The sequence below is a fragment of the Coregonus lavaretus genome, assembly GCF_964263955.1.
Source record: "Coregonus lavaretus genome assembly, contig: HAP1_SCAFFOLD_54, whole genome shotgun sequence".
NCBI lineage: Eukaryota > Metazoa > Chordata > Actinopteri > Salmoniformes > Salmonidae > Coregonus > Coregonus lavaretus.
Window position 1 is genome coordinate 986,495 of NW_028158385.1, and position 144,179 is coordinate 1,130,673.

A 144,179-nucleotide genomic window follows, 5' to 3' on the forward strand; every position below is an offset into this window, starting at 1 on the left:
GTCTCCTCTGAACAGTTGATGTTGAGATGTCTGTTACTTGAAGTCTGTGAAGCATTTATTTGGGCTGCAATTTCTGAGGCTGGTAACTCTAATGAACTTATCCCCTGCAGCAGAGGTAACTCTGGGTCTTCCTTTCCTGTGGCGGTCCTCATGAGAGCCAGTTTCATCATAGCGCTTGATGGTTTTTGCGAATGCACTTGAAGAAACATTCAAAGTTCTTCATATTTTCAGGATTGACTGACCTTCATGTCTTAAAGTAATGATGGACTGTTGTTTCTCTTTGCTTATTTGAGCTGTTCTTGCAATAATATAGACTTGGTCTTTTACCAAATAGGCCTATCTTCTGGATACCACCCCTACCTTGTCACAACACAACTGATTGGCCCAAGCGCATTAAGACATTCCACGAATTAACTTTTAACAAGGCACACCTGTTAATTGAAATGCATTCCAGGTGACTACCTCGAAGCTGGTTAAGAAAATGCCAAGAGTGTGCAAAGCTGTCATCAAGGCAAAGGTTGCCTACTTTGAAGAATCTCAAATATAAAATATATATTTTGATTTGTTTAACACTTTTTTGGCTACTACATTATTCCATATGTGTTATTTCATAGTTGTGATGTCTTCACTATTATTATACAATGTAGAAAATAGTAACAATAAAGAAAACCCCTGGAATGAGTTTGAATTTGGGAAAATCTACCATAGGTTAAGTACCGGCACCTCAAATATCTAGTGCTTGAGCTCATGTTCCTCTTATAGAATGTTAGCTCAACAGTATTGTGGAGCTCCTGCACCTAAATATAAACAGTACCGGCACCCAAAATGAGTACCAGCACCTATTTCAGTCAAAGTCAAGCACTGAATTAGATAATTTAACAAGAAGAAACGTAATATATTTTTAGAGAATAAAGAAAGTGCCAGAACTGTCAAGACAATAACTTTTTGTGTCTGTTTCTCATTGTTACTACAGGACGACTAGAATTAAATCTGAGGCCGGTAACATCAATAGTGAGGGCAAACCCAGCGAGCCTCTCTCCTTCCACATTGAGTCCAAACCTACAGTCAGTGGGTCCTGATTGTGACAGTGGAGCCCAGTTTGCTAAGCAGGATCCAGAGATGGCATCAGTAAAGCTGGAAGACTGCAGTCAAACACTGGAGCTGAATGTCAACATTAAAGATGAAGAAGAGGAGGAGACGATTGGGAAATCTGTTTCTCATGGTAAGAGCAGGTTCTATCTAACTAAGTTTGTTGTTCGTTCCAACTTCCCACTGTGCATGAAAAGTTGCAGTAGAACTGTTTCATGATGAACTGTTTCAATAAGATGGTATGTTATTCCATGCTACTCAGACTTGCATGGTTTGATACCAATTTTGTCAGCATTTGTTTTATTTACTGGGCTATCTGGAGTGATCAGAGAGTAGACTAAAGAAGTGAAGTAGACAAACTGCCAGTGTTTTTAAAGTTCTAGGAAATGAGTCTGTGTAGTGTCTAACCCCTGTTATAGTGAGTGGAGGATGTAGCTCAGTTGGGAGAGCATGGCGCTTGCAACGCCAGGGTTGTGGGTTCGTTTCCCACGGGGGGCCAGTATGAAAATGTATGCACTCACTAACTGTAAGTCGCTCTAGATAAGAGCGTCTGCTAAATGACTAAAATGTAAATGTAAATATATAATTATCATGACTGATGAGCATACACTCAATTAGTATTTGGTAGCATTGCCTTTAAATTGTTTAACTTGGATCAAACATTTCGGGTAGCCTTCCACAAGCTTCCCACAATAAATTGGGTGAATTTTGGCCCATTCCTCCTGACAGACCTGGTGTAACTGAGTCAGGTTTGTAGGCCTCCTTGCTCGCACACACTTTTTCAGTTCTGCCCACACATTTTCTACAGGATTGAGGTCAGGGCTTTGTGATGGCCACTCCAATATCTTGACTTTGTTGTCCTTAAGCCATTTTGCCACAACTTTGGAAGTATGCTTGGGGTCATTGTCCATTTGGAAGACCCATTTGCGACCAAGCTTTAACTTCCTGACTGATGTCTTGAGATGTCGCTTCAATATATCCACATAATCTTCCTTACTCATGATGCCATCAAATATGTGAAGTGCACCAGTCCCTTCTGCTGCAAAGACCCCCCTTTTTCCTCCAAACATAACGATGGTCATTATGGCCAAACAGTTCTATTTTAGTTTCATCAGACCAAGGACATTTCTCTAAAAAGTACGATCTTTGTCCCCATGAGCAGTTGCAATCTGTAGTCTGGCTTTTTTATGGCGGTTTTGGAGCAGTGGCTTCTTCCTTGCTGAGCAGCCTTTCAGGTTATGTCGATATAGGACTTGTTTTACTGTGGATATAGATACTTTTTTACCTGTTTCCTCCAGCATCTTCACAAGGTCCCTTGCTGTTTTTCTGGGATTGACTTGCACTTTACACACCAAAGTACGTTCATCTCTAGGAGACAGAACGCCTCTCCTTCCTGAGCGATATGACGGCTGCATAGTCCCATGGTGTACTTGCGTACTATTGTTTGTACAGATGAACGTGGTACCTTCAGGCATTTGGAAATTGCTCCCAAGGATGAACCAGACTTGTGGAGGTGCGATTTTTTCTGAGGTCTTGGCTGATTTCTTTTGACTTTCCCATGATGTCAAGCAAAGAGGCACTGAGTTTGAAGGTAGGCCTTGAAATACATCCACAGGTACATCTCCAATTGACTCAAATGATGTCAATTAGCCTATCAGAAGCTTCTACATTTACATTTACATTTTAGTCATTTAGCAGACGCTCTTATCCAGAGCGACTTACAGGAGCAATTAGGGTTAAGTGCCTTGCTTAAGGGCACATCGACAGATTTTTCACCTAGTCGGCTCGGGGATTAGAACCAGCGACCTTTCAGTTACTGGCACAACGCTCTTACCCACTAAGCTACCTGCCGCCCCTTCTAAAGCCATGACATGATTTTTTGAATTTTCCGTGCTGTTTAAAAGGCACAGTCAACTTAGTGTATGTAAACTTCTGACCCACTGAAATTGTGATACAGTGAATTATGTGAAATAATCTGTCTTTTGTCGAGGCACAGGATTTTGTCGAGGCACAGAACTGCGGGAGGGTACCAAAACATTTCTGCAGCATTGCAAGTCCCCAAGAACACAGTGGCCTCCAGCGTTTTTTTTTTACACATATATTTATTAGTTCCAAGTAGGACAATCAACAATTACAGAAATACAATTGTTCTCATTATCCAATTGTATTGCAACAATCTCAGGCGGGTTTTTATGGTCTGTATCTGAGCTCTCGAGCATATCATACCCCAGTCCTCTGCTGAAATATTTATTGTATCCACTGAAGTCTCTTACTATCAGAGTTGTCTTCATGAGTAGCTACCATTTTCCAATATAATGATGTAATTTGACCTCTCCCATAACACATATTAACAGAGAGCGTTTCTAAAGTGGTCAAAGTAGGTTTTAGGGCAGATTGTTTTAGACTGGAAAAAATAAAGCTTCTCAATTGTAAGTATTTGAAAAAATAATTTTGTGGTAAGTTAAATCTTCTCTTTAGTTCTACAAATGACATTAGCCCTTTTTTTAAATGTTTAAGTCCATTACTTTAACAATACCTTTTCTTCGAAGTTCTTTAAACCCCAAGTCATTTTTACCAGGTATGAAATTGTCATTTCCCCAAATTGGTGTAAAACTGGATAATACAGGGGATTCACCCAGATATTGCTGTACTTCCTGCCATATAGTTGGTGTTTTTAACAAAGGGATTAGTAGTCTTCTTCTTTAGTTTCTTAAAGGGAGCAGAGTACAAATATCCATCCAAAGTGAAGCCTTTTGTGGTTTCTTGGAGAACAAAAACATTGCAGCCCAGTAATACCACTGTAGGTTTGGAAGTTGCATCCCCCCTCTGTCATAGGGCAAATAAAGAAGAGAAAGTCTAAGCCTTGGTTTTCTGTTGCTCCAGATAACATTTGAGAGTATCTTTCAGATATTTGGGGAAAATAAAGGTGGTGGAGCCAGAGGAATTGATTGAAATGGATAAAGAAATTTGGGCAGAATATTCATCTTAATGATATTTATTCTACCAGTAATAGATATAGACAATGATGTCCATCTGTTGATGGATTCTGTTACACTCGTCACCATGGGGACATCATTTGTTGAGCTCAAGGAGCTCATTTCTGGTGTGATTTTAATACCAAGATATGTGAAACCTTGTTCTGTATTCACAAATGGATGCTGTACAATTGGATTCAGTCTCTCTTGCTTGTTTAGGAAAAGGTATTCAACTTTAATCCCAAAAAACCGACAAGTTATTAGTTAAATTGGAGAGGGAAGAAAATTATTTAGATCTGTTAGGAATAAGAGGGTATCATCTGCATACAGGGCCACTCAATGTGCAAAATCTATTTTTATTCCTCTAATTGACGGGTGGGCCCTTACTGCAATGGCAAAGGGATCTATAGCTAAAAGAAGGATGTCCGGCCAGTCCAGGACTCTTTCTCGTGCCCCGGAAAAGCTTAAAAGGTTGTGAAATCAAGTTGTTAGTGGCAACTTATGCAGTGGGGTTGGTATATCATATCTTAATCCATTTACAGAAGTAGTTCCCAAACCCAAATTTCACATTTTGTTGGGTATTTATCAGGCTTCAGAATAAGATGAAAGCCTCCTTAGAGAGGAGGAGAAGCAACCTTGCTAAAATGATTCTGCATACAGCTACAGTGGGGAGAAAAAGTATTTGATACACTGCCGATTTTGCAGGTTTTCCTACTTACAAAGCATGTAGAGGTCTGTAATTTTTATCATAGGTACACTTCAACTGTGAGAGACGGAATTTAAAACAAAAATCCAGAAAATCACATTGTATGATTTTTAAGTAATTAATTTGCATTTTATTGCATGACATAAGTATTTGATCACCTACCAACCAGTAAGAATTCCGGCTCTCACAGACCTGTTAGTTTTTCTTTAAGAAGCCCTCCTGTTCTCCACTCATTACCTGTATTAACTGCACCTGTTTGAACTCGTTACCTGTATAAAAGACACCTGTCCACACACTCAATCAAACAGACTCCAACTTCTCCACAATGGCCAAGACCAGAGAGCTGTGTAAGGACATCAGGGATAAAATTGTAGACCTGCACAAGGCTGGGATGGGCTACAGGACAATAGGCAAGCAGCTTGGTGAGAAGGCAACAACTGTTGGCGCAATTATTAGAAAATGGAAGAAGTTCAAGATGATGGTCAATCACCCTCGGTCTGGGGCTCCATGCAAGATCTCACCTCGTGGGGCATCAATGATCATGAGGAAGGTGAGGGATCAGCCCAGAACTACACGGCAGGACCTGGTCAATGACCTGAAGAGAGCTGGGACCACAGTCTCAAAGAAAACCATTAGTAACACACTACGCCGTCATGGATTAAAATCCTGCAGCGCACGCAAGGTCCCCCTGCTCAAGCCAGCGCATGTCCAGACCCGTCTGAAGTTTGCCAATGACCATCTGTATGATCCAGAGGAGGAATGGGAGAAGGTCATGTGGTCTGATGAGACAAAAATAGAGCTTTTTGGTCTAAACTCCACTCGCCGTGTTTGGAGGAAGAAGAAGGATGAGTACAACCCCAAGAACACCATCCCAACCGTGAAGCATGGAGATGGAAACATCATACTTTGGGGATGCTTTTCTGCAAAGGGGACAGGACGACTGCACCGTATTGAGGGGAGGATGGATGGGGCCATGTATCGCGAGATCTTGGCCAACAACCTCCTTCCCTCAGTAAGAGCATTGAAGATGGGTCGTGGCTGGGTCTTCCAGCATGACAACGACCCAAAACACACAGCCAGGGCAACTAAGGAGTTGCTCCGTAAGAAGCATCTCAAGATCCTGGAGTGGCCTAGTCAGTCTCCAGACCTGAACCCAATAGAAAATCTTTGGAGGGAGCTGAAAGTCCGTATTGCCCAGCGACAGCCCCGAAACCTGAAGGATCTGGAGAAGGTCTGTATGGAGGAGTGGGCCAAAATCCCTGCTGCAGTCAAGACCTACAGGAAACGTATGATCTCTGTAATTGCAAACAAAGGTTTCTGTACCAAATATTAAGTTCTGCTTTTCTGATGTATAAAATACTTATGTCATGCAATAAAATGCAAATTAATTACTTAAAAATCATACAATGTGATTTTCTGGATTTTTGTTTTAGATTCCGTCTCTCACAGTTGAAGTGTACCTATAAAAAAAATTACAGACCTCTGAATGCTTTGTAAGTAGGAAACACTGCCGATTTTGCAGGTTATCAAGTACTTGTTCTCCCCACTGTATATACAGTGCATTGGGAAATTATTCAGACCCCTTGACTTTTTCCACATTTAGGTATGTTACAGCCTTATTCTAAAATAGATTAAGTTGTTTGTTTCCCTCATTAATCTACACACAATACCCCATAATGACAAAGCAAAAACTAGTTTTTATCAATTGTTGCTAACATTTTTTAACCAAATATAATAAAAAATACGAAAATATCACATTTACATAAGTATTCAGACCCTTTATTCAGTACTTTGTTTAAGCACCTTTGGCAGCGATTACAGCCTTGAGTCTTCTTTGGTATGACGCTACAAGCTTGGCACACCTGTATATTGTACTCCTGAGTGGCGCAGTGGTCTAAGGCACTGCATCGCAGTGCTAACTGTGCCACTAGAGATCCTGGTTCGAATCCAGGCTCTGTCGCAGCCGGCCGCGACCGGGAGACTCATGGGCGGCGCACAATTGGCCCAGTGTCGTCCAGGGTAGGGGAGGGAATGGCCGGCAGGGATGTAGCTCAGTTGATAGAGCATGGCGTTTGCAACGCCAGGGTTGTGGGTTCGTCTCCCACGGGGGGCCAGTATAAAAAAAATATGTATTCACTAACTGTAAGTCGCTCTGGATAAGAGCGTCTGCTAAATGACTAAAATGTAAAATGTAAAATATTTGGAGAGTTTCTCCCATTTTTCTCTGCAGATCCTCTCAAGCTCTGTCAGATTGGATGGAGAGCGTCGCTGCACAGCTATTTTCTGGTCTCTCCGGAGATGTTAGATCGGGTTGAAGTCCGGGCTCTGGCTGGGTCACTCAAGGACGTTCAGAGACTTGTCCCAAAGCCACTCCTGCGTTGTCTTGGCTGTGTGCTTAGGGTAGTTGTCCTGTTGAAAGGTGAACCTTCGCCCCAGTCTGAGGTCCTGAGTATTCTGGAGCAGGTTTCATCAAGGATCTCTCTGTACTTTGCTCCGTTCATCTTTCCCTCGATCTTGACTAGTGTCCTAGTCCCTGCCGCTGAAAAACATCCCCACAGCATGATGCTGACACCACCACGCTTCACCGTAGGGATGGTGCCAGGTTTCCTCCAGATGTGATGCTTGGGATTCAGGCCAAATAGTTCAATATTGGTTTCATCAGACCAGAGAATCTTCCTTCTCATGGTCTGAGAGTCTTGAGGTGCCTTTTGGCAAACTCCAAGTGGGCTGTCATGTGCCCTTTACTATTCCAAGATGGCGTAGCAGTGCGGTCGCGTTCTCTTCGCATACATATTTTCCTATCATACTTTTCATCCTTCTACAACATATACTTTCCTGCAAGCCGCCTCACTCAATGTGGAACGGATTCTATTATTGACTTACCTTTATCTGGAATCTCCAGTTGAAACTAGCTAGCCAGCTAACTAGCTACTGGCTATTAGCCATCGTTAGCGGTTTTCACCCAGAACATCGGATTCTACTTCCGGAATAACTGATTCACTGGACATTAACACCGGATCGCAACTAGCTAGCCGCAACCGATTGGATGTTGCTGTTTGGCTGTTCACCACTGCCCCAGAAGCAAGCACCAGTTAGCCGTGAGCTAGACTCGAGCCAGGCCCATTTCCCGGCTATCTACCTCTATCCGCCAACATCAAGGCGGTGACCCGATCCTGCAGGTTCATGCTCTACAACATTCGGAGAGTACGACCCTGCCTTACACAGGAAGCGGCACAGGTCCTAATCCAGGCACTTGTCATCTCCCGTCTGGATTACTGCAACTCGCTGTTGGCTGGGCTCCCTGCCTGTGCCATTAAACCCCTACAACTCATCCAGAATGCCGCAGCCCGTCTGGTGTTCAACCTTCCCAAGTTCTCTCACGTCACCCCCCTCCTCCGCACACTCCACTGGCTTCCAGTTGAAGCTCGCATCCGTTACAAGACCATGGTGCTTGCCTATGGAGCAGTGAGGGGAACGGCACCTCCGTACCTTCAGGCTCTGATCAGTCACCCAGGCGAGGGCATTGCGTTCATCCACCTCTGGCCTGCTGGCTCCCCTTCCTCTGCGGAAGCATAGTTCCCGCTCAGCCCAGTCAAAACTGTTCGCTGCTCTGGCACCCCAATGGTGGAACAAGCTCCCTCACGACGCCAGGACAGCGGAGTCACTCACCACCTTTCGGAGACATTTGAAACCCCACCTCTTTAAGGAACACCTGGGATAGGATAGAGTAATCCTTCTACCCCCCCCCCCCCCCCCCCCCCGAAAAAAAAAAAGAAAAAAAAAGAAAGTATAATTGTAAAGTGGTTATCCCACTGGCTATAGGGTGAATGCACCAATTTGTAGTCGCTCTGGATAAGAGCGTCTGCTAAATGACGTAAATGTGCCCTTGAGCAAGGCACTTAACCCTAATTGCTCCTGTGAGTCGCTCTGGATAAGAGCGTCTGCTAAATGACTAAAATGTAAAATGTAAATGTAAAATCTACCGGACGGGAGTAGCCAGCTAACTAGCTACTTGCTATTAGCCACCATCAGCGGTTTTTCACCATTGTATGTGGCCTGCACTACCAGCCAGCTCTAGCCTGGACTATTATCGGCCAGTCTGCACTGTCTGCACAGCGTGTTATCGACCCAGAACATCGGTTTTTCTGCCGGAATCACTGAATCACTGGACTTTTAACAACAGATCATCACAGCTAGCTGCAACCAAATGGACGTTGTTGTGGGTAATCAGCCTTGAGCTATCCTAAAGCCAGGCCCATCGCCCGGCTATCTACCTCTCTGTCAACCGGACGGGACCTCCTAGTGTTGACACGGAGCCCCGCCGATCCAACACGACTGGTCTGCCGACGAAATCATCTGATGTGGTTACAGCAGGCTTCCCGTTACGACGTCGACCACGAAGACCCATCTGCTAGCCCTGGCCCGCTAGCACACGCTAGCCATGGCCTCTTGCTCGCCAGTGCTATAGCAGCCTCCGAACTACCTCCGAACTCTCCTATTGCTGTTCACCGGACCTTATGATAACTCAGCTATACAGCTGATGCCTGCTGGACTGTTCCTTTATACGGTACCGCATCCTGTTTATGTTTAGCCTCAGCCCAAACTTTGTCGCCATTACCAGCTGTTGCCTTAGCTCTCTCGAATAACACCTGTGATTGCTTTATGCCTCTCTCCCATGTCAATATGCTTTGCTTATTGCTGTTTCGGTTATTTCTTATTGTACTATTTCACTGTAGATCCCCCAGCCCAGCTCAACCTACCTTTTTAGATAGCTCCTTTGTCCCACCCCCATACACGCGGAGACCGACTCAATCGGTGCCTCCAGTGATGCTATCTCTTTCATCGTTACCCAACGTTTAGATTTACCTCCACTGTACTCATATCCTTCCATATCCTTGTCTGTACATAATGCCCTGAATCTATTCTACAACGCACGGAAATCTGCCCCTTTTTTTCCTCTGTACTCAACGCACTAGAAGACCAGTACTTAAAGCCTTTAGCCGTATTCTTATTCTACTCCTCCTCTGTTCCTCTGGTGATGTAGAGGTTAACCCAGACCCTGTAGCCCCCAGTATCACTCCTACTCCCCAGGCGTTATCATTTGTTGACTTCTGTAACCGTAAAAGCCTTGGCTTCTTGCACGTTAACATCCAAAGCCTCATCCCTAAGTTTGAGTTATTCACTGCGTTAGCACACTCCGCCAACCCTGATGTTCTAGCAGTGTCTGAATCCTGGCTTAGGAAGGCCACCAGAAATGTCCATCTCCAACTACAACATTTTCCGTCTCGATAGAACTGCCAAAGGGGGTGGGGTTGCAATCTACTGTAGAGAGAGCCTGCAGAGCTCTATTGTACTATCCAGGTCTGTGCCCAAACAGTTTGAGCTTCTACTTCTAAAAATCAACCTTTACAGAAATAAGTCTCCCACTGTTGCCGCTTGCTACAGACCCCCCTCAGCCCAGAGCTGTGCCCTGGACACCATATGTGAACTGATCGCCCCCCATCTATCCTCAGAGTTCGTACTGCTTGGTGACCTAACTGGGATATGCTTAACACCCCGGCCAACCTACAATCTAAACTAGATGCCCTTAATCTCACACAAATTATCAACGAACCTACCAGGTACAGCCCCAAATCTGTAAACATGGGCACCCTCATAGATATCATCCTGACAAATATACCCTCTAAATAGACCTCCGCTGTCTTCAACCAGAATCTCAGCGATTATTGCCTGCGTCCGTAATGGGTCCGCTGTCAAACGACCACTCCTCATCACTGTCAAACGCTCCCTAAAACACTTCAGCGAGCAGGCCTTTCTAATTGACCTGGCCCGGGTATCCTGGATGGATATTGACCTCATTCCGTCAGTAGAGGATGCCTGGTTGTTCTTTAAAAGCACTTTCCTCTCAATCATAATTTTTTGAATGGGGCATGCTTATTTATCCTCAGACTTGACTGCCCTTGACTAGCACAAAAACATCCTGTGGCGTACTGCATTAGCATCGAACAGCCCCCGCGATATGCAACTTTTTAGGGAAGTCAGGAACCAATATACACAATCAGTTAGGAAAGCAAAGGCAAGCTTTTTCAAACAGAAATGTGCATCCTGTAGCACTAACTCCAAAAAGTTTTGGGACACTGTAAAGTCCATGGAAAATAAGAGCATCTCCTCCCAACTGCCCACTGCACTGAGACTAGGAAACACTGTCACCACAGATAAATCTACAATAATCGAGAATTTCAACAAGCATTTTGCTACGGCTGGCCATGCTTTCCACCTGGCTACCACTACCCCGGACACCAGCTCTGCACCCTCCGCTGCAACGTGCCCATCCCCCCCCCCCACCCCCCCCCCCCCCCCCGCTTCTCCTTCACACAAATTCAGACAGCTGATGTTCTGAAAGAGCTGAAAAATCTGGACCCCTACAAATCAGCTGGGCTAGACAATCTGGACCCTTTCTTTCTAAAACTAGCCGCCAAAATTGTCACAACCCCTATTACTAGCCTGTTCAACCTCTCTTTCGTAACGTCTGAGATCCCCAGAGATTGGACAGCTGCCGCGGTCATCCCCCTCTTCAAAGGGGGTGACACTCTAGATCCAGACTGTTAGACCTATATTCATCCTGCCCTGCCTTTCAAAAGTATTTCAAAGCCAAGTTAACAAACAGATCACCGTCCATTTCGAATCCCACCGTACCTTCTCCGCTATGCAATCCGGTTTCCGAGCTGGTCATGGGTGCACATCAGCCACGCTCAAGATCCTAAACGATATTATAACCGCGATCGATAAAAGACAGTACTGCGCAGCCATCTTCATCAACCTGGCCAAGGCTTTCGACTCTGTCAACCACCGCATTCTTATTGGCAGACTAAATAGCCTTGGTTTCTCTAATGACTGCTTCGCCTGCTTCACCAACTACTTCTCAGATAGAGTTCAATGTGTCAAATCGGAGGGCCTGTTGTCTGGACCTCTGACCGTCTCTATGGGGGTGTCACAGGGTTCAATTCTCGGGCCGACTCTATTCTCTGTGTATATCAATGATGTCGCTCTTGCTGCTGGTGACGCTCGGATCCACCTCTATGCGGACGACACCATTTTGTATACATCTGGCCCTTCATTGGACACTGTGTTAACAAACCTCCAAACGAGCTTCAACGCCATACAACACTCCTTCCGTAGCCTCCAACTGCTCTTAAACACTAGTAATACTAAATGCATGCTCTTCAACCGAACGCTGCTTGCACCCGCCCACCCGACTAGAATCACTACTCTCAGCGGGTCTGACCTAGAGTATGTGGACTACTACAAATACCTAGGTGTCTGGTTAGACTGTAAACTATCCTTCCAGACTCACATTAAGCATCTCCAATCAAAAGTTAGATCTAGAATCAGCTTCCTATTTCGCAACAAAGCCTCCTTCACTCATGCTGCCAAACATGCCCTCGTAAAACTGACTATCCTACCGATCCTTGACTTCGGCGATGTCATTTACAAAATAGCCTCCAACACTCTACTCAGCAAATTGGATGTAGTCTATCACAGTGTCATCCGTTTTGTCACCAAAGCCCCATATACTACCCAACATTGTGACCTGTACGCTCTTGTTGGCTTGCCCTCACTACATATTAGTCGCCAAACCCACTGGCTCCAGGTCATCTATAAATCACTGCTAGGCAAATCCCCATCTTATCTTAGCTCACTGGTCACAATAGCAACACCCACCCGTAGTCTGCGCTCCAGCAGGTATATCTCACTGGTCATCCCCAAAGCCAACACCTCCTTTGGCCGCCATTCCTTCCAGTTCTCTGCAGCCAATGACTGGAACGACCTGCAAAAATCTCTGAAGCTGGAGACTTATCTCCCTCACTAACTTTAAGCGTCAGTTGTCAGAACAGCTTACCGATCACTGCACCTGTACACAGCCATTCTGAAATTAGCCCATCCAACTACCTCATCCCCATATTGTTATTTATTTTGCTCATTTGCACCCCAGTATCTCTAATTGCACATCATCTTTTGCACATCTATCATTCCAGTGTTAATACGAAATTGTAACTATTTTGCACTATGGCCTATTTATTGCCTTATCTCCATAACTTACTACATTTGCACACACTGTATATATATATTTTCTGTTGTATTTTTGACTATGTTTTGTTTACCCCGAATGTAACTCTGTGTTGTTGTTTTTATCGCACTGCTTTGCTTTATCTTGGCCAGGTCGCAGTTGTAAATGAGAACTTGTTCTCAACTGGCTTACCAGGTTAAATAAAATTACTGAGGAGTGGCTTCCGTCTGGCCACTCTACCATAATGGCCTGATTGGTGGAGTGCTGCAGAGATGGTTGTCCTTTTGGAAGTTTCTCCTATCTCTACCGAGGAACTCTGGAGCTCTGTCAGAGTGACCATCGGCTTCTTGGTCACCTTCTTGACTAACGTCCTTCACCCCCGATTGCTCACTTTGGCCAGGCGGCCAGCTCTAGGAAGAGTCTTGGTGGTGTGTGTGTGTGTGTGTGTGTGTGTGTGTGTGTGTGTGTGTATATATATATATATATATATATCTATATATCTATATATCTATATATCTATATATCTATATATCTATATATATATATACATATATCTCTCAGTTGAAGTCGGAAGTTTAGTCATTAAAACTCGTTTTTCAACCACTCCACAAAGTTCTTGTTAACAAACTATAGTTTTGGCAAGTAATGACAAGTAATTTTTCCAACAATTGTTTACAGACAGATTATTTCACTTATAATTCACTGTATCACAATTCCAGTGGGTCAGAAGTTTACATTCACTAAGTTGACTGTGCCTTTAAACAGCTTGGAAAATTCCAGAAAATGATGTCATGGCTTTAGAAGCTTCTGATATTCTAATTGACATCATTTGAGTCAATTGGAGGTGTGGTTGAGTCAATTGGAGGGCGGCAGGTAGCTTAGTGGTTAAGAGCGTTGTGCCAGTAACCGAAAGGTTGCTGGTTCTAATCCCCGAGCCGACTAGGTGAAAAATCTGCCGATGTGCCCTTGAGCAAGGCACTTAACCCTAATTGCTCCTGTAAGTCGCTCTGGATAAGAGCGTCTGCTAAATGACTAAAATGTAAAATGTACATTTGGATGAATTTCAAGGCCTACCTTCAAACTCAGTGCCTCTTTGCTTGACATCATGGGAAAATCAAAATAAATCAGCCAAGACCTCAGGAAAAAAATGGTAGACCTCCAAGTCTGGTTCATCCTTGGGAGCAATTTTCAAATGCCTGAAGGTACCACGTTCATCTGTACAAACAGTAGTATGCAAGTATAAACACCATGGGATCACACAGCCGTCATACCGCTCAGGAAGGAGACGCGTTCTGTCTCCTAGAGATGAACGTACTTTGGTGCGAAAAGTGCAAATCAATCCCAGAACAACAGCAAAGAACCTTGTGAAGATGCTGGAGGAAACAGGTACAAAAGTATTTATATCCACAGTAAACCGTGTCCTATATCGACATAACCTGAAAGGCCACTCAGCAAGGAAGAAGCAACTGCTCCAAAACCGCCATAAAAAAGCCAGACTATGGTTTGCAACTGCACATGGGGACAAATATCGTACTTTTTGGAGAAATGTCCTCTGGTCTGATGAAACAAAAATATAACTGTTTGGCCGTAATGACCATCGTTATGTTTGGAGGAAAAAGGGGGATGCTTGCAAGCCGAAGAACTCCATGCCAACCGCGAAGCACAGGGGTGGCAGCATCATGCTGTGGGGGTGCCTTGCTGCAGGAGAGACTGGTGCACTTCACAAAATAGATGGCATCATGAGGAAGGAAAATGATGTGGATATATTGAAGCAACATCTCAAGATATCAGTCAGGAAGATAAAGCTTGGTCGCAAATAGGTCTTCCAAATGGACAATGATCCCAAGCATACATCCAAAGTTGTGGCAAAATGGCTTAAGGACAACAAGTCAAGGTATTGGAGTGGCCATCACAAAGCCCTGACCTCAATCCTATAGAAAATGTGTGGGCAGAACTGAAAAAGCGTGTGCGAGCAAGGAGGCCTACAAACCTGACTCAGTTACACCAGCTCTGTCAGGAGGAATGGGCCAAAATTCACCCAACTTATTGTGGGAAGCTTGTGGAAGGCTATCCGACACGTTTGACCCAAGTTAAACAATTTAAAGGCAATGCTACCAAATACTAATTGAGTGTATGTAAACATCTGACCCACTGGGAATCTGATGAAGGACATAAAAGCTGAAATAAATCATTATCTCTACTATTATTCTGACATTTTCACTTAAAATAAAGTTGTGATCCTAACTGACGCAAGACTGGGAATTTTTACTAAGAATAAATATCAGGAATTGTGAAATACTGAGTTTAAATGTATTTGGCTAAGGTGTATGTACACTTCCGACTTCAACTGTACATTGTGTAGTGTGTACTTTGTAATTTTAATTATTTGTTGTCAATTCTTAGCTACCTGATCTATTGAAATGAGATCAGTGTTTTGACTTGGACAGAAGCTCAACAGAGCTGAATATCAGCACCTGAAATGTCTACTGCTTGAGCTCATGTTCCTCTTATGGAATATTAGCTCAAAGGTATTGTGGGGCTCCTGCACCGAAATATATACCTTACCGGCACCCAAAATTAGTACTTTTTCAGTCAAACACTGAATTAGATGATTGAAAAATACAAAATATTTTTAGAGAATAAAGAATGTGCCTGAATTGTCAAGACAATAACTTTTGTTTCCGTTTCTCTTTATTACTACTTGCCAACTCAGGTATAAGTCCGGTAACATCAACAGTGAGGACAAACCCAGCCTGCCCCTCTCCTTCCACACTAAGTCCAAACCTACAGTCAGTGGGTCCTGATTGTGACAGTGGAGCCCAGTTTGCACTGCAGGATCCAGAGATGGCATCAGTGAAGCTGGAAGACTGCAGTCAAACACTGGAGCTGAATGTCAACATTAAAGATGAAGAAGAGGAGGAGAATATTGGGAAATCTGTTTCTCATGGTAAGAGCAGGTTCTATCTAACTAAGTTTGTTTGTTCAAACTTCTCACTGTGCATGAAAAGTTGCAGTTGAACTGTTTCATGATGGCATTGAGATGCTGCGCCACCCGGTACAGCCAGAAGAGGACTGGTTCCTCTCCATGTTTCTCCCTGGGTTCCTGCTTTATACTGAGTTTTTAGTAGCCACTGTGCTTCTACATCTGCATTGCTTGATCTTTCGTGATTTTAGGAAGTGTTTCTGTAAAGCACTTTGTGACTTTGCGGATGTAAAAAGGGCTTCAAAAAATAAATGTGATTGACATGTACATTACCAGTCAAAGGTTTGGACACACCTACTCATTCAAGTGTTTATCTTTATTTTGACTATTTCCTACATCCTACATTGTGTAATAGTAGTGAAGACATCAAAGCTATTCAACAACACATATGGAATCGTTTAGTAACCAAAAAAGTGTTAAACATATCAAAATATATTTTATACTTTAAGTTCTAAGTAGCCACACTTTGCCTTGATTACAGCTTTGCACACTCTTGGTATTCTCTCAACCATCTTCATGAGGTAGTCACCTGGAATGCCTTATCAAAAGTTCATTTGTGCAATTTCTTTCATTATTAATGCATTTGAGCCAATTAGGTGTGTTGTGACAAGGTAGGGGTGGTATACAGAAGATAGCCCTATTTGGTAAAAGACCAAGTCCATATTATGGCAAGAACAGCTCAAATAATCAAAGAGAAACGACAGTCCATTATTACTTTAAGACATGAAGGTCAGTCAATCCGTAAAATTTCAAGAACTTTTCAAGTTTATTCAAGGGCTGTCGCAAAAACCATCAAGCGCTATAATGAAACAGCCTCTCACGAGGACCGCCACAGGAAAGGAAGACCAAGTTACCTCTGCTGCAGGGGAAAAGTTCATTAGAGTTACCAGCCTCAGAAATTGCAGCCCAAATAAATTATTCAGAGTTCGAGTAACAGACACATCTCAACATCAACTTTTCAGAGGAGACCGTGTGAATCAGGCCTTCAAGGTCGAATTGCTGAAATGAAACCTCTACTGAAGGACACCAATAATAAGAAGATACTTACTTGGGCAAAGAAACACGAGCAATGGACATTAGACTGGTGGAAATCTGTCCATTGGTCTGATGAGTCCAAATGTCCGATTTTTGGTTCCAACAGCCGTGTCTTTGTGAGAGACAGAGTAGGTGAACGGATGATCTCTGCATGTGTAGTTCCCACAGTGAAGCATGGAGAAGGATGTGTGATGGTGTGGGGGTGCTTTGCTGGTGACACTGTCTGGGATATTTTTAGAATTCAAGGCACACTTAACCAGCATGGCTACCACATCATTATGCAGTGATACGCCATCCCATCTGGTTTGCGCTTAGTGGGACAATGACCCAACACACCTACAGGCTATGTAATGGCTATTTGACCAAGAAGGAGAGTGATGGAGTGCTGCATCAGATGACCTGGCCTCCACAATCATCTGACCTCAACCCAATTCAGATGATTTGGGATGAGTTGGACCACAGAGTGAAGGAAAAGCAGCCAACAAGTGCTCAGCATATGTGGGAACTCCTTCAAGACTGTAGGAAAAGCATTCCAGGTGAAGTTGATTGAGAGAATGCCAAGAGTGTGGAAAGCTGTCGAGGCAAAGGGTGGCTACTTTGAATAATCTAAAATATAACATTTTGATTTGGTTAACACTTTTTTTGGTTACTACATGATTCAATATGTGTTATTTTATAGTTTAGATGTCTTCACTATTATTCTACAAGGTAGAAAATAGCAAAAAATAAAGAAAAACCCTTGAATTAGGTGTGTCAACTTATGACTGGTACTGTATATTACACCAACTGACTGGTTCTTCTGATGTTGTTCACACAGGAGACCATGTTGAGACATTCTCTACATCCAGAGAGCAACAGCAGGAATATCACAGAGCTAAGAGGTCTCACCACTGCCCACATTGTGAGGAGATTTTCCCAATTCTATCAAAGTTAAAAATACACCTACAAATACACACAGGAGAGAATCTGTATTTCTGCACTGACTGTGGGAAGAATTTCACAACATCAACTAAGCTAAAACGTCATCAGAGAACACACACAGGAGAGAAGCCTTACTTCTGCTCTGACTGTGGGGTGAGTTTCTCTCGACTGGGCCACTTAAAACAACATGAACTTATACACACAGGAGAGAAGCCTTACTCCTGCTCTGACTGTGGAAAATGTTTCTCTCGACTGGGGGTCTTAAAAATACATGAACTTATGCATACAGGAGAGAAGCCTTATTTCTGCTCTGACTGTGGAAAATGTTTTAAATCATCAGCTGAACTAAAAGTTCATCAGAGAACACACACAGGAGAGAAGCCTTACTCCTGCTCTTACTGTGGAAAGAGTTTCTCTCGACTGGGCCACTTAAAACAACATGAACGTATACATACAGGAGAGAAGCCTTATTTCTGCTCTGACTGTGGAAAAGGTTTTATATCATCAGCTGAACTAAAAGTTCATCAGAGAACACACACAGGAGAGAAGCCTTACTTCTGCTCTGACTGTGGGGTGAGTTTCTTTCGACGGGGCCACTTAAAACAACATGAACGTATACACACAGGAGAGAAGCCTTACTCCTGCTCTGACTGTGGAAAATGTTTTATATCATCAGCTGAACTAAAAGTTCATCAGAGAACACACACAGGAGAGAAGCCTTACTCCTGCTCTTACTGTGGAAAGAGTTTCTCTCGACTGGGTGACTTAAAACAACATGAACGTATACACACAGGAGAAAAGCCCTACTCGTGCTCTGACTGTGTAAAATGCTTTACAACATCAACTAAGCTAAAATGTCATCAGAGAACACACACAGGAGAGAAGCCTTACTTCTGCTCTGACTGTGGGGTGAGTTTCTCTCAACTGGGCCACTTAAAACGACATGAACGTATACACACAGGAGAGAAGCCTTACGCCTGCTCTGACTGTGGAAATAGTTTCTCTCAACTGGCGGATTTAAAAATACATGAACTTATACACACAGGAGAGAAGCCTTACGCCTGCTCTGACTGTGGAAAGAGTTTCTCTCGACTGGCGGATTTTAAAATACATGAACGTATACACACAGGAGAGAAGCCTTACGCCTGCTCTGACTGTGGAAAGTGTTTCTCTCGACTGGGGGATTTAAAAAGACATGAACTTATACATACAGGAAAGAAGCCTTATTTCTGCTCTGACTGTGGATGTTTTTTTAAAACAAAATATGAGCTAATACGTCATCAGAGAACACACACAGGAGAGAAGCCTTACTTCTGCTCTGACTGTGGGGTGAGTTTCTCTCTACTGGGCAACTTAAAACGACATGAACGTATACACACAGGAGAGAAGCCTTACTCCTGCTCTGACTGTGTCAAATGCTTTACTACATCAACTGAGCTAAAAGTTCATCAGAAAACACACACAGGAGAGAAGCCTTATTTATGCTCTGACTGTGGAAAATGTTTTAAATCATCAGCTGAGCTAAAAGTTCATCAGAGAACACACACAGGAGAGAAGCCTTACTTCTGCTCTGACTGTGGGGTGAGTTTCTTTCGACTGGGCAACTTAAAACAACATGAACGTATACACACAGGAGAGAAGCCTTACTCCTGCTCTGACTGTGGGGCGAGTTTCTCTCGACTGGGCCACATAAAACAACACAAACATATACACACAGGAGAGAAGCCTTAATACTGCTCTGACTGTGGAAAATGTTATCAAACATCAGTTGAGCTAAAAGGTCATCAGAGAACACACACAAGAAAAGCCTCATCAGTTGTCTCAGACCAGTTAAGATTAAAGTCACTTCATTCTCACCTCAGAAAGGAAGTGGTAACAGTGAATTTGATAACATTAAGAAAGAGTAACACTCTATTGTAATCCTATTGTTTCTCTCTGTGAGAGAACTGTGCAGAGGAAAGGGAGCGTTATAGAATGTTAGCCTGTCTTGACTTTACTGATCAGTGTTCACCTGGTCAGTTTTGGTGTGTTTTGTTATCTTCTACTGTAAAGATATTGAGATGACCTTGGATTTGCCCTTAGGGTTGAATACACTCAGTGAGGTCTGATAGATGACTGGGTGGTACTGCTTTCCTCTGCAGTTTTCTGTGGGAATGAGCTAGTTCGGACACTCATCGGTACAACACAAGACATGCAGCAAGAGGTTTCTTCACAGTCCCCAGGTCCAGAACAGACGCTGGGAAACACACAGTATTAAATAGAGCCATGACTACATGGAACTCTCTGCCAGGTAACTCAAACTAGCAATAAAACCAGATTCAAAAATCATAAAATCAATAAAATAAAATAAACCTTATGACACATTTTAAAAATAACAACAGGAACTTTTAGCTCAGCTGATGTTGTGAAGCATTTTACACATCTCATATGTGTATACTGTATTCTATAATATTCTACTGTATCTTAGTCCATGTCGCTCTGTCATTGGTTGTCCATATATGTATATACTGTATTCTATAATATTCTACTGTATCTTAGTCCATGCCGCTCTGTCATTGGTTGTCCATATATGTATATATTCTTAAATTCCATTCCTTACTTAGACTTGTGTGTATTGGGTATATGTTGTGAAATTGTTAGATATTACTTGTTAGATATTACTGCACTGTCGGAGCTAGAAGCACAAGCATTTCGCTACACCCGCTATAACATCTGCTAAACACGTGTATGTGACAAATAACATTTTATTTTATTTGAAGAGACAGATTTTTTTCAAATGTATTTTATATTGTATTTTGCATTGTATTATGCTTGTGATACGTGGTTGGAATACCACTGTGATGTGTGGTTCTCTCCTGGCTATCATAAGATGAATGCACTAGCTCTCTGGACGGGAGCATCTGCAATGTTACTAAATTGTAAATGTAGTGCTTGATGATGTATTTGATGTATTTTTTGTGTTTCCTGTTTGTACCCCAGGAAGAGTAGCCGCTGGGGATCCTAATAAAATACTACATTGTACTGAATGTATCAGATAGAGATGATGTGATGATCAGTTTTCACCATTAGTCTTTTTTTTGCCCATTTATGAATGTGTTATTCAATGTGTTTCTATTGGATATAGTAGTAAAGGCCAAATTCATTTTTAAATATATATTTTTATAACTAAAGGGGTCCTAAAATTCAAAATCAAAGGGAACGTTATAGAATGTTAGCCTCTCTTTACTTTACTGATCAGTGTTCACCTTGTCAGTTTTGGTGTGTTTTGTTAGCTTCTACTGTAATGATATTGAGATGACCTTGGATTTGCCTTTAAGGTTGAATATCCTATTTGAGGCGTCTCACAATGGAGTTTGATGGTTGACAGGGATGTACTGCTTCCCTCTGCAGTTTTCTGTGGGAGTGAACTAGTAGACACAACATACACTGAGTGTACAAACATTAAGGACACCTGCTCTTTCCATGACATAGACTGACCAGGTGAACCCAGGTGAAAGCTATGATCCTTAATGATGTAGCTGTGGTGTATTTATTATGGATCCCCATTAGCTTTCAGCAGAAAACAAGAAACTGCAGTTGCAGTGGGCTAAGGAATGAAAACACTGGACACTGGAGAATTTGAAAAACATTGCCTGGTCTGATGAATCCCCGTTCCTGCTGTTTCATGCTGATGGGAGGACTAGGGTATGGAGAAAACCATGAGTACATGCATCCATGCTGTGTGTCAGCATTGCAGGCTGGTGGTGGTGGTGTGGGGTGTGTTTTCATGGCACACATTGGGCCCTTGATAAAAGTAGAGCAACATTTGAATGCCACAGGATATCTAAACATCATTGCCAATCAGGTGCATCCCTTCATGGCAGCAGTGTATCCATCTGCAAAATAGATTTTTTCAGCAGGATTATGCCCCATGCAACAATCCTTGTCCAGGAATGGTTCCAAGAACATGACAGTGAATTCCGCTAACTGCAGTGGCCTGCCGAGTCACCAGATCTCAATCCAATTGTGCATCTGTGGGAGGAGATGGAATGAGCTATTTGGGGTAGAGATCCACTCCCAGCCAACCTGACAGAACTGTGGGAAGCATTGCAGTCAACATGGACCAGCATCCCTGTGGAACGCTCTCAACGCCTTGGACAGTCCATGCCCCGACGAATTGAGACTGTTCTGAGGACAATGGGGTGTGCAACTCAAAATTAGGCAGGTGTTCCTGATGTTTTGCACACTCAGTGTACATCAGATAAAGATGGTGTGATGATCAGTTTGGGTGGATTATTTTATATTACTAAACAACTTTTGTTTAATGATAAACAGGCTATGAATTGACTACTTGTGTTTTATAAATTGTCTTTTAAAACTAGATTCATTATTTTATTAATTGATTATGAATGTATTTGAATAACTGTATTGAAGTTAATTGATCTGGCGTGTTGGGCCAGTAACTGAAAGGTCGCTGGTTTGAATCCCGAGCCAACTAGGTGAAAAATCTGTTGTTGTGCCCTTGATTAAGGCAATTAACCTCTATTGGTCCTATAAGTCGCTCTGGATAAGAGCATCTGCTAAATGACGAAAAATAATGTTTGTACATTAATTTATGCTGGGCAACCTCTTCTTCTCTTGTGTATAATTAAATGAAACAAACAATTTTAAGTGAAATAGTTAGTGTCTATTTCAATCTTATACCAACCATCCCTATGCCTGGTGTAGGTCTAGAAACATAGAGAGAAGATACTGCCAGATCTGTCATAACAGCCTGGAAGTAAAGCTGCACTGGGAGACACATTTGAAATGGAATACATTGAAAACATGCAGCAGGGTGGGAAAAATCACAGGAAAACACGATTTAAATGTATTGTCGGAAGGGCTGTGGTCACCATTCATGTAATACATTAAATATATACATCAGACGGTATTGGGGAGCTATTTCATAGGGTTTTCACAGGTACATTATTTTCCCATTTCAATCTTATACCAACCAGATTGAATTTACAATATAGGGGGGTTTGTAACTAGGTTTACTTTTGAAACTTAAGTATATTTAAAACCAAATACTTTTAGACTTTTACTCAAGTACTATTTTACTGAGTGACTTTCACTTTTAATTGAGTCATTTTCTATTAAGGGATCTTTACTTTTACTCAAGTATGACTATTGGGTACTTTTTCCACCCCTGCCTACCTGTTCTATTAAAATATATTCATCCTATTTCTCCAATGCCAAACCAGTGTGTCTTGTTTGCATCGAAACTGTGGCTGTGTATGAATCTAAGCATGGTACTTTCAGAAGTAGATTTTCCACCCCAGACATGAGGCCGAAGTCCGACGCAGAAAGGAAGGTAGGCCTAAGGAGTGAACACCCTGTGTGTTCTACAGTGGAGATTTTAGCATGTACATATTTTATTATTATTATTTAACCTTTATTTAACTAGGCAGACTAGCTAAAATTCTGTTACAAATGGTTTTAGTAGTCCGACAATGTCACTAATCTGGATTTAGACTGTCTGCTACTTCAGGTCTAAATAGGGGTATAATCTATACCTTGTGACAATGTAGGACTACTGAAACCATTGTAAGACATACTTTTTGTTAGCCTTTAAGGCGTCAGCATGCTTCCCAGCCGAAACAGTTCGGAAGAGTTTGTGCATATATTATGACTTTTTGTTTTCGTTTTGGACTTACGGTAAGGGTTTTTTCAGCTGTTCTGGCACACAAATTTTTTTCCTCGAGTCAAGCCGAAGTCTGTAGCCGAAGGGGAAGGGGGTTATTGGTCAACAGTAGGTATTCTTCAATAAAGTATTTGTCCTTAAATGAGAGACGAGTCGTTTTCATGCAGATTTTTTCATTGAGCAACAAACATCTTAGTTAAATGTAAAATTGCACCACTAAGATCTCCTCGGCAAAAACATCAACATTAATGACAGATTTCTTGAGTTTTCTGACTATTTTGAGGAAGTGGTTATAGACCCTTTTCCAGTACATGACACACTGACATCACAAACAGACCGTGACTATAGGACCTAGGCCTTCAGAGGGACCAAAAATCTAACAATAAGTTGAATAATATAATATGCCATTTAGCAGACGCTTTTATCCAAAGCGACTTACAGTCATGCGTGCATACATTTTTTTTGTGTATGGGTGGTCCCGGGGATCGAACCCACTACCTTGGCGTTACAAGCGCCGTGCTCTACCAGCTGAGCTACAGAGGACCACATAAAAAGATCAGAAAACATAGCATCACTTAATACGTCAGACATTATATATTCTGTAGTCGGAACGTTCTAGTGAAGGAGGAGCAATGCTTTTTGATGACATTATGAATGAATCAAACAGGTCGCGTTTCGGGCTGCCGCGCACACAGACAGAACCCGCATGGGACACAACATGACACATAGAATTTTGAAGATGGCGCCGACAGATATGGCAGCTCTGCTTCTAGCTCCTAAGCAACTTTGCAGTATTTTGTGTTTTTTGTGTGTTATTTCTTACATTATTTGTCCAGAATTTTTTTTGTGTTATGACATACAGCCGGAAATAACTTTTGGATATGAGAGCGGCAGTAACTCACCTGCCATCACTGGCCGGCTTCCACCCGGTTACGCAACCCTGCAGCTTAGCGGCTACTGCCCTACATATATAGACTTGGAATCAATGGCCACTTTAATAATGAAACACACGTCACTTTAATAATGTTTACATATTTTTGCTTTACTCATCTCATATGTATATACTGTATTCTATTCTACTGTATTTTAGTTTATGCCACTCCGACGTTGCTCATCCTAATATTTATATATTTCTTCAATCCATTCTTTTAGTTTTAGATTTGAGTGTATTGTGTGTATTGTTGTGAACTGTTAGATACTACTGCATTGTTGGAGCTAGAAACACAAGCATTTCGCTACAACCGCAATAGCATCTGCTAAATATGTATATGTGACCAATACAATTTGATTTGTTTTGAACATAATGCACTGTTTACACAGCTTACGGTAGCCAGCACCACTAGCACCACTGTGGTCCTCTGTAGCTCAATTGGTAGAGCATGGCGCTTGTAACGCCAGGGTAGTGGGTTCGATCCCCGGGACCACCCATACATAAAAATGTATGCGCACATGACTGTAAGTCGCTTTGGATAAAAGCGTCTGCTAAATGGCATATTATTATCACACTATCACCAATAGAGACAACAACAGTGTCACATCAAAGGTGAAAGGATCGTGGTGCTGAAAGGACAGCAACCGTAATACCTGTGCACTCCATGGCGCTGAAGGAGAGCCAGTTTTGGTCAAACACAGAGACAGGACTGATAGCCAGGAGACAGCAGTCTCACACAGCATCAAATAATGTTAGAGAATAAGCAGCCCATTCACTCCAGTAGGCCCCATGAAGTCAGAACAATACAATAGCACAACCATTTCATTTCCAAAATGAAATTAACAAACCAGCTATTACTTCCCATTGCAAATTTATTTTATCACGTTCATCACACTAACTGGGGATACAAAGTTTAAATGCAACAATGTTTTACAGTGATTGTAAGTGAGGACCTGGTGGACCTATTGGGAAACCACACAATCATTTGGCCTTTTCTGGGGCTTGGGCTCATTAAATGTTGTTAATGTAGGGCTCATAAAATGCATTTAATATATGTCTGATCAGGCTCAGGTAGCATCAGGTTTGTATTTTCATGCTGATCAAAGCTCTAATCAAATCCAGACATTTATAAGCGTTATAATGCTTTTGAATGACACTTCTGGTTTTGGTGGAAAATACCGGGTTACCCGGGAGAAGAGTGATTTATTCTCGGGATGGAACATTTGTAAAACACCGGGGAAATATTAAACCCTGATGCGCATACCAGTTGATTCACAAGACACCAACTAAGTAACTTACATATACGGTATTATTAATAAAGGCAGGCTATTTTTATTGTTCATATTATTTGCGTTGATGATGTATTGAAGTCAAGTGGTTCAACATTCAAATGTAGTTGGATGGACCACACAGGACTGCTTGGAAAACGCGACGGTCGGTGGAGCACTTGCGCCACCAAGTGGACAATTGCTTCAGTTCCCTTGTGGCATCAACGCTACCAGAGATATGTGATATAAGATCAAATGTTATGTCAATATTATTATCTCTAAATTGATTCCCCCACCCGTATTTCATATATTATTATTCCGATTTAGCTGTTAATCTGGATTTAATTTATAAACAATTTCTGTCATTTCCGATTGGAGGTCAGATGACCACGTGACTTCCGATCCTACCAATTTGTTATAATAATAATAATAATATGCCATTTAGCAGACGCTTTTAACCAAAGCGACTTACAGTCATGTGTGCATACATTTTTACATATGGGCGGTCCCGGGGATCGAACCCACTACCCTGGTGTTAGAAGCGCCGTGCTCTACCAATTGAGCTATAGAGGACAGTTTGTAACAGTCAAAAGTGGTTATTCGCAACGTTGATCAACTCCCAATCTATGACACGATTTTCTTTAAATCATTATCTTTGATATTTGGCGAACAGTTTACAGAGCTACGTTTTGTGTAAACGTCATCGAATATGACGTGCCCGAGAACGGCACCTTCCTCCCGAAAGCATTGCGGTATCGCTTCTCGGCCTTTTGGCTAAGATCAAGATCAAGTTGCAGTACCAAGGAGATCCTGAAGGTGGAGCGATGTCGTCATCGTCCACGTCACAGTCGGCAGCCGCCGGACTGAAGAACACGCTGCGTTTTCAATGGACTGGAAAAGAAAAGTTGATGGAAAGAGTTAATTTTGGAAAGGACGTTCTTTTTGGACCTCTACGCCTGACAGCAGACGATGTGCACTGTCTGCAACAAAACACACCGGAGAAGTTTTATGATGTGTCGTTCTACACCATCACCAGGCTGGAGGAGGTGAGAGGGCTCTTCCGAGCGAACTCGACAGCACCCGCCCTCAGTAGCTTTCAAGTTGAGTCCCTGTGCAGGCACAATCTGAGGGTGCTAACGGTGCACATGTTCAACCCCTGGGTCACTGAAGAAACGTTAGTGTGCTACCTCAGCCGGTATGTGACCATCTTGCCAGGAGTGAGAGACATTAAGGACGCCCTAGGCATCTGGACAGGGAAGAGGCAGTTTCGCGTGCTGCTAAAGGAAGACGAGAGCGGCCATGATGGCTACCTCCATCCTCCCGCGTCTTTTTCTATCGGTGCAGACAGGGGTTACCTCATGTATGCTGGGCAGCCTCGTTTTTGCAGGAAGTGCAGCACGTACGGGCACCTCGCTGATGCCTGCACCCAGACAAGGTGCAGAAACTGTGGGACCCTCGGCCATGTAATGAGGGATTAAGCGCTTTTACTTTTTTTAAATGTGTGGATGTGCAGATACCTTTAGATATTAGAGACCAATTAGAAGGGGAATTGAATTTAGATGAAATATATATGGCACTGAAGAGCATGAAAGATAAAAGTACCAGGAGTGGGTGGGCTCTCTAAAGAGTTTTACATAGTTTTTTGGGATTTAATTGGATGTCATCTTTTGGAAGTATTTAGAGTTATTTTTGGTTTGGAGCATATGGGAGGTTCAATGTGCCAGGGGGTAATCTCGCTACTTTACAAAAAGGGAGACCCCAAGACACTAGCAAATTGGAGACCTTTAACAATGTTGTGTGTAGACTATAAATTATTAAGTAAAGCTATAACTAATCGTCTGTCTTCTGCCATGGCATATGTTGTTGGTTTAGACCAAACATGTGGTGTGGTAGGGAGAAAGTTAACCTGGAACTTGCAATTGCACAGAAACGTTTAAGCATATTTAGAGGAAAGGCACCTGCCAGCTATTACTGTAAATATGGACCAGGAAAAAGCCTTTGACATGGTAAACCATGAGTTTTTGTTTAGAGTTCTGAAAAAAATGTGGTTTTGAAAATAATTTTATGAAATGGGTAAAAATTCTTTATAGTAATGTGGGAAGCAGAGTAAATATTAATGGGAATATTGGAAATGTAATCAAGCAATTACGAGGTGTCAGACAGGGGGACCCTCTCTCTGCGCTATTGTATGTTTTATATATTGAACCTTTCGCATGTGCAATTAGGACAAATTACAACATCAAAGGCATTATATTACCTGGAGGGGATATTCTAAAAATTTCACAATACGCGGACGACACCATTTTATATTTACAAGACGACCTGAGCTTGAAAGAGGTTATCAAAGTCATTGATGAGTTCTCTGTTGCCTCCGGGTCTAAGATTAACAAGAATAAAACAGAAATAAAATATATGGGACAGTGGAAATGGAGATCTGATCAGTTATGTGGTTTGAGTGTGTGCACAGGACCAATGGTAGTGCTCGGGATATCTTTCGGAAATGAAATTAAAGATGACATGGTTAATTGGAAAGAAAAACTACTTTCGCTTAATAAAAGATTGGGACTGTGGAAAGTGAGGCGACTATCTTTTAGTGGCAAGGTGTTAGTGCTGAAGGCGGACATTCTGCCTTCATTACTCCACCTTGCATATGTGTTTCCCATGCCGGTGTCTCTAAGGAAAATGTTCATACGTGTACTGTTTAATTTCTTTTGGGGGGGATATGAGTACATCCGGAGAGATCGGATGTACCAGCCTATAGAGGCTGGTGGAAGGGATTTCCCTCATATTCCTCTCAAACTAGATGCGTTGTTCTACTCAAACGTTTGTTGTCTTTTGTCGTCCTCTGTACACAAATGTCATATATTAATCAAATTCTGGTTGTCCATACCGTTAAGGTTTATGGTGGAGTGGGATAATAGTAAGCCAAAAGCTGAAATGATCCCATTACATTTTAAGAAAATAGTTGAATGGGCAAGGAAAAACCCTGTCTGCAAAGTAAAAGAAAATGTAATCAACCACAGACTGCTATATGTGAAATTGATAGACAATTGTTGTCCTAGAGACCGATTACCTATATCACCTTCCACCTGGCTACGGGCACAATTAAAAGGTTTAGACAACAGACTGAAAGATTTTAATTGGCTTGTTTTACACAGACGTCTTCCGGTCCGTTCAACATTATATGATCATAATTTGACCCTGAATAAATTTTGTCCCAGGGACAACTGTTTCGCAATTGAAACAATATATATGAAATATGGGAATGCTCTTTTGCCCAAATAGTTTGGAAGAAAATTAAAATGGATTTTAATATTTTAAAAAACATAGATTATGAAGGGGTAGCCAAATTTGAACTAAAAAATGTGGAAAAGGTGCAATTATTAGAATTAGTGACTCTGGTGTCCCTTATCAAGACCAAACTTTGGGAGGCCAGATGTGGTGCGGTCAATGACACCCTCAAGTGGTCACCGACGGGATTGGTTAAATTTATAAAACAAGAAATTTGGAAAAAAATACAATTCGAAATAGATAAGTGGGGCATCGCATCTGTTAAACATAGATGGAAAGTGATATACCCTTCTTTGTAAACGTCTTTTATAGCCTATATATAGGCCTATGTATAACTGTATTGTTGTTTAAATTGAAATGTAGGCTAAGCCTTTGTAAATATTCGATATACACTGAGGTTTATTCAGAGTTCCCTTTGATATATGTTTTTATTTCTATAATAGTTTTTATTCCTTTGAAAGATCAGCTTTGGGAGATTGTTAGAGGCAATTGTTTACATGCTTCTCTTGAATGTAGGCCTTTTAGCTGGTCAGGTTCCTCAGAACAGCATTTTTTTTTTAGGAGTTTTGCTATTTTGATATGGTTAAGGTACTGTTTTTGTAAATCCATGTTATGTACAACGTTATGCACTGAATTTGTACTTGTATTTGAATGTGAAATGAAAATAAACACTATAAAAAAAAAAAAAAAAAAAAAAAAAAAATGTAGGTTCTTATCAGTTTAATATCTGGGGACCATATATTAAATTGATTTTTGGAACAGGGAGATGGAATAGGGGCTTGCTCCGTCCACTCCACGCATCGACCTGGTATTGCAGTACCTCCAGGAACGGTGCACCCCCTGTCATTGTAAAGATAAAGCAGGCAAAGACAACAGAATTGCTTTGTTATATTCCATTAGGATCACGATGTATTTAATATTTTCACGTTTGACCATCTTCATCTCAATGTCAATGATGGCTTGAAAGTGATGGTGAAGTCAGTCACTCACTGTAAACCCTAATAAGTTCACATAACTCAAAAATTATTTTGTAACAGATTACACAAAAATATTTTAGTGATGTTTTTAAATGTTTTAAGTTTACATAAAATAAAAATTACATTTACAGTTGCTTTAAATTATCTCAATGTTATCTTATAAATATTGATATTCCTCAACTTATAATTAGGGAGTAATTCACTCAAAATTTTCAATATTTTTCAACTCATATAATGTGGGAAATACACTCAAAATTTTCAATATTTTTCAACTCATAATGTGGGAAATACACTCAAAACTTTCAATATTCTTCAACTCATAAATGTGGGAAATACACTCAAAATATTAAATATTCTTCAACTCATATAATGTGTGAAATACACTCAAAATGTTCAATATTCTTCAACTCATAATGTGGGACATGCAATCAAAATTAATTCTAAACTGAAATACTGATGTCGGTCCATTACACAATTATAATCAGCGAATAATGTTAGAAAACATGAAAGTGACACCACAGTGACAATTTAACTTTTTTTTTATTCAACACAATGTGCTTTTAAAAAGGCACGAATCAAAAGGAGCTCATTTTTTTCACACCTACCTGCAAGCATACTTTTTGTTTAGTGGAATTCTTTATACTTACCTTTTCATTTATGTAATTTCTACATGTCAGTTTGCAGAATAACAACTCAAGGAAACTTCATAAACAGGTTCTGGGGGCTATTCCCGAAAGGAGGTTCAACAAACTGAGCCTAACCCTGAACTCAGAGTTGACTTACCCTGTGAAGTGAAACTGAGTTTTCAGTTACAGAACAGCTGATCTGAGTTAGGTAAGTTGACTCAGAGTACGTTAACTCGGAGTTGAGCTTGTGCCTGACGACTAGTAAAAAGCCATCATCAATGGAGCTCCGATACGGTTATTCACCATGGCAACGGGAGAAAACAGGAAGCAGACATTTTCTGGCTGCGGCTGTTATATAAATCACTGACAGAGTTTCAGATGCAGTCGTCTTTTCATTTTGAATTTAACATCACTTTATTTTATATTAGCCTTTAAGGAAGTGGTTGAATGTTGTTCAATGTTTTATTTTAGGCTATTTTGTTTTATTTAAAATCGGCTGAAAATGAAATATAAAAACATTTTATCTCATACTCAATGCGGCGACAAACTAGAAACACGGACTTTGAAATTACGTTGTTGGAAAAAATACAATTGGCTATACTGATGGTTTTCACATAACCTGCTTTCTGGAATGCCCCTATGGTTCTCCAAGAGTTCTTTGAGTGATGTCATGTTTAAGCTGACTGAATAGCTAAGCAAAGGGATTGATAGTGAGGCCAGTACACTTACATTACAGGTCCTGAAAAACTTGGAGGCATCTTCACGCAGGTACACAGGAAGTGCACGAAGGACGAGGGCCCGTCTCATATTTACATCACGTTGTTCCTACATGGACAAAAAATATCCATTACAATAATAATTACACAAATATCAAAAACATTCATTGTACACTAATTATAGTAAAAATGAAAATGTTAAAAGATAAGCAAGTTAGTTATTAACAAGCAAAGCATCAAAGTTGTGTGCTTATAGATCTGCTATTTCTGTTGTTGTTCTTTGTATTTAACAAAGTATTAATAAAGGGTTCAAGTGATAAACTGTTGACCCCACAGTTGAGATAAAAACATTTAGAGAAATAGCAAAAGAATGACTGTGGAAACACATAAAATAAAACCAATTATTAGTGTAACCCTCTCACCAGGCTCGAATTTGACTCTCACGATATTACCTTATTTAGAATATCTGAACAGCATGGGATATTAGGTGAGAAGGACATCTCCAATAAGAATCCCTATTGTAAACTTGCTAGGGTGAATGACAAATAGGGTATTAACTTCAGATAGAATGATTATAGACTTGGTTATTGTTATAAGGATATGCTTTCCCATGCATTAAATGAAACTGAAACAGTAAATGACTCCACCAATACAACAGACATAAGGTTCAAGATCTATATTAATCAAATGTTCAATGTATCACATCAAAAGAAATAAAAATTATAAACCCCAATGATTTTTCCACAACCCCCATGTCCAAATTATTTGCAAGCTTGCTTAAACCCTGGGCGCGCGTTGGAGCTCATAAAAAAAAAGACGACATACATAAAGTCCCGAAGTCCACCCCACATTTGTAGTTACTCACTACTTGTAGATAATGCCTCAGCAAAATATAGTAGTTCCGTGCAGGTGTCCTCACAAGATCCACCGCGAACACAGCTATCAATGCAGCCAGTACTCGGTAGCAGCAACAGACATCCGTTGGAAACCCGAACTGATCGTCACAAGCAATTCTCTCCAAGTCTTGCACGATGCTAGGCTAACCTCTAGGATGTCGAATGTCTCCACAATGCGACGGCAGCTTCAGTCTCCACTTGGTCTTTCTTAATTAAATAATAAACACTCTCTTATAGAAATAAAATCAGGATTTCCCTTAAAAAAACTCTGTAGGTATGGTTTTGTTCTCTCTTTTTCGTTTTCTTTGGTTGTTTTTCCTTCACCAACCCCACTAACGTCTCTCCTCTCCCTTCTTTCAACTTTTCCCTCTCTTTTCTTTCCCGGCAACCAGTCCACTCTCCCATTGGCCACAACTTAACAAGTTAGCTCATTGGTCAAAACTTTAACGAGATACGTGGGAAATTTAAACTTAAAAGTAAACCAACCTATTCACTTGTACATTTTTTTTAAACATTGCTTCAAAAGAAATGCATTAATGACATTACAAATCAGGAGCTATTCGATCACCTTTTAAATCTAATACCAATGAATTATAACAAATAAACTCTATACTTGGTTTTAGCAATGTATTACATTAGTAACACTATTTCATAATACATCCTACCTGAACTGTTAAAAGGATTTCGAGATGATTTCACAACCACACACTTGAGCCTAGGAAGAAATACAAACACAGGCCTGGTTAGCATCATGATAACACACTCACATTATGTTGTTTAGCATTGTTCGTTTCACGCTAGCACACACGTACACACAGCTCGATAACGTAAAATATTTACTGTGTAAGGCAGACACTTATTGAAATAAGTATACTCACAGTACGCACTTGCATTACCGGCGAACAGCGAAAACTCATGAACCTTCCTCCACCGTCAATGTCCCGGGCAAACATGCATTATGGGAAATGTAGTTCATCCAGGAAACCCGCTGATAACGTTACACCGTTGTAAGATGAAGTAACGTAACGTATTTGTCACATATTTAACAACTTCTAAAGTTACAATTACTTAGATTTTTAAACTATTTACAACAAATATTCACTGTGCACATTGTACAAATGTATTCCCAGTTCCACATTTAAGACTATCGAAATTCAATTTGTAAAAAAACAACAAAAACAACATTAGAGTTACTTACCAAATCAGAGGTGATGATAAGATGGCGCTTAAGAAAACGAAGGCAATAAGACTAATGATAAAAACGGAGGTGGTGGTGGTTTCAAGCGAGCAGCATAAAACTGCGCATTGCAAACAAATTAAAACAAATTAAACTGTGTTCCACATCCACACGGTCGGCCCAAACAGCCCCGCATCAAAGCAAATTCAAGATGGCTGACTCAGCTTTCCTGAGGGAGAGATGACCCACCCACCAGAACGTCATGTCGTCGATAACGTCATGACACTACCTAAACTTTTTTGAGCGTTCCACACAAATTACCTATAAAATATTGAGCCCTCTTCAATTAAAGTGGCATAAATCTCAACAGAGCTCAACACTTTATAGTTTGGTCAACTGCATAACGACATTTGACTGTTATGACCTTATTACTTATGAGCTAGTACAACTGTTTGGGATTACAGTGCAATATTCCCATTAATATTTACTCTGCTTCCCACATTACTATAAAGAATTTTTACCCATTTCATAAAATTATTTCCAAAACCACATTTTTTCAGAACTCTAAACAAAAACTCATGGTTTACCATGTCAAAGGCTTTTTCCTGGTCCAAATTTACAGTAATAGCTGGCAGGTGCCTTTCCTCTAAATATGCTTGAACGTCTCTGTGCAATTGCAAGTTCCAGGTTAACTTTCTCCCTACCACACCACATGTTTGGTCTAAACCAACAACATATGCCATGGCAGAAGACAGACGATTAGTTATGGCTTTACTTAATAATTTATAGTCTACACACAACATTGTTAAAGGTCTCCAATTTGCTAGTGTCTTGGGGTCTCCCTTTTTGTAAAGTAGCGAGATTACCCCCTCGCACATTGAACCTCCCATATGCTCCAAACCAATAATAATAATAATAATAATAATAAGCCATTTAGCAGACGCTTTTATCCAAAGCGACTTACAGTCATGCGTGCATACACTACATTTCTTTCCTTATATTAATGACAGTCATTTGTCATTATTAACCATTTAGCAATTTAATTAGAACATTGAACTTAAACCCTGTACGAATCAGAGATCTTGGAGATCTCGGAAAACGCACTGTAAGTGTAACTATACCTACGTAACAATACATTATGTTTCACGTAAAAACAGTTCTCATGGGCACACAAATCCAAAATAATGTATGCCATTGTAAAATGGAATGCTTCTAACTGAAAGAGTCAACTATTGGCCTACTGTCATTAACGTATACTTGTTGGATGGATTGGATGCGCATTGGTGTCTAGCTGTAGGCTAGTTGTCTAGTAATATTGTCAATACTTATCAGGTGATCCAGTAAAACATTTTTTTTTACCCGCGCGCACCTGAAAAACAAAGCAATGAGCGCTATAAACAGCTGACTTAAAAAAGCAAACAATGATAAATCAACAGATGCATCTAATACATTGGAATGAAGGCCATTTTTTATCAAGGATGCATAGCAAATGAGGAAAATCTATGCGAAGGAGCTCAGCTGAGGCAAGATATTCAGCACTACTGAATGGACAGTGCCACCACATACATAAATGGTTTAAACCATGACAGAGGTGGGGGTGTTCATTTCATTTTCATATTTACCACTGCATTTTAAACAAATAGGATAAATGGTTAAATTGGCATTATTTAGAGACCCCCCAAAGTTTGACTTTTGTTGCATTTAGGGGAGCCAACGTCTCATTCAGAGGAGCTGAGCCCCCCTGGCTCATCCGTAATTCGCACCATGCCAGCACTAACAAAACCATTTCAAGGAATCAACTTATGATTGTCTTCGTTCTGAACCGCGATCATCAGCCTGTGGTATTTTTATGGTTTGTGGTTCTGCTTTGCTAAAATGAAACCCTGCCCTGCACATCCTGTAGTACCTCTCTAGGACTGGAGTAAGAGTCCCCTATCATAAACCTTCTGATCATGCCCAAGCCTCTTGTGAATAGTGAGGAGTGCTTTTGCGATTTAATGCCTATCGCCCAAAATCCAAAGCGGCCTTAAAAAAAAAATAACTCTAAATAACTCTAAATACTTCCAAAAGATGACATCCAATTAAATCCCAAAAAACTATGTAAAACTCTTTAGAGAGCCCATCCACTCCTGGTACTTTGTTATCTTTCATGCTCTTTAGTGCCATATATATTTAATCTAAATTCAATTCCCCTTCTAATTGGTCTCTAATATCTAAAGGTATCTGCACATCCACACATTTTAAAAAAGTAGTCCCCTTCTCATAATTCATTGTTTGCTTTTGGAATAGCTGAGAAAAGTGCTGGGTAGCGACACCAAGCATGCCATCTCCATCCTCAACCGTCTCCCCGTCTTGATTCAATAAAGCCGAAATGGTCCTCCTCTTTCCCCGTGACTTAATTTGTTTGAAAAAATATGCAGAGCACTTCTCATCATTATCCCATTTATCTTGTGGACTTTTAAACATGAAATCTCGAGCTTTCTTTTCAAAAAAGGCCTGCTGCTTTTTCTGCATGTTACACAATGTGTCTTTATCTAAACCACCACCATTCAAATTACCTTGGATGTGCAGATCTTCTAGTTCGTTCTGCAACTTATAAAAATCTTTGTATTTATTACGTGCTTTATCTTTGCAATAATTCTGAATAAAAATCTTGATTCGTAATTTTGTGCTCTCCCACCAGTCTATGACAGTAGAATAAAATGATTTCATGGTTACACAGCCCTGGAAAAAATACCTAAATCTAGTCTCAAATGTTTTGTCATGTAAAATACCATTATTAATTTTCCAATATCCTTTTCCAAATTCAATTGTTTTTAATTATACTGTCACAGACAGGCAACTGTGGTCAGAATAAAAAACCGGAGTGACGCGTGCAGAGGACACACCGAGTCCACGCGGAACAAACACATAATCTATGCGGCTCCTCGCGCCCCTGCTGTTTCCCCAGCTGAAACCGGGATCATTTGCATGCGCCACTCTATAAGTATCCACCAAATTATATTTCTCTATTAGATTTTTTACAAGATGCCCTCCCAGATTACCTCGGTCATATGATACAGTAAAATCTCCCCCCATAATAACATGTCTGTTTGTCATAAAAATAGCGTCTAGGTTGTTCAGCATTTCCCTCCTTTCCTTGGGTGTCGATGGTGCATATACATTAATTAACCGAAGACATTTACCCCTCCAATCAATATCTACTATTAAAACCCTTCCGTGTACTACCGAAAAACGTCCCACTATTTTTAAATCCCTATTTCCACATAGAACACCAACCCCTGTAGAATGCACCCCGCCGACACTCCACCTTGACTCTCCCTGAACCCATTCCCTCGTAAATCTCTCCACATCATTTTGATCTTTTAAATGTACTTCTTGTAAAAAACAAACAGAGAAGCAAATAGAGGACAAATGGGAAAAAACAGTCGCCCTTTTAACGGGGTTCCTAAGCCCTCTAGCGTTTATGCTAGCTATGTTAAAAAGGGACGACATGGGGAAAGGAGGGAAGCAGACAACTATCTAAATATGACATGAATTTCCAGACTCACTTTAAGTACAGTTCCTCGTTAGGAGGCCTGTCTGGGAAACGGTGGTCCCCATGGGGAGGACTGTCCACAAAGATAGGGGTCGGGAAAACCCTTTCCTCCTCAGTCAGTGTGGGTGCTGGAACACCGCTGGGTGCCAGACCGCTGCTGTCGGTAGAGCTCGCTCCTGACAGGGAAAGCAGAGTCTCCTCTGCGCTGCCCGGGTTTCCCGCGCTTTTCTCCTCAGACTCCCCGCTTGCAAAACAACTGAAACGATTCCCCCCCAGGGCGGACTCCTCCGTCGCCTCCATGCGGATGAGTGGGGAAACAGGGCTCATCTGCTTCCTCTTGATAGAGCACTTCCTACTCTCTCCCACCGTGGTCCAGCTCTCCGGAGCAGAGGGCGCGGTGGGCTCTCCCGTAGCCTCCTCCTATATGGTCCCCAGATAGGGGACGTATCAGATATTTAACTGATAAGAACAGATTATTATTATTATTTTTAGATACTGAAATGTATTAGGAAAACATTTATCCCTATTGCATACACTTTGCATTTTAAACAGCGGTTCCACACAAACACATATATAGTGTACAGCCTGGCTCAGTACATGCCCCTCCTTGAACAAACATCTGTTGTACTCAGTATATCAACTTCACACACACTATAATGTCACTGGGCGTGCCAGGTTAGATCTCACACATTTACATTTACATTTTAGTCATTTAGCAGACGCTCTTATCCAGAGCGACTTACAGTCAGTGAATACATATGTTTTTATACTGGCCCCCCGTGGGAATCGAACCCACAACCCTGGCATTGCAAATGCCATGCTCTATCAACTGAGCTACATCCCTGCCGGCCATTCCCTCCCCTACCCTGGACGACGCTGGGCCAATTGTGCGCCGCCCATGAGTCTCCCGGTCGCGGCCGGCTGCGACCGGCTGCCTGCTAGACACCATGGCTGCCTGCTAAACCAAATACACTGGCACCAGAGATCAGCTGCATCTGGAATTCTCCTTTGATTGAATTCTCAATTTCAAGTCTGTACTGTAGCATCTTCTAGGCTGCTGAGACATAGACCTGGCTAGCCAGGATGCTAGCTAGTCTCCTCCAGCTTTGGGCAAGCTGATCTTGTTCCTCAGTGGCTGGACCCAAACCCCTGTGTGTCGGCCAGGCTGTCTGACTCCACCTCGATAGAGACCACGTGGTGACCGGGAATCATGGCTAACCCCAGCACTCTGGGCTCACCCTGGGAGAAGGAGTCTGAGGATTTGAGGAACTCCTGAGCGGACCCCAGGATGACGTTGCAGTCTCTGTCTGTGCACAGGAACAGTCCCACCAGTGTCCGTCCATCAGTCATTCTGATTCTCATGTTTTTGTTCAGCAGGCTCAAGTGTAGTATCTGTTCTTATGGGTTTCTACCAACTGCTGGAACCCAAAGTGAAAATTCGCTGCCGGCAGCAGGACATTGCCATGGTGCAGGCTGCTGTACATAAAAACATCCCCATCTATAAAGATGCTGTGAAGAGCAACATTGAGGTCGGCATTGACAAAGACCGGCACCTTTCACCAGACATCTCTGGAGGTATTGAGATGTACAACGCTAATGGGAAGATCAAGGTAGCCAACACCCTGGAGAGCAGGCTAGACCTCATGGCCCAGCAGATGATGCCTGAGGTCAGAACGGCTCTGTTCGGTGCCAACCCGAACCGTACGTTTTTGGACTAAAAGATGATGCTGATGGAGACAAAGGTTAAGGGATCATTGGATGTGTTACTGCAAACAAGCCTCTTATTTGGATTGGATATGTGGAAAGTTGAGCAGAGCCTAAGAACACCCTGTCTCTGTGCTGGTTAAAAATGCCTCTCTATGATCTTCCCAACTTTAAGCACTTATCTCTATGATCTTCCAAAGTAAGAAACAGTTTGAGACACGATGTGAGGGAGAATGTGTGTTGACTGGTGTTAAGGGTAGGTGGCTTTCCCAAGTGTTTTATACTACTGCCTCAGTTTACCACTGCTCCCCTCCCATCACTAAGGGTTGTCTGATTGTCCCTTTACTTTCCCTTGAGGAATAATTAAGGTATTGCTTGTTTACTGTAAGGTATCCAAACACCTGACAGGGTGGCTACCGCTGTATTCCTTTTGATGTTTATGTTTGTATTTTGTGTTGAATGGGAATATATTGGATTGGCGAATGGATGTCTTTTATTGTTACTTACCCATGTGATTAACAATACATATGCAACACAGAAACATGAATATTCACACTCTTTATTCAGTTTGTAAACAGATTGATCATTTAATTCAGATTATGTTCTCTAATGAAGAATAAAATGGTTATTCCAACCTCAAAATGTAAAAATTAAAAATTAAATAATTAAAATCTGTTCTTATGGGTGCCGGTGGAGGAGCTGCACCTGCTGCAGAAGCACCAGCCAAGGAGGAGGAGAAGAAGAAGGAGGAGAAGGAGGAGGGTTCCGATGACGACATGGGCTTCGGTCTTTTCGACTAAACCGGTTTTTGTAACAAATAAAATCAAAGAAACTGAACTGGCAAAAAAATAAATAATAATAATAATAATAATAATAATCTGTTCTTATCAGTTTAATATCTGATACGTCCCCTATCTGGGGACCATATATTAAAATTGATTTTTGGAACAGGGAGATGGAATAGGGGCTTGCTCCGTCCACTCCACGCATCGACCTAGTATTGCAGTACCTCCAGGAACGGTGCACCCCCTGTCATTGTAAAAATAAAGCAGGCAAAGACAACAGAATTGCTTTGTTGTATTCCATTAGGATCACGATGTATTTTATATTTTCACGTTTGACCATCTTCATCTCAATGTCAATGATGGCTAGAAAGTGATGGTGAAGTCAGTCACTGTTATATTGACTATGATAGCTGATGTGAATGGTGCGTTAATCATCTAATCAAATCAATGTTTATTCATCACATGCACAGGATACAGGGTGTAAATGGTACAGTGATAATGCTTTAAAGATAATGCTTTAAAAAAATCTTGGCATAGATTGGGAGTTGATCAACGTTGGGAATAACCACTTTTGACTGTTACAAAGTAACAAATTTGTAGGTTCGTAAGTCACGTGGTCATCTGCCCTCCAATCGGAAATGACAGAAAGCGTTTATAAATGAAATCCAGATTAACAGTTAAATCGGAATAATAATATATGAAATACGGGTGGGGGAATCAATTTGGAGATAATAATATTGACATAACATTTGATCTTATATCAAATATCTCTGGTAGCGTTGATGCCACAAGGGAACTGAGCAATTGTCCACTTGGTGGCGCAAGTGTTCCACTGACCGTCGCATTTGAATGTTGAACCACTTGACTTCAATACATCATCAACGCAAATAATATGAACAATAAAAATAGCCTGTCTTTATTTTACATGTCTGTAGAGCCTTGTACGATAAGACCACGGTGAAGAGGCCTTCATAAAGTTGCTGTCCTAAATTACTAGAGGCCAAACTTCAAAGATGTCCATGGCACTGGACTGCAGTAAGAGCTAGGCCTACAGTGCGGCCTACGGAGCGGTCCTGGCTTATGCTCCTGACTGCCTAAATGTTTCCTCCACATAATAAACTGTACAAAAATGGCACTTTAGAGGGTTACTTTTACAATTAGCCTTACTGAGTCACTACAACAAACGTCCTATCATGGACATGAAATGCCATTAGACCTAATGAAGATACCGTATATGTAACTTACTTAGTTGGTGTCTTGTGAATCAACTGGTATGCGCATCAGGGTTTAATATTTCCTCGATATTATACAAATGTTCCATCCCGAGAATAAATCACTCTTCTCCCTGGTAACCCGGTATTTTCCGCCAAAACCGGAAGTGTCATTCAAAAGCATTATAACGCTTATAAATGTCTGGATTTGATTAGAGCTTTGATCAGCATGAAAATACAAACCTGATGCTACCTGAGCCTGATCAGACATATATTAAATACATTTTATAATACATTTTACAAATCCAAATCCCAGATGAAGAATAAGACACTATTTCAAAGCATAGTACATGTAATGTTAGCCAAGTACAATGTAATTACTAGTTGTTACACAGGATTTAGCTAGTTAAAATGAAGTGTATCTTTAGGAGTACTTGTAATTAATGTGTACAGTACATTACCCATCCTGACAACCTGGCCCTCAATTTAACGCTTGTGGAAGTGACATCCAAGTGGGATAATAAATACACTAGTACACCACAGAGTATATGTATAAGAAAATCATTCAGAGCACACTGTGCTGCCAATCACAGTGTAAGGTGCGACATTTTGCGGGTGTGGACAGCTCGTTAGAGGATAGAGAAAGCTTGCATTGAAGAGCTGGGCATCGTGTTATGACCTGCATTATCTGAATTAGGCCCACAGAATTATACCTACGGAGGAGCGGCTTCTATGGAGGAACTTTGAATGTCTGAACTTCAGAGTTGGTTTAACGTTGGACCAGAGCAGATGTTAGCTAGCTAGCTAACAACCTTGTTTGTGCAGTGCAGCACTAGAATTAAAAACAGGTCCTACGTTTATGTCGTTAATAAATCCAATGTGAAACGTGGTGACTATAGTATCCTGAACTAGCATTGAAAAAGTTCATCCATTCTTCTCAAATTAAACATATATCCCTAATTTCTGAATCATGCTTGTAACGTTGTCAGTAGGATACAGTAACCTATGCTTCAGAGGGGAGGAGCAGGTAGTTTCCACACGCACACCCACTGGCAAAGATTTCCATTCCAGCTGGCAGGCAGAAACTGGAATACGTTTCTAGAGTGAGCTTTGTTGCGATTTTGTGGGACTGGAGAAAAATACCCGGAAAGTAAAATAAGGTTATTACCTGGATGACATGCTTTTAAAATAACTGCTGTTCCTGAAAAGTATAGAACACTTTAGTTTCCGGTTCTTTTTAACGTTATTTTTCAGTTCTGTTCCCTGAACCGGTTCCAACCCTAGAGACATTATTTGGATGAAGGTCATGCTTAGCCTAATAAACTATAAAGGGAAATAAATTGCTACAGTTTACACTTTTTTAGTAATTTAATGAAATGTTGTAATCTGATCTCGGAATGCACGGACCGTTAGTAGTGGGGGAACAGGAAGTTCCGGGCAGGCGGGCACCATTCTTCACAATAAAGAAAGCGCCAGAACTGTGCAGTCAAGAAGATAACCTTTGTGTCCGTTTCTATTTATTACTAGAGGTATGTAATAGCACGTTTAAACTTTCTAATGTCGAAAGAACATGTCATACCATGCTAGGTAACACATCCGTTAAGGTATTATCACGTTTGGTAAAGGTTTGATGTGTTATTTTTGTGTCAAACCGAGTGAGTGAAAGAACGTGATAAAAACTATTTTACAAGTCACATAGCTAGAGACTTTGGGTTTGTCTGAGTGGATGTACATAATTTTCTCAAGGTAATTTCATAAATAATCAATTTATTTGAGATTTCTGTGTTCGTTTAGCATATTATTGGTTTTGTGTGTAATATTCCCAAGCTGGTAAAATGGCGGCTACTCTCGGTCAGCGTCAACGGACTTCAGTGAGGACAGTGCGGGTGCATCAGATAGAGACAATTTCACGGTCGCACTACTGTTTTGAAGCAGAATGTAATGATTATCAGTTTTCTGCATGTGTACTAATATTCAGACACATTCTATTGTTTCTGTCTTTATCAATAAATGTTGCTATGGTGTGAACAGGAAATACAATTGGTTTTTGATTGAAGTAATACAGTGAAGACAAGGTTTAAGGAAATTAGCACACAGTGCTGTCTAAAACAAACTGTAACCTTGTACTAAATGGATTTTGATTCATCTATGCATTTATCTACTATAGGTTAGGTATTAGCTCAAAAGTATTGTGGCACTCCTGCACCTTAATATGAACAGTACCGGCACCCAAAATGAGTATTAGCACCTATTTCAGTCCAAGTCAAGCACTGAATTACATAATTGAACAAGAAAAAAGTGAAAATATTTTTAGAGAATAAAGAAAATGCCAGAACTGTGAAGACAATAACGTTTGTGTCCGTTTCTCTTTATTACTACTGGCCGATTCAGGTAAGTCTGAGGCCGGTAACATCAACAGTGAGGACAACACCCAGCCTGCCTCTCTCCTTCCACGCTGAGTCCAAACCTACAGTTACTGGGTCCTGATTGTGACAGTGGAGCCCAATTTACTGCAGGATCCAGAGATGGCATCAGTGAAGCTGGAAGACTGCAGTCAAACACTGGAGCTGAATGTCAACATTAAAGATGAAGAAGAGGAGGAGAAGATTGGGGAATCTGTTTCTCATGGTAAGAGCAGGTTCTATCTAATTAAGTTTGTTGGACATGATTTGGAAAGGCACACACCTGTCTATATACAGTGCATTCGGAAAGTCTTCAGACCCTTTGACTTTTTCAACATTTTGTTACGTTACAGCCTTATTGTAGAATTGATTAAATTGTTTTTTTCCCTCATCAATCTACACACAATACCCCATAATGACAAAGCAAAAACAGGTTTTTATCAGTTGTTACTAAAACAACAACTGAACAATCACATTTACATAAGTATTCAGACCCTTTACTCAGTACTTTGTTTAAGCACCTTCGGCAGTGATTACAGCCAAAGTCTTAATGTGTATGATGCTACAAGCTTGGCACACCTGTATTTGGGGAGTTTCTCCCATTCCTCTCTGCAGATCCTCTCAAGCTCTGTCAGGTTGGATGGGGCGCGTCACTGCACAGCTATTTTCAGGTCTCCAGAGATGTTTCGATTGGGTTTAAGTCCCGGCTCTGGCTGGGCCACTCAAGGACATTCAGAGACTTGTCCCGAAGCCACTCCTGCGTTGTCTTGGCTGTGTGCTTAGGGTCGTTGTCTTGTTGGAAGGTGAACCTTCGCCCCGGTCTTGAGGTCCTGAGCGCACTGGAGCAGGTTTTCATCAAGGATCTCTCAGTACTTTGCTCCAATCATCTTTCCCTCTATCCTGACTAGGCTCCCAGTCCCTGCCGCTGAACAACATCCCCGCAGCATGATGCTTCCACCACCATGCTTCACCATAAGGATGGTGCCAGGTTTCCTCCAGACGTGATGCTTGGCATTCAAGCCAAGAAGTTCAATCTTGGTTTCATCAGACCAGAGAATCTTGTTTCTCATGGTCCGAGTCCTTTAGGTGCCTTTTGGCAAACTCCAAGCGGGCTGTCATGTGCCTTTTGCTGAGGAGTGGCTTCCGCCTGGCCACTCTACCATAAAGGCCTGATTGGTGGAGTGCTGAAGAGATGGTTGTCCTTCTGGAAGGTTCTCCCATATCCATAGAGGAACTCTGGAGCTCTGTCAGTGACCATCATGTTCTTGGTCAACTATATAGACAGCTGTGTGACTTTCCAAATCATCTCCAATCAATTGAATTTACCACAGTTGGACTCCAATTAAGTTTTAGAAACATCTCAAGGATGATCAATGGAAACAGGATCCACCTGAGCTCAATTTCTAGTCTCATAGCAAAGGGTGTGAATACTTATTTTTTTTTTTACATTTTTAGTCATTTAGCAGACGCTCTTATCCAGAGCGACTTACAGTTAGTGAATACATATATATATATATATTTTTTTTTTATACTGGCCCCCCGTGGGAATCAAACCCACAACCCTGGCGTTGCAAACGCCATGCTCTATCAACTGAGCTACATCCCTGCCGGCCATTCCCTCCCCTACCCTGGACGACGCTGGGCCAATTGTGCGCCGCCCATGAGTCTCCCGGTCGCGGCCGGCTGCGACAGAGCCTGGATTCGAACCAGGATCTCTAGTGACACAGTTAGCACTGCGATGCAGTGCCTTAGACCACTGCGCCACTCAGGAGACAATTGTGCGCCGCCCATGACTTATGTAAACAAGGTATTTCTGCTGTTTTTATTTTTAATACATTTTCAAAAATGTCTAAGAACCTCTTCACTTTGTCATTATGAGGTATTGTGTGTAGATTGATGATAATTTTTTTAATTAATCAATTTCAGAATAAGGCTGTAACGTAACAAATTGTGGAAAATGTCAAGGGGTCTGAATACTTTCCTAATGCACTGTACATATCCAAAAGTGGACCTAGAAGTTTGTCCTTAAATATCTATTCGGAGCCCATCTGGACCTTCTGCTTTACCTCCCTTCAGATTGAAAATAGCATCAGATATTTCAACACCATTCAATTCCTTTTCCAGATCCAATTTAGTGTCTTCTGAAGTAGAGGGAAAATCAAGACCTGACTAGTTCAGTTCTCAGGAGATTCAGAGTTGTAAAGTGTGTTGTAGTAGGAAGCAAATGTTTGGTTTATTTCTACAGGATCCATTGATAATTGTCCTTGTAAATTATGAATTGCATTAAAGGCTGAATTTTACTTCTTAATGTGCCAGGCCAGCAATTTACCAGGTTTTTCACCTTGATCATAGAAGGACTGTTTCAGCCTAGTTAAGCTGTTTGCAGCCTTTGAGGTGGGAAGTTCTTCATACTGAGCTTTAAGACCAAATCATTCCTTGTTTACTTCTACTGAGTTATCCAAAAAAGCTTCCCTCTCCAATTCTCTCATTTTGCTGTCCATCTCTCATTTTCTGATTTTATTTTATTTTAAACTGGTAAAACGTATAATTGCTCCCAAATATGTGCTTTGAAAGCCTCCCATCTGGTACTCGCTGACGTTTGGTCAGTGTTCAATGTCAAATAAACATCTATATGCACTCCAACGTAATGTAAGAAGTCTGGGTCCTGTAACCATCTGGGATGCAAACGCCATCAAGAGGATCCTTTTACTAGTTTTGTATACCTATAGAATAATGACACATGGGAATGGTCATTCAAAACAATAGTATCATATCCATTTCCTGCTACATTGGGAAGCAATGAGCAAGAAACTAAAAAGTAGTCTACATGAGAATATGATTTAAATGTTGACGAGTAACATGAATACTCCCTTTTACTCGGGTTCTGAGTCCTCCAAGGTTCACATAGATTTAAGTCCTTAATGAAATGCTGTAATTTCTTTCTACTCTGCGAGTGGGAAGTGTCTAAACCAGAGGAGCGATCTAGATGAGGATCAAGAGTGCAATTAAAGTCCCCTGCCATTAGGACCTTACCAGGAATGGAGGCTATCAATAGAAATACATTCTCAAAGAATTTGGGATTATCATCATTAGGACCATAAACATTAACCAGATTAATATGCTCATTCAAAAGAGTTTCCTGTATCAAAATATATCTACCAGCTGTATCAGTTATAATAGTATCCACTTGAAACGGAACAGATTAGTGAATTAAAACCATAACACCATGAGAATGAGAGGAGAAACAGGATGCTATTACTTGCCCTGGCCATCTCCTGCATACTTTAAGTAGCTCATCCTTCAACAAGTGAGTTTCTTGTAGGAATACAATAGATGAATGAAGTTGTTTAAGCCTAGTAATAACCTGTTTTAAGCTTGGATAGTTTACAAACTCCACAGACATTCCACAAAGTACATTTAAGTTTAGCATTTGAAGTCATTTAACCAAAGATGTAAAGATGGAATAAGCTAAAGCATAAAGGCATATCTAAAATCTTTTTCCATTTCCATTTTAGTCATTTAGCAGACGCTCTTATCCAGAGCGACTTAAAGTTAGTGAGTGCATACATATACAGTGGGGGAAAAAAGTATTTAGTCAGCCACCAATTGTGCAAGTTCTCCCACTTAAAAAGATGAGAGGCCTGTAATTTTCATCATAGGTACACGTCAACTATGACAGACAAATTGAGAGAGAAAAATCCAGAAAATCACATTGTAGGATTTTTAATGAATTTATTTGCAAATTATGGTGGAAAAAATAAGTATTTGGTCACCTACAAACAAGCAAGATTTCTGGCTCTCACAGACCTGTAACTTCTTCTTTAAGAGGCTCCTCTGTCCTCCACTCGTTACCTGTATTAATGGCACCTGTTTGAACTTGTTATCAGCATAAAAGACACCTGTCCACAACCTCAAACAGTCACACTCCAAACTCCACTATGGCCAAGCCCAAAGAGCTGTCAAAGGACACCAGAAACAAAATTGTAGACCTGCACCAGGCTGGGAACACTGAATCTGCAATAGGTAAGCAGCTTGGTTTGAAGAAATCAACTGGGAGCAATTATTAGGAAATGGAAGACATACAAGACCACTGATAATCTCCCTCGATCTGGGGCTCCACGCAAGATCTCACCCCGTGGGGTCAAAATGATCACAAAAATCCCAGAACCACACGGGGGGACCTAGTGAATGACCTGCAGAGAGCTGGGACCAAAGGAACAAAGCCTACCACCAGTAACACACTACGCCGCCAGGGACTCAAATCATGCAGTGCCAGACGTGTCCCCCTGCTTAAGCCAGTACATGTCCAGGCCCGTCTGAAGTTTGCTAGAGTGCATTTGGATGATCCAGAAGAGGATTGGGAGAATGTCATATGGTCAGATGAAACCAAAATACAACTTTTTGGTAAAAACTCAACTCGTCGTGTTTGGAGGACAAAGAATGCTGAGTTGCATCCAAAGAACACCATACCTACTGTGAAGCATGGGGGTGGAAACATCATGCTTTGGGGCTGTTTTTCTGCAAAGAGACCAGGACGACTGATCCGTGTAAAGGAAAGAATGAATGGGGCCATGTATCGTGAGATTTTGAGTGAAAACCTCCTTCCATCAGCAAGGGCATTGAAGATGAAACGTGGCTGGGTCTTTCAGCATGACAATGATCCCAAACACACCGCCCGGGCAACAAAGGAGTGGCTTCGTAAGAAGCATTTCAAGGTCCTGGAGTGGCCTAGCCAGTCTCCAGATCTCAACCCCATAGAAAATCTTTGGAGGGAGTTGAAAGTCCGTGTTGCCCAGCGACAGCCCCAAAACATCACTTCTCTAGAGGAGATCTGCATGGAGGCATGGGCCAAAATACCAGCAACAGTGTGTGAAAACCTTGTGAAGACTTACAGAAAACGTTTGACCTGTGTCATTGCCAACAGAGTATATAACAAAGTATTGAGAAACTTTTGTTATTGACCAAATACTTATTTTCCACCATAATTTGCAAATAAATTCATTAAAAATCCTACAATGTGATTTTCTGGATTTTTCTTTTCTCATTTTGTTTGTCATAGTTGACGTGTACCTATGATGAAAATTACAGGCATCTCTCATCTTTTTAGGTCGGAGAACTTGCACAATTGGTGGCTGACTAAATACTTTTTTCCCCCACTGTATATATTTTTTTCATACTGGCCCCCCGTGGGAATCGAACCCACAACCCTGGCGTTGCAAACGCCATGCTCTACCAACTGAGCTACACATGGTTTAGTAACCACAAGGACAGCATGAATATTTTGTAGTGAGGAAAATATGTAAAGATCTGTTGAAACAAATATTTCCTAACAGTAAAACACTGAACCCCATTCCTCTGTCTTCCTAACTGAGACAATCAACGCTTCCTCTCCCACCTCCCCCTGATCGTAGAGTGTAGCCTGGTGGACGACTGATCCATTAAAGAGAGCAGTCTAACCTAAGTGACGCTAAACAAAACAAAGTATCTCCTGCCTTCTCTCAGCCATTACTTCTCACGAACAAAACAAAAGGCATATCTTGCAAGATTTTATGTTAAATATCACGTAGTATTTGTTTGAAAAGTAGCAAAGAATAGCTCCACCTAAAACAGTAACGCTAGTTAGTGAAGCCTGAGACTAACGTTAACGTTACAGTATGGACCGTCCAAAATAGTGGTAGATGATCCACAACACAGGGTCTGCTGCTAGTAGCTACCAAGTAACAATATGGCCCATACGTATAGCGTTAACGTAGTATACCATGATACGTTTATAAACCAGAAAAAGTATCAAAGATCAGAAATGAACAGCCTACGTGAGAAAAATATATATAATTGAATATGTGCTACATTACCCAAAGGCCCTTTGCACATGATGTTAGGCTTGCACCTGAATGTCAATCATTTTAGTCCAAGGATATGATTCAAAGGCCTCCATCATTCTTAAATGGAAAAAGTGTGGAACCACCAATACTTTTTCTAGAGCTGGCTGCCTGGACAAACTAAGCAATCGGGGGAGAAGGGCCTTGGTCAGGGAGGTCACCAGGAAGCCGGTGGTCACTCTGACAGAGCTCCAGAGTTCTGTGGCGATAGGAGAACCTTCCAGAAGGACAACCATCTCTGCAGCACTCCACCAATCAGGCCTTTATGGGTAGAGTGGCTCGACGGAAGCCACTCCTCATGAAAAGGCACATGACTGCCTGCTGGGAGTTTGCCAAAAGACACCTAAAGGACTCTCAGACCATGAGAAACAAGATTCTCTGGTCTGATGAAACCAAGATTGAACTCTTTGGCCTGAATGCCAAGCGTCACTTCTGGAGGAATCCTGGCACCATCCCAAAGGTGAAGCATGGTGGGGGCAGCATCATGCTGTGGTGGTGTTTTTCAGTGGCAGGGACTGGGAGACTAGTCAGGATCGAGGGAAAGATGAACGGAGCAAAGTACAGAGAGACCTGAAAATAGCTGTGTGGCGATACTCCCCATCTAACCTGACAATCTTCAGAGGATCTGCAGAGAAACTCCTCAAATACAGGTATGCCAAGCTTGTAGCGTCATACCCAAGAAGACTTGAGGCTGTAATCACTGCCAAAGGTGCTTCAACAAAGTACTGAGTAAAGTCAATGCGGTCGGACCATCATATAATAGGCATATACATTACTCTTACTGAATTTCCACGTGGGCGAGGATATTGGACATTTAATCAAAGCCTATTGGATGATAATTTATTTATAATTAGAACAAAGGAATTTATAACTGACTTTTTCCAACATAACATAGGTACAGCGAATCCCCTTATTGTATGGGACACCTTTAAATGTGCCTTTAGAGGCCATGCAATTCAGTACTCATCTCGAAAACAAAAGCAATTTAGGTCAAAAGAGTTTATACTAAGAAAGGAAATAGAAAGTCTAACAGAACAGATAGATGGCAATAAAAACTGTAACATAGAGGCTCAGAATAAATTAGAGGAAAAACAAAAAGAAATGGAGAAACTTATTCAAGAAAGATCAAGTGTAATATATTATAAAAATAAAGCAAACTGGATGGAATATGGGGAAAAATGCACAAAATTATTTTTTAATCTTCAACATAGGAATGCTACCAAAAAGAACTTAATGAAACTGGTTACAATTGACGGAGTCACCCATAATTCACCAAATGATATTTTGAAGGAAGAAACAAAGTACTTTAAGCATATGTTTTCTTTTCAGTCGCCTCCATCTCCTCTAACTGAAGCTAATTGTAGAGATTTTTTTCTATTGATAATGTCAAATTAACAGCCACACAGAAAGACTCATGTGAAGGTGAAATTACAGAGGAGGAACTTCTGGATGCAATTAAATACTTTAAGTCTGGGAAAACTCCAGGGTTGGATGGCATACCAGTCGAGGTTTACCAAACCTTTTTTGATATACTAAGAGGACCGTTATTAGCATGTTTTAACTACTCCTATTTAAATGGTAGATTATCTGACACTCAAGAAGAAGGTCTGATCTCATTATTACTGAAACAGGATACAAGTGGAAAATATAAAGATCCAGTCCATTTACAAAATTGGAGGCCCCTTACACTTCAGTGTTGTGATGCAAAAATCCTAGCAAAATGTATAGCGCATAGAATTAAAAAGGTATTGTCGGATATTATTCATTCTAATCAGACAGGTTTTTTACATGGAAGATACATTGGAGATAATATAAGGCAAGTACTGGAAACAATAGAACACTATGGAAAATATGGGAAACCAGGCCTGCTATTCATAGCAGACTTCGAAAAGGCATTTGATAAAGTTCGACTGGGGTTTATATATAAATGCCTGGAGCATTTCAATTTTGGAGAATCTCTTATAAAATGGGTCAAAATCATGTATAGTAACCCTAGGTGTAAAATAGTAAATAATGGCTATTTCTCAGAAAGTTTTAAACTGTCAAGAGGAGTGAAACAAGGTTGTCCAGTATCGGCATATCTATTTATTGTGGCCATCGAGATGTTAGCTATTAAAATCAGATCCAATAATAATATCAGAGGATTAGAAATACAGGGCTTAAAAACAAAGGTGTCATTGTACGCTGATGATTCATGTTTTCTTTTAAATCCACAACTAGAATCCCTCCACAGCCTCATAGAGGATCTAGATCTTTTCTAACCTCTCTGGATTACAACCAAATTATGACAAATGTACTATATTACGTATTGGATCACTAAAAAATAAAAAAATTACATTACCATGTAGTTTACCAATAAAATGGTCTGATGGTGATGTGGATATACTCGGAATACATATCCCAAAGGAAATAAATGATCTCACTTCAATAAATTTTAATAGAAAGTTAGCAAAAATAGATAAGATCTTACTACCATGGAAAGGAAAATACCTGTCAATTTGTGGAAAAATCACCCTGATTAACTCTTTAGTATTATCCCAGTTTACCTATTTGCTTATGGTCTTGCCTACGCCTAGCGAACAGTTTTTTAAATTATATGAGAAAAAAATATTCAATTTTATTTGGAACGGCAAGCCAGACAAAATTAAAAGAGCATATTTATATAATGAATATGAATTCGGAGGACAGAAATTATTAAATATTAAAGCATTAGACCTATCACTAAAAGCTTCAGTCATACAAAAGTTATACTTAAATCCGAACTGGTTCTCAAGCAAATTAGGAAGATTGTCTCACCCAATGTTCAAGAAAGGCCTTTTTCACTTTATTCTGATTACAACCTCTCACTTTCAGTTATTTGAAAAGGAAATAATCTCCAAAATGTCACTATTTCTAAAACAAGCCATAGAAAGTTGGTTGCAATTTCAATTTAATCCTCCAGAAACGACAGAACAAATAATGCAACAAATATTGTGGTTAAATTCAAATATACTAATTGACAAAAAAACTTTATTTTTTGACAATGTTTAAAAAAGGTTTAATCTTCATAAATGATATCATCGGTAGGACTGGTGGAGTTATGTCGCACATGCAGCTAACAAAAACATATGGAAATGTCTGCTCTACCCAAAATTACAACCAAATAATTGCAGCCTTACCGCAAAAGTGGAAGAGGAAAGTGGAAGGGGGAGAAAGTAAGGAACTTGTCTGTCGGCCTTGCATTAAAGAACATAATTGGTTAAGGAAAACTGTGATAAATAAAAAAGTATATCAGTTTCACTTAAGGACCAAAGGATTGACAGCCGTCCCATATAGATTGCAAAATAGTTGGGAAGAGATCTTTGACGTACCGATCCCATGGCATAGTGTTTATGAACTGACACGCAAAACGACACCGGATTCAAAAATTTGAATCTTTCAATTTAAATTATTATATCAAATTCTTGCTACCAATAGAATGTTATTTATATGGGGGATACAATCTTCCCAGCTCTGCTGATTTTGCTGTGAAGAGACAGAATCATTAGATCATTTGTTTTGGTTCTGTCCATTTGTAGCTTGTTTTTGGACACAGGTCCAGGAATGGCTAAAGGATTGCAATATTTACCTGGAACTAACCTTGCAGATAGCATTACTGGGTGATCTGAAAAGTCATAGTCAATCAATCAATAATATAATAATACTTTTAGCAAAATTGTTTATTTTTAATTCACAATCTGTAGAAGCAATGAGAATAGAAAGGTTCAGAACTTTTGTAAAACATCACAGTACGGTTGAAATATATATGGCAAATAGAAATCCTATATGGATGGTGTTAAGAGATAGATGGGAGGTATTGAATAGAGTTGAAGGATGGGACTAATAACAAATAACAACAAATAATGTGTCCATAATAAGTATATAGGTTGTATGTTGGGAGCTTTTGGGAAAGAGCACAGTTAGAAAGATATGGCATATAGAAGCAAACCGGATGGACATCATGAAAATGATCGGAGAGGTTGAGAGTAGAAGAAGTTCAGGAGCAAAAAAAATAAAAAATGATTAAAAAAAATATGTGTGTGTATATATATATATATATATATATATATATATATATATATATATATATATATATATATATATATATATATATATATATATATATATATATATATATATATATAGTGGGGAAAAAAAGTTTGCAGAAAAACAGCCCCAAAGCATGATGTTTCCACCCCCATGCTTCACAGTAGGTATGGTGTTCTTTGGATGCAACTCAGCATTCTTTGTACTCCAAACACGACGAGTTGAGTTTTTACCAAAAAGTTATATTTTGGTTTCATCTGACCATATGATATTCTCCCAATCCTCTTCTGGATCATCCAAATGCACTCTAGCAAACTTCAGACGGGCCTGGACATGTACTGGCTTAAGCAGGGGGACACAGCAGGATTTGAGTCCCTGGTGGCGTAGTGTGTTACTGATGGTAGGCTTTGTTACTTTGGTCCCAGCTCTCTGCAGGTCATTCACTAGGTTCCCCCGTGTGGTTCTGGGATTTTTGCTCACCGTTCTTGTGATCATTTTGACCCCACGGGGTGAGATCTTGCGTGGAGCCCCAGATCGAGGGAGATTATCAGTGGTGTTGTATGTCTTCCATTTCCTAATAATTGCTCCCACAGTTGATTTCTTCAAACCAAGCTGCTTACCTATTGCAGATTCAGTCATCCCAGCCTGGTGCAGGTCTACAATTTTGTTTCTGGTGTCCTTTGACAGCTCTTTGGTCTTGGCCATAGTGGAGTTTGGAGTGTGACTGTTTGAGGTTGTGGACAGGTGTATTTTATACTGATAACAAGTTCAAACAGGTGCCATTAATACAGGAAATGAGGGGAGGACAGAGGAGCCTCTTAAAGAAGAAGTTACAGGTCTGTGAGAGCCAGAAACCTTGCTTGTTTGTAGGTGACCAAATACTTATTTTCCACCATAATTTGCAAATAAATTCATTAAAAATCCTACAATGTGATTTTCTGGATTTTTTTTTCTCAATTTGTCTGTCATAGTTGACGTGTACCTATGATGAAAATTACAGGCATCTCTCATCTTTTTAAGTGGGAGAACTTGCACAATTGGTGGCTGACTAAATACTTTTTTCCCCCACTGTATATAAAAACATGGGGGATTGGAAGTGATGCAGACAATTACATTGATAGAAGATACAATCTATCTACAATATTAAGCTGATCCATTCCCCCCCAAAAACATTTTTTTTGTACTGAGTAAAGTCTGAATACTGTTTTTTTTATTATTGTTATTTTTGCAAAAAATGGTGTCTTAAAACGTAGCGGTCAAACAGGAAATGCTTCCAATCATTTTTCCTTTTTATTCATTTTAGAAACACTTAAAATGAGGGCTGTTTTGTGTAGGCTTACCCTGGCGTGACTTTTAGCAATATATTCGGCTCTATTTCCTCTCAGATTATAAAACTCTAATTATCATTAAAGTAGACATCATGCAAAACAACAAATCACTGCAATCTCCTGCACGTCATCTCTAGCTGACACCTTTGCTAACAGGTATTGTGTCAATTTAAAACTTGCACAAGACAGTTCACAGAATTGACCATTTAAATAAATGTAGCCTATTTATTCATTACTAAATTTAGCTAACATTAGATAGTTAACCCAGAGATCCTTACCTTTGACTCGATTCGGCAGAAAACCTCTTAGTTTATATAATGCTTTTCCGAGCTAATTCCATCCAACAGTTGCCAACCATTATTGAGTGTCACTCCTCACCACATATAGGATCACCCTATATGGTATCGTGTTGCACCCTAGTCAGGATATTCCATCACGTACTCCTTCTAAGATTAGCACCAGTGGCCCCCCAGCTATCTTGGCCCGCATACCTTCTGGCACCCACCAGTGACAGAAATAAATACATGGAATGTATGTCATCTTTCAAATCCTTATGCAGCTCTCAATATTCCAAACATTAACTAATACTTTATAAAATACATAATATCAGTATGTAATAGCACGTTTAAACTTTCTTTTATCGAAAGAACATGTCATACCTTGCTAGGTAACAAATCCGTTAAGGTATTATCACGTTTGGTAAAGGTTTGATGTGTTATTTTTATGTCAGACTGAGTAAACCTGGTAACTATTTTACAAGTCACATAGTGTTGTGGAAAATAACCACTATCCTTTATTACAAATAAGGTCTTAGAGTTTTTGTTGCATCAAGATGACTTTATTAGAGTTTCAACAAAGCCGATACCAGTCTGAATGGCACACCCCTTACGCTCTCCCCCCCTCTTATATTGTCCCCTCTTCAGTTTTCCCACTCTTTTATTGCTCCGCCCACTTCCTTTGTCTCTGAGAGCGGCTAAACTCGACTTTCATTAAGTTCAGAGTACTACAATCAATCAATCCTTATCTTGCAAAAACACTCATGTTTAGTTTAAACTCTGTTCAACCCCGGCTCTTTTCACTGTGTTTGAAGACAGAAACAAAAGGCCCAAGCCAGTTTCAGTCTTTGATATGATAAGACAACCATGGATCTAAGTAAGAGCAAGCAATCTGACCCTAGGTCAGATTCCCTCTTTACCACCACACACACAGTGAAATGACCCAATTACATTCCTGGCCCAGTAACAAATAATTCTAACTCTATGTTCGTGATTAACCCAGTTTTATCTGATAATCCATTAAAAAATACACATCAATAGCTAGATACTTTGAGTTTGTCTGAATGGATGTACATAATTTCCACAAGGTGATTTCATTAAGAATCTGTTTATTTTAGATTTCCGAGTTTTTGGTTTTGTGTAAAATTAACAAGCTGGTAAAATGGTGCCGCCCACTCAGTCAGCGTCAACGGACTTCAGTGCAGCAGAGAGAGACAGCAGAGAGAGACAATTTCACGGTCGCACTACTGTTTTTGAAGCTGAATGTAATGATAATCAATTTTCTACATCTGTACTAATATTCAGACACATTAATTTGTTTCTGTATTTATCGATAAATGTTACTATGGTGTGAACGGAAAATACAATTGGTTTTTGATTGAAAGATTACAGTGAAGACAAGGTTATTCAGGAAAATAGTACATAGTGCTGCCTAAAACAAACAGTGACCTTGTACTAAATGGCTTTTTTCATTTATGCATTTACAGTACCAGTCAAAAGTTTGGACACACCTACTCATTCAAGGGTTTTTCTTAATTTTTTACTATTTTCTACATTGTAGTATAATAGTGAAGACATTTTAAACTATGAAATAACACATATGGAATCATGTAGTAACCAAAAAAGTGTAAAACAAATCAAATATATTTTAGATTCTTCAAAGTAGCCACCCTTTGCCTTGATGACAGCTTTGTAGAATCTTTATAATCTACAATGTAGAAAATAGTAAAAATAAAGAAAACCCCTGGAGTGAGTAGGTGTTCTAAAACGTTTGACTGGTACTGTATGTGAATTTGTGAAAATCTGCTATAGGTTAAGGACCGGCACCTCAAATATCTAGTGCTTGAGCTGCTGTTCCTCTTATAGAATGTTAGCTCAACAGTATTGTGGAGCTCCTGCACCTAAATATAAACAGTACCGGCACCTATTTCAGTCCAAGTCAAGCACTGAAATAGATAATTTAACAAGAAGAGTATATTTTTAGAGAATAAAGCAAGTGCCAGAACTGTCAAGACAATAACCTTTTGTGTCTGTTTCTCATTGTTACTACAGGACGACTAGAATTAAATCTGAGGCCGGTAACATCAACAGTGAGGACAAACCCAAACTGCCTCTCTCCTTCCACACTGAGTCCAAACCTACAGTCACTGGGTCCTGATTGTGACAGTGGTGCCCAGTTTGCTAAGCAGGATCCAGAGATGGCATCAGTGAAGCTGGAAGACTGCAGTCAAACACTGGAGTTGAATGTCAACATTAAAGATGAAGAAGAGGAGGAGAAGATTGGGAAATCTGTTTCTCATGGTAAGAGCAGGTTCGTTCCAACTTCCCACTGTGCATGAAAAGTTGCAGTAGAACTGTTTCATGATGAACTGTTTCAATGAGAAGGTAGATATTATTTCATGCTACTGATACTTACATGGTTTGACACCAGTATTGTCAACATTTGTTTTATTCACTGGGCTATCTGGAGTGATCAGAGAGTAGACTAAAGAAGTGAAGTAGACAAACTGCCAATGTTTTAAAGTTCTATTAAATGAGTCTGTGTAGTTACTAACCCTTGTGATAGTGAGTGGAGGATGACACTAACCCTTGTGATAGTGAGTGGAGGATGATATGGCTTCTACATCTGCATTGCTTGCTCTTTGGGGTTTTAGGCTGGGTTTCTGTAAAGCACTTTGTGACAACTTCTGATGTAAAAAGGGCTTCATAAAATACATTTGATTGACACCAACTGACTGGTTCTTCTGTTGTTGTTCACACAGGAGACCATGTTGAGACATTCTCTACATCCAGAGAGCAACAGCAAGAATATCACAGAGCTAATAGGTCTCACCACTGCCCACATTGTGAGAAGATTTTCCCATTTCTATCAAAGCTAAAAATACACCTACAAATACACACAGGAGAGAAGCCTTATTCCTGCTCTGACTGTGGAAAGAGTTTCTCTCGACTGGACCACTTAAAACAACATGAACGTATACATACAGGAGAGAAGCCTTACTCCTGCTCTGACTGTGTAAAATGCTTCACAACATCATCTGAGCTAAAATTCCATCAGAGAACACACACAGGAGAGAAGCCTTACTCCTGCTCTGACTGTGGGGCAAGTTTCTCTCTACCTGGCAACTTAAAACAACATGAACGTATACACACAGGAGAGAAGCCTTACTTCTGCTCTGACTGTGGGGCAAGTTTCTCTCTACCTGGCAACTTAAAACAACATAAACGTATACATACAGGAGAGAAGCCTTACTCCTGCTCGGACTGTGTAAAGCGCTTCACAACATCAAGTCAGCTAAAACTTCATCAGAAAACACACACAGGAGAGAAGCCTTACTCCTGCTCTGACTGTGTAAAATGTTTCACAACATCAAGTGAGCTAAAACTTCATCATAAAACACACACAGGAGAGAAGCCTTACTCCTGCTCTGACTGTGGGGCAAGTTTCTCTCAACTGGGCAGCTTAAAAAAACATGAACGTATACACACAGGGGAGAAGCCTTACTTCTGCTCTGACTGTGGGGCAAGTTTCTCTCTACCTGGCAACTTAAAACAACATAAACGTATACATACAGGAGAGAAGCCTTACTCCTGCTCGGACTGTGTAAAGCGCTTCACAACATCAAGTCAGCTAAAACTTCATCAGAAAACACACACAGGAGAGAAGCCTTACTCCTGCTCTGACTGTGTAAAATGTTTCACAACATCAAGTGAGCTAAAACTTCATCATAAAACACACACAGGAGAGAAGCCTTACTCCTGCTCTGACTGTGGGGCAAGTTTCTCTCAACTGGGCAGCTTAAAAAAACATGAACGTATACACACAGGGGAGAAGCCTTTCTCCTGCTCTGACTGTGGAAAGATTTTCTCTCAAATAGGCCATTTAAAAACACATGAACGTATACACACAGGAGAGAAGCCTTACTCCTGCTCTGACTGTGGGAAGAATTTCTCTCAACTGGGCAGCTTAAAAAATCATGAACGTATACACACAGGAGAGAAGCCTAACTCCTGCTCTGGATGTGGGAAGAGTTTCTCTCAACTGGGCAACTTAAAACAACATGAACGTATACACACAGGAGAGAAGCCTTACTCCTGCTCTGACTGTGGGGCAAGTTTCTCTCATCTGGGCAGCTTAAAAAATCATGAACGTAGACACACAGGAGAGAAGCCTTACTCCTGCTCTGGCTGTGGGAAGAGTTTCTCTCAACTGGCCAACTTAAAACAACATGAACGTATACATTCAGGAGAGAAGCCTTACTCCTGCTCTGACTGTGGGTCAAGTTTCTCTCAACTGGGCAGCTTAAAAAAACATGAACGTATACACACAGGGGAGAAGCCTTTCTCCTGCTCTGACTGTGGAAAGATTTTCTCTCAAATAGGCCATTTAAAAACACATGAACGTATACACACAGGAGAGAAGCCTTACTCCTGCTCTGACTGTGGGAAGAACTTCTCTCAAATAGGCCATTTAAAAAGACACCAAGATAAAACATGAAGGAAAGAAGCCATACTCCTGCTCTGACTGTGGGGCAAGTTTCTCTCATCTGGGCAGCTTAAAAAATCATGAACGTATACACACAGGAGAGAAGCCTAACTCCTGCTCTGGATGTGGGAAGAGTTTCTCTCAACTGGGCAACTTAAAACAACATGAACGTATACACACAGGAGAGAAGCCTTACTCCTGCTCTGACTGTGGGGCAAGTTTCTCTCATCTGGGCAGCTTAAAAAATCATGAACGTAGACACACAGGAGAGAAGCCTTACTCCTGCTCTGGCTGTGGGAAGAGTTTCTCTCAACTGGCCAACTTAAAACAACATGAACGTATACATTCAGGAGAGAAGCCTTACTCCTGCTCTGACTGTGGGTCAAGTTTCTCTCAACTTGGCCACTTAAAACAACATGAACATATACATGCAGGAGAGAAGATCTACCACTGATCTAAAAACAACAGATTAGCTGCAATGTCATCAGAGAACACACACAGGAGAGAATCCTTACTTCTGCTCTTAATATGGCAAGAGTTTCTCCCGATTGGCAACGTAAAAACACACCAACGGTTACACACTGGAGAGAAGACTCAACATCAGGAGGGAGAAGCGAGGTGCAGCGGAAAAAAGGACATCTGGTAACCCAGAACAGAAAGGAGACCTTTGCACGATGTATGGCCAGTACTTACTGTTCTGCCATATGAGGTGGAGAGCATCGATGCAAAGGTGGAGACGTTCAACTCCTGCATTCAAACTGCACTTGATGTATGCATGTCAATAAGAAATAAGAAAACAACAACACTGGACCAGCCCTGGATGACTGAAAGAATAAAGGCTGCCATCAGGAAAATACAGAATATTTTCAACAGATGGGGAGAAACAATGACATGGAGAAAATACAGAAACACAGTGCAAATGATTATCAAGGAAGCAAAGACAAGCTACTACAAAACTGAAATCCAGGACCTAAATAAGAAAAACCCTAAGGAATGGTGGGACTTCATTAACAAAGGACTGGGACCAAAGAAAACATCAGGAGGGAGAATATAGGTTGAGGGAATTGAAGACGACGACGTGGCTGACGTTTTCAGTGGCTTCTTTGCTGAGGCATGGACAAGTACCACACCTCTTGCCATCTTCCCCCTGCCCATGTCTACAAGACAGGTTGAGCTGTGCAGCATTGGCCAGTTAAAGCAAGCTCTGACCAGACTCAGCCCACGTAAAGCTTGTGGGCCTGATGGCATTCCAGCCTGGCTACTAAAAGAGCATGCAGAAGATCTAGCCCCTGTCATCAAACACATTGTTAAAACTGTCCCCTGCCAGTAGGAGGTGTTATCTGAGTGCACGAATCAGTATGACTACCTCCCAAAAGTCCAGCACTACTACCGCCCTTGTGAAAGCCACATACTCCTGGCTGACAGCTACAGACTCCATAAACCCAACAATGGTGAGGGTGTTACTTGCTGATGTGTCCAAAGCCTTTGATCGGGTAGATCACCCATAGTTCCTTCAACATCTGTCTGACCATGAACTGTGTCCAAGGTTACTAGCCTGGCTCCACAGCTACACCACCGAAAGAGGGCAGAGGGTGATGGCAACTGGCACATTTAGCTCTTGGTCAGAGGTCACCTCTGGTGTTCCACAAGGTGACGTGGTTTCACCATATCTGTTTCTCCTTCACATGTCCACCCGAAAAGTTGTCTTCAGTGACACTCTGGACACTGGGTATGCAGACGATGTAGGGCTGTCCCGAGCCATACCATTAACCAGCATCCAAGAGGACACTTCCATGGGCTTGGAGATACAGCAGCTGGAAGAGTGGGCCACATCCAACAACATGGTCCTGAATGGGAAAAAGTCTGTGGAAATTCAGGTATGTTTTTATAAAGACCATCCACAACCTGCACCACTAATCCTAGGAGGACAGGAAGTACCAGTGGTAACAACAACCAAGTATCTTGGTTTTCATCTAGACTCTAACCTCAGTGGTGAGACGTGGAGTAGTCAGTGAGAAAGGCCTCAAAACGCCTTTTTGACATTTCTTGCCAGTAATGTCCTACTGAAGATCTGGTCACAGTCTATACTAGACTGGCCAGGCCTTGTCTGGAATACAGTGGAGTGCTGTTAGTTGGATGCAGTAAAAAGCAGCAGGCCCAACTAGAGGGTGCAGAGGAGGGCCTTGAGGATCATCTCCAGAGGTGGAGCAGTCCAACCACAGCTCCCGTCACTGCAGAGCAGGCGAGAACAGGCTGCAGTGCACCTGGTGAAGGACATGCACACTCTTGACCATCCACTGAATGACCTTCTCCCTCCAAGAAGAGGTAACTGCACCACCAGGCTCCTGAGAAACAGCCACAAACTGTCCTGTCTAACTGCCCGTACAAACCGCTTGCGAAACGCCACTCTACCCACTGCTATCAGACCGCATAATAACTCCCAAAATCTTTTTTAAAAATCACATTTTAATATTTCAATTTCCATCAAGCGTTCTGTATTCTACTTATGTCACGTATTGTGTTATGTATTTTAAAACGAGTGTTTTGTAGTTATTAGTCATGTAAATTCTGCATTTATTCCGTTTTATCGGTGAGCAAGAATAAATCAACTCAAACTCAAAGGGGGTTGCAACTCAATATTAGGAAGGTGTTCCTAATGTTTTGTGCACTCAGTGTATATCAGATAAAGACTGTGATGATCCGTTTTTAGCATTAGTTTGGGTGGATTATTTTTTATTACTAAACATCTTTTGTTTAATGATAAACAGGCTATGAATCGACTACTTGTGTTTATGAAATTGTCTTTTAATACCAGATTAATTATTTTAGTAATTGATGATGAATGTATTTGGATAACTGTATTGAAGTTAATTGATCTGGCTGGAGGTAGCCTAGCGGTTAAGAGTGTTGGGCCAGTAACTAAAAGGTCGCTGGTTTGAATCCCGTGCCAATTAGGTCCAAAATCTGTCATTGTGGCCTTGTGCAAGGCAATTAACCCCAATTGGTCCTATAAGTCGCTCTGGATAAGAGCATCTGCTAAATTACAAATATGTAATGAAAATGCATGTTTGTACATGAGTTTGTGCTGGGCAACCTCTTCTTCTCTTGTGCATAAATATAACAAACTGTTTAAAGTGAAATAGTTAGTGTCTATACAGTGCATTCTGAAAGTATTCAGACCCCTTGACTTTTTCAACAAGAAAATACGTTACAGCCTTATTGTAAAATTGATTTAAAAAATAAAAATTCCCTCATTAATCTACACACAATACTCCATAATGACAAAGCGAAAACAGGTTTAGACATTTTTGCAAATTTATTAGAAATAAAATGAATCTCAAAATTTAGCTCAGGTGCATCCTGTTTCCATTCATCTTCCTTTAGATGTTTCTACAACTTGATTGGAGTCCACCTGAGATAAATTCAATTGATTGGACATGGTTTGGAAAGGCACACACCTGTCTATATAACATCCCACAGTTGACAGTGCATGTCAGAGCAAAAACCAAGCCATGAGGTCGAAGGAATTGACCGTAAATCTCAGAGACAGGATTGTATCAAGGCACAGATCTGGGGAAGGGTACCAAAACATTTCTGCAGCATTGAAGGTCCCCAAGAGCACTGTGGCCTCCATCATTCTTAAATGGAAGAAGGTTGGAACCACCAAGACTCTTCCTAGAGCTGTCCGCCCGGCCAACCTGAGCAATCGGGGGAGAAGGGCCTTGGTCAGGAAGGTGACCAAGAACCCGATGATCACTTTGACAGAGCTCCAGAGTTCAGCCCGCTTGGAGTTTGCCAAGAGGCACCTAAAGGACTCTGACCGTGACAAACAAGATTCTCTGGTCTGATGTTACCAAGATTGAACTCTTTGGCCTGAATGTCAAGCGTCACGTCTGGAGGAAACCAGGCACCATGCCTACGGTGAAGCATGATCGTGGCAGTATCATGCTGTGCAGATGTTTTTCAGAGGCAGGGAGACTAGTCAGGATCGAGGGAATAATGAACGGAGCAAAGTACAGAGAGATCCTTGATGAAAACCTACTCGAGAGCGCTCAGGACTTCAGACTGGGACGAAGGTTCACCTGGCCCAGCCAGAGCCCAGACTTGAACACAATTTAATATCTCTGGAGAGACCAGAAAAGAGCTGTGCAGCAACGCTCCCCATCCAACCTGACAGAGCTTGAGAGGATCTGCAGAGAAGAATTGAAGAAACTCCCCAAATACAGGTGTGCCAAGCTTGTAGCGTCATACCCAAGACGACTCGATGCTATAATCACTGCCAAAGGGTGCTTCAAGAAAGTACTGAGTAAAGGGTCTGAATACTTATGTAAATGTGATATTTCCGTTTTTTATTAATAAATTAGGAAAAACAACTAAAAACCTTTCTTTTGCTTTGACATTATGGGGTATTGTGTATAGGTTGATGAGGGGAAAAAACTGTTAAATCAATTTTAGTATATGGCTGTAACGTAATAAAATGTGGAAAAAGTCAAGGGGTCTGAATACTTTCAGATTGCGCTGTATATAGCCAAGCTATCATTGACTAGGTATTGGCACCCCATGTACATATAGCCAAGCTATCATTGACTAGGTATTGGCACCCCATGTATATAGCCAAGCTACCATTGACTAGGTATTGGCACCCCATGCATATAGCCAAGCTACCATTGACTAGGTATTGGCACCCCATGTATATAGCCAAGCTACCATTGACTAGGTATTGGCACCCCATGTATATAGCCAAGCTACCATTGACTAGGTATTGGCACCCCATGTATATAGCCAAGCTACCATTGCTCATCGTGTATTAATTCCTTGTGCTACAATATTTGTTCCTATTATAAGTGTTGTATTATGTTCTCCATTGTTGGTCAACATTTCACTGTTATTCTACACCTGTTGTTTACCAAGCATGTGACAATTAAAATGAAATGACTACGTGTTTAGTAAATTGTCTTCTAAACAAAAATATAACCTTGACATGTGAAGTGTTGGTCCCATGTTTCATGAGCTGAAATAAAAGATCCCAGAAAATTTCCATACGCATAAAAAGCTTAATAATCTCAAATGTTGTGCACACATTTTTTTCCATCCCTGTTAGTGAGGATTTCCCCTTTGCCAAGATAATCCATCCACCTGACAGGTGTGGCATATCAAGAAGCTGATTAAACAGCATGATCATTACACAGGTGCACCTTGTACAATAAAAGGCCACTCTGAAATTAGAAGTTTTGTCACACAACACAATGCCACAGATGTCTACATTTTGAGGGAGTGCGTAATTGGCATGCTGACTGCAGGAATGTTCACCAGAGCTGTTGCCAGAGAATGTAATGTAAATTTCTCTACCGAGAATTTGGCAGAACGTCCAACTGGCTTCCCAGCCACAGACCACGTGTTACCGTGCAAGCCCAGGACCTCCACATCTGGCTTCTTCACCTGCAGGATCATCTGAGACCAGCCACCCGGACAGCTGATGAAACTGAGGAGTATTTATATCTGTAATAAAGCCCTTTAGTGGGGAAAAATCCATAGATTAGGGCCTAATGAATGTATTTCAATTGACTGATTTCCTTATATGAACTGTACCCTTGTAAAATTGTTGAATGTTTATATTTTTGTTCAGTTAGTTAAAATCTTACAAAAAAACTGATGATGATTATGTTTGGAAAACTGCATTGATCTGCCAATGAAAAATAACGTTTGTACATGAATATGTACTGGTCAACCTCTCCTTCTCTTTTGTATTCAGTTCTTCCATATTAGATCTGACAGTATGAATGGTTCTTATGGTTGTATTCAGTTCTTCCATATTATATCTGACAGTATGAATGGTTCTTATGGTTGTATTCAGTTCTTCCATATTAGATCTGACAGTATGAATGGTTCTTATGGTTGTATTCAGTTCTTCCATATTAGATCTGACCGTATTAATGGTTCTTATGGGCTGAGTGCCTGGAGTGACTACAGTCATACCAAGTTTTCTTTGACCCTGTGATCTCACCAGGACAGAACCACATGTCTCTATCACACTCCAGCCCAGAAGGTGGCAGTGATGTACCTTTGACGTTGGTCTGAACACCACCAATAAACACCATAGAAGAAGAATGCATGCTTAGCAACAACCAAGGGGCCATGCAGCTTTCCACAGTTCCAAAGACTGTCTATTATATGGAACAGATTGGCATGTGACCACTCTAACAATGTAGACACGTCCTCAAAGATTGGACATGAATCTGTGTTGGTCAAACTCTTCTCTATCATTAAATACAACAAAACAATGTTTAAGTGAAATATTTAGTGTTTGTCTGAAACTGGAAGAAATACCTGAAATGAGTATCACAAAGATACATTTGACCTATGCACTAACAAGCTTTTTCAATATACGCAGCTTTGTCACCAGCTGCAGTACTGTAGCTTTATTAATCTACTGTACTTCAATCAATTGACTTGCAATGGATGTGTGCCACAAATGCTAAAAAGTTAGCATTAATATAAGATGAACAATATATGACCAGAACTATATTGAGCGACAGACTGTTGAAATGCCCAGTTGATTATGTAAACAGTTTTGTAGAACTCTGGCATTGATGGTCCATCAGAGGGTGAGGCAAAAGTCTCACAGCGTTTAAGTTTTCGCTTACAAGACCTATAATTTGCTCAGTTCCCAAAAAAACTATTTTATATAAATCAATCCTGCGTCACTTTGGAAAGTAGAAGGAAGATTGTTCAAGCAACGCTTGAGTGCTTGATTATGGTGATGTAATCTACAGTCATACAGCAGCCTCTGTTTTAAAACCTTTAGCACTGTGTTGTATCACTGGGGAAAATGTTCATATAAAACTTAAATAAAAAAATGCAATATAAATACAAAATATGGCTTTTGAACACGGCACCCAAATATACATTTTTGACTAGAAACATTTTAAATGAGCCAATTTCTCTTCTATATTATTTATCTAGTCAAAACATGTCACTACATCTCTACACATCACCATTGGGACAATCCAATTTGCTAGTCCCCATTATTTTCTATAATGCATATTAATAGATCTTTACAGAATAAAGGATTTAGACAGGTTTTCTTCTTAGGTAACAATTAAATAAAACAACAAATATATTATTAGTATTTTTTTTCATTTTTAAGTGTTTTAAAATGACCCACTTACTATTGGGGAGTGGAACCAGAGAGGAAGCTTGTGTTACCTTTCTCACACCACTACAGTATTCATTTCAACAGACCCTTTCCATCCCCCAGGATGATATTGAGGTTCAGGCTGTTGAAATGTCCAGTTGATTATATAAATAGTATTGTAGAACTCTGGTATTGATGGTCCATTTGAGGGTGAGTCATTGAAGTCAGTGAAGAAACTTGCCAGTTGGTCAGCACATGCTCGGAGTACACGTCCTGTTAATCCATCTGGCCCTGCGGCCTTGTGAATGTTGACCTGTTTAAAGGTCTTACTCACATCGGCTACAGAGAGCAGGATCACACAGACGTCCCGAACAGCTGATGCTCTCGTGTATGTTTCAGTGTTCCTTGCCTCGAAGCGAGCATAGAAGTAATTTAGCTCGTCTGGTAGGCTCGTGTCACTGTGGAGCTCGCGGCTGTGTTCGCCCCCCAAGGATGAACCAGACTTGTGGAGGTCTACTTAGCTAGCCCGGTGAAGCATGAGGCTAGCTAACCCACTACCTGGACTAGCTAGCGGGTAGCTACTGGTAACTATTAGCAACTGTGGATAGTTGTTTCACGCTTAAGAGTGCCTGTAATTACGCCAGCTAGCTGCCTACAATAATTACATACAATAATGCCTACCATTCAGCTATTTTTCTAACCTCATTGTCTGAAGCGTTAACGTTAGCGTTAACGTTAGGTAGTAAGTAGCTACTGTACTCAAAATTGTTGCTACCTGGATAGCTAACTAAACAATAGCTGGAACGACCTAGCGAACAGACGCGAACTGGCTGAGTCGATTCAGTGGCTAGCTTTGCACTTGGCTAGCTAACAGTAGCTGCTAGTGTTTCAGTGAAACGTGAGGGAGGCCCCGCTTCTCGCTTTCCCAGATGTTTAGTTCATTTCATTCTGATCGCCTTTGCATTATTGTAGCCAATTTCTGTAGCCTGTCAACTATGCCTCTGTCTATCCCTGTTCTCTCCTCTCCACACAGAAGATACAAACACCTCACACCGCGTGGCTGCTGCCTCTCTAACCTGGTGGTCCCTGCACGCACGACCCACGTGGAGTTCCAGGTCTCCGGCAGCCTCTGGAACTGCCGTTCAGCCGCCAACAAGGCAGAGTTAATTTCAGCCTATGCTACCCTCCAGTCCCTCGACTTCTTGGCGCTGACGGAAACATGGATTACCACTGAAAACAATGCTACTCCTACTGCTCTCTCCTCGTCTGACCATGTGTTCTCGCATACCCCGAGAGCATCTGGTCAGCGGGGTGGTGGCACAGGAATCTTCATCTCTCCCAAGTGGACATTCTCTCTTTTTCCCCTGACCCATCTGTCTATCTCCTCATTTGAATTCCATGCTGTCACAGTCACTAGCCCATTCAAGCTTAACATCCGTCATTTATCGCCTTCCAGGTTCCCTTGGAGAGTTAATCAATGAGATTGACGCCTTGATAAGTTCCTTTCCTGAGGATGACTCACCCCTCACAGTTCTGGGTGACTTTAACCTCCCTACGTCTACCTTTGACTAATTTCCCTCTGCCTCCTTCTTTCCACTCCTCTACTCTTTTGACCTCACCCTCTCACCGTCCCCCCCTACTCACAAGGCAGGCAATACGCTTGACCTCATCTTTACTAGATGCTGTTCTTCTACTAATCTCACTGCAACTCCCCTCCAAGTCTCCGACCACTACTTTGTATCCTTCTCTCTCTCGCTCTCCTCCAACACTACTCACTCTGCCCCTACTCAGATGGTAATGCGCCGTCGCAACCTTCGCTCTCTCTCTCCCACTACTCTCTCCTCTTCCATCCTATCATCTCTTCCCTCTGCTCAATCCTTCTCCCTCCAATCTCCTGATTCTGCCTCCTCAACCCTCCTCTCCTCCCTTTCTGCATCCTTTGACTCTCTATGTCCCCTATCCTCCCGGCTGGCTCGGTTCTCCCCTCCTGCTCCGTGGCTTGACGACTCATTGCGAGCTCACAGAACAGGGCTCCGGGCAGCCGAGCGGAAATGGAGGAAAACTAGACTCCCTGCAGACCTGGCATCTTTTCACTCCCTCCTCTCTACATTTTCTTCATCTGTTTCTGCTGCTAAAGCCACTTTCTACCACTAAATTCAAAGCATCTGCTTCAAACCCTAGGAAGCTCTTTGCCACTTTCTCCTCCCTGCTGAATCTCTCCCCCCCCTCTCTGTGGATGACTTCGTCAACCATTTTGAAAAGAAGGTTGACGACATCCGATCCTCGTTTGTTAAGTCAAATGACACTGCTGGTCCTGCTCACACTGCCCTACCCTATGCTTTGACTTCTTTCTCCCCTCTCTCTCCAGATGAAATCTTGCGACTTGTGACGGCCGGCCGCCCAACAACCTGCCAGCTTGACCCTATCCCCTCCTTTCTTCTCCAGACCATCTCCGGTGACCTTCTCCCTTACCTCACCTCGCTCATCAACTCATCCTTGACCGCTGGCCATGTCCCTTCCTTCTTCAAGAGAGCGAGAGTTGCACCCCTTCTCAAAAAACCTACACTCGATCCCTCCGATGTCAACAACTACAGACCAGTATCCCTTCTTTCTTTTCTCTCCAAAACTCTTGAGCGCGCCGTCTTTAGCCAACTCTCTTGCTATCTCTCTCAGAATTACCTTCTTGATCCAAACCAGTCAGGTGTCAAGACTGGTCATTCAACTGAGACTGCTCTTCTCTGTGTCACAGAGGCTCTCCGCACTGCTAAAGCTAACTCTCTCTCCTCTGCTCTTGTCCTTCTAGACCTGTCTGCTGCCTTTGATACTGTGAACCATCAGATCCTACTCTCCACCCTCTCCGAGTTGGGCATCTCCGGCGCAGCTCAGTCTTGGATTGAGTCCTACCTGACCGGTCGCTCCTACTAAGTGGCGTGGCGAGAATCTGTCTCCGCACCACGTGCTCTCACCACTGGTGTCTTCCAGGGCTCAGTTCTAGGCCCATTACCATTCTCGCTATACACCAAGTCGCTTGGCTCTGTCATATCCTCACATGGCCTCTCCTATCATTGCTACGCAGACGACACACAACTAATCTTCTCCTTTCCCCCTTCTGATAACCAGGTGGCGAATCGCATCTCTGCATGTCTGGCAGACATATCAGTGTGGATGATGGATCACCACCTCAAGCTGAACCTCGGCAAGACGGAGCTGCTCTTCCTCCTGGGGAAGGACTGCCCGTTCCATGATCTCGCCATCACAGTTGACAACTCCGTTGTGTCCACCTCCCAGAGTGCGAAGAGCCTTGGTGTGACCCTGGACAACACCCTGTCATTCTCCGCTAACATCAAGGCGGTGACCTGATCCTGTAGGTTCATGCTCTACAACATTCGGAGAGTACGACCCTGCCTTACACAGGAAGCGGCACAGATCCTAATCCAGGCACTTGTCATCTCCCGTCTGGATTACTGTCTCTCGCTGTTGGCTGGGCTCCCTGCCTGTGTTAGGCCTACTGCTGCTAGGTAGCTCTCTCTCTGCTCTCTCTCTCTCCCCTCTGTCTGTCCTTGATTGCAGGAGTGAAGTCTGGTGTGCGGGAGTCAGGGTTCCAGCTGCAGCTCATTCACCATAATCACCTCAGCCTTTAAGACCCGGTCAAACTTACCACTCATCGTCAGATCATAGTCAAGACAACCATGTTAGTCTCGCTGCCGACTCAACCTGTCTGTTTTCGCTCCTTGTGTTTTTGGCCTGTCTATTTACTTTTTCTCCTGTGCCACAGATATTTGGAACCTGACTCCTGCCTCCGCTTCACTCCTGCCACCACCATCCTGCTCTCCACTACCGGACCTCTCTTTTGGACTCACCACGGACACTAGGACATTACGGTACCACACCTGCCCTGACCTGGATCTGTTACCCTCCCTGTAACCTGGACTTGCTCTTCCCCTATTATTGGAAACCTGGACTATTGAACATTGTAATAAACCTGTTAAATATTCTCTGGCTTGGTGTACTTGTCTGCATTTGGGTTCTCATCCAGTTAAATCATAACAGTATGATCTGACCCATATGAACCCAGCAGACAGTAACTCGGATACCACCCCAGAGTGCACTCAAATTTGGACTGCCATAGCCAATCAGGGCATTTTACTTGGCCAACATGATACCCTGTTTAAGACGATTGCTGAGGACAGTCAGGTGCTGCTTAATCAGGTTCAATTACTCACCAATCAAGTGTCTGCCCTTACTACCCCTTCAGCTCAGATCAGAGAGCCTTTTGTTCCTGCTCCAGAGCGCTATGACGGGAACATGGGAACCTGTGGCGATTTTTTGACTCAATGCTCGTTAGTGTTTGAACAACAGCCCCTCACCTACGCCTCAGAAAGAGCCCGTATTGCCTACCTTATCAACTCTACTAGCGGTTCCGCTCGTGCCTGGGGATCCGCGGTCTGGGAGAGTCAGTCGGACATTTGCAACGCTTACGTTGCCTTCACCACTGAGATGAGGAAGGTTTTTGACCACCCCGTACGAGGCAAGGAGGCTGCGAAACGGTTGTTTTCTCTTCAGCAGGGGGCTCGCAGTGTGGCGGAGATGGCAGTGGAGTTTCGGACTTTAGTGGCAGTGAGTGGTTGGAATGACGTGGCATTACAAGGAGTGTTCATCAATGCTTTGTCTGAGACTTTAAAAGATGAATTGGTGTCATATGATGAATCGCCTACGCTGGATAATCTTATTTCACTCACCATCAGGTTGGATAATCGGATTCGGGAGCGCCGCCGGGAGAGGAGTGTTAGTTCCAAGCAACCTGTCTGTCGTCAACAAACTCCTCCCCGCATCTTCCCTACGGAGAAAGCCGTGTCTTCCCGAGCCGATACGAGGAGCACTGAACCCGAAGCCATGGAGGTGGGTCGTGCACGGTTGTCCTCAGAGGAGCGTGCACGTCGTATTCAGGCTCGGGTCTGCCTGTATTGTGGAGAGGCTGGTCATTTCGTTCCTTCCTGCCCAGTTCGTCCGGGAAAAGGGCCGGCTCATCATTAATGGGAGAAGTTTTGGTGAGCCGAGCAGCGGATTCTTCCTCTTCTCCCCGCATTCTGCTCCAGGCATCCCTCCAGTGGCAGTCCCAGAATTTCTCTGTTAGTGCGCTGGTTGACTCTGGTGCCGACGAAAGCTTTTTGGATAGAGAGTGGGCTCAACAAATGGATTTGGAGACTGTTCCTATGGACTGTCCGCTGCAGGCTAAGGGTCTAAATGGACAATTGTTGACCCGTATTACCCATCAGACTGTTCCTGTTTGTCTTAGAGTGTCGGGAAATCATCAGGAGAACATTCAATTCCATATTATCGACTGCCCACAGACCCCCCTGGTCCTTGGTATCCCCTGGCTCATAAGACACAATCCACACATTGATTGGGTGACAGGTAGAATTGTTTCATGGAGCACATTTTGTCATGTGAATTGTTTGTGTTCTGCTCAGACTCCTGCCAGTACTGTGCCTCAACCTCCACTGGAGTCCATGGATCTTTCTGCTGTCCCTGACGTGTATCATGACCTGGCATCCGTTTTCTGCAAACACAGAGCTACTTCCCTTCCTCCTCACCGGCCTTACGACTGCGCCATTGACCTCCAGCCAGGAGCCCCGCTCCCCAGCAGTCGCCTGTACAATCTCTCCCGCCCGGAGACGGAGGCTATGGAGAACTACATTCGGGACTCCTTGGGGGCAGGTATTATTCGTCCTTCCTCGTCACCTGTAGGAGCGGGATTCTTTTTTGTTGCTAAAAAAGATAAGACCCTCAGACCCTGTATTGATTACCGTGGACTTAACAACATCACCATTAAGAACAAGTATTCTCTGCCTTTGATTAATTCTGCTTTTCCCCTCCTTCATGGTGCTACCATATTTACGAAACTGGATTTACGAAATGCTTATCACCTGGCGCGCATTCGTAAAGGTGATGAATGGAAGACTGCCTTCAACACACCCTTGGGACATTTTGAGTATCTGGTTATGCCTTTTGGGTTGTCCAATGTCCCTGCTGTTTTTCAGGCACTAGTCAATGATGTCCTTCGGGACATGTTGAATCGGTTTGTTTTTGTCTATCTGGATGATATCTTGATATTCTCAGAGTCCTCCCAGGAACATGAACTGCATGTGCGCCAGGTGTTGCAAAGGTTGTTGGAGAACAAACTGTTTGTGAAGATGGAGAAATGTGAATTTCATGTGTCTGAGACCTCTTTTTTGGGTTACATCATAGCTCAGGGGGAGTTGCGGATGGACCCAGCTAAGATCTCTGCTGTCACGGACTGGCCAGCCCCCTCCACCCGCAAACAACTTCAACGATTCCTGGGGTTTGCGAACTTCTATAGGAGGTTCATCAAGGACTACAGCCGCATTGCGGCGCCACTCACCGCTCTCACCTCCATCTCACGACCGTTCGCTTGGAATGAAGGGGCCGAATCAGCGTTCGAAGAACTGAAACATCGCTTCGCCTCGGCTCCCATTCTGATGCAGCCGGACCCCGACCGCCAGTTTGTCGTGGAGGTGGATGCATCCGACACTGGGGTAGGTGCGGTGTTGTCACAACGTTCACCTGAAGATAACAAACTGCATCCCTGTGCATTTCTCTCAAGGAAACTTTCTCAGGCAGAGAGGAATTATGATGTTGGCAATCGTGAACTGCTCGCCGTTAAGCTGGCTCTCGAGGAGTGGCGACATTGGTTGGAGGGGGCGGAACAACCCTTCATCGTTTGGACGGATCATAAGAATCTAGCTTACCTCCAGTCAGCGAAGCAGCTCAACCCCCGTCAAGCCAGGTGGGAACTATTTTTTGGGAGATTCAATTTTTCTCTGTCTTACCGTCCTGGGTCACGCAACGTCAAGCCTGACGCCCTGTCTCGTGTTCATTCGGCTGTTGATACTGGTAGTAACCCTGAACCCATTTTGCCTCCTACCTGCAGTATTGCGGCCATCACATGTGACATCGAGGGGATTGTTAGACAGGCTCAACATCATCAAGCTGACCCTGGGAGGGGTCCTCCTAACCGGATGTTTGTCCCTGAGTCTACTCGCTCCCAGGTACTTCAGTGGGCTCACTCGTCTCCCCTTACCTGTCACCCTGGAGTTTTGCGGACCCTTGACTTTGTGCGACGGAAGTTCTGGTGGGCCACGATGGAGGCGGACACTCGAGCCTTCATTGCTGCTTGTACGGTATGTGCACGAAGTAAGAACTCCACCCAGGCCAGCGCTGGTCATCTACGACCTCTACCTATACCCAGCCGGCCCTGGTCGCACATCGCTATGGATTTTGTCACTGGACTTCCCCCCTCGTCTGGAAAGACTGTCATTCTTACGGTGATTGATCGTTTTTCTAAGTTCGCTAATTTTTTGGCCCTACCTAAACTGCCCACTGCCAGAGAGACGGCTGATATTTTGGTTGAACATGTGTTCCGCTCTCATGGTCTACCCACGGATATTGTCTCTGACAGGGGTCCCCAGTTTGTCTCCCAGGTGTGGAAAGCTTTCTGTAAAGCTTTGGGCATCACATCCAGCCTGTCCTCTGGATATCACCCCCAGACCAACGGGCAAGCCGAGAGAGCGAACCAGGAGATGGAGACCGCTCTCCGCTGTGTCACAGGGTCTAACCCTGGGTCATGGAGCTCCATGCTCCCCTGGGTGGAATATGCTCATAACACCTTGACTAACGCTTCCTCTGGTTTGTCTCCTTTTCTGTGTGCTCTGGGTTATCAACCTCCCCTGTTCCCTTCTCAAGAGAGGGAACTGGCAGTACCCTCGGTGCAGTCCCACATGCGCCGCTGCTTCAAGGTCTGGAGGAAGGCCAGGGTAGCTCTGTCCCGAGCTTCGGCGTACATGCAGAGGCAAGCCAACCGCCACCGGTCCCAGGCTCCCGGTTACTCTCCTGGTCAAGAGGTATGGCTTAAGTCACGTGACCTTCCATTGAAGGTGGAGTCTAAGAAGATGGCGCCTCGTTTTATAGGACCGTTCAAGATACTGTCTATTGTTAACCCCTGCGCAGTTAAGCTACAGCTTCCTGCCTCCCTACGGGTTCATTCCACCTTTCATGTTTCCCAGATTAAGCCTGTGTCGGTTAGCCCTCTGTGCCCGCCCTCTCGTCCCCCTCCTCCGCCCAGGATCGTGGGTGGGGGTCCGGTCTACACTGTCCGGCGACTTCTGGATGTTCGCCGCCGGGGTCGTGGTTTCCAGTACCTGGTGGATTGGGAGGGTTATGGTCCTGAGGAACGTTCTTGGGTGCCCAGGAGCTTCATTGTGGATCCTGCTCTGGTCCGAGAGTTTCATAGGTTACATCCCGATGAACCCCGTCGGCCGCCAGGTGGCGTCCGTAGAGGGGGGGTAACTGTTAGGCCTACTGCTGCTAGGTAGCTCTCTCTCTGCTCTCTCTCTCTCCCCTCTGTCTGTCCTTGATTGCAGGAGTGAAGTCTGGTGTGCGGGAGTCAGGGTTCCAGCTGCAGCTCATTCACCATAATCACCTCAGCCTTTAAGACCCGGTCAAACTTACCACTCATCGTCAGATCATAGTCAAGACAACCATGTTAGTCTCGCTGCCGACTCAACCTGTCTGTTTTCGCTCCTTGTGTTTTTGGCCTGTCTATTTACTTTTTCTCCTGTGCCACAGATATTTGGAACCTGACTCCTGCCTCCGCTTCACTCCTGCCACCACCATCCTGCTCTCCACTACCGGACCTCTCTTTTGGACTCACCACGGACACTAGGACATTACGGTACCACACCTGCCCTGACCTGGATCTGTTACCCTCCCTGTAACCTGGACTTGCTCTTCCCCTATTATTGGAAACCTGGACTATTGAACATTGTAATAAACCTGTTAAATCTTCTCTGGCTTGGTGTACTTGTCTGCATTTGGGTTCTCATCCAGTTAAATCATAACAGCCTGTGCCATTAAACCCCTACAACTCATCCAGAATGCCGCAGCCCGTCTGGTGTTCAACCTTCCCATGTTCTCTCACGTCACCCCGCTCCTCCGCACTCTCCACTGGCTTCCAGTTGAAGCTCGCATCTGCTACAAGACCATGGTGCTTGCCTACGGAGCTGTGAGGGGAACGGCACCTCCGTACCTTCAGGCTCTGATCAGTCCCTACACCCAAATGAGGGCATTGCGTTCATCCACCTCTGGCCTGCTGGCCCCCCTACCTCTGCGGAAGCACAGTTCCCGCTCAGCCCAGTCAAAACTATTCGCTGCTCTGGCACCCCAATGGTGGAACAAGCTCCCTCACGACGCCAGGACAGCGGAGACACTCACCACCTTCCGGAGACACTTGAAACCCCACCTCTTTAAGGAATACCTGGGATAGGATAAAGTAATCCTTCTACCCCACTGGCTATAAGGTGAATGTACCAATTTGTAAGTCGCTCTGGATAAGAGCATCTGTTAAATGACATAAATGTAAATTTAGTCTGTAATAGTTTGAAAGCCCTGCAACCTCTGCTTGTTCAGTGTATACAGTATTTCAAAAAAAAATCAGCCTGCTTTTCTGTTCTAATCAGAAGGATCCTGTGAGGCGGAACATTTTCTGGCTACAGTAGACCTTGCAGGGCTTCTGCCATGAAGTCTTGGAGGCCCAAAAACTTCTTAGCTACAGATATAATGATGTCCAGCTTCTTGGACTTCTTGTGCAGTACAATTAATAACTGTGGCTGTAAATACTAAAAAATCCACCTTCAAAATTAGTGTATCCAGATCGCTTGATTGACGTATAACATTTGCAACTGGTTGCAGTGCATCCACCGCCATATCTTCTTCAGAACTGTGGCCTCTTGCTACTATAACTCTCTTCACCGCCTCCACATAGGAGATTTGCTGTACAGCCCTGATCCTTGAGACCTCAACCTCTTTCACCCTAACAGGGCACTCTGGGAATTCAGAAATATGACCCCCACCACAGTTACAACATTTTACATTCACATGCTCTTCAATAACATATTCCTTCCGTCTGCAAACATGTGGCCAAACGTTTTACATTTCTTGCATTGCATCAGGTTTTACACAAACTCTCTTATGGGGTATATTATATATCCCAACTTTACATAGGGTGGTAGATACTCTTCATCAAACATCAATAATAAAGATGAACTTTGCTCCTTTTTCACATTCTCCATACGGGTCAAGCGACGTGCATTTGCATCCTTCTTCTTTGGGATTTGGTTGGCGGAGCGCATTCAACTTTTAGGTGCATACACCGCCACCTACTGTACTGGTGTGTGAGGCCATTCACAGCCTATATACATTAAATTCATTGATACGGTAATTAATACAAAATTGCACCTGCCAAGTATTAGCCTGCTCTAAAAAATTTGAGGGTAAATGTTCTTGGTTCATGCAGATGACTGACCTCAGACCAATTGGCAGTACGCCCAGAACATTGTTCTGGGATCCAAAAGGGATATCTCAGTTTCAAGGTCTCAGCTTGGAAAAAAGAAGCCTTGTGAGGTATTGGTCGGTCACATGCAGGAACCAAATGTTAACGATGAATTCATTATTAATAAAGCTAAAATCATGCAAATATAACTTGTCTGTGTAAGCAGTATATAGGACAACTAACGGGACTGCCCCGGCAGAGCTCCCGACCGACGTGTACTATGGTGCTTTTAAGTTTGTTGGAACCTCTCCAGCTTGCTGATAAAAAAATTATGATTCATTGAAGTTTAACTTTGAGTCCCTTCGTGGCGATTTTCCACGACAAAAACCCACCACCCCATTCCACTATTTAACACCATCTAGTCCAACGCCAGACCACTAACACTCAACACCCCCTGCAGCTGTTCTGCAGTAAATCCTCGCTATCCCAAGTACTTCTCTGCCGCTGCCACCACAGCCTCTATTTTCTGGGACTTTTTGATCCATTTCTGCAGTACATTTGAAAACCATTACTATAAATGCTAAAAAGCCCACCTTACTGAAGCACATATTCTTCCCATCGCTCTCTCTTGGTCTCTGCCTACTCACAGGAATCCTCTCAAGATCCCTCACCCTGTACCCATCTTCCTCTACCACCCCCTTCACTGCTTCTGCTACAACACTTTCTGTACTACTGTAACCCTGGCAACCTCAATCTAATAATAATAATAATAATAATAATAATAAGCCATTTAGTCATGTGCCCATACATTTTTACGTATGGGTGGTCCCGGGGATCGAACCCACTACCCGTTACAGGTGCCATGCTCTACCAATTGAGCTACAGAGGACCACAATCTGCCTTTCTCTCACCTGACACCTCAGATCTCCAGCCCGTTAGCACCCCCACAACTAACACACAGAACTTTCTCCAACGATACCACACATTTCTTCATCTCATACCCTCCTGCACACTTGTCACATCTAGGCATCTCACGCCTACAAACCGCTGCAACAGGCCCATAAACTTCACCCCTAAAACACTGTAATATTTACGGAACAAAATCGCTCACGGGATACTGACACTTCCTACCTTGATCTTATCTGGCAGAGACTATGCATCAAAATCCAGCATGACTGATAATGTATTCTCTGTTTCCCCACGCTCTACACCGGATCTACGTCTTACCAAATGGAGGGTGTCACAGACACCTGGAATCTTCCATTTCAACTGCACATCCTCAACACTTAAACCTAACCCCGTTATCACTCCTTTCAATGCCACCCTGTTCCGGAGAGCAATTCAAGTCACAATTCCTGTCTCTAATCACGTAATCCGCAGCGCCCGCTCCCTCTGGACAGAGGAGAAACAATAAATCATCACGAGTCCACTCCAAGTTACCTTCACAAACTCAACAGTCCCCAACATCTTCTCCACCTAACCTGACACCACATATGGATCCATTCTCTCTACAAATCTCACTCCCACTGGGCCAGAATCATCCTTATCATCTTTGGAACAAGGCCCGAACTCGGTGTTCCTCACCGCAGGTAATTCATCCTCACTCTCACCAGGTTCCATCTCTGAGCTACTGGAGGACGTATCCCTCTTTATACACTAGAAGATAACCTCCCTCACCACACTGCTTCCCTCTACACTCAGCTCCTTCTCGGCGTTCATCACTGCACCTGCCACCACAGTTAAGTAGTTTTAAATTGACACAATACCTGTTATCAAAGGTTACAGCTAGAGATGACGTGCAGGAGCTTGCAGTGTTGTTGTTTTGCATGATGTCTACTTTGATGATAATTAGAGTTTTATAATCGGAGAGGAAATAGAGCCAAATATTGCTAAAAGTCACGCCAGGGTAAGCCTACACGAAACACAGCCATTATTCTAAGTGTTTCTAAAATGAATAAAAAGGAAAAATGATTGGAACCATTTCCCTGTTTGACCGCTAGGATTTATGACACCATTTTTGCAAAAATAATAATAATAAAAAAACTGTATTCAGACTTTAATCAGTACTTTGTTGAAGCTCCTTTGGCAGTGATTACAGCCTCAAGTCTTCTTGGGTATGACGCTACAAGCTTGGCATACCTGTATTTGGGGAGTTTCTCTGCGGATCCTCTCAAGCTTGTCAGGTAATATGGGTAGTGTCGCCGCACAGCTATTTTCAGTTCTCTCTGTACTTTGCTCCGTTCATCTTTCCCTCGATCCTGACTAGTCTCCCAGTCCCTGCCACTGAAAAAGATCCCCACAGCATGATGCTGCCACCACCATGCTTTGCCGTTGGGATGGTGCCAGGATTCCTACAGACGTGACGCTTGATATTCAGGCCAAAGAGTTCAATTTTGGTTTCATCAGACCAGAGAATCTTGTTTCTCATGGTCTGAGAGTCTTTTAGGTGTCTTTGGCAAACTCCCAGCAGGCAGTCATGTGCCTTTTCATGAGGAGTGGCTTCTGTCTGGCCACTCTACCATAAAGGCCTGATTGGTGGAGTGCTGCAGAGATGGCTGTCCTTCTGGAAGGTTCTCCCATCTCCAGAGGAACTCTGGAGCTCTGTCAGAGTGACCACCGGCTTCTTGGTGACCTCCCTGACCAAGGCCTTTCTCCCCCGATTGCTTAGTTTGTCCGGGCGGCCAGATCTAGAAAAAATATTGGTGGTTCCACACTCCTTCCATTTAAGAATGATGGAGGCCTTTTGATCATATCCTTGGACTAAAATGATTGACACTCAGGTGCAAGCCTAACATCATGTGCAAAGGGCCTTTGGGTAACGTAGCACATATTCAATGATATCTCTTTTTCTCACGTAGGCTGTTCATTTCTGATCTTTGATACTTTTTCTGGTTTATAAATGTATCATGGTATCCTACATTAACGCTATACGTATGGGCCATGTTGTTACTTGGTAGCTACTAGCAACAGACCCTGTGTTGTGGATCATCTACCACTATTTTGGACGGTCCATACTGTAACGTTAACGTTAGTCTCAGGCTTCACTAACTAGCGTTACTGTTTTAGGTGGAGCTATTCTTTGCTACTTTTCAAATAAATACTACGTGACATTTCACATATCATCTTGCTAGATAGGCTACTAGCAAAATACCCTGTGTTGTTAGGATATATTTATGTTTGTTTCTTCCAACAGATCTTTACATATTTTCCTCAATACAAAATATTCCTGCGGTCCTTGTGGTTACTAAACATATTTTAGATATGCCTTTATGCTATAGCTTATTCCATGTTTACATCTTTGGTTAAATGACTTCACATGCAAAACTTATTCTTATTCTTACCAAATTCTTTGAGAATGTATTTCTATTGATAGCCTCCATTCCTGGTAAGGTCCTAATGGCAGGAGACTTTAATTGCACTCTTGATCCTCATCTAGATCACTCCTCTAGTTTAGACACTTCCCACTCGCAGAGTAGAAAGAAATTACAGCATTTCATTAAGGACTTAAATCTATGTGAACCTTGGAGGACTCAGAACCCGAGTAAAAGGGAGAATTCATGTTCACATTTAAATCATATTCTCATGTAGACTACTTTTTAGTTTCTTGCTCATTGCTTCCCAATGTAGCAGGAAGTGGATATGATACTATTGTTCTGAGTGACCATTCCCTTGTGTGATTATTCTATAGGGATACAAAACTAGTAAAAGGATCCTCTAGATAGCGCTTGCATCCCAGATGGTTACAGGACCCAGACTTCTTACATTACGTTGGAGTGCATATACATTTACATTTACATTTTAGTCATTTAGCAGACGCTCTTATCCAGAGCGACTTACAGGAGCAATTAGGGTTAAGTGCCTTGCTCAAGGGCACATTAACGTCATTTAGCAGACGCTCTTAGCCAGAGCGACTCACAAATTGGTGCGTTCACCCTATAGCCAGTGGGATAACCACTTTACAATTTGGGGGGGGGGGGGGGGGGGGTAGAAGGATTACTTTATCCTATCCCAGGTATTCCTTAAAGAGGTGGGGTTTCAAATGTCTCCGGAAGGTGGTGAGTGACTCCGCTGTCCTGGCGTCGTGAGGGAGCTTGTTCCACCATTGGGGTGCCAGAGCAGCGAACAGTTTTGACTGGGCTGAGCGGGAACTATGCTTCCGCAGAGGAAGGGGAGCCAGCAGGCCAGAGGTGGATGAACGCAATGCCCTCGTTTGGGTGTAGGGACTGATCAGAGCCTGAAGGTACAGAGGTGCCGTTCCCCTCACTGCTCCATAGGCAAGCACCATGGTCTTGTAGCGGATGCGAGCTTCAACTGGAAGCCAGTGGAGTGTGCGGAGGAGGGGGGTGACGTGAGAGAACTTGGGAAGGTTGAACACCAGACGGGCTGCGGCATTCTGGATGAGTTGTAGGGGTTTAATGGCACAGGCAGGGAGGCCAGCCAACAGCGAGTTGCAGTAGTCCAGACGGGAGATGACAAGTGCCTGGATTAGGACCTGTGCCGCTTCCTGTGTAAGGCAGGGTCGTACTCTCCGAATGTTGTAGAGCATGAACCTGCAGGAGCGGGTCACCGCCTTGATGTTGGCGGAGAACGACAGGGTGTTGTCCAGGGTCACGCCTAGGCTCTTCGCACTCTGGGAGGAGGACACAGCGGAGTTGTCAACCGTGATGGCGAGATCATGGAACGGGCAGTCCTTCCCCGGGAGGAAGAGCAGCTCCGTCTTGCCAGGGTTCAGCTTGAGGTGGTGATCCGTCATCCATACTGATATGTCTGCCAGACATGCAGAGATGCGATTCGCCACCTGGTTATCAGAAGGGGGAAAGGAGAAGATTAGTTGTGTATCGTCAGCGTAGCAATGATAGGAAAGGCCATGTGAGGATATGACAGAGCCAAGTGACTTGGTGTATAGGGAGAAAAGGAGAGGGCCTAGAACTGAGCCCTGGGGGACACCAGTGGTGAGAGCACGTGGTGCGGAGACAGCTTCTCGCCACGCCACTTGGTAGGAGCGACCGGTCAGGTAGGACGCAATCCAGGAGTGAGCCGCGCCGGAGATGCCCAGCTCGGAGAGGGTGGAGAGGAGGATCTGATGGTTCACAGTATCAAAGGCAGCAGACAGGTCTAGAAGGACAAGAGCAGAGGAGAGAGAGTTAGCTTTAGCAGTGCGGAGAGTCTCCGTGACACAGAGAAGAGCAGTCTCAGTTGAATGACCAGTCCTGAAACCTGATTGGTTTGGATCAAGAAGGTCATTCTGAGAGAGATAGCAAGAGAGTTGGCTAAAGACGGCACGCTCAATAGTTTTGGAAAGAAAAGAAAGAAGGGATACTGGTCTGTAGTTGTTGACATCAGTGGGGTCGAGTGTTGGTTTTTTGAGAAGGGGAGCAACTCTCGCTCTCTTGAAGACGGAAGGGACATGGCCAGCGGTCAAGGATGAGTTGATCAGCGAGGTGAGGTAGGGGAGAAGGTCACCGGAGATGGTCTGGAGAAGGGAGGAGGGGATGGGGTCAAGCGGGCAGGTTGTTGGGCGGCCTGCAGTCACAAGTCGCAGGATTTTATCTGGAGAGAGAGGGGAGAAAGAAGTCAAAGCATAGGGTAGGGCAGTGTGAGCAGGACCAGCAGTGTCATTAGACTTAACAAACGAGGATCGGATGTCGTCAACCTTCTTTTCAAAGTGGTTGACGAAGTCATCCACAGAGAGAGAGGAGGGGGGGGGGGGGATTCAGGAGGGAGGAAAATGTGGCAAAGAGCTTCCTAGGGTTAGAGGCAGATGCTTGGAATTTAGAGTGGTAGAAGGTGGCCTTAGCAGCAGAAACAGATGAAGAAAATGTTTAGAGGAGGGAGTGAAAAGATGCCAGGTCGGCAGGGAGTTTAGTTTTCTTCCATTTCCGCTCCGCTGCCCGGAGCTCTGTTCTGTGAGCTCGCAATGAGTCATCAAGCCACGGAGCTGGAGGGGAGGACCGAGCCGGCCGGGAGGATAGGGGACACAGAGAGTCAAAGGATGCAGAAAGGGAGGAGAGGAGGGTTGAGGAGGCAGAATCAGGAGATTGGAGGGAGAAGGATTGAGCAGAGGGAAGAGATGATAGGATGGAAGAGGAGAGAGTAGTGGGAGAGAGAGAGCGAAGGTTGCGGCGGCGCATTACCATCTGTGTAGGGGAAGAGTGAGTAGTGTGGGAGGAGAGTGAGAGAGAAAAGGAAACAAAGTAGTGGTCGGAGACATGGAGGGGAGTTGCAGTGAGATTAGTAGAGGAGCAGCATCTAGTGAAGATGAGGTCAAGCGTATTGCCTGCCTTGTGAGTAGGGGGGGACGGTGAGAGGGTGAGGTCAAAAGAGGAGAGGAGTGGAAAGAAGGAGGCAGAGAGAAATGAGTCAAATGTGGACATAGGGAGGTTGAAATCCCCCAAAACTGTGAGGGGTGAGCCATCCTCAGGGAAGGAACTTATCAAGGCGTCAAGCTCATTGATGAACTCTCCAAGGGAACCTGGAGGGCGATAGATGACAAGGATATTAAGCTTAAATGGGCTAGTGACTGTGACAGCATGGAATTCAAATGAGGAGATAGACAGATGGGTTAGGGGAAAAATTGAGAATGTCCACTTGGGAGAGATGAGGATTCCTGTACCACCACCCCTCTGACCAGATGCTCTCGGGGTATGCGAGAACACATGGTCAGACGAGGAGAGAGCAGTAGGAGTAGCAGTGTTTTCAGTGGTGATCCATGTTTCCGTCAGCGCCAGGAAGTCGAGGGACTGGAGGTTGGCATAGGCTGGGATGAAGTCAGCTTTGTTGGCAGCAGAACGGCAGTTCCAGAGGCTGCCTGCGACCTGGAACTCCAGGTGTGGGGTGCGTGCAGGGACCACCAGGTTAGAGAGGCAGCAGCCACGCGGTGTGGTGCGTTTGTGTAGCCTGTGCAGAGAGGAGAGAACAGGGATAGGCAGAGGCATAGTTGACAGGCTGTAGCAAATGGCTACAAAAATAGATGTTTATTTGACATTGAACACTGACCAAACGTCAGCGAGTACCAGATGGGAGGCTTTCAAAGCACATATTTGTGGGCAAATTATACGTTTTACCAGTTTCAAATAAAATAAAATCAGAAAATGAGAGACGGAGAGCAAAATGAGAGAATTGGAGAGGGAAGCTTTTTTGGATAACTCAGTAGAAGTAAACAAGGAATGATTTGGTCTTGAAGCTCAGTATGAAGAACTTCCCACCTCAAAGGCTGCAAACAGCTTAACTAGGCAGAAACAGTCCTTCTATGATCAAGGTGAAAAACCTGGTAAATTGCTGGCCTGGCACATTAAGAAGTAAAATTCAGCCTTTAATGCAATTCATAATTTACAAGGACAATTATCAATGGATCCTGTAGAAATAAACCAAAATTGGATCTGGAAAAGGAATTGGATGGTGTTGAAATATCTGATGCTATTTTCGATATGAAGGGAGGTAAAGCGGAAGGTCCAGATGGGCTCCCAATAGATATTTAAGGACAAACTTCTAGGTCCACTTTTGGATATGTACAGTGCATTAGGAAAGTATTCAGACCCCTTGACATTTTCCACAATTTGTTACGTTACAGCCTTATTCTGAAATTGATTAAATTAAAAAAATCCTCATCAATCTATACACAATACCTCATAATGACAAAGTGAAAACAGGTTCTTAGACATTTTTGCAAATGTATTAAAAATAAAAACAGCAGAAATACCTTGTTTACATAAGTATTCACACCCTTTGCTATGAGACTCGAAATTGAGCTCAGGTGGATCCTGTTTCCATTGATCATCCTTGAGATGTTTCTAAAACTTAATTGGTGTCCAACTGTGGTAAATTCAATTGATTGGAGATGATTTGGAAAGTCACACAACTGTCTATATAGGTGACCAAGAACACGATGGTCACTCTGACAGAGCTCCAGAGTTCCTCTATGGAAATGTGTGAACCTTCCAGAAGGACAACCATCTCTTCAGCACTCCACCAATCAGGCCTTTATGGTAGAGTGGCCAGACGGAAGCCACTCCTCAGCAAAAGGCACATGGCAGCCCACTTGGAGTTTGCCAAAAGGCACCTAAAGGACTCGGACCATGAGAAACAAGATTCTCTGGTCTGATGAAACCAAGATTGAACTTCTTGGCCTGAATGACAACCATCATGTCTGGAGGAAACCTGGCACCATCCTTATGGTAAAGCATGGTGGTGGAAGCATATTGCTGCGGGGATGTTGTTCAGCGGCAGGGACTGGGAGCCTAGTCAGGATAGAGGGAAAGATGATTGGAGCAAAGTACAGAGAGATCCTTGATGAAAACCTGCTCCAGTGCGTTGAGGACCTCAAGACCGGGGCGAATGTTCACCTTCCAACAGGACAACGACCCTAAGCACACAGCCAAGACAACGCAGGAGTGGCTTCGGGACAAGTCTCTGAATGTCCTTGAGTGGCCCAGCCAGAGCCGTGACTTAAACCCAAAAGAACATCTCTGGAGACCTGAAAATAGCTGTGCAGCGACGCGCCCCATCCAACCTGACAGAGCTTGAGAGGATTTGCAGAGAAGAATGGGAGAAACTCCCCAAATACAGGTGTGCCAAGGTTATAGCGTCATACACATTAAGACTTTGGCTGTAATCACTGCCAAAGGTGCTTAAACAAAGTACTGAGTAAAGGGTCTGAATACTTATGTAAATGTGATTGTTCAGTTGTTGTTGTTTTTGCAACAACTGATAACAACACGTTTTTGCTTTGTCATTATGGGGTATTGTGCGTAGATTGATGAGGGGGAAAAACAATTTAATCAATTTTACAATAAGGCTGTAAAGTAACAAAATGTCGAAAAAGTCAAGGGGTCTGAATACTTTTCGAATGCACTGTATATAGACAGGTGTGTGCCTTTCCAAATCATGTCCAACAAACTTAGTTAGATAGAACCTGCTCTTACCCTGAGAAACAGATTTCCCAATCTTCTTCTCCTCTTCTTCATCTTTAATGTTGACATTCAGCTCCAGTGTTTGACTGCAGTCTTCCAGCTTCACTGATGCCATCTCTGGATCCTGCAGTAAACTGGGCTCCACTGTCACAATCAGGACCCAGTGACTGTAGGTTTGGACTCAGCGTGGAAGGAGAGAGGCAGGCTGGGTGTTGTCCTCACTGTTGATGTTACCGGCCTCAGACTTATCTGAATCGGCCAGTAGTAATAAAGAGAAACAGATACAAAAAGTTATTGTCTTCACAGTTCTGGCACTTTCTTTATTCTCTAAAAATATTTTCACTTTTTTCTTGTTCAATTATTTAATTCAGTGCTTGTCTTGGACTGAAATAGGTGCTAATACTCATTTTGGGTGCCGGTACTGTTTATATTAAGGTGCAGGAGCTCAACAATACTTTTGAGCTAATACCTAACCTATAGTAGATCAACGCATAAATGACTCAAAAACCATTTAGTACAAGGTTACAGATTGTTTTAGACAGCACTGTGTGCTAATTTCCTGAATAACCTTGTCTTCACTGTATTACTTCAATCAAAAAACTATTGTATTTCCTGTTCACACCATAGCAACATTTATTGATAAAAACAGAAACTACTGAATGTGTCTGAATATTAGTACACATGTAGAAAACTGATAATCATTACATTCAGCTTCAAAACAGTAGTGCGACCGTGAAATTGTCTCTATCTGATGCACCCGCACTGTCCTCACTGAAGTCTGTTGACGCTGACCGAGAGTAGCCGCCATTTTACCAGCTTGGGAATTTTACACAAAACCAATAACATGCTAAACGAACTCAGAAATCTCAAATAAACTGATTATTTATAAACTAAAATGAGAAAATTATGTACATCCACTCAGACAAACCCAAAATCTCTAGCTATGTGACTTGTAAAATAGTTTTTATCACGTTCTTTCACTCACTCGGTTTGACACAAAAATCACACATCAAACGTTTACCAAACGTGATAATACCTTAACGGATGTGTTAACTAGCATGTTATGACATGTTCTTTCGACATTAGAAAGTTTAAACGTGCTATTACATACCTGTAGTAATAAATAGAAACGGACACAAAGGTTATCTTCTTGACTGCACAGTTCTGGCGCTTTCTTTATTGTGAAGAACGTGGGATGGGCGCGCCTGCCGGAACTTCCTGTTCCCCCACTACTACTGTGCAACGGTCCGTGCATTTCGGGATCCTTGGGACGGCCCTACCAGTGTTGCCAACTCATTTTCAGGGGAAGTTGCTAGAGGCAGGTCGATTTGTTGCTAAAAGTTGCTATATAACTTTGTGATGTCATTGCGTGATGAAGTCATTACGTAATAACGTAAAACTGCATAATTACGTAGAATACACAATAATGTTAATCAAATTGACTGGCCATCTCGGCGACAAATATGTGGCTATCCTAAAAAACTACAAATGCCATGATGATCTGGACAAGGCTGCCGAATCGAGGCAAATGTAAGGATCTCTGGATTAACTATATAATGTTAGCTAAATGTAGTAATGAATAAATAGGCTACATTTATTTAAATATACAATTCTGATGGGGAGCACTTACCCTGTGACTTTAAAAAAACGCCCCTTTTCTAAAAACAACATTTCATTAAATAACTCAAAAGTGTAAACTGTAGCAATTTATTTCCCTTTATAGTTTATTGGCCTAAGCATGACCTTCATCCACATAACCCCCCCCCCAAAAAAAAAATGTTGCATTTTTGTGTCAGCAATTAGACATTGTTCTTAGGGGGGGGGCGAGTTACCCCCTAGTACCCTACCGCCAGCCTCCTCTAGGTACATAGGATGGCTATTTCCCCACCAGAACCCTGGCCTGATGCGAACGTGAGTAGATTACGTTGAAAACAACGTTCGGCCATCTTGGAGACCGTCTCTACCTCTTGTACCTCAGTGGTCAGGCGGGCACCATTCTTCAGATAATGAAAAAAGAGCTAAAACTGTGCTGTCAAGACAATAGCTGTTGTGTCCGTTTCAAATGTATTACTACCAGGGGTGGTGTGTTCATTAGGGCGATATGGGCGACGCACTGCCAAACGGGAAAAGGAAGGGATTTTCTTTCTAATCAATTATATCACGGCAACAGTAGTTATCAGTGTTCTAATCTAGACGTCTGATCTGCCACTAAATGTCCAATCAGGCTAAAGTCGTGCTTCAAATGCCCCCCCCCCCTTTTGGGGCGATTTCAGTCAGGTTGAAAATCACCCCAGAAGTCTCTCATAGACTCTCATGTAAAAAAAAAATTTTTTTAAATATCAGAGTTTTCAATACAATCTCTATGGGTTTCTGAGGGCTTGCACTTACGCGCTTTCGTCATACGTAACATAACCATGAACGTAACTAAGAAAAGAGCGGGTAGCAGCGTCAATCAATTCACGTACTACTATCAAGATGGCTAACGTTCAGTGCAACTCGATTGTCTCTTTGAAAGAAGTTCACATCAAAGACCATTCAAAACGAGCTACTGGAGTGTATGCTAGCGGTCATGAGGGAACATATTGTGGAGGAGGTGAAGTCGGCGAACTTCGTAGCTATCCAAGCTGACGAGACCACGGACGTTTCTACACAGACACAGCTGGTGCTTGTGCTGAGGTACATAGATAGCAACCACAAAGTGCAGGAGCGCTTTTTTGAGTTCCTTCCCATCTCGGAATCAACCTCAGTCTCAATCGCCAGTGTGCTTTTGGAGAGACTGAACGGTATTTTTGCCGACGACGAGAAAGTCAAACTGTGGTGCACTGGCACTGTACCAGGTTCTCATGAGCTACAACCTCCAGGAGACGTTCTCTGAGACTGTGACTCTGTTGAACATCCTCATAACTACTCCCATGACAACAGCTGAAGCTGAGAGATGTTTCTCAACTTTGACACGAGTTAAGACATTCCTGCGAAATTCAATGGGCCAGGAACGTCTGAATGCACTGGCCATGCTTTCCATGGAGAGGGAACTAGTCCTCAGCATGCCTGATTTCAATGAGAAAGTCATTGACCGCTTTGCTGCATTGAAAGAGAGAAGAGAACAGTTTCAGTACAAGTAATGTAGCCTCTCTCTCTCTTTGTCCCTCCCTGTTTGTCTCTTTAACACACACACGCCCAAATCAGTTCACAGTTGATGTTGTTTAAAATAGTTATTTTTCATTTTTTTTAAAGTTAAAAAAAAAAAAAAATCTGTTCATGTTCATTTTTACAAATATATACAATTGGCCAGAATATGGTTGTTCATATTTACAAATCTATACAATTGGCCAGAATATGGTTGTTCATTTTTACAAAGCCATACAGATAGCTGTGTTTACCTTTTCTAGAAATTATTTTCAAATTCTGTTTTCAGGCAAAATGTCTATCACTGTTCATTTTCACAAATATATACAAGAGGGCAGAATATGGAAGTGTATAAAAATTTCTTATTACCAATAACTTGCATCAATGTTTTCAGTAGCCTCTATCAAAAGCTCCTGCTTGCTTGTTGTGAATTATGCTCAGGTGCACATATTTCCAATTCAACCATGAGGCAAAAAATGTGGTAAAAGCTCTTGTTGATCCTGCAATCTGAACAAATACCAAGATGCTGTATTTTCAGCTGATATTTCATTTGTTTATGGAAATGCATATTGTTTATGCAGTGTTGAGGAATGTGAAAGAACACCCTTGATTATTTTTACTGTGATAACTTATTTTGCTTTTGTAAGCCAACACTTTTGAGATCAGTCAATAAATGCTTCTGGCATTGACTTATATGCTGCCCCTGTCTTCATGTTGTTGCTGGACATATCTTTTTTAAAATGTGTGTAGGTCACCTAAATCATCAGAAAAATTGCCCCCCCTTGAGAATTTTTTCAGGAGCCGCCACTGATTACTACAGTTATGTAATAGCACGTTTCAACTTTCTAATTTAGAAAGAACATTTCATAACATGCTAGGTCACAAATACGTCAAAGTATTATCACGTTTTGTAAAGGTTTTAGCTATGTGTTATTTTTGTGTCAAACCGAGTGAGTGAAGAACGTGATAAAAACTATTTTACAAGTCACATAGCTAACTAGAGACTTTGGGTTTGTCTGCGTGATTGAATGTACATCATTTCGTCAAGATATTTTAATAAATAGTTAATTTATTTGAGATTTCTGAGTTCGTTTACATCAACGGACTTCACTGCAGACAGTGCGAATGCATTAGAGAGAGAAGTTGACGGTTGCACTACTATTTTGAAGCTGCCTGAATGTAATGTCCAGCAGTTTTCTACATGTGTTGTAATCTAGGGTTGGAGCCGGTTCAGGGAACAGAACAGAAAAATAACCTAAAAATGAACCGGAAACTAAAGTGTTCTATACATTTCAGGAACAGCAGTTATTTTAAAAGCATGTAATCCAGGTAATAACCTTATTTTACTTTCCGGGTATTTTTCTCCAGTCCCACAAAAATCGCAACAAAGCTCACTCTAGAAACGTATTCCAGTTTCTGCCTGCCAGCTGGAATGGAAATCTTTGCCAGTGGGTGTGCGTGTGGAAACTACCTGCTCCTCCCCTCTGAAGCATAGGTTACCGAGGAAATATTAAACCCTGATGCGCATACCAGTTGATTCACAAGACACCAACTAAGTAACTTACATATACGGTATCTTCATTAGGCCTAATGGCATTTTATGTCCATGATATGAAGTTTGTTGTAGTGACTCAGTAAGGCTAATTGTCAAAGTAACCCTCTAAAGTGCCATGTTTGTACAGTTTATTATGTGGAGGAAACATTTAGGCAATCAGGACCATACGCCAGGACCGCTCCGTAGGCCGCACTGTAGGCCTAGCTCTTACTGCAGTCCAGTGCCATGGACATCTTTGAAGTTTGGCCTCTAGTAATTTAGGAGGGCAACTTTATGAAGGCCTCTTCACCGTGGTCTTATCGTACAAGGCTCTACAGACATGTAAAATAATGACAGGCTGTTTTTATTGTTCATATTATTTGCGTTGATGATGTATTGAAGTCAAGTTGTTCAACATTCAAATGTAGTTGGATGGACCACACAGGACTGCTTGGAAAATGCGACGGTCGGTGGAACACTTCCGCCACCAAGTGGACAATTGGTTCAGTTCCCCTTGTGGCATCAACGCTACCAGAGATATGTGATATAAGCTCAAATGTTATGTCAATATTATTATCTCTAAATTGATTCCCCCACCGGTATTTCATATATTATTATTCCGATTTAGCTGTTCATCTGGATTTAATTTATAAACGCTTTCTGTCATTTCCGATTGGAGGGCAGATGACCACGTGACTTCCGATCCTACCAATTTGTTACTTTGTAACAGTCAAAAGTGGTTATTCCCAACGTTGATCAACTCCTAATGTATGCCAATATTTTTTAAAGCATTATCTGTGATATTTGGCGGACAGTTTACAGAGCTACGTTTTGTGTAAACGTCAACGAATTTGACGTGTCCGAGAACGGCACCTTCCTCCCGAAATCATTGCAGTATCGCTTCTCGGCCTTTTGGCTAAGATCAAGATCAAGTGCAGTATCAAGGCGATCCTGAAGGTGGAGCGATGTCGTCATCGTCCACGTCACAGTCGGCAGCCGCCGGACTGAAGAACACGCTGAGTTTTCAATGGACTGGAAAAGAAAAGTTGATGGAAAGAGTTATTTTTGGAAAGGACGTTCTTTTTGGACCTCTACGCCTGACAGCAGACGATGTGCACTGTCTGCAACAAAACACACCGGATAAGTTTTAGGATGTGTCGTTCTACACCATCACCAGGCTGGAGGAGGTGAGAGGGCTCTTCCGAGCGAACTCGACAGCACCCGCCCTCAGTAGCTTTCAAGTTGAGTCCCTGTGCAGGCACAATCTGAGGGTGCTAACGGTGCACATGTTCAACCCCTGGGTCACTGAAGAAACGTTAGTGTGCTACCTCAGCCGGTATGTGACCATCTTGCCAGGAGTGAGAGACATTAAGGACGCCCTAGGCATCTGGACAGGGAAGAGGCAGTTTCGCGTGCTGCTAAAGGAAGACGAGAGCGGCCATGATGGCTACCTCCATCCTCCCGCGTCTTTTTCTATCGGTGCAGACAGGGGTTACCTCATGTATGCTGGGCAGCCTCGTTTTTGCAGGAAGTGCAGCACGTATGGGCACCTCGCTGATGCCTGCACCCAGACAAGGTGCAGAAACTGTGGGACCCTCGGCCATGTAATGAGGGATTGCACCGTGCCTAAGCGCTGCAGTCTGTGCAGCTCAGAGGAGCACCTGTTCCGTCACTGCCCAAAGGCAGCCCCCTCCTACGCCAGAGCGGTGGGCGGGAAAAGAGCAGATGAGGGAAAAGTTATAGAGCTACGCGCTATTGAGGAGGTCGTGGAGGAGCTAGTGATGGAGAGAGAACGGCGAGAGTCTGAGGAGAGCGGGAGTGAGGCGCCATCATCACCTCATGAGGAGAGCGGAGCGGGGGACAGGAGCTGGAGCAAGCAAATGGAGGAGGCTACGGGAGAGCCCACCGCGCCCTCTGCTCCGGAGAGCTGGACCACGGTGGGAGAGAGGAGGAAGTGCTCTGTCAAGAGGAAGCAGATGAGCCCTGTTTCCCCACTCATCCGCATGGAGGCGACGGAGGAGTCCGCCCTGGGGGGGAATCGTTTCAGTTGTTTTGCAAGCGGGGAGTCTGAGGAGAAAAGCGCGGGAAACCCGGGCAGCGCAGAGGAGACTCTGCTTTCCCTGTCAGGCGCGAGCTCTACCGACAGCAGCGGTCTGGCACCCAGCGGTGTTCCAGCACCCACACTGACTGAGGAGGAAAGGGTTTTCCCGACCCCTATCTTTGTGGACAGTCCTCCCCCTGGGGACGACCGTTTCCCAGACAGGCCTCCTAACGAGGAACTGTACTTAAAGTGAGTCTGGAAATTCATGTCATATTTAGATAGTTGTCTGCTTCCCTCCTTTCCCCATGTCGTCCCTTTTTAACATAGCTAGCATAAACGCTAGAGGGCTTAGGAACCCCGTTAAAAGGGCAACTGTTTTTTCCCATTTGTCCTCCATTCGCTTCTCTGTGTGTTTTTTACAAGAAGTACATTTAAAAGATCAAAATGATGTGGAGAGATTTACGAGGGAATGGGTTCAGAGAGAGTCAAGGTGGAGTGTTGGCGGGGTGCATTCTACAGGGGTTGGTGTTCTATGTGGAAATAGGGATTTAAAAATAGTGGGAAGTTTTTCGGCAGTACACGGGAGGGTTTTAATAGTAGATATTGATTGGAGGGGTAAATGTCTTCGGTTAATTAATGTATATGCACCATCGACACCCAAGGAAAGGAGGGAAATGCTGAACAACCTAGACGCTATTTTTATGACAAACAGACAGGTTATTATGGGGGGAGATTTTAATGTATCATATGACCGGGGTAATCTGGGCGGGCATCTTGTAAAAAACCTAATAGAGAAATATAATTTGGTGGATACTTATAGAGTGGCGCATGCAAATGATCCCGGTTTCACCTGGGGAAACAGCAGGGGCGCGAGGAGCCGCATAGATTATGTGTTTGTTCCGCGTGGACTCGGTGTGTCCTCTGCACGCGTCACTCCGGATTTTTATTCTGACCACAGTTGCCTGTCTGTGACAGTAGAATTAAAAACAATTGAATTTGGAAAAGGATATTGGAAAATTAATAATGGTATTTTACATGACAAAACATTTGAGACTAGATTTAGGTATTTTTTCCAGGGCTGTGTAACCATGAAATCTTTTTATTCTACTGTCATAGACTGGTGGGAGAGCACAAAATTACGAATCAAGATTTTTATTCAGAATTATTGCAAAGATAAAGCACGTAATAAATACAAAGATTTTTATAAGTTGCAGAACGAACTAGAAGATCTGCACATCCAAGGTAATTTGAATGGTGGTGGTTTAGATAAAGACACATTGTGTAACCTGCAGAAAAAGCAGCAGGCCTTTTTTGAAAAGAAAGCTCGAGATTTCATGTTTAAAAGTCAACAAGATAAATGGGATAATGATGAGAAGTGCTCTGCATATTTTTTCAAACAAATTAAGTCACGGGGAAAGAGGAGGACCATTTCGGCTTTATTGAATCAAGACGGGGAGACGGTTGAGGAGGGAGATGGCATGCTTGGTGTCGCTACCCAGCACTTTTCTCAGCTATTCCAAAAGCAAACAATTAATTATGAGAAGGGGACTACTTTTTTAAAATGTGTGGATGTGCAGATACCTTTAGATATTAGAGACCAATTAGAAGGGGAATTGAATTTAGATTAAATATATATGGCACTGAAGAGCATGAAAGATAACAAAGTACCAGGAGTGGATGGGCTCTCTAAAGAGTTTTACATAGTTTTTGGGGATTTAATTGGATGTCATCTTTTGGAAGTATTTAGAGTTATTTTTGGTTTGGAGCATATGGGAGGTTCAATGTGCGAGGGGGTAATCTCGCTACTTTACAAAAAGGGAGACCCCAAGACACTAGCAAATTGGAGACCTTTAACAATGTTGTGTGTAGACTATAAATTATTAAGTAAAGCCATAACTAATCGTCTGTCTTCTGCCATGGCATATGTTGTTGGTTTAGACCAAACATGTGGTGTGGTAGGGAGAAAGTTAACCTGGAACTTGCAATTGCACAGAGACGTTCAAGCATATTTAGAGGAAAGGCACCTGCCAGCTATTACTGTAAATTTGGACCAGGAAAAAGCCTTTGACATGGTAAACCATGAGTTTTTGTTTAGAGTTCTGAAAAAATGTGGTTTTGGAAATAATTTTATGAAATGGGTAAAAATTATTTATAGTAATGTGGGAAGCAGAGTAAATATTAATGGGAATATTGGAAATGTAATCAAGCAATTACGAGGTGTCAGACAGGGGGACCCTCTCTCTGCGCTATTGTATGTTTTATATATTGAACCTTTCGCATGTGCAATTAGGACAAATTACAACATCAAAGGCATTATATTACCTGGAGGGGATATTCTAAAAATTTCACAGTACGCGGACGACACCATTTTATATTTACAAGACGACCTGAGCTTGAAAGAGGTTATCAAAGTCATCGATGAGTTCTCTGTTGCCTCCGGGTCTAGGATTAACAAGAATAAAACAGAAATAAAATATATGGGACAGTGGAAATGGAGATCTGATCAGTTATGTGGTTTGACTGTGTGCACAGGACCAATGGTAGTGCTCGGGATATCTTTCGGAAATGAAATTAAAGATGACATGGTTAATTGGAAAGAAAAACTACTTTCGCTTAATAAAAGATTGGGACTGTGGAAAGTGAGGCGACTATCTTTTAGTGGCAAGGTGTTAGTGCTGAAGGCGGACATTCTGCCTTCATTACTCCACCTTGCATATGTGTTTCCCATGCCGGTGTCTCTAAGGAAAATGTTCATACGTGTACTGTTTAATTTCTTTTGGGGGGGATATGAGTACATCCGGAGAGATCGGATGTACCAGCCTATAGAGGCTGGTGGAAGGGATTTCCCTCATATTCCTCTCAAACTAGATGCGTTGTTCTACTCAAACGTTTGTTGTCTTTTGTCGTCTTCTGTACATAAATGTAATATATTAATCAAATTCTGGCTGTCCATACCGTTAAGGTTTATGGTGGAGTGGGATAATAGTAAGCCAAAAGCTGAAATTATCCCATTACATTTTAAGAAAATAGTTGAATGGGCAAGGAAAAACCCTGTCTGCAAAGTAAAATAAAATGTAATCAACCACAGACTGCTATATGTGAAATTGATAGAAAATTGTTGTCCTAGAGACCGATTACCTATATCACCTTCCACCTGGCTACGGGCACAATTAAAAGGTTTAGACAACAGACTGAAAGATTTTAATTGGCTTGTTTTACACAGACGTCTTCCGGTCCGTTCAACATTATATGATCATAATTTGACCCTGAATAAATTTTGTCCCAGGGACAACTGTTTCGCAATTGAAACAATTCCCCATGTTTTATGGGAATGCTCTTTTGCCCAAATAGTTTGGAAGAAAATTAAAATAGATTTTAATATTTTTAAAACATTGATTATGAAGGGGTAGCCAAATTTGAACTAAAAAATGTGGAAAAGGTGCAATTATTAGAATTAGTGACTCTGGTGTCCCTTATCAAAGACCAAACTTTGGGAGGCCAGATGTGGTGCGGTCAATGACACCCTCAAGTGGTCACCGACGGGATTGGTTAAATTTATAAAACAAGAAATCTGGAAAAAAATACAATTCGAAATAGATAAGTGGGGCATCACATCTGTTAAACATAGATGGAAAGGGATATACCCTTCTTTGTAAACGTTTTTTATAGCCTATATATAGGCATATGTATAACTGTATTCTGTCGTTTAAATTGAAATGTAGGCTTTGTAAATATTCGATATACACTGAGGTTTATTCAGAGTTCCCTTTGATATATGTGTATGTTTTTATTTCTATAATAGTTTTAATTCCTTTGAAAGATCAGCTTTGGGAGATTGTTAGAGGCAATTGTTTACATGCTTCTCTTGAATGTAGGCCTTTTAGCTGGTCAGGTTCCTCAGAACAGCACTTTTTTTAGGAGTTTTGTTATTTTGATACGGTTAAGGTACTGTTTTTGTAAATCCATGTTATGTACAACGTTATGCACTGAATTTGTACTTGTATTTGAATGTGAAATGAAAATAAACATTATTTTTCCAAAAAAAAAATAAAAAAAATCTGTTCTTATCAGTTTATCAGCTTTGGGGGGAGTCTCCTCTGGGCCCCGACGGACAGGTACGGAGTTGATTCAGGAAGAGCAAGAGGAGGCTTTTTTGATAAGGACTCACCCCGTTTTTGTACAAAGGACCGAAGACAGCTTTTTTAACAAAGTGACTTTTTGACAGGCTTTTTATGTCTTAAAATAGTTTTTACTTTGTTAAATCATTTATGCACATTTTAAATGGCTTTTAGTAATCGGCTTTTTACAAGAATGGGTACTTTTATGTAGGATTGTTTTATTGTTTTAAATAAACAACATGTACCTTTTAAAATGTAATTGTAATATAATGCTGGTTTTTATGCACTTTATGCCGTTTTTTATGTGTGTGAATGAATTTCAAATGTGAGCTGTTTTAAAGGAAATTATCAATAAAAACTTTTCCAAAAGAAAAAAATCTGTTCTTATCAGTTTAATATCTGATACGTCCCCTATCTGGGGACCATATATTAAATTGATTTTTGGAACAGGGAGATGGAATAGGGGCTTGCTCCGTCCACTCCACGCATCGACCTGGTATTGCAGTACCTCCAGGAACGGTGCACCCCCTGTCATTGTAAAGATAAAGCAGGCAAAGACAACAGAATTGCTTTGTTATATTCCATTAGGATCACGATGTATTTTATATTTTCACGTTTGACCATCTTCATCTCAATGTCAATGATGGCTAGAAAGTGATGGTGAAGTCAGTCACTGTTATATTGACTATGATAGCTGATGTGAATGGTGCGTTAATCATCTAATCAAATCAATGTTTATTCGTCACATGCACAGGATACAGGTAAATGGTACAGTGATAATGCTTTAAAGATAATGCTTTAAAAAAATCTTGGCATAGATTGGGAGTTGATCAACGTTGGGAATAACCACTTTTGACTGTTACAAAGTAACAAATTGGTAGGTTCGTAAGTCACGTGGTCATCTGCCCTCCAATCGGAAATGACAGAAAGCGTTTATAAATTAAATCCAGATTAACAGCTAAATCGGAATAAATATGAAATACGGGTGGGGGAATCAATTTGGAGATAATAATATTGACATAACATTTGATCTTATATCAAATATCTCTGGTAGCGTTGATGCCACAAGGGAACTGAGCAATTGTCCACTTGGTGGCGCAAGTGTTCCACTGACCGTCGCATTTGAATGTTGAACCACTTGACTTCCATACATCATCAACGCAAATAATATGAACAATAAAAATAGCCTGTTTTTATTTTACATGTCTGTAGAGCCTTGTACGATAAGACCACGGTGAAGAGGCCTTCATAAAGTTGCCGTCCTAAATTACTAGAGGCCAAACTTCAAAGATGTCCATGGCACTGGACTGCAGTAAGAGCTAGGCCTACAGTGCGGTCCTGGTGTATGGCCCTGGCTGCCTAAATGTTTCCTCCACATAATAAACTGTACAAACATGGCACTTTAGAGGGTTACTTTTACAATTAGCCTTACTGAGTCACTACAACAAACTTCCTATCATGGACATGAAATGCCATTAGGCCTAATGAAGATACCGTATATGTAAGTTACTTAGTTGGTGTCTTGTGAATCAACTGGTATGGGCATCAGGGTTTAATATTTCCCTGGTATTTTACAAATGTTCCATCCCGAGAATAAATCACTCTTCTCCCGGGTAACCCGGTATTTTCCGCCAAAACCGGAAGTGTCATTCAAAAGCATTATAACGCTTATAAATGTCTGGATTTGATTAGAGCTTAGCCAAGTACAATGTAATTACTAGTTGTTACACAGGATTTAGCTAGTTAAAATGAAGTGTATCTTTAGGAGTACTTGTAATTAATGTGTACAGTACATTACCCATCCTGACAACCTGGCCCTCAATTTAAAGCTTGTGGAAGTGACATCCAAGTGGGAGAATAAATACACTAGTACACCACAGAGTATATGTATAAGAAAATCATTCAGACCACACTGTGCTGCCAATCACAGTGTAAGGTGCGACATTTTGCGGGTGTGGACAGCTCGTTAGAGGATAGAGAAAGCTTGCATTGAAGAGCTGGGCATCGTGTTATGACCTGCATTATCTGAATTAGGCCCGCAGAATTATACCTACGGAGGAGCGGCTTCTATGGAGGAACTTTGAATGTCTTTGAACTTCAGAGTTGGTTTAACGTTGGAACAGAGCTAATGTTAGCTAGCTAGCTAACAAGGCAGTGCAGTGTAGCACTAGAATTAAAAACAGGTCTTACCTTTTTGTCGTTAATAAATCCAATGTGAAACGTGGTGACTATAGTATCCTTAACTAGCATTGAAAAAGTTCATCCATTCTTCGCAAATTAAACATATCTCCCTAATTTCTGAATCATGCTTGTAACGTTGTCAGTAGGATACAGTAACCTATGCTTCAGAGGGGAGGAGCAGGTAGTTTCCACACGCACACCCACTGGCAAAGATTTCCATTCCAGCTGGCAGGCAGAAACTGGAATACGTTTCTAGAGTGAGCTTTGTTGCGATTTTTGTGGGACTGGAAAAAAATACCCGGAAAGTAAAATAAGGTTATTACCTGGATCCCATGCTTTTAAAATAACTGCTGTTCCTGAAAAGTATAGAACACTTTAGTTTCCGGTTCTTTTTTACGTTCTTTTTCAGTTCTGTTCCCTGAACCGGTTCCAACCCTAGAGAAATTATTTGGATGAAGGTCATGCTAAGCCTAATAAACTATAAAGGGAAATAAATTGCTATAGTTTACACTTTTTTTTAGTAATTTAATGAAATGTTGTAATCTGATCTCGGAATGCACGGACCATTAGTAGTGGGGGGACAGGAAGTTCCGGGCAGGCGGGCACCATTCTTCACAATAAAGAAAGCGCCAGAACTGTGCAGTCAAGAAAATAACCTTTGTGTTCGTTTCTATATATTACTACAGGTATGTAATAGCACGTTTAAACTTTCTAATGTCGAAAGAACATGTCATATCATGCTAGGTAAAAAATCCGTTAAGGTATTATCAAATTTGTTAAAGGTTTGATGTTATTTTTGTGTCAAACCAAGTGAAGAACGTGATAAAAACTATTTTACAAGTCACATAGCTTGAGACTTTTGGTTTGTCTGAGTGGATGTACATAATTTTCTCATGGTAATTTCATAAATAATCCATTTATTTTAGATTTCTGAGTTGGTTTAGCATATTATTGGTTTTGTGTAAAATTCACATGCTGGTAAAATGGCAGCGTCCTCTCGGTGCATCAGATACAGGTAAAAGTCAGTAAATTAGAATATTTTGAAAAACTTGATTTATTTCAGTAATTGCATTCAAAAGGTGTAACTTGTACATTATATTTATTCATTGCACACAGACTGATGCATTCAAATGTTTATTTCATTTAATTTTGATGATTTGAAGTGGCAACAAATGAAAATCCAAAATTCCGTGTGTCACAAAATTAGAATATTGTGTAAGGGTTACATTTTGAAGACACCTGGTGCCACAAAATAATCAGCTGATTAACTCAAAACACCTGCAAAGGGCTTTAAATGGTCTCTCAGTCCAGTTCTGAAGCCTACACAAACATGGGGAAGACTTCAGATTTGACAGCTGTCCAAAAGGCGACCATCGACACATTGCACAAGGAGGGAAAGACACAAAAGGTTATTGCAGAAGAGGCTGGCTGTTCTCAGAGCTCTGTGTCCAAACACATTAATAGAGAGGCAAAGGGAAGGAAAAACTGTGGTCAGAAAAAGTGTACAAGCGATAGGGATCACCGCGCCCTAGTCAAGATTGTGAAAAAAAACCCATTCAAAAATGTGGGGGAGATTCACAAGGAGTGGACAGCTGCTGGAGTCAGGGCTTCAAGATCCACCACCAAGAGACGCTTGAAAGACATGGGTTTCAACTGCCGCATACCTCGTGTCAAGCCACTGTTGACCAAGAAACAGCGCGAAAAGCGTCTCACCTGGGCTAAGGAAAAAAAGAGCTGGACTGCTGCTGAGTGGTCTAAAGTCATGTTTTCAGACGAAAGCAAATTTTGCATTTCCTTTGGAAATCGAGGTCCCAGAGTCTGGAGGAAGACAGGAGAGGCACAGGATCCACGTTGCCTGAAGTCTAGTGTAAAGTTTCCACCATCAGTGATGGTTTGGGGTGCCATGTCATCTGCTGGTGTCGGTCCACTCTGTTTCCTGAGATCAAGGGTCAACGCAACCGTCTACCAGCAAGTTTTAGAGCACTTCATGCTTCCTGCTGCTGACCTGCTCTATGGAGATGGAGATTTCAGGTTCCAACAGGACTTGGCGCCTGCACACAGCGCAAAATCTACCCGTGCCTGGTTTACGGACCATGGTATTTCTGTTCTAAATTGGCCAGCCAACTCCCCTGACCTTAGCCCCATAGAAAATCTGTGGGGTATTGTGAAAAGGAAGATGCAGAATGCCAGACCCAACAACGCAGAAGAGTTGAAGGCCACTATCAGAGCAACCTGGGCTCTCATAACACCTGAGCAGTGCCAGAAACTCATCGACTCCATGCCACGCCGCATTAATGCAGTAATTGAGGCAAAAGGAGCTCCAACCAAGTATTGAGTATTGTACATGCTCATATTTTTCATTTTCATACTTTTCAGTTGGCCAACATTTCTAAAAAATCCCTTTTTTGTATTAGCCTTAAGTAATATTCTAATTTTGTGACACACGGAATTTTGGATTTTCATTTGTTGCCACTTCAAATCATCAAAATTAAATGAAATAAACATTTGAATGCATCAGTCTGTGTGCAATGAATAAATATAATGTACAAGTTACACCTTTTGAATGCAATTACTGAAATAAATCAAGTTTTTCAAAATATTCTAATTTACTGACTTTTACCTGTAGATACAATTTCACGGTCGCACTACTGTTTTGAAGATGAATGTAATGATTATCAGTTTTCTACATGTGTACTAATATTCAGACACATTCTGTTGTTTCTGTCCATCAATAAATGTTGCTATGGTGTGAACAGGAAATACACAATTGGTTTTTGATTGAAGTAATACAGTGAAGACAAGGTTTAAGGAAATTAGCACACAGTGCTGTCTAAAACAAACTGTAACCTTGTACTAAATGGTTTTTGAGTCATTTATGTGTTTATCTACTATAGGTTAGGTATTAGCTCAAAAGTATTGTGGAGCTCCTGCACCATAATATAAACAGTACCGGCACCCAAAATGAGTATTGGCACCTATTTCAGTCCAAGGCAAGCACTGAATTAGATAATTGAACCAGAAAAAAGTGAAAATATTTTTAGAAAATAAAGAAAATGCCAGAACTGTCAAGACAATAACTTTTGTGTCCGTTTCTCTTTATTACTACGGGCCGATTCAGATAAGTCTGAGAACGGTAACATCAACAGTGAGAACACAACCTAGCCTTCCTCTCTCCTTCCACGCTGAGTCCAAACCTACAGTCACTGGGTCCTGATTGTGACAGTGGAGCCCAGTTTGCACTGCAGGATCCAGAGATGGCATCAGTGAAGCTGGAAGACTGCAGTCAAACACTGGAGCTGAATGTCAACATTAAAGATGAAGAAGAGGAGGAGAAGATTGGGAAATCTGTTTCTCATGGTAAGAGCAGGTTCTATCTAATTAAGTTTGTTGGACATGATTTGGAAAGGCAAACACCTGTCTATATACAGTGCATTTGGAAAGTATTCAGACCCCTGGACCTTTTTGACATTTTGTTATGTTACAGCCTTGATTACATTTTCCCCCCTCATAACACACAATACCCCATAATGACAAAGCAAAAACTGTTTTTTTATCAATTGTTGCAAAAACAACAACAACTGAACTATCACATTTACATAAGTATTCAGACCCTTTACTCAGTACTTTGTTTAAGCACCTTTGGCAGTGATTACAGCCAAAGTCTTAATGGGTATGACGCTACAAGCTTGGCACACCTGTATTTGGGAAGTTTCTCCCATTCCCCTCTGCAGATCCTCTCAAGTTCTGTCAGGTTGGATGGGGCGCGTCACTGCACAGCTATTTTCAGGTCTCCAGAGATGTTCGATTGGGTTTATGTTCCGGCTCTGGCTGGGCCACTCAAGGACATTCAGAGACTTGTCCCGAAGCCACTCCTGCGTTGTCTTGGGTGTGTGCTTAGGGTCGTTGTCCTGTTGGAAGGTGAACCTTCGCCCCGGTCTTGAGGTCCTGAGTGCACTGGAGCAGGTTTTCATCAAGGATCTCTCTGTACTTTGCTCCATTCATCTTTCGCTCTATCCTGACTAGGCTCCCAGTCCCTGCCGCTGAACAACATCCCTGCAGCATGATGCTTCCACCACCATGCTTCACCGTAAGGATGGTGCCAGGTTTCCTCCAGACGTGATGCTTGTCATTCAGGCCAAGAAGTTCAATCTTGGTTTCATCAGACCAGAGAATCTTGTTTCTCATGGTCCGAGTCCTTTAGGTGCCTTTGGCAAACTCCAAGCGGGCTGTCGTGTGCCATTTGCTGAGGGGTTTCCGTCTGGCCACTCTACCATAAAGGCCTGATTGGCGGAGTGCTGCAGAGATGGTTGTCCTTCTGGAAGGTTGTCCCATCTCCATAGAGGAACTCTGGAGCTCTGTCAGAGTGACCATCATGTTCTTGGTCACCTCCCTGACCAAGGCCCTTCTCCCCCAATTGCTCAGTTTGGCCGGGCGGCCAGCTCTAGGAAGAGTCTTGTTGTTTCCAAACTTCTTCCATTTAAGAATGATTGAGGCCACTGTGTTCTTGGGGACCTTCAATGCTTGATATTGTTCCCCAGATCTGTGCCTCGCCACAAACCTTTCTTGGAGCGCTACGGACAATTCCTTTGACCTCATGGCTTCGTTTTTAGCTCTGACATGCACTGTCAACTCTGGGACCTTTTTATATAGACAGTTGTGTGACTTTCCAAATCATCTCCAATCAATTGAATTTACCACAGTTGGACTCCAATTAAGTTTTAGAAACATCTCAAGGATGATCAATGGAAACAGGATCCACCTGAGCTCAGTTTCGAGTCTCATAGCAAAGGGTGTGAATACTTATGTTAATAAGGTATTGCTGTTTCATTTTTAATACATTTGAAAACATTTCTAAGAACCTGTTTTCACTTAGTAATTATGGGGTATTGTGTATAGATTGATGAGGATTTTTTTGATTTAATCCATTTTAGAATAAGGCTGTAACGTAACAAATTGTGGAAAATGTCAAGCGGTCTGAATACTTTCCTAATGCACTGTACATATCCAAAAGTGGACCTAGAAGTTTGTCCTTAAATATCTATTGGGAGCCCATCTGGACCTTCCGCTTTACCTCCCTTCAGATTGAAAATAGCATCAGATATTTCAACACCATCCAATTCCTTTTCCAGATCCAATTTAGTGTCTTCTGAAATAGAGGGAAAATCAAGACCTGATTAGTTCAGTTCTCAGGAGATTCAGAGTTGTAAAGTGTGTTGTAGTAGGAAGCAAATGTTTGGTTTATTTCTACAGGATCCATTTATAATTGTCCTTGTAAATTATGAATTGCATTAAAGGATGAATTTTGCTTCTTAATGTGCCAGGCCAGCAATTTACCAGGTTTTTCACCTTGATCATAGGACTGTTTCAGCCTAGTTAAGCTGTTTGCAGCCTTTGAGGTGGGAAGTTCATCATACTGAGCTTTAAGACAAAAATCATTCCTTGTTTACTTCTACTGAGTTATCCAAAAAAGCTTCCCTCTTTACGTGATTAGAGACAGGAATTGTGACTTGAATTGCTCTCCGGAACAGGGTGGCATTGAAAGGAGTGATAACGGGGTTAGGTTTAAGTGTTTAGGATGAGCAGTTGAAATGGAAGATTCCAGGTGTCTGTGACGCCCTCCGTTTGGTGAGACGTAGATCCGGTGTAGAGCGTGGGGAACAGAGAATACATTATCTGGATTCCTGTGAGTAGGCAGAGACCAAGAGAGAGTGATGGGAAGAATATGTGCTTCAGTAAGGTGGGATTTTTTTGCATTTATTACCATGGTTGTCAATTGTACTGCAGAAATGGATCGAAAGTCCCAGAAAATAGAGGCTGTGGTGGCAGCGGCAGAAAAGTACTTGGGATTGCGAGGATTTTCTGCACAACAGCTGCAGGGGGTGTTGAGTGGTAGTGGTCTGGCGTAGGACTAGATGGTGTTAAATAGTGGAATGGGGTGGTGGGTTTTTGTCATGGAAAATCGCCACGAAGGGACTCAAAGTCAAACTTAAATGAATAATTATTTTTCATCAGCAAGCTAGAGAGGTTCCAACAAACTTAAAAGCACCATAGTACACGTCGGTCGGGAGCTCTGCCGGGGCAGTCCCGTTAGTTGTCCTATATACTGCTTACACAGACAAGTTGTATTTGCATGATTTAGCTTGTTAATAATTAATAATTAATTCATCATTAACATTTGGTTCCTGCATGTGACCGACCAATACCTCACAAGGCTTCTTCTCTCCAAGCTGAGACCTTCAAACTGAGATATCCCTTTTGGTTCCCAGAACAATGTTCTGGGCGTACTGCCAATTGGTCTGAGGAGGTCAGTGACCTGCACGAACCAAGAACATTTTCCCTCACATTTTTTAGAGCTGGCTAATACTTGGCGGGGCAATTTTGTATTAATTACCGTATCAATGAATTTAATGTATATAGGCTGTGAATGGCCTCACACACCAGTACAGTAGGTGGCGGTGTATGCACCTAAAAGTTGAATGCGCTCCGCCAACCAAATCCCAAAGAAGAAGAAGGATGCAAATGCACGTCATTTGACCCGTATGGAGAATGTGAAAAAGGAGCAAAGTTCATCTTTATTATTGATGTTTGATGAATAGTATCTACTACCCTATGTAAATCCGGGATATATAATATACCCCATAAGAGAGTTTGTGTAAAACCTGATGCAATGCAAGAAATGTAAAAAGTTTGGCCACATGTCAAGTGTTTGCAGACGGAAGGAATATGTTATTGAAGAGCATGTGAATGTAAAATGTTGTAACTGTGGTTGGGGTCATATTCCTGAATTCCCAGAATGCCCTGTTAGGGTGAAAAAGGTTGAGGTGTCAAGGATCAGGGCTGTACAGCAAATCTCCTATGTGGAGGCGGTGAAGAGAGTTATAGTAGCAAGAGGCCACAGTTCTGAAGAAGATATGGCGGTGGATGCACTGCAACCAGTTGCAAATGTTATACGTCAATCAAGTGATCTGGATACACTTATTTTGAAGGTGGATTTATTAGTATATATAGTCACAGTTATTAATTGTACTGCACAAGAAGTCCAAGAAGCTGGACATCATATCTGCAGCTGAGAAGTTTTTGGGCCTCCAAGACTTCACGGCAGAAGCCCTGCAAGGTCTACTGTTGCCAGAAAATGTTCCGCCCTCACAAGATCCTTCTGAGCCTGTGTAGGGACCTGATTAGAACAGAAAAGCAGGCTGATTTAATTTAAATGTTGTTATTGATAGTTTGTATGATAAAAAGAAATACTGTATACACTGAACAAACATATAAATGCAACATGTAATGTTTCGGTCCCATCTTTCATGAGGTGAAATAAAATATCCCAGAAATGTTCCAGATAAAAACGTATTTCTAAAATGTTTTGCACAAATTTGTTTACATCCCTGTTAGTGAGCATTTCTCCTTTGCCAAGATGATCCATCCACCTGACAGGTGTGGCATATCAAGAAGCTGATTAAATAGCATGATCATCATTACACAGGTGCACCTTGTGCTGGGGACAAGAGTAGATGAGTAGGTGCTTGGCAGCATCTAATGGGGATCCTTAACAAATACAAAAATGGCACTCTAAAATGTGCAGTTTTGTCACACAATACAATGCCACAGATGTCTCAAGATTTGAGGGAGCATGCAATTGGCATGCTGACTGCAGGCAGGAATGTCCACCAGAGCTGTTGCCAGAGAATATTAGGTTAATTTCTCTACCATTAGCTGCCTCCAATGTTGTTTTAGAGAATTGTGCAGTATGCCCAACCAGCCTCACAACTGCTGACCACCGTGTATGGCGTTGTGTGGGCGTGCGGTTTGCTGATGTCAATGTTGTGAACAGAGTGCCCCATGGTGGTATCTGGGTTAAGGTATAGGATGGCATAAGCTATAGACAACTAACACAATTGCATTTTATCGATGGCAGTTTGAATGCACAGAGATGCCATGACAAGATCCTGAGGCCCATTGTCCTGCCATTCATCCACCTCCATCACCTCGTGTTTCAGCATTATAATGCACTGCCCCATCTCGCAAGTATCTGTACACAATTGAACATGCTGAAAATGTCCCAATTCTTCCATGGCCTGCATACTCACCAGACATGTCACCCTTTGAGCATGTTTGGGATGGTCTGGATCGATGTGTATCACAGCTTGTTCCAGTTCCCGCCAATATCCAGGAATGTTGCACAGCCATTGAAGAGGAGTGGGACAACATTCCACAGGCCACAATCAACAGCCTGATTAACTTTATGCAAAGGAGAAGTGTCCCGGAGGAGGCAGCGGCAGCTACCCACTTCTCCAGTGCTTCATTTGTAAATTGAGTGGTGCCGGAACCAAAAGTGAGCCCGAGAGGGGGGTGACCTGGGGGGCTCTGAGGTACCAGAACGGATAAAAAATAAAAAAACTTTATAACAAAGCATTGCATGCATTATCATTACTTTCGCGTACGGGCATAGAGCAGTGGTGTGGAGCCGCTTGCAGAAGTTACACACATTTCATGCAATTCTAATTCAGTTTAGATGACAAGACTTTTGCAGAATCTTTTTGAATACCTCACAAATGGCCAAAATGACAGGTTACTTTGACACTGAGAATCTGAGATCAATAAAAACGACCTTGTCTTGAATCCATCAATAGCCGAGGCCCCTAAGTGTGCAGAGAAACACATTGTACAATATGAGGAGGAAGATATAGTCCTAAAAATGCTTTCCGGTTTCACTGACTCACCCAATGATGTTTAGCTCACTCACCGGCCAAAAGCTTATCTCTCTCTTGCTTTTTTAAACAATGCTGTTCGCTCAATAGGCCTATTTGGAAGTTGATAACTTGGTAACTTACAGACATTAGTATTTTATTTTCAGCAGGATCCATTTGCTTTACAACCTCTGTTTTCCAGCGACTGTATTAGAAATATTTGCGAAAGGCCTGTTTTGGCTGCATGCTGTTAACTCACAGATTTGCCACACGTTAGGCGTGCCTTGTGATTTGGCTACACACAATCCACAGCTAGGCTATTTTAAATTAGCTATGGATCCTCTGTGGTGAAATTCTAGTCTTACTCCTGGTGTAGTATTGGGAATCATTTAATTTCTTTCTGAACAGACTGAAGAGTGCTGCAGCACCTCCAGCACACTTCCCACAGCTATTATTCTATTAGGAGATAAATGATGAAGTGCAATGCTGGAGAGAAGAGAGTTTCCGGCTTATGTCTATAACAGCACAGAGAGGGAGAGAGATCATAGAAAGTGACTGTCATTTTATTTCTGTGAGAGATACAGGCGTGCTTCTCTCTCTCACCACAGCAATGGCCACGCCTTGATCTAGGCTACAATGTTGCGCAAACCATAAACCCAGGACGGCCCAACATTAACCAATTCTTAGAATATCACGCACGTTTTCACATTATGTTTTTTTAGGGGGCATGACAATTAGAGGAATCGAAATGTCATTACTCTGATTGCTTTTATTGGGATTTTTATATTGCAAACAGTGGACATTATTTTTCTTGCCACAAGAGGGAGGCTACCTGATCCTGGCAAATGCATTCCGGAACGAAAGACTACAAAACTGAGCGGTACCGGAGGATCCAGCTCAAATTAAGCACCGCCCTTCTCATATAATGGGGTAGGGCCATCCCAAGGATCCCTGAACGCACGGACGGTTGCACCAATGATTTCTGATAACTAAACCAAGATAGACCACAGCTGGTCGTTTCCAATGGGAACAGATTAGTCATAGTGGGCAGAGCCAAGCACGAGCTAGCGAGATCCTATTGGTGTGTTCTAGCACACATCTACATATTTCTGTTAGGGAACGCCTCCTCTGTGAAGCGCTCGTGTGCAATAACTCAATTCGCCTTTGCGTTCCTTCTAAATAACGTGATTTAAAAAATGTATTTACAACAGGTAAGTCCACAAAACTTTGTCCACTCTGTGCATAACAGATTTTAGTTTTGGGAACAGAACTGTATTAAGATCAGATGCTTCACCGATTAGAACATTTGCAGAATGTCGGCCACAATCCATCTCCTTCCATCTTCTCCCACTGCCGGCCAGAACATCCTCTCATTTGGTAGTGAGTGGAAACGCCAACCGGATGCTTCACAATTATACATCCAGTGAAATATCTGTCTCATTGTTCTATCTGTGGCTGCACTGTGGTAGTAGGGGAACAGGAAGTTCCGGGCAGGCAAGCACCATTCTTCAGTATAAAGAAAGCTCCAAAACTGTAATGTCAAGAAGATAACCTTTGTGTCAGTTTCTATTTATTACTACTGGTATGTGTTATGACGAGTTTCTCTGGCATCAAGTAATTCAGTGTGCAAGATAATAGTTAAACACTTAGATGGAGAGTTGGTTCAAAATATTCAAAGTAATATTACAGTACCAGATTCACATGACAAGCGGTACGGGCGTAGCCTATTGTCATCTGAATGACTTACATAGAAAACCTCTTAGTTTATATAATGCTTTTCCGAGCTAATTCCATCCAACAGTTGCCAACCATTATTGAGTGTCACTCCTCGCCACATATAGGATCACCCTATATGGTATCGTGTTGCACCCTAGTCAGGATGTTCCATCACATACTCCTTCTAAGATTAGCACCAGTGGCCCCCCAGCTATCTTGGCCCGCATACCTTCTGGCACCCACCAGTGACAGAAATAAATACATGGAATGTATGTCATCCTCCAAATCCTTATGCAGCTCTCAATATTCCAAACATTAACTAATACTTTATAAAAGACGTAATATCAGTATGTAATAGCACGTTTAAATGTTCTAATATCGAAAGAACATGTCATACAATGCTAGGTAACAAGTCCGTTAAGGTATTATCACGTTTGGTGTGTTATTTTTATGTCCAACTGAGTAAACCTGGTAACTATTTTACAAGTCACATGGCTAGATACTTTGGGTTTGTCTGAATGGATGTACATCATTTCCTCAAGGTGATTTCATAAAGAATCCATTTATTTTAGATTTCCGAGTTTGTTTAGCATTTTTGGTTTTGTGTCAAATTAACGAGCTGGTAAAATGGCGCCACCCACTCGGTCAGCATCAACGGATTTCAGTGTAGCAAAGAGACAATTTCACGGTCGGACTACTGTTTTGAAGCTGAATGTAATGATTATCTGTTTTCTACGTGTACTAATATTCAGACACATTCAGTTGTTTCTGTATTTATCGATAAATGTTACTATGGTGTGAATGGAAAATACAATTGGTTTTTGATTGAAATAATACAGTGACTACAAGGTTATTCAGGACAATAGTACATAGTGCTGCCTAAAACAAACAGTGACCTTGTACTAAATGGCTTTTTTCATTTATGCATTTACTGTACCAGTCAAAAGTTTGGACACACCTACTCATTCAAGGGTTTCTCTTAAATTTTACTGTTTTCTACATTGTAGAATAATAGTGAAGACATCTAAAGTATGAAATAACACATATGGAATCATGTAGTAACCAAAAAAGTGTTAAACAAATCAAATATATTTTAGATTCCTCAAAGTAGCCACCCTTTGCCTTGATTTACATTTACATTACATTTTAGTCATTTAGCAGACGCTCTTATCCAAAGCGACTTACAGTTAGTGGGCCCCCGTGGGAAACGAACCCACAACCCTGGCGTTGCAAGCTCTACCAACTGAGCTACAGGAGGGCCTTGATGACAGCTTTGTAGAATCTTTATAATATACAATGTAGAAAATAGTAAAAATAAAGAAAACCCCTGGAGTGAGTAGGTATTCTAAAACTTTTGACTGGTACTGTATGTGAATTTGTGAAAATCTACTATAGGTTAAGTACCGACACCTCAAATATCTAGTGCTTGAGCTCCTGTTCCTCTTATAGAATGTTAGCTCAACAGTATTGTGGAGCTCCTGCACCTAAATATAAACAGTACCGGCACCCAACATGAGTACTGGCACCTATTTCAGTCCAAGTCAAGCACTGAAATAGATAATTTAACAAGAAGAAATATAATATATTTTTAGAGAATAAAGAAAGTGCAAGAACTGTCAAGACATTAACTTTTTGTGTCTGTTTCTCATTGTTACTACAGGACGACTAGAATTAAATCTGAGGCCGGTAACATCAATAGTGAGGACAAATCCAGCCAGCCTCTCTCCTTCCACACTGAGTCCAAACCTACAGTCACTGGGTCCTGATTGTGACAGTGGAGCCCAGTTTGCTATGCAGGATCCAGAGATGGCATCAGTGAAGCTGGAAGACTGCAGTCAAACACTGGAGCTGAATGTCAACATTAAAGATGAAGAAGAGGAGGAGAAGATTGGGAAATATTTTTCTCATGGTAAGAGCAGGTTCTATCTAACTAAGTTTGTGTTATTCATTCCGACTTCCCAATGTGCATGAAAAGTTGCAGTAGAACTGTTTCATGATGAACTGTTTCAATGAGAAGGTAGATATTATTTCATGCTACTGACACTTACATGGTTTGACACCAGTACTGCCAGCATTTGTTTTATTCACTGGTCTATCTGGAGTGATCAGAGAGTAGACTAAAGAAGTGAAGTAGATAAACTGCCAATGTTTTAAAGTTCTATTAAATGAGTCTGTGTAGTTACTAACCCTTGTGATAGTGAGTGGAGGATGACACTAACCCTTGTGATAGTGAGTGGAGGATGATATGGCTTCTAAATCTGCATTGCTTGCTCTTTGGGGGTTTAGGCTGGGTTTCTATAAGCACTTTGTGACAACTTCTGATGTAAAAAGGGCTTCATAAAATACATTTGATTGACATGTATATCACACCAACTGACTGGTTCTTCTGATGTTGTTCACACAGGAGATCATGTTGAGACATTCTCTACATCCAGAGAGCAACAGCAGGAAGATCACAGAGCTAAGAGGTCTCACCACTGCCCACATTGTGAGGAGATTTTCTCAATTCTATCAAAGTTAAAAATACACCTACAAATACACACAGGAGAGAATCTGTATTCCTGTACTGACTGTGTGAAAGATTTCACAACATCAAAGGCTCTGACAGTTCATCAGAGATTGCACACAGGAGAGAAGCCTTACTCCTGCTCTAACTGTGGAAAGAGTTTCTCTCAACTGGGCCACTTAAAAACACATGAACGTATACATACAGGAGAGAAACCTTACTCCTGCTCTGACTGTGTAAAATGCTTCAAAACATCAACTGATCTAAAAGTTCATCAGAGAACACACACAGGAGAGAAGCCTTACTCCTGCTCTGACTGTGGGGCAAGTTTCTCTCAACTGGGCAGCTTAAAACAACATGAACCTATACACACAGGAGAGAAGCCTTACTCCTGCTCTGACTGTGGGAAGAGGTTCTCTCGACTGGGCAACTTAAAAAAACATGAACCTATACATACAGGAGAAAAGCCTTACTCCTGCTTTGACTGTGGGGCAAGTTTCTCTCAACCTGGCAACTTAAAACAACATCAACATATACATACAGGAGAGAAGCCTTACTCCTGCTCTGACTGCGTAAAATGCTTCACAACATCAACTGCGCTAAAAGTTCATCAGAGAATACATACAGGAGAGAAGCCTTACTCCTGCTCTGACTGTGGGAAGAATTTCTCTCGACAGGAAAGCTTAAAATCGCACCAAAGGATACACACAGGAGAGAAGCCTTACTCCTGCTTTGACTGTGGGGCAAGTTTCTCTCAACTGGGCACATTAAAAAAACATGAACGTATACACACAGGAGAGAAGCCTTACTCCTGTTCTGACTGTGTAAAATGCTTCACAACATCAACTGAGCTAAAAGTTCATCAGAGGACACACACAGGAGAGAAGCCTTACTCCTGCTCTGACTGTGGGGCAAGTTTCTCTCAACTGGGCCACTTAAAACAACATCAACGTATACATACAGGAGAGAAGCCTTACTCCTGCTTTGACTGTGGGGCAAGTTTCTCTCAACCTGGCAACTTAAAACAACATCAACGTATACATACAGGAGAGAAGCCTTACTCCTGCTCTGACTGTGTAAAACACTTCACAACATCAACTGAGCTAAAAGTTCATCAGAGAACACACACAGGAGTGAAGCCTTACTCTTGCTCTGACTGTGGGAAGAGTTTCTCTCAACTGAGCCACTTTAAAAGACATTAACGGATACATACATGAGAGAAGCCTTACTCCTGCTCTGATTGTGGAAAGATTTTCTCTTACTCTTTTCTCTTTCTCTTACCACTGATCTAAAAACAACAGCTGAGCTGCAAGGTCGTCAGAGAACACACACAGGAGAGAAGCCTTACTTCTGCTATTAATATGGCAAGAGTTTCTCCTGATTGGGCAACGTAAAAACACACCTATGGTTACACACTGGAGTGAAGCCTTACTCCTGCTCTGACTGTGAGACGAGATTCTACAGATTGGGCAATTTAAAAAGACACCAACGTATACATAAGAAGTGGTAGTGGATTGGATCAAATGAAGAAAGCTTAGAACACTCTATTGTAATCCTATTGTTTCTCACTGTGAGAGAATTGTGCAGAGGAAAGGGAGCGTTGTAGAATGTTAGCATCTCTTTACTTTACTGATCAGTTTGCACCTTGTCAATTTTGCTGTGCTTAGATAGCTTCTATTGTAAAGATATTGAGATGACCTTGGATGGGAGGACTAGGGTATGGAGGAAACCATGAGTACATGCATCCATGCTGTGTGTCAGCATTGCAGGCTGATGGTGGTGGTGGTGTGGGGTGTGTTTTTATGGCACGTATTGGGCCCTTGATAAAAGTGGAGCAATGTTTGAATGCCACAGGATATCTAAACATCATTGCCAATCAGGTGCATCCCTTCATGGCAGCAGTGTATCCATCTGCAAATAGATTCTTTCAGCAGGATTATGCCCCATGCCACAAGGCTTGTCCAGGAATGATTCCACGAATTTGACAGTGAATTCAGGTTACTGCAGTGGCCTTCCGAGTCACCAGATCTCAATCCAATTGTGCATCTGTTGTAGGAGATGGAACGAGCTATTCGGAGTAGGAATCCACTGCCAGTCAACTTGACACAACTGTGGGAAGCATTGCAGTCAACATGGGCCAGCATCCCAGTGGAACGCTTTCGACACCTTGTAGAGTCCATGCCCTGACGAATTGAGGCTGTTCTGATGACAAAGACTATCAGCTGTTCAGAAATGACAGGTCCAGAGAGGGGATGCAAGGAGGGGGCGTGGCTATGTATGTGAATCACCGTATGCAGGCAAAGAGAAGAATAACTGACCTAGAGAAAGAAGAGGTTGAGTGTCTTCAGCTCCGTCCTAAACAACACCCCAGCTCAGTTTCATCTCTGGTAGTGGAGTGCTCTAACATCCACCATGGGCACATGACAAAACACTGCAACAGAACACTGTGGATTATCTCATAATCACTGTCCATGTGATCAGGATGTCCTCTCCCCAAATGGGTCTCATCCTGTGTGGAGACTTTAATCAACTGCCCATCAAGATGCTGACAAACTCCCATCCAGACATGAAACAAATGGTCAAAGACAAGACCACAGAGGGGACTCCATCCTAGATCTGATCAACACAACCCACTGTACTTGCCCCTCTCAGATCCAGTCATCACAAATGTCTGTTGTTCTCTCCAAACACAACATCAGGAGGGAGAAGAGAGGTGCAGGGGAAAAAAGGACATCTGGTAACCCAGAACAGAAAGGAGACCTTTGCACGATGTATAGCCAGTACTGACTGGTCTGCCATATATGAGGTGGAGAGCATCGACGCAAAGGTGGAGACGTTCAACTCCTGCATTCAAACTGCACTTGATGTATACATGCCAATAAGAAATAAGAAAACAACAACAAATACACTGGACAAGCCCTGGATGACTGAAAGAATAAAGGCTGCCATCAGGAAAATACAGAATATTTTCAACAGATGGGGAGAAACAATGACATGGAGAAAATACAGAAACACAGTGCACATTGTTAACACCTCCTACTGGCAGGGGACAGTTTTATCTGAGTGCACAAATCAGTATGACTACCTCCCAAAGTCCAGCACTACTACCGCCCTTGTGAAAGCCACACACTCCTGGCTGACAGCTACAGACTCCATAAAACCAACAATGGTGAGTGTGTTACTTGCTGATGTGTCCAAAGCCTTTGATCGAGTAGATCACGCAAAGTTCCTGCAACATCTGTCTGACATTGAACTGTGTCCAAGGTTACTAGCCTGACTCCACAGCTACACCACCGAAAGAGGGCAGAGGGTGATGGCAACTGGCTCATTTAGCCCTTGGTCAGGGGTCACCTGAAAAGTTGTCTTCACCCGAAAAGTTGTCTTCAGTGACACTCTGGACACTGGCTATGCAGACGATGTAGGGCTGTCCCGAGCCATACCATTAACCAGCATCCAAGAGGACACTTCCATGGGCTTGGAGATACAGCAGCTGGAAGAGTGGGCCACATCCAACAACATGGTCCTGAATGGGAAAAAGTCTGTGGAAATTCAGATATGTTTTTCTAGAGACCATCCACAACCTGCACCACTAATCCTAGGAGGACAGGAAGTACCAGTGGTAACAACAACCAAGTATCTTGGTTTTCATCTAGACTCTAACCTCAGTAGTGACACGTGGAGCAGTCAGTGAGAAAGGCCTCAAAACGCCTTTTTGACATTTCTTGCCAGTAATGTCCTACTGAAGATCTGGTCACAGTCTATACTACACTGGCCAGGCCTTGTCTGGAATACGGTGGAGTGCTGTTAGTTGGATGCAGTAAAAAGCAGCAGGCCCAACTAGACAGGGTGCAGAGGAGGGCCTTGAGGATCATCTCCAGAGGTGGAGCAGTCCAACCACAGCTCCCGTCACTGCAGAGCAGGTGAGAACAGGCTGCAGTGCACCTGGTGAAGGACATGCACATTCTTGACCATCAACTGAATGACCTGCTCCCTCCAAGAAGAGGTAACTGCACCACCAGGCTCCTGAGAAACAGCCACAAAATGTCCTGTATAACTGCCCGTACAAACCGCCTGCGAAACGCCACTCTACCCACTGCTATCAGACTGCATAATATCTCCAGCTCTTAAATGGTTTTCCCCAAAACTTTTTTTTTTTAATCACATTTTAATATTTCAATTTCCATCATGAAAAATGTCCTGTAATGTTTCATGTGTTCTGTATTCTGCTTATGTCACGTATTGTGTTATGTACAGTGGGGGAAAAAAGTATTTAGTCAGCCACCAATTGTGCAAGTTCTTCCACTTAAACAGACGAGAGAGGCCTGTAATTTTCATCATAGGTACACGTCAACTATGACAGACAAATTGAGGAAAAAAAATCCAGAAAATCACATTGTAGGATTTTTAATGAATTTATTTGCAAATTATGGTGGAAAATAAGTATTTGGTCACCTACAAACAAGCATGTTTTTTGGCTCTCACAAACCTGTAACTTCTTCTTTAAGAGGCTCCTCTGTCCTCCACTCGTTACCTGTATTAATGGCACCTGTTTGAACTTGTTATCAGTATAAAAGACACCTGTCCACAACCTCAAACAGTCACACTCCAAACTCCACTATGGCCAAGACCAAAGAGCTGTCAAAGGACACCAGAAACAAAATTGTAGACCTGCACCAGGCTGGGAAGATTGAATCTGCAATAGGTAAGCAGCTTGGTTTGAAGAAATCAACTGTGGGAGCAATTATTAGGAAATGGAAGACATACAAGACCACTGATAATCTCCCTCGATCTGGGGCTCCACGCAAGATCTCACCCCGTGGGGTCAAAATGATCACAAGAACGGTGAGCAAAAATCCCAGAACCACAAGGGGGGACCTAGTGAATGACCTCCAGAGAGCTGGGACCAAAGTAACAAAGCCTACCATCAGTAACACACTACGCCGCCAGGGACTCAAATCCTGCAGTGCCAGACGTGTCCCCCTGCTTAAGCCAGTACATGTCCAGGCCCGTCTGAAGTTTGCTAGAGTGCATTTGGATGATCCAGAAGAGGATTGGGAGAATGTCATATGGTCAGATGAAACCAAAATATAACTTTTTGGTAAAAACTCAACTCGTCGTGTTTGGAGGACAAAGAATGCTGAGTTGCATCCAAAGAACACCATACCTACTGTGAAGCATTGGGGTGGAAACATCATGCTTTGGGGCTGTTTTTCTGCAAAGGGACCAGGACGACTGATCCGTGTAAGGGAAATAATGAATGGGGCCATGTATCATGAGATTTTGAGTGAAAACCTCCTTCCATCAGCAAGGGCATTGAAGATGAAACGTGGCTGGGTCTTTCAGCATGACAATGAAGGAGTGGCTTCGTAAGAAGCATTTCAAGGTCCTGGAGTGGCCTAGCCAGTCTCCAGATCTCAACCCCATAGAAAATCTTTGGAGGGAGTTGAAAGTCCGTGTTGCCCAGCGACAGCCCCAAAACATCACTGCTCTAGAGGAGATCTGCATGGAGGAATGGACCAAAATACCAGCAACAGTGTGTGAAAACCTTGTGAAGACTTACAGAAAACGTTTGACCTGTGTCATTGCCAACAAAGGGTATATAAGAAAGTATTGAATAACTTTTGTTATTGACCAAATACTTATTTTCCACCATAATTTGCAAATTCATAAAAAATCCTACAATGTGATTTTCTGGATTTTTTTCCTTCTCATTTTGTCTGTCATAGTTGACGTGTACCTATGATGAAAATTACAGGCCTCTTTTTTGGTTACTACATGATTCCATATGTTTTATTTGATAGTTTTGATGTGTTCACTATTATTCTACCATGTAGAAAATAGTAAAAATAAAGAAAATCCCTGGAATGAGTAGGTGTTCTAAAACGTTTGACAGGTACTGTATGTGAATTTGGGAAAATCTGCTATAGGTTAAGTACCGGCACCTCAAATATCTAGTGCTTGAGCTCCTGTTTCTCTTATAGAATGTTAGCTCAACAGTATTGTGGAGCTCCTGCACCTAAATATAAACAGTACCGGCACCCAAAATGAGTACCGGCACCTATTTCAGTCCAAGTCAAGCACTGAATTAGATAATGTAACAAGAACAAATGTAGTATATTTTTAGAGAATAAAGAAAGTGCCAGAACTGTCAAGACTAACTTATATTTTTAGAGAATAAAGAAAGTGCCAGAACTGTCAAGACCAACTTTTGTGTGTGTTTCTCATTATTACTACAGGACGACTAGAACTAAATCTGAGGCCCGGTAACATTTACATTTTACATTTTAGTCATTTAGCAGACGCTCTTATCCAGAGCGACTTAGGAATTGGTGCATTCACCCTATAGCCAGTGGGATAACCACTTTACAAATTTTTTTTTTTTGGGGGGGGGGGGGGGGGGTAGAAGGATTACTTTATCCATCAATAGTGAGGACAAACCCAGCCTGCCTCTCTCCTTCCACACTGAGTCCAAACCTACAGTCACTGGGTCCTGATTGTGACAGTGGAGCCCAGTTTACTGCAGGATCCAGAGATGGCATCAGTGAAGCTGGAAGACTGCAGTCAAACACTGGAGCTGAATGTCAACATTAAAGATGAAGAAGAGGAGGAGAAGATTGGCACATTCAATACCGCCTTACACACACTTGCCTGCATCTAGCTTATCTATGGTGTAATCATTAGTCCAACAGTTGCAAACAATAGTTTCTATTGGACAAATTCAGGTATGTTTATCCCCGTTTCATTCCATTTACTTCCGTTTAAGATACGTTTTTCAACAGAATAGGCGGAATGAATACACCCTGAACACACGCAAACAGTTCAATTTCAGAGCCAGTTTGTTGTATTCCTTCTTGCATCTAAACGCTCTCCTCTCACCTTTTCCCTTCACTTGTGAACAACACAAAAACCTTTCCAAGCCAAACCATCATATCATAACCGCTACACAAAGCCTACATCATTGTCACCATGTTAGCTAAAGTAATGTCATAGTCAACATAGCTAATAGAACTAACAAGTTAGTAAACCTGCTACAATCATGCAGCACAGTGTACTGTCAGTAAGCAGTTTAGCAGTTACACCGGCGGGCCCCGGTGGCAATAAATTAGTAAAACCAAAAGCTTACCTTGACTTGGAAGAGTTCCAGTGTTAGATAGTCATAGCCAGCTACCTAACATAGCATCCCTCTGTTTGAGCCGGGTGTTTGACTAGGCTAAACTAGCCAGCTGCATTTGCTAGCTAGTAAGTGAAACTGAAAAAAAATGACAAAATATCTCTCTCGCTCCTCCTTCATTTTTGAAGAAATTCATTTGTTCAAAACTGTTCAACTATTGTCTTTCTCTCTCTTTGAGTCAACTACTCAATACATTTTATGCACTGCAGTGCTAGCTAGCTGTAGCTTATGCTTTCATTACTAGATTTTTATTTTTTATTTTTTATTTTTTTATTTCACCTTTATTTAACCAGGTAAGCCAGTTGAGAACAGGTTCTCATTTACAACTGCGACCTGGCCAAGACAAAGCAAAGTAGTGCAACAAAAACAACACAGAGTTACATATGGGGTAAAAAAACATAAAGTCAGAAATACAACAGAAAATATATATACAGTGTGTGCAAATGTAGCAAGTTATGGAGGTAAGGCAATAAATAGGCTATAGTGCAGAATAATTACAATAGTATTAACACTGGAATGCTAGATGTGCAAGAGATTATGTGCAAATAGAGATACTGGGGTGCAAAAGAGCAAATTAAATAACAATATAGGGATGAGGTTGTTGGGTGGGCTAATTTCAGATGGGCTGTGTACAGGTGCAGTGATCGGTAAGGTGCTCTGACAACTGATGCTTAAAGTTATTGAGGGAGATAAGAGTCTCCAGCTTCAGAGATTTTTGCAATTCGTTCCAGTCATTGGCAGCAGAGAACTGGAAGGAATGGCGGCCAAAGGAGGTGTTGGCTTTGGGAATGACCAGTGAGATATACCTGCTGGAGCGCAGACTACGGGTGGGTGCTGCTATGGTGACCAATGAGCTAAGATAAGGCGGGGATTTGCCTAGCAGTGATTTATAGATGGCCTGGAGCCAGTGGGTTTGACGACGAACATGTAGTGAGGACCAGCCAACAAGATCGTACAGGTCACAGTGGTGGGTAGTGTATGGGGCTTTGGAGACAAAACGGATGGCACTGTGATAGACTACATCCAATTTGCTGAGTAGAGTGTTGGAGGCTATTTTATAAATGACATCGCCGAAGTCAAGGATCGGTAGGATAGTCAGTTTTACGAGGGCATGTTTGGCAGCATGAGTGAAGGAGGCTTTGTTGCGAAATAGGAAGCCGATTCTAGATTTAACTTTGGATTGGAGATTCTTTATGTGAGTCTGGAAGTTGAGTTTACAGTCTAACCAGACACCTAGATATTTGTAGTTGTCCACATACTCTAGGTCAGACCCGTCGAGAGTGGTGATTCGAGTCGGGTGGGCGGGTGCTAGCAGCGTTCGAATGAAAAGCATGCATTTAGTTTTACTAGTGTTTAAGAGCAGTTGAAGGCTACTGAAGGATTGTTGTATGGCATTGAAGCTCGTTTGGAGGTTTGTTAACACAGTGTCCAATGAAGGGCCAGATGTATACAAAATGGTGTCGTCTGCGTAGAGGTGGATCTGAGAGTCACCAGCAGCAAGAGCGACATCATTGATATACACGGAGAAAAGTGTCGGCCCAAGAATTGAACCCTGTGGCACCCCCATAGAGACTGCCATAGGTCCAGACAACAGGCCCTCCGATTTGACACACTGAACTCTATCTGAGAAGTAGTTGGTGAACCAGGCGAGGCAGTCATTTGAGAAACCAAGGCTATTTAGTCTGCCAATAAGAATGCGGTGGTTGACAGAGTCGAAAGCCTTGGCCAGGTCGATGAAGACGGCTACACAGTACTGTCTATTATCAATCGCGGTTATAATATCATTTAGGACCTTGAGCGTGGCTGAAGTGCACCCGTGACCAGCTCGGAAACCGGATTGCATAGCGGAGAAGGTACGGTGGTATTCGAAATGGTCGATGATCTGTTTATTAACTTGGCTTTCGAATACTTTCGAAAGGCAGGGCAGGATGGATATAGGTCTGTAGCAGTTTGGATCTAGAGTGTCACCCCCTTTGAAGAGGGGGATGACCGCGGCAGCTTTCCAATCTCTGGGGATCTCAGACGTTATGAAAGAGAGGTTGAACAGACTAGTAATAGGGGTTGCGACAATTTCGGCGGCTAGTTTTAGGAAGAAAGGGTCCAGATTGTCTAGCCCAGCTGATTTGTAGGGGTCCAGATTTTGCAGCGCTTTCAAAACATCAGCTGTCTGAATTTGTGTGAAGGAGAAGCGGGGGGGGCATGGGCAAGTTGCAGCAGAGGGTGCAGAGTTGGTGGCCGGGTTAGTGGTAGCCAGATGGAAAGCATGGCCAACTGTAGCAAAATGCTTGTTGAAATTCTCGATTATTGTAGATTTATCGGTGGTGATAGTGTTTCCTAGCCTCAGTGCAGTGGGCAGCTGGGAGGAAGTGCTCTTATTCTCCATGGACTTTACAGTGTCCCAAAACTTTTTGGAGTTAGTGCTACAGGATGCAAATTTCTGTTTGAAAAAGTTAGCCTTTGCTTTCCTGACTGCTTGTGTATATTGGTTCCTAACTTCCCTGAAAAGTTGCATATCGCGGGGGCTATTTGATGCTAATGCTGTACGCCACAGGATGTTTTTGTGCTGGTCAAGGGCAGTCAAGTCTGAGGAGAACCAGGGGCTATATCGGTTCTTAGTTCTGTATTTTTTGAATGGGGCATGTTTATTTAAGATTGAGAGGAAATTACTTTTAAGGAACAACCAGGCATCCTCTACTGACGGAATGAGATCTATATCCATCCAAGATACCTGGGCCAGGTCAATTAGGAAGGCCTCCTCGCTAAAGTGTTTTAGGGAGCGTTTGACAGTGATGAGGGGTGGTTGTTTGACCGCGGACCCGTTACGGACGCAGGCAATAAGGCAGTGATCGCTGAGATCCTGGTTGAAGACAGCTGAGGTGTATTTAGAGGGTATGTTAGTCAGGATGATATCTATGAGGGTACCCATGTTTAAGGATTTAGGGTTGTATCTGGTAGGTTCGTTGATAATTTGCGTGAGGTTGAGGGCATCTAGCTTGGATTGTAGGATGGCTGGGGTATTAAGCATATCCCAATTTAGGTCACCAAGCAGTACAAACTCAGAGGATAAATGGGGGGCAATCAATTCACATATGGTGTCCAGGGCACAGCTGGGGGCTGAGGGGGGTCTGTAGCAAGCGGCAACAGTGAGAGACTTATTTCTGGAAAGGTGGATTTTTAGAAGTAGAAGCTCAAACTGTTTGGGCACAGACCTGGATAGTATGATAGAGCTCTGCAGGCTATCTCTACAGTAGATTGCAACTCCACCCCCTTTGGCAGTTCTATCTAGACGGAAAATGTTATAGTTGGGGATGGAAATTTCAGAATTTTTGGTGGCCTTCCTGAGCCAGGATTCAGACACTGCTAGAACATCTGGGTTGGCAGAGTGTGCTAACGCAGTGAATAACTCAAACTTAGGAAGTAGACTTCTGATATTTATGTGCAAGAAACCAAGACTTTTGCGATTACAGAAGTCAACAAATGATAGCTCCTGGGGAGTAGGAGTGATACTGGGGGCTACAGGGCCTGGGTTAGCCTCTACATCACCAGAGGAACAGAGGAGGACTAGAATAAGGATACGGCTAAAGGCTTTAAGAACTGGTCTTCTAGTGCGTTGGGTACATAGAATAAAGGGGGCAGATTTCCGGGTGTTATAGAAAAGATTCAGGGCATTATGTACAGACAAGGATATGGAAGGATATGAGTAAAGTGGAGGTAAACCTAAGCGTTGGGTAACACTGAAAGAGATAGTATCTCTAGAGGCATCAATTGAATCGGTCTCTGAGTGTATGGGTGGAGGGACAAAGGAGCTAACTAAGGCAGGTTTAGCTAGGCTGGGGGGTCTACAGTGATATAGTACAATTAGAAATAACCGAAACAACAATAAACTAACCATGTTTGGGCTGAGGCTAAACATAAACAGGATGTAGTACCGTAAAAAGGAACAGTCCAGCAGATATCAGCTGTATAGCTGAGTTATCATAAGGTCCGGTGGTGAAGTGCTAGTGAGTAAGAGGCCACGGCTAGCGTGTGCTACGTCCGTTTTGTTGTAGCCAGCTGGTAGCGAAGAATCCGGTCCAGTGAATTCCGGCGGAAAAACTGATATGTTCTGGGTCGATAACGCGCAGTGCTGACTGGCCGAATATCCGGTGATCAAAGTCCAGTGATTAAAATTAATCCCGCGGAAAAAAAAATCAAATGTTCTGGGTGAAATTCTCTGATCCTTTGATTTGGTGGACAACATGTCAGTTCATGCTGCAAAAGCTCTTATAGGTTGGAGGATGTCCTGCGGAAGCTGTCATAATTACTGTGTTAGTCTATGGAAGTGGGTGAGGACCATGAGCCTCCTAGGTTTTGTATTGAAGTCAATGTACTCAGAGGAGGACGGAAGCTAGCTGTCATCTGGCTACACCATGGTGCTACCCTACAGAGTTCTGTTGAGGCTATTGTTTACCTTCATTGCAAAACAGTGTGTTTTAATCAATTATTTGGTGACATATTAATATATATATATATATAGTTATAGTTTTATCTAAAAACCAACACTTTTTAAATGATTCACTATTTTAATTTTTTAAATGAAATTACCTGAGGAGGATGGCCTGTGTAGGGATGTGATTTGGATTGGACTGTGACTTTTTTAATGTGTTTATTTTGTGTGATGTAGTTTGTCCCTCTTTTCCTCAATGGACATTCATTTTTTTTTATCCAGGATACAAACCGAACAGTAGCTGGCGGCATACACATTACGTGAACGTCATTATACTAGATAAGAAGAAGAGGTAATTAGTCCATCAGTCCAATAGATGTCGATGTTGCACTGTGGTAGTGGGGGAACAGGAAGTTCCGGATTGGCGCGCCCCATTATTCAGAATAAAGAATGCGCCGTCAAGACGACAACTTTGTGTCTGTTTCAAATGTATTACTACAGGTATGTAATAGCACGTTTAAACTTTCTAATATCCAAAGAACATGTCATAACATGCTAGTTAACAAATACGTCAAGGTATTCTCCCATTTGGTAAAGTTATGTGTTATTTTTGTGTCAAACCGAGTGAGTGAAAGAACATGATAAAAACTATTTTACAAGTCACATAGCTAGAGATTTGGTATTTGTCTGAGTGAATGTAAATACTTTCGTCAATGTAATTTAAAAAGGATCAATTTGAGATTTCTGTGTTCGTTTGACATGTTATTGGTTTTGTGTAAAAATGTATAATCTTACGAGCTGTTAAAATGGCGTCGTCCATTTTGATGTTCGTTTAAAGTCCACGTAGAGAAGATAATGGCCCCTATCAGATATTTATGTAGTTGGTGCAGTATATTATTTTACTGTAGTAAATATACATTGGGTGGTCGGGGTTGTCCGAGCCCTGAATTCTGAAAGCCGTGGTATATCAGACGTACACCACAGGTATGACAAAATATATATATATATATATTTTTACTGTTATACATATGTTGGTAACCAGTTTATAATAGCAATTAGGCGACTGAGGCATTGCATCGTGCCTAACAGCCCTTAGCCGTGGTATATTGACCATAACACACCTCCTCTGGCCTTATTGCATAAATATACATGAGTTCTATCTTGGAAAAGTATTTATTAGCTTACAATTGTACAATTTATGCTTCCTGCATATAACCACGAAGACGGGCGGAAAGGCCCTAAAGCAAGATCGTAAACGGTGAGCCTGCTGTAGCCTACAGTCCATGGTAAACTGGTGCGCACCAAGTTGCACTATACATTTTAGTATTTGATTTGGAGAACCTCAAACTCAACTTTTAGAACAATATTACAGTATTATAAAAATGGATTTATGAGTTTGTAATTTGTGAATGTTTTCTGGGGGTGCTCTAAGTTACTATTATATGTTGTAGTGTATTGACAATATGATGGTGTTAAATGTTTTTCAATGGAACTGAAAGAATGTTGATTTTTGGTATCAAGAGGGAAGGTTTTAGTGTGACGCCACATATGACACAGGAAGTGTGTGGTAGATACGGGGATTGGACAGTAGAGGGAGCCACCCACATCTTGGAAGGCTATATATATGGGGGGACAACGACGGAGAGTTAGAACGCAGTAAGATTTATTTGGGACTGGTTCTCCGGACACCGCGGGTCTGTACTTATGCTGTAACCTCGTGGTCTCAATAAAAGTCTCTAAAACACGATACAGCCTAAGGGGATTCTTTGATCGACAGCAATACCCACCAGCATTCGACACGATACCACAATGTGTTTCAAGCATTGAGAAATAGCTGCTATATGCCCTTTAACAGACTTCAGTGCAGTAGCTCTCTAAATCCCTTCTCCGATTGTAGGGTTTTCAGACATTACATTTGTCCACATTTGACTCTGCGTAAACTACAATTCCGATGCTCTGTTTTAACGTTGAGAAACGTCAATAATCATCGCTTTCACAAACGTATGCTAATATGCCCCTTAACTTTCACGTCAGCGAGAACTAATCTTTCAAATAAAGATACACTTATTGTAGCAGTTTTACACAGATCCATACACTGTGTGTGCCTCCAGTTGACAAACTACACTTCCTCCCCAGTTAGCTGACACACAGGTGTTGGGAGCACGCTAGATAACTAATTAGCACAGGGCCTATGGCTTCCGTCTGTCTCCCGTGAACAAGTGCTGTAACATGGAGATAGGACCATGTGGGAACACTAACCCTATAAAGGTGTGTAGTAATTTAACCTTTTTGTGTTTTGAAAATTATATTTAGCTGATATGAAAGTTTCCAAAAACATACCGCAAGCGATGCGTGTTAATGTTGAGGCTCTTAACAAAACTCCCCCGGTCAGAAGATACTATCGTCAAGAGGCACTAAAGCAGTTAGCGTCTATGAATGGGGTAGCAGTGCAGGTGCATTAGAGAGAGACAATTTCATGGTTGTTCTACTGTTTTGAAGTTGAATGTAATGTTTATCAGTTTTCTACATGTGTACTAATATTCAGAGGGATTCAGTAGTTTATATCTTTATCTATAGTCGTTACTATGGTGTGAACGGGAAATACAATTGGCAGTGGTGTAAAGTAACTAAGTAGTCCTGTGTGGCTCAGTTAGTAGAGCATGGCGCTTGCAACGCCAGGGTTGTGGGTTCGATTCCCACTGGGGACCAGTATGAAAAATGTATGCACTCACTACTGTAAGTCACTCTGGATAAGAGCTTCTGCTAAATGACTGAAATGTAAAAGTAAAAAGGCTTTGAAGTACTACTGAAGTCGTTTTGGGGGATTTGTATTTACTATTTATATTTATGACAACTTTTACTCCACTACATTCCTAAAGAAAAGTTGTACTTTTTACTCCCATACATTTTCCCTGACACCCAAAAGTACTCGTTACATTTATAATGCTCAGGCAGGACAGCAATATGGTCCAATTCACTCACCTATCAATATCGCGCATTGTCACCCCTACTGCTCCTGATCTGGCGGACTCACTAAACACAAATACTGCGTTTGTAAATGACGTTTGAGTGTTGGAGTGTGTCCCTGGCCGTCCGTGAATATTATTATTTTTGAGTGAAAAAATAAGATAAGGTTATTAAGGAAAATAGCTCATAGTGCTGCCTAAAACAAACTGTAACCTTGTCCTAAATAGTTTTTGAGTCATTTATTCATTTCTGCAGTTGCTTTGTGTAATTTTTGTGCACTTGTCTATTGTGAATGAATGTTGTTTTGTCATTGTTTAGCTACCTGATCTGTTGAAATTAGGTAATTGAACAAGAAGAAATATAATATCTTTTTTGAGGATAAAGAAAGTTCCAGAACTGTCAAGACTGTTGTCTGTTTCTCTTTATCACTACAGACCGACTAGGATTAAGTCTGAGGCCTGTAACATCAACAGTGAGGACAAACCCAGCCTGCCTCTCTCCTTCCACACTGTCCAAACCTACAGTCACTGGGTCCTGATTGACAGTCGAGTCCAGTTTGCACCGCAGGTACCAGAGATGGCATCAGTGAAGCTGGAAGACTGCAGTCAAACAAAAGATGAAGAAAAGGAGGAGAATATTGGGAAATCTGTTTCTCATGGTAAGAGCAGGATCATTCCAACTTTCCACTGTGCATGAAAAGTTGCAGTAGAACTGTTTCATGATGAACGGTTTCAATGAGAAGGTAGATGTTATTTCATGCTACTGAGACTTGCATGGATGACACCAGTATAGTCTGTTTTGGAATGGGTGGCCAGTAATAAACTGGCCCCAAACATCTAAAACTAAGAGCATTGTATTTGGTACAAATCATTTCCTAAGTTCTAGACCTCAGCTGAATCTGGTAATGAATGGTGTGGTTGTTGAACAAGTTGAGGAGACTAAATTACTTGGCATTACCTTAGATTGTAAACTGTCATGGTCAAAACATATAGATTCAATGGTTATAAAGATGGGGAGAGGTCTGTCCAGAATAGATGCTCTGCATTTTTGACACCACACTCTAAAAAGCAAGTTCTACAGGTTCTAGATTTGTCTTATCTTGATTATTGTCCAGTCGTGTGGTTGAGTGCTATAAGGAAATATCTAGTTAAGTTAATAAGTATGTAGGTTATTGTCACGAGAATTGTTATCGCAATGGTTGAAGTCAAACACTTCTTAAATCTTTGAATAATTCCCGAGGTGTAAATCTCTAGTTTAAATAAATTAAACAATGACCCAATTCTGCAATGGTCAGCCTTTATTCATTGAGAGCGCTCTGCCCTCTCAATTTCAGAGTCCGTCTTTTATACACACACATCAGAGTAAAAGTCCCACCCCGCTTTAGGCGGGCTGTATTTTTCCACTGTACACATATACAGTGGGGAGAACAAGTATTTGATACACTGCCGATTTTGCAGGTTTTCCTACTTACAAAGCATGTAGAGGTCTGTAATTTTTATCATAGGTACACTTCAACTGTGAGAGACGGAATCTAAAACAGAAATCCAGAAAATCACATTGTATGATTTTTAAGTAATTAATTTGCATTTTATTGCATGACATAAGTATTTGATCACCTACCAACCAGTAAGAATTCCGGCTCTCACAGACCTGTTAGTTTTTCTTTAAGAAGCCCTCCTGTTCTCCACTCATTACCTGTATTAACTGCACCTGTTTGAACTCGTTACCTGTATAAAAGACACCTGTCCACACACTCAATCAAACAGACTCCAACCTCTCCACAATGGCCAAGACCAGAGAGCTGTGTAAGGACATCAGGGATAAAATTGTAGACCTGCACAAGGCTGGGATGGGCTACAGGACAATAGGCAAGCAGCCTGGTGAGAAGGCAACAACTGTTGGCGCAATTATTAGAAAATGGAAGAAGTTCAAGATGACGGTCAATCACCCTCGGTCTGGGGCTCCATGCAAGTTCTCACCTCATGAGGAAGGTGAGGGATCAGCCCAGAACTACACGGCAGGACCTGTTCAATGACCTGAAGAGAGCTGGGACCACAGTCTCAAAGAAAACCATTAGTAACACACTACGCCGTCATGGATTAAAATCCTGCAGCGCACGCAAGGTCCCCCTGCTCAAGCCAGCGCATGTCCAGGCCCATCTGAAGTTTGCCAATGACCATCTGGATGATCCAGAGGAGGAATGGGAGAAGGTAATGTGGTCTGTTGAGACAAAAATAGAGCTTTTTGGTCTAAACTCCACTCGCCGTGTTTGGAAGAAGAAGAAGGATGAGTACAACCCCAAGAACACCATCCCAACCGTGAAGCATGGAGGTGGAAACATCATTCTTTGGGGATGCTTTTCTGCAAAGGGGACAAGACGAATGCTCCGTATTGAGGGGAGAATGGATGGGGCCATGTATCGCGAGATCTTGGCCAACAACCTCCTTCCCTCAGTAAGAGCATTGAAGATGGGTCGTGGCTGGGTCTTCCAGCATAACAACGACCCGAAACACACAGCTAGGGCAACTAAGGAGTGGCTCCGTAAGAAGCATCTCAAGGTCCTGGAGTGGCCTAGCCAGTCTCCAGACCTGAACCCAATAGAAAATCTTTGGAGGGAGCTGAAAGTCCGTATTGTCCAGCGACAGCCCTGAAACCTGAAGGATCTGGAGAAGGTCTGTATGGAGGAGTGGGCCAAAATCCCTGCTGCAGTGTGTGCAAACCTGGTCAAGACCTACAGGAAACGTATGATCTCTGTAATTGCAAACAAAAGTTTCTGTAGCAAATATTATGTTCTGCTTTTCTGATGTATCAAATACTTATGTCATGCAATAAAATGCAAATTAATTACTTAAAAATCATACAATGTGATTTTCTGGATTTTTGTTTTAGATTCCGTCTCTCACAGTTGAAGTGTACCTATGATAAAAATTACAGACCTCTACATGCTTTGTAAGTAGGAAAACCTGCAAAATCGGCAGTGTATCAAATACTTGTTCTCCCCACTTTATATAACCTACATATATATATATATATATATATATATATATATATATATATATATATATACATACAGTGAGGGAAAACATTATTTTATCCCCTGCTGATTTTGTACGTTTGCCCACTGACAAAGACATGATCAGTCTATAATTTTAATGGTAGGTTTATTTGAACAGTGAGAGACAGAATAACAACAGAAAAATCCAGAAAAAAGTATGTCAAAAATGTTATAAATTGATTTGCATTTTAATTAGGGAAATAAGTATTTGACCCCTCTGCAAAACATGGCTTAGTACTTGGTGGCAAAACCCTTGTTGGCAATCACAGAGGTCAGACGTTTCTTGTAGTTGGCCACCAGGTTTGCACATCTCTGGAGGGATTTTGTCCTACTCCTCTTTGCAGGTCTTCTCCAAGTCATTAAGGTTTCGAGCCTGACGTTTGGCAAATCGAACCTTCAGCTCCCTCCACAGATTTTCTATGGGATTAAGGTCTGGAGACTGGCTAGGCCACTTCTGGACCTTCATGTGCTTCTTCTTGAGCCACTCCTTTGTTGCCTTGGCCCCCAAAGCATAATGTTTCCACCTCCATGTTTGTCGGTGGGGATGGTGTTCTTGGGGTCATAGGCAGCATTCCTTCTCCTCCAAACACGGCGAGTTGAGTTGATGCCAAAGAGCTCCATTTTGGTCTCATCTGACCACAACACTTTCACCCAGTTCTCCTCTGAATCATTCAGATGTTCATTGGCAAAATTCAGACGGGCCTGTATATGTGCTTTCTTGAGCAGGGGGACCTTGTGGGTGCTGCAGGATTTCAGTCCTTCACGGCGTACTGTGTTACCAATTGTTTTCTTGGTGACTATGGTCCCAGCTGCCTTGAGATCGAGTTGTCAGAGCACCTTACCGATCACTGCACCTGTACACAGCCCATCTGAAATTAGCCCACCCAACTACCTCATCCCTATATTGTTATATATTTTGCTTTTTTGCACCCCAGTATCTCTATTTGCACATAATCTCTTGCACATCTAGCATTCCAGTGTTAATACTAATTGTAAATATTTTGCACTATAGCCTATTTATTGCCTTACCTCCATAACTTGCTACATTTGCACACACTGTATATATACAGTGGGGGGAAAAAGTATTTAGTCAGCCACCAATTGTGCAAGTTCTCCCACTTAAAAAGATGAGAGAGGCCTGTAATTGTCATCATAGGTACACGTCAAGTATGACAGACAAAATGAGATTTTTTTCCTCCAGAAAATCACATTGTAGGATTTTTAATGAATTTATTTGCAAATTATGGTGGAGAATAAGTATTTGGTCAATAACAAAAGTTTCTCAATACTTTGTTATAATATCCTTTGTTGGCAATGACACAGGTCAAACGTTTTCTGTAAGTCTCCCTCCAAAGATTTTCTATGGGGTTGAGATCTGGAGACTGGCTAGGCCACTCCAGGACCTTGAAATGCTTCTTTACGAAGCCACTCCTTCGTTGCCCGGGCGGTGTGTTTGGGATCATTGTCATGCTGAAAGACCCAGCCACGTTTCATCTTCAATGCCCTTGCTGATGGAAGGAGGTTTTCACTCAAAATCTCACGATACATGGCCCCATTCATTCTTTCCTTTACACGGATCAGTCGTCCTGGTCCCTTTGCAGAAAAACAGCCCCAAACTATGATGTTTCCACCCCCATGCTTCACAGTAGGTATGGTGTTCTTTGGATGCAACTCAGCTTTCTTTGTCCTCCAAACACGACAAGTTGAGTTTTTACCAAAAAGTTATATTTTGGTTTCATCTCACCATATGACATTCTCCCAATCCTCTTCTGGATCATCCAAATGTACTCTAGCAAACTTCAGACGGGCCTGGACATGTACTGGCTTAAGCAGGGGGACACGTCTGGCACTGCAGGATTTGAGTCCGTGGTGGCGTAGTGTGTTACTGATGGTAGGCTTTGTTACTTTGGTCCCAGCTCTCTGCAGGTCATTCACTAGGTCCCCCCGTGTGGTTCTGGGATTCTTGTGATCATTTTGACCCCACGGGGTGAGATCTTGCGTGGAGCCCCAGATCGAGGGAGATTATCAGTGGTCTTGTATGTCTTCCATTTCCTAATAATTGCTCCCACAGTTGATTTCGTCAAATCAAGCTGCTTACCTATTGCAGATTCAGTCTTCCCAGGCTGGTGCAGGTCTACAATTTTGTTTCTGGTGTCCTTTGACATCTCTTTGGTCTTGGCCATAGTGTAGTTTGGAGTGTGACTGTTTGAGGTTGTGGACAGGTGTCTTTTATACTGATAACAAGTTCAAACAGGTGCCATTAATACAGGTAATGAGTGGAGGACAGAGGAGCCTCTTAAAGAAGTTGTTACAGGTCTGTGAGAGCCAGAAATCTTGCTTGTTTGTAGGTGACCAAATACTTATTTTCCACCATAATTTGCAAATAAAATCATTAAAAATCCTACAATGTGATTCTCTGGAAAAAAAAATCTCAATTTGTTTGTCATAGTTGATGTGTACCTATGATGAAAATTACAGGCCTCTCTCATCTTTTTAAGTGGGAGAACTTGCACAATTGGTGGCTGACTAAATACTTTTTTTCCCCACTGTATTTTCTGTTGTATTTTTTGACTTTATGTTTTTTTTACCCCATATGTAACTCTGTGTTGTTGTTTTTATCGCACTGCTTTGCTTTATCTTGGCCAGGTCGCAGTTGTAAATGAGAACTTGTTCTCAACTGGCTTACCTGGTTAAATAAAATAAAATCACTGACAAGATCCTCCCGTGTAGTTCTGGGCTGATTCCTCACCTTTCTCATGATCATTGCAACTCCACAAGGTGAGATCTTGCATGGAGCCCCAGGCCAAGGGAGATTGACAGGTCTTTTGTGTTTCTTCCATTTGCAAATAATTGAACTGTTGTCACCTTCTCACCAAGCTGCTTGGCGATGGTCTTGTAGCCCATTCCAGCCTTGTGTAGATCTACAATCTTGTCCCTGACATCCTTGGAGAGCTCTTTGGTCTTGGCCATGGTGGAGAGTTTGGAATCTGATTGATTGATTGCTTCTGTGGACAAGTGTCTTTTATACAGGTAACAAACTGAGATTAGGAGCACTCCCTTTGAGTGTGCTCCTAATCTCAGCTCGTTACCTGTATAAAAGACACCTGGGAGCCAGAAATCTTTCTGATTGAGAGGGGGTCAAATACTTACTTCCCTCATTAAAATGCAAATCAATTTATAACATTTTTGACATGCGTTTTTCTGTCTCTCACTGTTCAAATAAACCTACCATTAAAATTATAGACTGATCATTTCTTTGTCAGTGGGCAAACATACAAAATCAGCAGGGGATCAAATACTTTTTTCCCTCACTGTATATATTATATATATTTGTGAAAAAAATATATTTGGGGGATTGGAAGTGGTGGATGGAAGTTACAATCTATCTGCAACATTAAAGCTGATCTACCCCCCCATAAAATATCAAAAATTGTATAAAAATACCTATTTAAGCTGCAGCTGGCCCAGAACAGAGCGGCACATCTTGCTCTTCATTGTAATCAGAGGGCTAATATAAATACTATGCATGCCAGTCTCTCTTGGCTAAGAGTTGAGGAGAGACTGACTGCATCACTTTTTCTTTATGTAATAAACATTGTGTTAAATCCCAAATTGTTTGCATAGTCAATTTACACACAGCTCTGACACACACACTTACCCCACCAGACATGCCACCAGGGGTCTTTTCACAGTCCCTAAATCCAGAACAAATTCAAGAAAGTGTACAGTATTATATAGAGCTGCTTTTACATGGAACTCCGTTCCATCTCATATTGCTCAAATAAACAGCAAACCTGCTTTCAAAAACAGATAAAGCAACACCTCACGGCACAACGCCTCTCCCCTATTTGACCTAGATAGTTTTTGTATGTATTGACATGTAGGCTACGTGTGCCTTTTAAAATGTTTTTATGTAGTTCTGTCCTTGAGCTGTTCTTGTCTATTATTTTTTTGTATTATGTCATGTTTCATGTTTTGTGTGGACCCCAGGAAGAGTAGCTGATGCTTTTGCAACAGTTTATTGGGATCCTAATAAAATACCAAAGAACCAAAATACACAGATACCAGTATTGCCAGCATGTGTTTTATTAACTGGGCTATCTGGAGTGCTCAGAGAGTAGACTAAAGAAGTGAAGTAGGCAAACTGCCAGAAATTAGAACTTCTATGAAATGAGTCTGTGTAGTTACTAGGCTTGGGCGGTATACTGTATACCAGGTTATTTGGAAAAAGCCACTGGATGGGTTTTCAATACAGCTGAAACTATTTCTTTGAAGTATTTTTTTTTTATTCATTTGAATATTTGTAGCTACTTTTTAAGTAAATACCTGCAGTCAACTTGTGCAATACGTTACGAGATAAAGAACATTACGTCACATTATTATGTAGCTTACGGTAGTCCCCAGTCAACGAGAAGAGAGCGGAGCCTTGTGAGTCACTCTCTGTCATGCAGCATGCGCCAGGTGATCTAATTACAGTATGGAATTCACAACTAAATGTTTGCCAGCTAGATATCTTATAACTATTAAGGTAACAGTCTACATTGTGCGAAATGCTCTGCAGTTTCACATTTGTTTTGCTAATTTAGTAGTTAGTTAGCTATCTAGCTAAGTGGATAGCTTCTTCCAAAATCAAGCATTCGCTTGGTAACAACCGAGAATCCCCTCCTGGATCAAGAGCCTTGCTAACAGCAGAGAATTCCCTCCTGGATCAAGAGCCTTGCTAACAGCAGAGAATTCCCTCCTGGATCAAGAGCCTTGCTGGATAATATTAGGTTTGTGCGTGCAGCAACTGTGAGAAGCGTTTGAGTTACTTGTATAGTTGAGGTCAGAAACTGTACAAAATGTTAGCAATGCACTCGTTAGCATTTAGTTAGCATTCTCTATGATGATTCCTTAATACTAGTTAGCATTTTGTTAGCATTCTGCTTAGTGACGTTTTTTGGGCTTTGAATATTAGTACTATTTAAATAAAGACCTGTAGTCAACTTGTGCACTAGGTAATAGATAAAGCACATCGCGTACATAATTTTGCCCGTTAGATAATTTTTTGTTATGAACCTTTTTCATTATTAAGCATTCTGTTAGGTTCTGAACAAACAGAGTAAAAACTCAAACGACATCTAGGAAAAGCTCAAACTAAGTTTATTCACACACAGGGTCAAACAGCTGCAAAGACAAAGCATGATTACACAAGCACATACAGTGGGAAAAGTATTTAGTCAGCCACCAATTGTGCAAGTTCTCCCACTTAAAAAGATGAGAGAGGCCTGTAATTTTCATCATAGGTACACGTCAATTATGACAGACAAATTGAGAAAAAAAAATCCAGAAAATCACATTGTAGGATTTTCAATGAATTTATTAGCAAATTATGGTGGAAAATAAGTATTTGGTAACCTACAAACAAGCAAGATGTCTGGCTCTCACAGACCTGTAACTTCTTCTTTAAGAGGCTCCTCTGTCCTCCACTCGTTACCTGTATTAATGGCACCTGTTTGAACTTGTTATCAGTATAAAAGACACCTGTCCACAACCTCAAACAGTCACACTCCAAACTCACAATCCATGTCTCAACTGTCTCAAGGCTTAAAAGTCCTTCATTAATCTGTCTCCTCCCCTTCGACACTGATCTGAAGTGGATTTAACAAGTGCCATCCATGAGGGATCATAGCTCTCACCTGGTCATTCTATGTCATGGAAAGAGTTCATAATGTTTTGTACACTCAGTGCATATCACACCAATTGACTTTTTTTAATGCTGTTCACACAGGTGACATTGAGACATTCTCTACATCCAGAGAGCAACAGCAGGAAGATCGCAGAGCTAAGAGGTCTCACCACTGCCCACATTGTGAGGAGATTTTCCCAATTCTATCAAAGCTAAAAATACACCTAAAGATACACACAGGAGAGAATCTGTATTCCTGCACTGACTGTGGGAAGAGCTTCACAACATCACAGACTCTGACAGTTCATCAGAGAGTGCACACAGGAGAGAAGCCTTACTCCTGCTCTGACTGTGGGACGAGTTTCTCTCTACTGGGCAACTTAAAAATTCATAAACGTATACATACAGGAGAGAAGCCTTACTTCTGCTCTGACTGTGGAAAGAGTTTCTCTCGACCGGACCACTTAGAAAAACATGAACGTATACATACAGGAGAGAAGCCTTACTCCTGCTCTGACTGTGGGGCAAGTTTCTCTCAACTGGGCACCTTAAAACAACATGAACGTATACATACAGGAGAAAAGCCTTACTCCTGCTCTGACTGTGGAAAGAGCTTCACAACATCAACTGAGCTAAGACTTCATCAGAGAACACACACAGGAGAGAAGCCTTACTCCTGCTCTGAATGTGGGAAGAGTTTCTCTCGACTGGGCAACTTAAAAACACATGAACGTATACACACAGTAGAGAAGTCTTACTCCTGCTTTGCCTGTGGTAAGAGCTTCACAACAGCAGGGGCTCTGACAACTCATCATAGAGTGCACACAGGAGAGAAGCCTTACTCCTGCTCTGACTGTGGAAAATGCTTCACAACATCATATCAGCTAAAACTTCATCAGAGAACACACACAGGAGAGAAGCCTTACTCCTGCTCTGAATGTTTGAAGAGTTTCTCTCGACTGGGCCACTTAAAACAACATGAACATATACACACAGGAGAGAAGCCTTACTCCTGCTCTGACTGTGTGAAATGCTTCACAACATCAACTGAGCTAAAGGTTCATCAGAGAACACACACAGGAGAGAAGCCTTACTCCTGCTCTGAATGTGGGAAGAGTTTCCCTCAAATGGGCCACTTAAAAAAACATGAACGTATACATACAGGAGAGAAGCCTTACTCCTGCTCTGACTGTGTAAATTGCTTCACAACATCATATCAGCTAAAAGTTCATCAGAGAAAACACACAGGAGAGAAGCCTTACTCCTGCTCTGACTGTGTAAATTGCTTCACAACATCATATCAGCTAAAAGTTCATCAAAGAACACACACAGGATAGAAGCCGTTTTCCTGCTCTGACTGTGGAAAGATTTTCTTTTAAATGGGCCATTTAAAAAGACACCAAGGTAAACATAAAGGAGAGAAGCCTTACCACTGATCTGACTGTAGAAAATGTTTTAAAACAACAGCTGAGCTAAAAGGTAATCAGAGAACACACACAGGAGAGAATCCTTACTTCTGTTCTTAATATGGCAAGAGTTTCTCCCGATTGGCAACGTAAAAACACACCAACGGTTACACACTGGAGAGAAGACTTACAGTGGGGAAAAGTATTTAGTCAGCCACCAATTGTGCAAGTTCTCCCACTTAAAAAGATGAGAGAGGCCTGTCATTTTCATCATAGGTACACGTCAACTATGACAGACAAATTGAGAAAAAGAAATCCAGAAAATCACATTGTAGGATTTTTAATGAATTTATTTGCAAATTATGGTGGAAAATAAGTATTTGGTCACCTACAAACAAGCAAGATGTCTGGCTCTCACAGACCTGTAACTTCTTCTTTAAGAGGCTCCTCTGTCCTCCACTCGTTACCTGTATTAATGGCACCTGTTTGAACTTGTTATCAGTATAAAAGACACCTGTCCACAAGCTCAAACAGTCACACTCCAAACTCCACTATGGCCAAGACCAAAGAGCTGTCAAAGGACACCAGAAACAAAATTGTAGACCTGCACCAGGCTGGGAAGACTGAATCTGCAATAGGTAAGCAGCTTGGTTTGAAGAAATCAACTGTGGGAGCAATTATTAGGAAATGGAAGACATACAAGACCACTGATAATCTCCCTTGATCTGGGGCTCCACGCAAGATCTCACCCCATGGGGTCAAAATGATCACAAGAACGGTGAGCAAAAATCCCAGAACTACACCGGGGGACCTAGTGAATGACCTGTAGAGAGCTGGGACCAAAGTAACAAAGCCTACCATCAGTAACACACTACGCCGCCAGGGACTCAAATCCTGCAGTGCCAGACGTGTCCCCTGCTTAAGCCAGTACATGTCCAGGCCCGTCTGAAGTTTGCTAGAGTGCATTTGGATGATCCAGAAGAGGATTGGGAGAATGTCATATGGTCAGATGAAACCAAAATATAACTTTTTGGTAAAAACTCAACTCGTCGTGTTTGGAGGACAAAGAATGCTGAGTTGCATCCAAAGAACACCATACCTACTGTGAAGAATGGGGGTGGAAACATCATGCTTTGGGGCTGTTTTTCTGCAAAGGGACCAGGACGACTGATCCGTGTAAAGGAAAGAATGAATGGGGCCATGTATCGTGAGATTTTGAGTGAAAACCTCCTTCCATCAGCAAGGTCTTTGAAGATGAAACGTGGCTGGGTCTTTCAGCATGACAATGATCCCAAACACACAGCCCCGGCAACGAAGGAGTGGCTTCGTAAGAAGCATTTCAAGGTCCTGGAGTGGCCTAGCCAGTCTACAGATCTCAACCCCATAGAAAATCTTTGGAGGGAGTTGAAAGTCTGTGTTGCCCAGCGACAGCCCCAAAACATCACTGCTCTAGAGGACATCTGCATGGAGGAATGGGCCAAAATACCAGCAACAGTGTGTGAAAACCTTGTGAAGACTTACAGAAAACGTTTGACCTGTGTCATTGCCAACAAAGGGTATTATAACAAAGTATTGAGAAACTTTTGTTATTGACCAAATACTTATTTTCCACCATAATTTGCAAATAAATTCATTAAATATCCTACAATGTGATTTTCTGGATTTTATTTTCTCATTTGTCTTTCATAGTTGACGTGTACCTATGATGAAAATGACAGGCCTCTCATCTTTTTAAGTGGGAGAACTTGCACAATTGGTGGCTGACTAAATACTTTTTTTCCCCACTGTATTACTGCACTGACTGTGAGACGAGATTCTACAGATTGGGCTATTTAAAAAGACACCAACGTATACATAAGAAGTGGTAGTGGATTGGATCAAATGAAGGAAGCATAGAACACTATTGTAATCCTATTGTTTCTCACTGTGAGAGAACTGTGCAGAGGAAAGGGAGTGTTGTATAATGTTGGCATCTATTTACTTTACTGATCAGTGTTCACCTTGTCAGTTTTGCTGTACCAGGGTATGGAGGAAACCATGAGTACATGCATCCATGCCGTGTGTCAGCATTGCAGGCTGGTGGTGGTGGTGTGGGGTGGGATTTCATGGCACACATTGGGCCCCTTGATATATGTGGTGCAACATTTGAATGCCACAGGATATCTAAACATAATTGCCAATCAGGTGCATCCCTTCATGGCAATAGTTATCCATCTGCAAATAGATTTTTTTCAGCAGGATTATGCCCCATGCCACAAGGCTTGTCCAGGATTGGTTCCACGAACATGACAGTGAATTCAGCTTACTGCAGTGGCCTTCCGAGGCACCAGATCTCCATCCAATTGTGCATCGGATGGAACAAGCTATTCGGAGTAGAGATCCACTCCCAGCCAACCTGACACAACTGTGGGAAGCATTGCAGTCAACATGGGCCAGCATCCCTGTGGAACGCTCTACAAACCTTGGAGAGTCCATGCCCTGACGAATTGAGGCTGTTCTGAGGACAAAGGGGGATGCAACTCAATATTAGGAAGGTGTTCCTAATGTTTTGTACACTCAGTGACTTTGGAAAGTATTCAGTCTCCTCGACTTCTTCCACATTTTGTTAGGTTGTTAGGTTAAAACATTTTCCTCATCAATCTACACACAACAGCCCTTTTTAGAATTTTTAGCAAATGTATTCAAAATAAAAACCTGAAATACCTTATTTACATAAGTATTCAGACCCTTTGCTATGAGACTTGAAATTAAGCTCCGGTGCATCCTGTTTCCATTAAGGAAACATCCTTGTGATGTTTCAACAACTTTATTGGAGTCCACTTGTGTTAAATTCAATTGATTGGACATGATTTGGAAAGGCACACACCTGTCTATATAAGGTCCCACAGTTGACAGTGCATGTCAGAGCATGGTGGTGGCAGCATCATGCTGTAGGGATGTTTTTCAGTGGCAGTGACTGGGAGACAAGTCAGGATCAAGGGAAAGATAAACGGAGCAAAGTTCATAGAGATCCCTGATGAAAACCTGCTCCAGAGTGCTCAGGACCTCAGACTGGGGCTAAGGTTCACCTTCCAACAGGACAACGACCCTAAGCACACAGCCAAGACAACACAGGAGTGGTCCAGCAGAGCCCGGACTTGAACCCGATCGAACATCTCTGGAGATACCAGAAAATAGCTGTGCAGCGACGCTCCCCATCCAACTTGACAGAGCTTGAGAGGATCTGCAGAGAAGAATGGGAGAAACTCCCCAAATACAGGTGTGTCAAGCTTGTAGCTTCGTACCCAAGAAGACTCAAGGCTGTAATCGCTGCTAAAGGCGCTTCAACAAAGTACTGAGTAAAGGGTCTGAATACTTATGTAAATGTGATATTTAAAGGTTTTTTTTTTCTATTTGCAAAAAATACTGTTTTTTCGTTGTCATTATGGGGTATTGTGTGTAGATTGATGAGGGAAAAAACGATGTAATCAATTTTAGAATAAGGCTGTAACGTAACAAAATGTGGAAAAAGTCAAGGGATTTGAATACTTTAGGAATGCACTGTATATCAGATAAAGATGGTGTGATGATCAGTTTTCAGCATTAGTTTGGGTGGATTATTTTATATTACTAAACAACTTTTGTTTAATGATAAACAGGCTATGAATTGACTACTTGTGTTAATTAAATTGTCTTTTAAAACTAGATTCATTATTTTAGTCATTGATTATGAATTTATTTGGATGACTTTATTGAAGTTAATTGATCTGGTGGCAGGTAGCCTAGCGGTTAAGAGTGTTGGGTCAGTAACTGAACGGTCGCTGGTTTGAATCCCGAGCCAACTAGGTGAAAAATCTGTCGTTGTGCCCTTGATCAAGGCAATTAACCCTAATTGGTCCTGTAAGTTGCTCTGGATAAGAGCATCTGCTAAATGACAAAAATGTAATGAAAAATAATGTTTTGTACATTAATTTGTTCTGGGCAACATCTTATTGTGTATAATTAAATGAAACAAACTGTTTTAAATAGAATAGTTAGTGTCTATATATGAACCAAATTTGATCCCATTTACATTCTCCCAAACAAATGGCCTATACTGTATATACAAGACACAACATGACCTCTTTGTTTACCCTGGCCAGAGGGACAGGGCCATAGTAGGCTAGACTATGTAGCTGCTGTTGTTAGTAGGACAACAAAGAGACAGCATTGGCACTCCGATGTGAAGGACAGCTCTTACAAAAATGCACCATGGTAGAAAAATGAACAACAACATTCCATTGTACTATGATGTGTTTTGGGTCACTACCAAGGCAGGAAAATACTATGGCACTGGTGCAAATACCATGGCATTTTCCTGCCACTGTAGTGACCCAATAAACATGATAGTACCGTGGTATCTTTTTCATTGTAATACCATGTCAGGGAAATACCATGGTAGCTGCACCAGTACCATGGTATTTTCCTGACATGGTAATGAACAAAAAACACAGATTTTTGTAAAAAATGATACTAGGCCAAGAAACATGGAGAGAAGAAACTGCCAGATGTGTCATAATAGGACACACATTTGATATGGAACATTGGATACATTCAGCAGGGTGGGAAAAAACACAGTCAAACACGTTTTAAATTTATTGTCGGAAGGGCTGTGGTCACCATTCATGTAATACATTAAATATATACATCAGACGGTATTGGGGAGCTATTTCATAGGGTGTTCACAGGTACATTATTTTCCCATTTCAATCTTATACCAACCGGATTGAATTTACAATATAGGGGGGGGGGGGGGGGGGGTTTGTAACTAGGTTTACTTTTGAAACTTAAGTATATTTAAAAACAAATACTTTTAGACTTTTACTCAAGTAGTATTTCACTGGGTGACTTTCACTTTTACTTAAGTAATTTTCTATTAAGGTATCTTTACTTTTACTCAAGTATGACTATTGGGTACTTTTTCCACCCCTGCCTACCTGTTCTATTAAAATATATTCATCATATTTCTCCAATGCCAAACCAGTGTGTCTTGTTTGCATCGAAAATGTGGCTGTGTATGAATCTAAGCATGGTACTTTCAGAAGTAGATTTTCCACCCAAGACCTGAGGCCGAAGTCCGACGCAGAAAGGAAGGTAGGCCTAAGGAGTGAACACCCTGTGTGTTTTACAGTGGAGATTTTAGCATGTACATATTTTATTATTATTATTATTTAACCTTTATTTAACTAGGCAGACTAGCTAAAATTCTGTGACAAATGGTTTTAGTAGTCCGACATTGTCACTAATCTGGATTTAGACTGTCTGCTACTTCAGGTCTAAATAGGGGTATAATCTATACCTTGTGACAATGTAGGACTACTGAAACCATTGTAAGACAGACTTTTTGTTAGCCTTTAAGGCGTCAGCATGCTTCCCAGCCGAAACAGTTCGGAAGCGTTTGTGCATATATTATGACAACATTTTGTTTTCGTTTTGGACTTTTGGTAAGGTTTTTTTCAGCTGTTCTGGCACACAACATTTTTTCCTCGAGTCAAGCCGAAGTCTGTAGCTGAAGGGGAAGGGGGTTATTGGTCAACAGTAGGTATTCTTCAATAATGTATTTGTCCTTAAATGAGAGACGAGTCTTTTTCATGCAGATTTTTTCATTGAGAAATCCTGCAACAAACATCTTAGTTAAATGTAAAATTGCACCACTAAGATCTCTTCGGCAAAAACATCAACATTAATGACAGATTTCTTGAGTTTTCTGACTATTTTGAGGAAGTGGTTATAGACCCTTTTCCAGTACATGACACACTGATGGCACAAACAGACCGTGACTATAGGACCTAGGCCTTCAGAGGGACCAAAAATCTAACAATAAGTTGAATAATATAATATGCCATTTAGCAGACGCTTTTATCCAAAGCGACTTACAGTCATGCGTGCATTCATATTTTTTTTGTATGGGTGGTCCCGGGGATCGAACCCACTACCTTGGCGTTACAAGCGCCGTGCTCTACCAGCTGAGCTACAGAGGACCACATAAAAAGATCAGAAAACATAGCATCACTTAATACGCCAGACATTATATATTCTGTAGTCGGGCCATTCTAGTTCTAGTGAAGGAGGAGCAATGCTTTTTGATGACATTATGAATGAATCAAACAGGCCGCGCTTCGGGCTGCCGCGCACACAGACAGAACCCGCATGGGACACAACATGACACATAGAATTTTGAAGATGGCGCCGACAGATATGGCAGCTCTGCTTCTAGCTCCTAAGCAACTTTGCAGTATTTCTTACATTATTTGGCCAGTATTTTTTTTGTGTTATTACATTACAGCCGGAAATAACTTTTGGATATCAGAGCGGCGGTAACTCACCTGCCATCACTAGCCGGCTTCCACCCGGTTACGCAACCCTGCAGCTTAGAGGCTACTGCCCTACATATATAGACTTGGAATCACTGGCCACTTTAATAATGAAACACTAGTCACTTTAATAATGTTTACATATTTTTGCTTTGCTCATCACATATATATATATATACTGTATTCTATTCTACTGTATTTTAGTTTATGCCACACCGACGTTGCTCATCCTAATATTTATATATTTCTTCAATCCATTCTTTTACTTTTAGATTTGAGTGTATTGTGTGTATTGTTGTGAATTGTTAGACACTACTTCACTGTTGGTGCTAGAAACACAAGCATTTCGCTACACCCGCAATAGCATCTGCTAAATATGTATATTTGACCAATACAATTTGATTTGAACATAATGCACTGTTTGCACAGCTAATGGTAGCCAGCACCACTATCACACTATCACCAATAGAGACAACAACAGTGTCACATCAGATGTGAAAGGCTTGTGGTGCTGAAAGGACAGCAACCGTAATACCTGTGCACTCCATGGCGCTGAAGGAGAGCCAGTTTTGGTCAAACACAGAGACAGGGCTGATAGCCAGGAGACAGCAGTCTCACACAGCAGGAGAAAAGTGATTTATTCTCGGGATGGAACATTTGTAAAACACAGGGGAAATATTAAACCCTATTGCGCATACCAGTTGATTCACAAGACACCAACTAAGTAACTTACATATACGGTATCTTCATTAGGCCTAATGGCATTTCATGTCCATGATAGGAAGTTTGTTGTAGTGACTCAGTAAGGCTAATTGTAAAAGTAACCCTCTAAAGTGCCATGTTTGTACAGTTTATTATGTGGAGGAAACATTTAGGCAGGCAGGACCATACGCCAGGACCGCTCCGTAGGCCGCACTGTAGGCCTAGCTCTTACTGCAGTCCAGTGCCATGGACATCTTTGAAGTTTGGCCTCTAAGTAATTTAGGAGGGCAACTTTATGAAGGCCTCTTCACCGTGGTCTTATCGTACAAGGCACTACCGACATATAAAATAAAGACAGGCTATTTTTATTGTTCATATTATTTGCGTTGATGATGTATTGAAGTCAAGTGGTTCAACATTCAAATGTAGTTGGATGGACCACACAGGACTGCTTGGAAAACGCGACGGTCGGTGGAACACTTGCGCCACCAAGTGGACAATTGCTTCAGTTCCCTTGTGGCATCAACGCTACCAGAGATATGTGATATAAGATCAAATGTTATGTCAATATTATTATCTCTAAATTGATTCCCCCACCCGTATTTCATATATTATTATTCCGATTTAGCTGTTAATCTGGATTTAATTTATAAACACTTTCTGTCATTTCCGATTGGAGGTCAGATGACCACGTGACTTCCGATCCTACCAATTTGTTACTTTGTAACAGTCAAAAAGTGGTTATTCCCAACGTTGATCAACTCCCAATCTATGACACGATTTTCTTTAAATCATTATCTTTGATATTTGGCGGACAGTTTACAGAGCTACGTTTTGTGTAAACGTCATCGAATATGACATGCCCGAGAACGGCACCTTCCTCCCGAGAGCATTGCGGTATCGCTTCTCGGCCTTTTGGCTAAGATCAAGATCAAGCTGCAGTACCAAGGAGATCCTGAAGGTGGAGCGATGTCGTCATCGTCCACGTCACAGTCGGCAGCCGCCGGACTGAAGAACACGCTGCGTTTTCAATGGACTGGAAAAGAAAAGTTGATGGAAAGAGTTAATTTTGGAAAGGACGTTCTTTTTGGACCTCTACGCCTGACAGCAGACGATGTGCACTGTCTGCAACAAAACACACCGGAGAAGTTTTA